Below are 113,319 nucleotides of genomic sequence, written 5' to 3' on the forward strand. Positions count from 1 at the left end.
CCGCCTGGTCAGGAGGTAATAGTAGCTCCAGGGTTTGCACAGCGCTGTGTGTCAATAGACACAGCAGCACTTGATTTGGAATGGAAGGCAGGAAGGACTGATCACTTGGCAGAGTGCAACTATATGTGGACATAGGTGAGCACTATGGTAATTTTTGTTTGCATCAGGAAAACTGTATGCTTTATTCTTTACATCGTGCCATCTACCTGCAGGCCTGTGGGTCCAAAATGTGGCAGGTGTCACAACTGCCACGGGACCTGGAGCAAAACAAGCAGAGGCGGGCTAAGTTGGCCAGCCACCTTGCCCTCACCGCTTCCCCCTCCTGCCAACCCTCTTCCGCCCTGCAAGTGCAGGCAAGCGTGCACATGTGGGGATGCCAGTGGTGGAAGTGCTGCACACAAGGGAGCATTGGGAAATTAAGCGTTGTGGTAAGAGGTCCCGGACTAGGGGTGGCAACAGAGGTTCCTGCCTAGCGCCTCTTCACTGTTGCGCCCTGGGCAGGTGGCTTTTCTGCCTACCCCTAGTTCCAGCCCTAAAAACAAGTCCCAGTGGAGACCAGCAGTAAGGGAGAGAGAAGCAGAGAGGGTGACTGTGGCATTACTGAAACACATAAAAATTATATATGCACTTAGATGACAACAAACCTTTAATAGTTTATTTACTTTATCTATCAATCTTTTCATTTTTTTAAAAAAAAGTGACTACTTTGAATTTTTTCCAGTTTATCTAGCAACATTAGAAGCCATTTTAGTCTAGTAATACCTGGTTTGTTAACTATCAAGTTATACAGTAATTGTTTCAAGAGGAGAAAAATATTTTACACTTTACCTGTCAAACTTGTCTTGAGTTCTGTCTGGATTGCAAGCAAATTGTTGCTTTAGGGAAATGGCACATGACACAGTACCTAGTTTTCTGCTGGCCACACAATTTCCAGCTCGGTTGATAGAATTTACTTAGATGTTAATCATCTGGACCCTGTCGATACATTTGTAGGTCCAAAGGTGTATTTGCTGCTTGCCGGCAAAGCTGGAAATTGCACAGGTGCACAATGCTTTGGATAGGGTAAATCCTTAAAAATCGATTCTAGCTTAAGTTATTTTTTAATTAACATTCATTTTTTATTCATATTCATATTTTACTAAATCATGACCCATTAGGGGACAGGGTGTCACTCTTCCCTGAACAGAATAAGTCATAACTAGATGATATGCAGAAAAATCTAAAGCCAAAGCCAAATTAGATCAATGACAACAAGATAAATGAAGAGAGGAAGTTAGAAACATGTAACATGGGCTTAAGCAAAGTAAACAAACAAAATAAAGAATCGTAAAAGAAAATCAGACTGGATAATATTTTCTTCCAAAACTGAATATATTTACTATACTTTCATAAAGTTAACAAAACCAGGGGACACTTACAATTAAAAATAAGGCCATGGTAAATGAAACAGCATTTCTGAATCATGCAAAAAATTACTAATACTAATAATACTGAAAGAGCTGGGAGTATTGTTTCGATCAAGATATCTTTTCCTCTTCATCCAACTTTTTATTATTTATCCTTCATATTCCTTCAGATTTGAACATATACGCTGCTCAAGCACATTTTCCAAAGGAAGGGGTTGCTGGTCTGTGTTGTGAAGGAGTAATGCATCAAAGAGGTGGCTCACCTTAAAGTTAACTTTCAGTATGTTATAGAATGGCCGATTCTAAGCAACTTCAATTGGTCTTCATTATTTATTTGTTATTGTTTTTGAATTATTTGCCTTCTTCTTCTACCTCTTCACAGCTTTCAAATGGGGGTCACTGACCCCGGCAGCCAAAAACTATTGCTTTTTGAGGATACAGTTTTATTGTTAGTGTTACTTTATTTAATAAATGTTTATATTCAGGTCCTCTCCTATAAATATACCAGTCTCTCATTTAAACCACTCCCTGGTTGCTAAGGTAATTTGGACCCTAGCAACCAGATAGCTGTTGAAACTCCAAACTGGAGAGCTGCTGAACAAAAATTGAAATAACTAAAAAACTACAAATAATAATGAAGACCAATTGCAAATTGTCTCATAATATTACTCTCTACATCATACAAAAAGTTAACTTTAATGTGCATTACCGGTGTGTTCCTCTAGAAATTATTTCATTTAAAACAAACATGAAAATCACATGATACTTGCTGGGTGCCAATAGCCAAAATAATATGCTACTCTGTTATCTCAGTTGAGAAATTGTAATATTCTATGTAACTCAACTCCTTAGAGCTGTAACTTGAAGCACTGATAATATAAAAATATGTTTTCTAATACTGTATTATGATTCAAATATGAGTAGAAAATACCCTATGACAGTGCACATATAGGGGCAGATTCATCCAAATGTGAGAATAGAGTTTTAGTTAATTCTTACTGATTTTAAGAAGTGTATTTATCAATGAATAAAAGTTAGACTTCACATTTGATAAATGATGTAGTAAAAATCCCATAGGAATGTAGAGAAAGTAGGTGGGTTTTCTATGATAAACTCTAATCTCACATTTTGATAAATCTGCCCTTAATAGTCTAGTGGAAGTTCGGCCCTATGCATTTGACCAATGACCGTCCAAGCTTTGTAGGCTATGGGTTGGCTTAACAGAAGTCAAATCAACTGGACTTGCTGTGTTTTTCTTAAAGATGTTTCGCCAGTCATCCAACTGGCTTAATTCAGAATGACTTGTACAAAGATCTTCCTGGAATAAATACCCTAGAAGATATTTGTACAAGTCATTCTGAAATGAGAAAGCCAGTTGGATGCCTGACAAAACATCTTCAAGAAAAACACAGCAAGTCCAGTAGATTTAACACTTATTACTATAGATATACCATGACCTGGATGAATGAGAATCTTCACAAACATATTGGTTTGAGAATAACTTTCCATTGCTTCCGAAAGGGAGTAAATCCCTAAAGCACAATAAATTTGAATCCCATGCCATGCTTTATCCCCATGGGACTATTTCTATTGTTCAGTGGTCACCACTGACAGTTAATACATGGAAGGCAGGATGTACTAGGTTTAAATCCGGGGCCGGATTTAATTTTTGGTCCCCCAGAGGCTGCCCTCTTTCCCCGCCCCCCTCAGGATTATGCACATGTGCATCCTTGCAGGTCGCATATGGAGGACTGGGGACAGGACGCGCTAAAGTTTTCTGTATGTCCCTTCCCCAGTGCTCCGTATGTGAGCACATTTTATGTGGGCGGCATGCTGCCCAGGCCTTTGTGGCCTAACCACAAATCTGGGCCTGTTTAAATCACATCCAATGTTCCCTAAGGCTAATGTCCCAAGGAGCGAGTTAGTCGCCCACAATAGGTCTTTGCTACTGCGGGGCAACAAACTCGCTCTGAAATGCGTTTCCACCTGCAACGATAGGAGTTTCCAGTGGAAAGGCCTACGCATCGCTTCATCTTTCTGAAGTTAAGTGAAGTTGCACAACTTTGAAATATGAAAGAAGTTTTCTATTACTTTTTTAAGACTTTTTTGCTGTGTATAGTGGGAGTACTACCATATCTAAAAATTGTCTTGTTCAAAAATACCCAATATCAATATGTTATAGTGAACATTAAATAATAAACAAACAACTCCAAGCATCATACATCATCCTGTTTATATTTGACTGGATTTTAGAACACAAACAAGTTTTACAAGCTACTCTTGTATGGTTATCTTAACTTCATGGGACTAAGATACCTGCAGGCTACCTGCAATTAACAAGCAAGCACGACAGACTGAAACTAGTACTAGTACAGCATTGGGGTCACAAAATAACCGTGAGGTTTCAGTCTGCATTATTAGGTGAGGACAACACAGCATTCCCAAGAGGAGATGTTATAATACAGAGCCAACAACTTCTTCTCTGCCTGCCTGTTCAAACATTCTACAGATTATAAATACAGGTATAGAACCCCTTATCCAGAATGCTCAGGACCAAGGGTATTCCGGATATGGGGTCTTTCCATTATTTGGATCTCCATACCTTAAGAATACTATAAAATCAATTAAACATTAATTAAACCCAATAGGATTGTTTTGCATCCAATAAAAATTAATTATATCTTAGTTGGGATCAATTACAAAGTACTGTTTTATTATTAAAGAGATAAAGGAAATCAGTTTTAAAATTCTAAATTATTTGATTAAAATGGAGTCTATGGGAGATGGACTTTCCGTAATTCGGAGCTTTCTGGATAACAGGTTTCCGGATAAGGGATCCCATACCTGTATAGATCTGTGTAAAATATGGCTACATCTATTTTGAAGTGCTTCACAGAGACAATAAGGTTCATTTAGTGTCTGCAAAGCAGGGTGCAAAGTACAAAAATAAGATGCAATCCTCCATATTTTAATCTAAAATATGCCATGTCCCCGATGAATAGTTTACCGAATGTCTGAAAGATATGCATCTGCAATTTAATTTAATAGTATTAAATAAAAATATGATCTTCCAGCCACTGTTGTTGATAAAAGGCACTAGCTAATATAGCCATGCTCTCTGCATTCTTTGTAAGAGCCAGAATTTAAAGTGGTTGCTATTAATCACAGTTAGACAAAGATAAACTGTAGCAAATGTCAAAACCTGAAAAAAATAGCACTGACAGAGCTTCAGCATGTATTAATTCATTATTTTTAAATATTCCCCCTATACTACCCTTATGTCCATCTATAAAAATAATTTGGCACATTGTAGTCAGGCTGTTCCTCAAAAAGAATAGTGAAAGGATATGTGGTGCAATAGGCAGATTAAAACCAGTTACAGTCTTCCAAACACCTGCAGAAAGGATGAAAAAGCACTAAAAATGTCCTAGACACACTATATAACAATAACGTGGAATAAGAAGAAGAACTTATTTCTAGTGTCAGACAAAAGAATGGTTTTGAATCCGACTGCAAACCTGTGGAAGGACCCAGGGGAACTTAAGATAAATTATTAAAATCCATAGGCAGAACACAGGTAAACTATTTCCCACTATTGCTCACTTGCAAAGACACAAAATGGTGTATGTTATACCCCTTAAGCTGTGTACCTGCTGGTGACATGTAACAGATGCATTTAAGGCATATTTAAGTGTTTGGTTAAACACTGTAAGCATACTGATCTTATCTCAGGCACTGATCTAGTCTGACACTCTTTTTGGGATGCTGTTTTATTTCACTTTTGTACAGTTTTGATGTTTTGAGACTATATTTATAAATTTGTATCAACATTTTTACTAAAACTGTGCATGAAATTTATATAAATCAGTACATTTAGTGGCATCTAGAGACCAATGGGTCTCTGGCTTATGTTACATAGGACTTTTTCTAAAGTATTTCTTAAAGTACCTTTTATTAAGAATCTGATGGCCATATAAAGCATGGAAGTTGGGAACAGCCAGTGTAAATATCTTGGGCACAGGGTTGACAACTGCACTGGGGCCTGGGGGGGAGTTGCAAAATCTGCATTTAGACTCATTGGTCTCTAGTCACAAACCACAAACAGCCAAAGCAGTTTACAGTTACATAATTAGTTAATTTGGGTTTATAGGTCCCTAGTCATGCCACTGCATTCACTCAAAGCAGCCTATAGTTACATAGTTATATGGCTTATTTGGGTTTAAAAAGACAAAAGTCCATCAAATTCAGTCCTTCCAAATGAACCCCAGTGCATCCACATATAAGGGTTGATTCACTAAGGTGTGTTAAAACGAGCGCTATTTATAGCATGCGGTAAAAATGTTATTGCGTTTATTTCTTTGCGTCTTAATGCACGATTCACTAAAAGGATACTTGCGTTAATTTAGGCGCGATGCTGTCTGCGTTATTTAAGTCGCGAAGACTATTTTTGTGTGGCATTTGACACAATGCGCACTACTTTTTGCACGCACGCTAATTAAAGCATGTGCGCTACTTGTCGCGTGTGCGCTAATTTACGCACGCATGGTAATTGACGCACGCGGTACCACATAACTAGCACCATTTTGCGCATTTGCGCTGGGAGAGCGCAGAAGGTGGCAGTGTGCAATTGTCAGAGCAACATATAAAGCGATGGAGAGCAGTGTGGGAGCCAGCAGAGGGAAAAAGGTGGCAAAAAGGAGGGAATACCTTGCAAATGTTCCAGCTTCTACCTCCAGCAGTGACCCTGAGAGAGTGAGGCCTGGCTTGATGAGCAGCCCAGATGTGTCGGATGTGGAGGGCACTGGCAGGGACTGAGGAGTGTGAGGAGCTTCCAACCCACTTATCACCAAAAATTAAGAAACAACAGTAGAGCAGGCTCTGAAACTTTTTGGAGTTCGAAAATGAGGCTCTTGTGGAGAGGCTCATGCCGGTATTTCACCAGATTATCAGCAAATATGCTGGCAAGACTCCGACAGCTGTTAAAAACAAGGCGTGGAGGGACATAGCCGACCACGTAAACAGCACTGGGGTCTGTCTGCGCAGTGTCTAACACTGCAAGAAGAGCTGCCAGGACATAAAGAGGGTCCTGAAGAAAAAGCTGGCAGAGGACCTCAGATACAGGTAAATATCTTACATTCATCTTTCTATTTAACACTTGCTCATCTGCTTTTCTCCTCAATCGGCTTTTCCTTTTGGCTTACTGTCTTTCCTTCCTTTTTGACTTCTTTTCTACTTACTTTACTTGTACACAGAAAGGGGTTGTGGGAGCACTCCAAGGCTAAATAGAGTATACAAATACAATGGAAGTGCGACTGATCTGATCTACTTATGAAACAGGGGACCAGGGAATGTGCATTGATTAATCCCCCTTTCTTTTTGTTTACTTTTCTTGTATGTAATGTATGTATGTATGGCACGCCTAATATTATAAGCGCAACTTATGTCCTCAAAGCTGTGGAGTAGAACAAGAAATTAGGACAGTAAATAGGGGGGTCATTTAAGAAATATTTCCCAAAATACTTAATGCCCTGTACTCTCCTTTATCAAGGAGGAATATTGTGAATGTATTGTTTAATACAGATTATAAGGGAGAGCCCTAGGAGTTAGCTACACCACTTAGCAGCAACTTGCAGCATTTTAGTAGGGTTAGTATCAGAGCATGCCTTAGTATTGTTACACTTGAAAGTAAAGGGATTGATTGGGGCAACAATGAGTAACAAAAAGTGACTGCGTTGTTATGGCTTGCTTATTGGAGCCAACACAATAAAAGCATTCCTATATTTTATTTAGATCTGGAACTGGAGGTGGCCCTGCAAAGAAAGTGTTTCTTACAAAATATGAGGAGCTGCTCCTCCCTTTTCTGCACACAGAGAGCGTGAGCGGTGTGTCCGGCACCTTCAATTCGGACAGGAATGTTGGCCAAGGTAGGTGTAATTACATTAATACAAGTGTATTTACTCTTGCAGAGAAGCTTAATATTAATGTAATACAATGTTTCTACAACAGACTCATCCTTACCACAACCTGGCACAAGCATAGGCGGACAATCGTCATATGCTCCGATTCCAGGTATTTTTGTTACCAAAGTTTGTTGGACCTGTGTTTTGTGTTAGGCTTGTGCAGTGGCATAATAGTGAATTGTGTCTGTGTATATTGCAGGTGTTTCAATTACAGAAGTGCAGTGTATTGCTAATAAGATAGGTGTGTTTGGACAGTAAATCTTTTCAACTTGATTTTGCCCTTGCACTCTGTATGGCAAAACATTTTACCTTTTTAGCTCATTTGGAAGGAATCAATGTCCACAAATAATTTTTGCAAAATAAACTTATTCATGTTTTAAACAAATGACAATCATTATTGTCCACAAAGTTTGCCTGGCATCATAACAAAAAATTAAATAAAGTCTGTTTCTTTTATCCAAAACGAGGCCACGGACACTCTGCTGAACGCTCCTTGTCTCTGCTCCACTCTCCACAATGTGATCCTGCAATTGAAGGGGAAACTTTTAGTGGGGAGGCAAGTGAGAAAGGGTCACACGTTTGTGGCATTGATGTTGCCTTGTTTTCAGATGAGGAGCCGGCCAACATTCCCCAGCAGCAGGTCACAACCCAGGCCAGAACCAGCACAGCTAATGTGGCCCCCCAGGAACCTGAGAAAGATAGGTTCCACAAATCCCTAATGAGGCATAATAAAAATGTAATGAAAAAGTTTGACACATTGCGTGTGTGGCCACTAACGCCTACAATGCCAATCAGGCACGCCAAGCTGCACACAAGGTTGCCATGTTAAGCCTCCAACAGGCGAGTCAGGCACGCCAAGCTGCACACGAGGCTGCCATGTTAAGCCTCCAACATGCGAGTCAGGCACGCCAAGCTGCACACGAGGTTGCCATGTTAAGCCTCCAACAGGCGAGTCAGGCACGCCAAGCTGCACACGAGGCTGCCATGTTAAGCCTGCAAGAGGACTACAATGTCAAAAAGTAGCATTGTTGGCTAGGCAAAATTCGCTCCTAGAGCAACAAATTGCCTTGCAAGAAAAAGCATAAAAGACAATTCAGCCAACATGCTCTACCAGTAGAGCTAGTGGTGAGAGCTCAGCTACCACTCCTGCAGCTCCCACTAGGCAGCTTCTTAAAAGGAAATAAATGTGCCACATTAGGGATCTGTGGAACCTATCTTTTCTTAGGCCTATGTTGTTTGTAAATATTTCTTTCTGTTTTTTCTATTTGTGTTGCGGGTAGGGGAATCACCTGCTCAAAGCATTTCTTTTGGAAGTGGGAAAATAATTTCCAGGTAAATAAAACCTTTTTTTTTGGAGAAGTTGTTTGTTATCTCTTGTTTAGGGGATTAAAGATTGTAGGTACTTACAGGAAAAGTAATTGGTAACGGTCCTCAGCCACATCGCCTGGTAAGCTATGCTGGTTCGCCAGATTGTGCAGTACAGCACACGCAGCCATAATTTTGGCAACTTTAGAGGGGCTGTACATTAGGCTGCCTCCCGACTTTTCCAGGCAGCGGAAGCAGCTTTTAAGGACCCCAAATGTCTGCTCAATCACAGACCTCGCTCAGCCCGTATACGCGGCCTGTGAATGGGTGTGATGAGCCACCTAGAGCAAGGGTAGCCAGCATCTCCTGAAATAAAATAAGATGTAATAAGATCCTGCAAACAAATAAGCTGCTTCCAGTCTCCCTCTGTCAAAAAATGGCCCTTTTGCAAGAGATGTGACAGTGTGAGACTGATAGGTGACACTACAAGTAGCTGCTTTTACTCTCCCACTGGCAAAAGAGGGCACTTTACAAATTGCAAAACAAGCTTATGGTAGGCAGGGCCTGGTTTACAGTGGGAGACAGAAAGCAAATGTGGGCAAGTTGTGCTAGACATGACACAAATACTTACCTAACAGCCACCTGTGAGGCATTTGTCCTGTCTCGAAAGAATGGTAAAGTGCGGACTGCCTTAGGATGTAAGCATCGTGCGAGGAGCTGGGGAACCCAGACAAGATGCTCAGGATATTCATGTGTGCAATGCACTCCACTTGCACATTGAGGGAGTGGTAGCTCTTCTTGTTCCTAAAGATGTTCCTCCTCCAAATTGAGCAAAAACCCCATTGCAAACTCCATCTTTCCTTTTTCCACCAAAAAATTAAAAATGTGGTCTGCACAACGCCTCCCCCAATTAAGCGCTAAAATACGCACAGATTTGCACGCTAATTAACGCATTTAACACTTCATGCACTTTTGTGAATCATGAGTTACTATTCTTCTCATTCACTAATTAATGCAATGCGTTAAAATTAACACATTCGGTTGCGCGCTACTTTGGCGAATCACACTTTTTTTGTGTCAATTTTAACGCAAAAGAGCATGCGATAACGCTTATCGCACTTTATTGAATCAACTCTATAAACTAAACTAACTTTAGATCTTACAATCGGAATAGCTTTAGGCACGGCAGCCATCAGAAATCATGGGGCCCCGTACAACAAAATTGTCAGGCCCCTCCATTGGTCTAATGGTTAAAAACAAAAAAACATCATAATTACTACTATACTATATTTATCATTGCAGTAGTATAAATCATGCTAGACATTGCCAAACTGCAACTGTTAGTTTATAAAGATCAGGAAAGACATGACAATCGGAAGAGACAGTAAGGAAGTAGAAAAAGAGATCCATGGGGGGAAGGCTTCATATATCCTGTATGTCCACCCTAGTTCTTTTAGTACATAGAGAGAAAATGGCAGTATACACTGAAACATTACATTGGGCAGAAGCTTGAGTGCCTGCTTCTTTTTTCGCCTACATAGCTTTCTGTGTGCCTTGTTTTGTCACAGAAGTCCCGGTAAAGCCACATGGGTATTGGATAAGCTAAAGGGTGAAGTTTAAACATCCTCTCCAGCCTATATCACAATGCGGCTTTACTGACGCTTTACTGAAAATTGTGTAGAGGAAAGAAGATGCAGTGACCTGAGCTGCTGTCCTCCTTACCTAGTTCTGCAGCTCACTGACAGTAGGGGGGCCTGGCTAATCCAAGCCGCACAGCAGGGCCCCACTTTAGATCCAAACCCCTCTGGTTCTGGGTTGGCTGTCCCTCCAATGGTAATCTCTGGCCTTGGATATTAATCTTTCTCAGAATCAGCCTGGTGTGGCCATAGCCCAAAAGCAGTGATCCCCAACCAGTGGCTCATGAGCAACATGTTGCTCACCAACCCCCAACCAGGGTGACCTGTGCTTCTTTGATCTTTTCTGCATGAAACGTGTCTGTAATGTCCTCTAATGTGAGTAATGTCCCCTCACAAGTGCCTTTGCTCTAGAGAAAACAACCACAACCATGACAGTCTACATACATAGTTTAATTCTTCCATTCCTTTTACCTGTCTAGTTGCACGTCACTGCGCTCTCGTCAGCTTATGTATATCCTTTTTAAGTATCTAGAAGAATTAAGTCTAAAACAACTAGTCCTTTTTAAGGACTCGAGCGCATAACTGTGCAGCATAGTCAAGTTAAGACCTTACTACGGATCTATAAAGAGGCAAAAATATGTTTTCAGCCCTTGAGTTTATGTCCTTTTTTATTCAAGACAGCACTTTATTGGCTTTAGTAGTCACTGAGTTACACAGATTGTTATCCAAATGTGAGTGTATAACTCACATTTATGTTATTTCTAAACTTGCACTTATCAACACTAAACCTTGAATAACTGCATTATTTATTTTGCTTAATAACTAATCTACCCCTGTTGTTAAATATGAGGATTTTAAAAGTCGCATCAGAGTTCCATGACCTGTACATGACCTTTATATGGTCATGAAACTCCTTAGTGACTTATATTCTTTTACTTTGCAATAGGGTACGTTAGTCTTTATATATCCTGGCCTTTTGCCTATGATGGCTGCCCTACCTGTATCTGTTATTAAATTGCAGCCACCCAGAGAGTTTTCCTAGTCTTTAGGGGGCTGGGAGTTTTAGATAACCAAAAATGCCATCAATTATGTAACAATGTTATAAGACGTCATGTACACATGGAGGGGCACCGGTCTGTGCCATGGGGTGCATGGGAGCAAACAGCCTCCCCTATCCGGCAGCCGATGCCTACAAGAGATGTTCTTGAGGCTGTGCCACCAGGGCAGCAACACTAACAGCTGCCAGTCGGCTACTAACAATGAGCAGTGTATTTCATAACAAGGTATCGAGTTCCTGAAACACACAAAGGGGAAAGTAACAGTACCAGCTTGTGCAAGAGTCTTCTGCTCTCCTTTTCCTACAGTCAATGAACAATAATAAAAAGAATATAGTGGGCAGAATGATAAGGGCTGTATGAGTTGAGGTGCGTGAAGCTAAGCAATGGTTATTTTCCGTAACAATACAACTGTCGCTACGCCTTATCGCCTCACTGATAGAGCTGCGGTTTGATGATGCAGCAGGGCAGCTCCTAGCACACACAGGGCTTTTGCACTCAGCAAGAACAGCCTAACAGCAGCACTCACAGAAGAGGAAGTGAAGCTGTAAGAAGGGAGGGGAACCAGTTCATATCTATACATACAAAATATTTTCCACGTAAATTACCACAGGCTTAAAAAAGGCTCTAAAATGCTAATTTGGAGGTGAGCGGGCCCAATAGGGAGAGGAGCGGAGGGTTTGAGTGGGCAGGGACCATTTAGAAATCGCACTCAGCCAATGAGAAGGCAGCAGGTAGCACCCCTAAGAAGTCCGGCAGTGACTAGGCGAAGGCATAGCACCGCGCACTCAGGCTCCTCTGCTATTTGACATCCCAGGCTTGTGTTCGCCCAAGTCAGCGCTGCACAAGGGAAAGTTTTCAAACGTTTCCCTTTGGCATGAGCAGCCTGGGGGAGGCGGAGGGGAGGGCTGTGCTAGTCAGTGCGGAGGCGGGGAAGAGCTCACCTTCGCTAGAAGAAGAAAAGGTGCAGCGAGGGAGAAGAGCTGTAACAGGAGGAAGGAGCTCAGGGCGGTGAGAGGATCCGCTCCGCTTGGCTAAACTTGCTCTCACTGCGCCCCTCCTAGTAAGGGCACGCTGAGGGGCCCAGGCTCCTCGCATTACTTGTGGATTTAAGCTTGTTGCTGTAACTGGGACCCAACATGGACAGCGCTCACGCCAAGACAGTCAGTGAGGTGCTGCGGCACTTCGAAGTGAATGAGAACTGCGGACTGAGCAGCGAGCAGGTCCGACGGAGCAGAGAGAAATATGGGCTGAACGGTAGGTGCGCACTCGCTTCAGAGAGTACAGCTTGGCTTAGTGCGAGTGAGGGCTGCTGGGGGTTAGTGCGAGTGAGGGCTGCTGGGGGTTAGTGCGAGTGTGGGCTGCTGGGGGTTAGTGCGAGTGAGGGCTGCTGGGGGTTAGTGCGAGTGAGGGCTTCTGGGGGTTAGTGCGAGTGAGGGCTGCTGGGGGTTAGTGCGAGTGAGGGCTGCTGGGGGTTAGTGCGAGTGAGGGCTGCTGGGGGTTAGTGCGAGTGTGGGCTGCTGGGGGTTAGTGCGAGTGTGGGCTGCTGGGGGTTAGTGCGAGTGTGGGCTGCTGGGGGTTAGTGCGAGTGAGGGCTGCTGGGGGTTAGTGCGAGTGAGGGCTGTTGGGGGTTAGTGCGAGTGAGGGCTGCTGGGGGTTAGTGCGAGTGAGGGCTGTTGGGGGTTAGTGCGAGTGAGGGCTGCTGGGGGTTCATGCACTTGTTCACTTTTGCAGCTACAGATCAACACACCTTGGCATCCTTAATGCGATTGGTTGCTAATGGTTACTCCACTTGTTCACTTTTGCTGCTACATAGAGAGAGAGAGAGAGAGAGAGAGAGCGCAGTATGACATTTGAAGTGTTGGCATCTTGTGTGCAGGGATGCAGCCCCTGCATTAAATATGTGGCCATAGTACCCCAATGCAGGAATGTAGCCAATCGGGATGCATACCTTACATCTTCACCTGAGGGGACACTATTGGCACAAAGATTAACAACTTTTTGTTAAACAAGAAAATAAAGTATTGTGAGGAGGCCAAGGTACATTCTGTGTGTGGGGCCCTGCTTCAGGCTCATCAACCTTTTACCTACACCCCTGATTCTATGTCAGCCAATGAAAATGGTCAGACACAAGTGGTGCAAACAATTCCACCTTTATATGCTAACAAATGAACACCACAGTTTGATGATGTAGCCCTCAGTGGTGGTGTTTGGCATGTAGGCTCAAAGGAGAATGGACTGTAATGCTAGTTTTTTTTAGGTATATGCAACCCACTGCCCTTCAACTGCAGCCCCAAAATTTGCCAGGTGAATACAGATGCTCGGAATTATAACAGAGCAGCTGATGAAATACTATCTACTACTTTTACTCATATATAGATGGAGCAAGGCAAACAGCACACAATATGGTTTATTTATATCAACATTTTAAGTTGGTAACTTCCCTTGCCTTGCTGATGTCACATTTGTGGTCACTGCTATTGTACATAGGACTGTAAAGGAGTGCCTCAACCCAAAAGCAGATTAGTTATGTTTCAGCACCCTCTAAAATGTTTACCCTTTTAGGGCCTTTTTAGTCCAGTAACTGGCACAGTGGCTCTATGCTGCTTAAACCAAGTCTGTCAGGTGCTAACGTTTCCTGCCCTTCATCTTTCTGTTACAGTAGGACTTGGCAGGAAGTCACATTTGTATCGATGTTTGAATTGTAGCAATTTACAAAAGCCCTAGCAGTGATACAGGTGAATTTATTTCAGAAGTCTAGCACAGCAACAAGTGTGGTGTCTCTATGTTAGGTGGATACTTGCCACATGTTATATTTAAAGTACATTTTTGTTGTGGCAATTGCGCATCACCCACTATTATAGTTATTGTACCAAATTTCAGTGGAAGTTCAAAACAAAATTCTGAGCCACTCTGTAACAACCTACATAGGCTTTTCTTAGTAATGCACTCTGTCCTCATACACTAAGGAAGTGGAAAACTTCTGCAAATGGGTTTGTAAAGATATGATTACCTCAATTCTCTGCCCTCACATATTGGATGCACTTATGTATCTCAAGCAGCAAGGTCAAATATGTGTTTACTGGGATCATAAATAATGTAAATGCAGTGTAAATTATTTTTAGTGGCATTAAGACACAAGTTTTTCTGGGCCACTATCCATTGACTATACCTGCCATTGAAGGGGAAGAACGCAATAAAAGAAGTGAACATGTTATCCCCATGAGCAAGCTAAACATAAACAAACTTTAATAATGGCCCTGCCTTCTATCAATAAATTTTATCCTCAATTACACCATTGCCACATAATTATAGTGAGGTATAGAATAAAATAAATTGTTTTAATCATTAATATAATCTTTTATATAGCACCAACATCACCCCCTGCCACAGAGGAGCTTACAAGCTAAGGTCCCTATCACATTCACCCAAACACACACACACACACACTATGGGTCATTTTATTAGAAGCCAGTTAACCTGCCGTCATTCTTTCATCATCAGTTATTGTATGTACTGTACATGCATCTACACACCATTGCAGATATTTTTACAAAAATCAATTAACTTATCTAGTAAATGTAATAACAATGTAATAACAGACGGGGTAAATAAATGCTTTTTTTACTTTTATTTTTGGCAAGAGATATCCCTGCTTTTTGTTTCCCACAAAAGAGGCCTTACCAGGCTGCTGGGAATAGGATAATGCTGCAGAGGATGCTGAGCCTTATACTGGTCATGCATAGCAGATCTATGAGCTATAGACCCCAGCCTGGTGTTGCCGGTGGCTGACAGGGCCTTATTTCCAACAAATTTCCAGTATTACGTACCTGTGTTACAGGTGGGAACTGGGTGCTAACGTCTCTAGAAGTCTAGTTTCTAGTCTACCTATGGTATATTGGATTTGGAATTGAGCTTTCCTATCAGTAATATTCAAAGGTCATGTGCATTTTCCTTTACAGTAGAGGTGAATGGTGAGAATTTCCACTAGAGGGGAAACAAAACCCTTTATTCTATGAAAAGGGAATATCCTAAACATACTTCCTGCTTATTATTTTAATGAAGAATTATCTATTGTGGGTTTTCTTTTGCATGACACATAATAAACAGTAAAAAAACTAACTTCCTGGTCCATTAGCACAACAATGGGAAGAGGAGAAGACCATAAAGCAAATTGTCATTCCCCTTTAGTACTCCTGTGTAATGAACTCCTCCATATATTTAAGACAAAGGCTACATCTCGGGGAAGACATGTTTATACAGAGCGTATTATCTCTATTTTAACAAACACCGCTACTGCTTAGAGGGCAGAACTCAAGGGTTAACACAAAACAAAGATCAGATAGTGCTTTATAGTAATGAACTTAAGGACAGTATTTAAAATATAATTAAGAGAATGGCAGAAAACATTTTAAGCAGAAGTCGTATTTCTTTGTTGATTAAAGGTGTATCTTTAGGTGTATATAGCCCCTTTGATCTTGGTATTAGCTGTGCTTAGTGGTGCCCTTCACCTTTAATGATTGGTTTTGGGTGCTTGCTCCCAAATATATATTCTAGACATGGCTAATGAGGCCTTTCAATAATTATGGACTATATGCAACCAATAGTGATATATAGTGCTAGAGCACAACGTAATGATAGTTTAGAAGCAACATTTTTCTCTTTCATATTGGTTTTGGTCAGAAATGAATAATTATTGTATAAATGATTTATATGAAATTGCTAAGTCTTAACAAGCTTTTCATAATTTTATTTGGAAAGGTTTTTTTTTTACAGTGAGAGCTGTGAAATTGTTGAATTATCTCCCTGACTCTGGCTGATATATTCGCTTCAAGAAGGGATTGGATGGCTTTTTAGCAAGTGAGGAAATACAGGTTTATGGAAGATAGCTCATAGTACTAGTTGATCCAGGGGCTGGTCTGATTTCCATCTTAGAGGCAGGAAGGATTTTTCCCCCTCTGAGACAAATTGGAGAGGCTTCAAATGGGTGTTATGCCTTGCCCTTGATTATCTAGCAGTTATGCAAGTTTCATATATACAAAGTTGAACTTCATGCATGTCTTTTTTAAGTCTAACTTACTATGTTACTATGTTGGGTTACTTTCCAAGAACTGGCAAAAAATAGTGAGGTTTTTCTGTCCAAAATATATTGATATTTATATTGTGCTGTACCATTTATGAATCCTCCAATACGCATATTGTACCAAATTCAAAATCTGATTTGCACATTCAGATCCCTCACCAGTTTCAAGAGTAGGTGTTTCTAGGCCAAATCGAGCTAATTGATCATTGGCCCAGGAGTTAGGATTTTACTGTACAGTGGGCCTATGGAGACCCATTGGACAAGGACTGTATCTTTGATCAACAAAATTTTCAAACCTGCCCCATTAATATCTGAATTATTTTTTGGCCGCATATCTGTTGGGTAGGAACTGAGGGCCCCATACTTGGGCAAATAAGCTTCTGACTCTGATCTGGAAGGACTAAGCTTTTATTGCTCTATTTATTCACCTTAACACTCATAGAGCACACAGGACTTTTGTAAGACTGAAAAAAGTGTTATGTTGCAAACTCGATTAATTTTTTCCAAAGAAAAAATATTTTCATTTGCTTGTCATAATTGGAGAATGTGGCTTATCTAGGCTCCCAGATAATTTCCATTTCGTTTTGTTTATTTGTAATTTGCAGAATGTGATGGATATACAAGTACTGTGCTTTGCATCTGTGCAGCTAATTTCCATATAATCAAAGAAATTCTATTTGTTTTAAAATGAAAATCACATTTCCCTTGCAAAGTAGCATTGGATATGCATATTCTGTAAAGTAGAATTTTCCATAACTTTTTTGTGTTTTAGTATACAGTACACCAAAACCAGTAAAATGTCTTGTGGGTGATAAGAAATGCACTTAAAGGAACAGTAACACCAAAAAATGAAAGTGTATAAAAGTAACTAAAATATAATGTGCTGCTGCCCTGCACTGGTAAAAGTTGTGTGTTTACTTCAGAAAGTCTACTATAATTTATATAGATAAGCTGCTATGTAGCCATGGAGGCAGCCATTCAAAGGAGAAAAGGCACAGGCACATAGCAGATAACAGATAAAACACTATTGTATTCCACAGAGCTTATCTGTTATCTGCTATGTAACCTGTGCCTTTTCTCCTTTTTTCCAGCTTGAATGGCTGCCCAATGGCTACACAGCAGCTTATTATATAAATTAAAGTAGTGTTACTGTACCAAACACACCAGTTTTACCAGTGCAGGGCAACAGTGCATTATATTTTTATTACTTTAAAGCTCTTTCATTTTTTTAGTGTTACTGTTCCTTTAAATCACATAGTTTGTAAGCTTGTGGTGCAGGCATCTCCTTTATCCTGTCTCTTAATTTATGGTTTTAATGTACATTGCTACTCATACATGTGGAAGTTGTCAAATATAGCAGCAGGATAGCCTTGCCAGACAAGTACTGCCTATGGTGGGTTCATCTTGGGCATGAACAACCTAGCCCTTATCTTGTGTAAGGGCTGGACAGCCTTGATGGTATTACCTGTATTGCTGTGTAGGACTGGGGTAACCTAGCCTCTTGGGACTTTTATATGCTTTTTAATTTCTATTTTTAATTGCTGTTGTGTTACATTGTTTCAAGAGTCAGAGCCACCAAGGCAGAGAATAAAAAAGGACAGACAGACACTGCTTTTAATAGGAGTTATATATACAAATAACTCAAAAACCATTATAAATCTCTGATGAATGTATATTGCAAAGTTGCTTAGAATTTTGTTTTCTTTTAGGCAAAAAAATATATTCTGTTTGAATTTTTATATAAATTCTGGTGGACTTGTCCTTTAATGATAAAGAAAAAAAAAAGCTTCCCAGTACATCAGATTGTTAAATACACTTGTGGAGAACTGTGGGCCATGCAGTTATGGTCCATCCTTTTTACCATCCAAGTTTGGTGCTTGAATTTTTATTTTGTGTGATTTTCTTTTGGTGCTTTTGCTACAGGAGGGAATCGGCTTTGTAGGCCACCTGCTAACTATCGGTGCCATAGAACATGATGCGGTACAATTTGTATCTCAGTATTGGACTCATAGTCAGCAAAAACAGAAATAAAACCACAAACCACGAAACCTCGTGCACAAACGAAAGATTGTTCGTACAATGAGTGCGTCTTTTCGTATACCGCCGTACTGTATGTACATATGTACGTACGTCATTTCCGGGGTCAACGGATACCTACGCCACTACAGTTCAGTTCCGGGGCATAAAGTTCGTACGACTATTGTCTGTGCGTTTGTGGTTAGAAAATCGTTCGATTTGTGTTTTAGCCAACTATTATCCTGCTGTTGTGATCGGACTGTTTATGTTAGATCGTTGCAGTTTAACGTACGACCGAAATACGAATGATCGGCGATCATTCGTCGGCGCAAGACTGAAATCTCAACGTGTATGGCCAGCTTTAGTCGATTCAAAGTTTATGACTTAGATTAGAATTGCAGCTTAAACCCTACCAGTGGTGCATGGGATTCAATGTTAAGTATTGCCTCGTAAGCCATACTGAAGCCATGTATTCTTTCTTTACTTCTATGTCAAATTAATTTCCTGAATGTTGAATTGTTTTATTGTTAAGCCTTTACAGTTAAGTATTTGCAGTAGACTTGCTTGGAAAGAGAATTTGCTGAAAACAAACTAAAGAAGAAAATAATATATATACATCCTGACTCATATCTCTGTTGCCCACACCATCCACCTCCAGATCCTACACTCTGAGATAAAATGTCTGATTCACAGAGGTTTTGTGCCAGAAATCTTCATATAATCTTCAGAAGGAAATTTGTTGATAATTGATGCATGGCATATGCTTAAAGGACTGGGGGGGGGGGGGGTGGTATGTCTTATACAGAAGAGCTAAAGCTCTTTTCCCCCCTCCAATTCACCATTAGCTTGTGTAACAGTTGTTATTTAAATGAGTAATAGCACTGAAAGAAAATGTAATTGCTGATAGCTTTTGAAAAGTGATGTGTGTGTCTTAAGTGGTTTTCTATATTCCCTTTATTTGACTTGTTAACAGTTTTTAAATTATTAGTGTGGGTAGAAAGTAAGGAAGGTGGTATTATCTCTCAAGCAGTTCAAAATGCAGTAATTCAGTTTAGGCAGACAAATTACTTGAATTTATGGTTAATAAAGTATTTAACACATTTTGTATTTGTGTTTCTAAGACTGCAGAAAGTCTTCAGTTTTTTTCTAGTGGTACTGAACATGGAATATAGCAGTCCATTAAAATATTTTTTATCTTCATTTCCGCATTGCCTAATAATGCATCTATATTGTTGTGAAATTACAATCCTACAACCCTGTTATAATTTCATAATGGGATATATATGTGTGTGTATATATATATATATATATATATATATATATATATATATATTTGAGAATACATCTATGTTGCACTACTGGGTTTACCGTTTAAATTTGCACTGTGGAAATAGTTGCACTTTGCATGTTTAATGGAGGCAAAATATTTGTTTAATCTGTCTGGATCTAATGCCAAAACCTGTTTAGCTACTGCCATCATTTTCAACTCAAGATAATGGCAAGTTCAATAAAATACCTAGGGTAGAATGGTAAGATGAATGTAGCTAAACTTCTTTTTCTGGATATTCTGCATGGATTTTAAAACATCAGGTTTTAGGCTAGTGCCACACCGAGCTATTTCTCAGTAAAGTTACTTCATATGTGAGGTGAGAGGTTGCATTAGAGGCATGACAGAGGCATGACAGAGAGAGAATTCCATTGCTACTTTATTTCTGGAGTTGTGTTTGTGTCTTCTTTTTATGTTCTCCTGGTAGCTGCCTGTTCTGTATTGACCTGCGTTTTTGCAGTTGCATGCTTATCTGAGTTAAGACAATGAAATCGTAGTATCTAATACAGATACTGGTATAATGTAGTAAAGGTTCTTTAGTGCATCATATTTTGATTTTGTCATGTGCATTATGAATATGGGGACCAATTAATGTGAGGTCAATATGATCATGTTATGTGCGTGGAAATTAAATAGACATTTATGTGTTCATTCTTCATAACATAGTACATGTATTTTAGCCCATCCATCACATTTTGAAGGTATAGATTAAGGGAATACTTTTTTATACAAAGTAAATGGCTGGGGTGCTAAGGGGTGCATAACTGTGGACTGTGCAAACTTTGCCGCTGTACCTTGTGCCCATTGTTCCTAAGAAGTAGAGAATAAAGCAATAAGGAAGACAAGGGAACCCAGTACTTGGTAAAGTTGTTTTTGGAACCTGTGCTTCGCTAATAATAATGCTGTTTTATAATAATAATGCTGTTGAGGATGAATTCCAGAATATCAGTGTATAGCTTTGAGGGATTTAAAAAAAATGGAATAAATACAAGAAAGTAACAAGGGTATTTAAACTTGTGTATAATATAAATGGATTACAGTAATATCACAGTACTATCTATAGCATGGGCAGCTGTAGTTATTGAGCCTTTGTATCTAGCCTAACAATAATTTTTCATAAAAAGCTAAACATACCTTGTCATATATCCAATGGAAATAATCATAGGAATACAGGTACGGGACCTGTTATCCAGAATGCCTGTGGCCCAGGATATTCCGAATAAAGGATTTTTCTGTAACTTGAATCTCCATACCTTAAGTCTGCTAAAAAGGATTTAAATATTGAATAAACTCAGTAGGCTTGTTTTGCCTCCAATAAGGATTAATTACATCTTAGTTGGGATCAAGTACAAGGTACTGTTTTATAATTACAGAGAAAAAGGAAATTATTTTTAAAAATTTGTATTATTTGCTTATAATGGAGTCTATGGGAGATGGCCTTTCCATAATTCAAAACTTTCTGGATAACGGGTTTCCAGATAGGGGATCCCATACCTGTAATTGCATTTACAACATAGCATTTTACAATGCTGGACTTTTGGCTACCATGATGGAGAAAGGAATTGTTTCATTTATGGTAAAGTATATGAAATAACATGCAAGCTATCTGACCTTCTACTTTTACCACTGGTAACAGCAGGGACTTGGGGGTCATTATGTTGTTACTCACAGTAATAAAACCATTTTGGAGAGGCTATAAAAGTGTAGCAGGACCATGTGACCATGAATGGGCATATGGAATCACCCTGATTATAATTCTTGTCAGGATTCTTCCAGAGGTTTAAAAGTTGAAGGACATGACGTGGTAGTTGTGTTCACATGATCTTTCTCTAAAGCTAATGACTTGTTTTTGTGTGACATGGATTACAAGATTGTCAAAACTGTTGTTTTTTTATTCCTTTTTTTTTTTTTTTTACATCAATAGATGTCACTAGATTCTCTAGTTTTAAAGCTAGCATTGATTTGATTAAAGTTGCAGTTTTGCTGGTTAATATAATGATAATAAATACTACCTAGCAAAAGCAATTGTTTGAAGTTTCTTGCATAAATTCTTACTATGTATGTATGTGTGTGTATGTATGTATGTGTGTGTATATATATATATATATATATATATATATATATATATATATATATATAATATTACAGTGGATATTAAAAGTCTACACACCCCTGGCAAAATGTCAGGTTCCTGTGCTGTAAAAAAAAAATGAGACAAAGATAAATCATTTCAGAACTTTTTCCATCTTTTAATGTGACCTATAAACTGTACCACTCAATTGAAAAACAAACTGAAATCTTTTACGTGGAGGGAAGAAAACCAAAAAGTCGAAAATGATGTGGTAGCATAAGTGTGCACACCCTCTTCTAACTGGGCATGTAGCTTTGTTCAGAATTAATCACGTTCGAAATCATGTTAAATAGGAGTCAGCATACACCTGCCATCATTTAAAATGCCTCTGATTAAGATTAACCCCAAATAAAGTTCAGCTGCTCTAGTTGGTCTTTCCTGACATTTTTTTAGTCGCATCCCACAGCAAAAGCCATGGTCCATAGAGAGCTTCCAAAGCATCAGAGGGATCTCATTGTTAAAAGATATCAGTCAGGAGAAGGGTACAAAAGAATTTCCAAGGTATTAGATATACCATGGAACACAGTGGAGACAGTCATCATCAAGTGGAGAAAATATGGCACAACAGTGACATTACCAAGAACTGAACGTCCCTCCAAAATTGATGAAAAGACGAGAAGAAAACTGGTCAGGGAGGATACCAAGAGGCCTACAGTGACATTAAAGGAGCTGCAGGAATATCTGGCAAGTACTGGCTGTGTGGTACATGTGACAATAATCTCCCGTATTCTTCTTATGTCTGGGCTATGGGGTAGAGTGCCAAGGCGAAAGACTTTTCTTACGAAGAAAAACATCCAAGCCAGGCTACATTTTGCAAAAACACATATGAAGTCTCCGAAAAGCATGTGGGAAAAGGTGTTCTGGTCTGATGAAACCAAGGTTGAACTTTTTGGCCATAATTCCAAAAAATATGTTTGGCGCAAAAGCAATACTGCACATCACCAAAAGAACACCATACCCACAGTGAAGCATGGTGGTGGCAGCATCATGCTTTGGGGCTGTTTTTCTTCAGCTGGAACTGGGGCCTTAGTTAAGATAGAGGGAATTATGAACAGTTCCAAATACCAGTCAATTTTGGCACAAAACCTTCAGGCTTCTGCTAGAAAGCTGAACATGAGGAGGAACTTCATCTTTCAGCATGACAACGACCCAAAGCATACATCCAAATCAACAAAGGAATGGCTTCACCGGAAAAAGATTGAAGTTTAAAGGGGTGATCTAAAGAGGGCTGTGCACAGGAGATGCCCTCGCAATCTGACAGATTTTGAGCGTTTCTGCAAAGAAGAAAGGGCAAATCTTGCAAAGCCAAACTGTGCCATGCTGATAGACTCATACCCAAAAAGACTGAGTGCTGTAATAAAATGGTGCTTTAACAAAGTATTAGTTTAAGGGTGTGCACACTTATGCAACCACATTATTTTATTTTTTTTGGTTTTCTTCCCTCCACCTAAAAGATTTCAGTTTGTTTTTCAATTGAGTGGTACAGTTTATAGGTCACATTAAAGGTGGAAAAAGTTCTGAAATTATTTATCTTTGTCTCATTTTTGTACAGCACAGGAACCTGACATTTTACCAGGGGTGTGTAGACTTTTTATATCCACTGTAATATATATATATATATATATATATATATATAATAAATTATATGAGAGAGAATATGAATGAATGCCGGCACTCAAGAAAACGAAAAGAAAAAAGTTGGTGCAGTCCTTCAGGTCTACGAACAAACAGCTTCAAGCGAGGAAACCGCTCACACAGGACTTAAGTTAAATAAGATTATATATTGGGATGAGAAACTGACGTTTTGGCTGTTAACTTAAGTCCTGTGTGAGTGGTTCCCTTGCTTGAAGTTATATATATATATATATATATATATATATATATATATATATATATATATATATATATATATATATATATATATATATATCCGCACTCTATTCCAAGTGAAGTGTACATGGTGTGAACCCTTGTCAGGGTGAAAACACTGTTCAACAAATGACACTAGAACTTTTTTTTGTTGTTGTTGCTCTGTCTGGTGCTAGGAAACTAGGTGCTAGTGAATTATTGATTTTATTTTTGCAGTAAGCTGCAGCTGCATATTACACGTTCTTTTGTCAATCAGCAACTCATGAGACTGAATTGTAGCATAGACCTACAGCATACATAGACAGGCAGGCACAGTTTTGGCCTGAGTGCAGCTACATGAAGGAAACACAGGCTGAGAAGATCAGATGACCTGCTATGTCACTGTGCTGGTGGACTCTTACACAGTAAATGGGAGCATATTGGGGATTGCTATCTTATATTGCATATTGAATGTGGCCCTTATATTATTGCATATTTAATGTGGCCCTTCAAGGCATTTTTTATAGGCTTCAGTTTGCTTACAGTTCCATAGCTCAACAGACTTCTTTATATGACTTCATAATTTTAAGTTGGTCCTCAAATATGCCTTTCCTTGTAACTGGTTGTAGTTGCTCTTTAAATGTTTAAAGATCCTTTATTTTTGACTCTAGACTGAAACATGTTTTATTGTGAGGAAAGCTTGACTTGTTTGGCTAGTATTCCTCCCAAAACAGCTTGATACATTTGTAATAAACTGCAATGATTAACTGGAATTTAGTTGATTTATATTCTAATTTAGCAACCCTTTGGGCATAATGTACTGTAATTTCTTGATGTTTATTATCCTAATGTACATCTTAGAATTGCAACCACATAAAGTTCCTGTGACTGTCACAACCATCCGCTCGTGGTTTCAAATTTTGTACCGTTAAGTTCTTATAAAATTAGCAGGTTTGAGTCATAATTAAATGTAAATAAATGACATTCCATTAGGCTGCATTAGTGTGGTTTTAAAAATTAAGCAAGTATAATACCCAGAGCCTGACCACAAAACGCTAGACCTTCATGTGTTGGATTCTGTATATGACATGTGAGTTCTACGGTAACATTAAGCAACATACAAGACAGATTTTATTGCCTGGAAATAATTTACAGTTACTGATTGTTTTTATATTTATTTTGTGTTTAGCATGAGTCTAATAGGATAACATACATCTTGTTAAAATGGACTTATAGTATTTATTTTATAAATTAGACTCTTTATAGGAAATGATAGAGAAAAGAATGCTAATTTGGGGCTAAAATGGTTACCTTTAAAACTTAATTGGCGCTCCCCTTAGACTGTTTCATGTTGATTTTGTTTTACAAATGCATTGTGGGCAGCTAGACATAATTTTCAGTCATCAAAAGGAATGGAAGATGTGGGTACCCAATAAGGAATCTGTCCTCACACACAAAAGATTTGTCGAACAGTTTAGAGTAAAAATTATTTTGTGCATTTTTTTTTTTACACTGAACTGTTCCTTTTAAAATAGCCTGGGAATATGAGTGGCTGGCTGGTGCTAGCAAGGTTTTGTGGTAAATTTACATTAAATCAATATATGGCAAATTATAATGAAATGGCAAATAAAAAATGAATGTCACCAGCATACGCACACTAGTTAGCTCACTACTAAGTAGAGAGGGTCAGCATTCTTTCAGTAGGATAGACAAAATATAAATACTGGCACAACAGAGCTGCTGCAAGCGGGAGAAACCCTGGAGTTTTTACTAATTGAAATGTGTTTCGGGGGCACACCATTCATCAGGCAGGGGGCCATGGGGCATGCCCCAGAATTGTTAAAAGTTCACTTAATAAACATGCAGCAGCAGGTCTGTTGTGCCATCATTCATATTTTTTTTTTTTTAAATATACTGTATGACCAGAGGTAAATGGAAACCCTATTTTACCAACTACCATCATTGCCACCACAAGTGCCACTACATCATGCATTGACATAGTTGACAATTCTGTGTTTTGTGCATAGGGTTATAATCCTGCTAATACATGAAGGCATCACCACAAATTAAAGGAGAAGGAAAGGTTAGTAAAGAGTTAATCTCAAGCTGCAGGCAAACCTTCAGTTGTCTCAATAGTGCCCTTAAGTCTCCCCATAGTTCACCTGTCAGAAGATCAGAAGCCAAACAGGAAGAAAAATGCTGAGCTGTGTTAAGAAAGTTCCCATAATGCCTTACTCCTGCACAGACACCCAGACCAAGTGAACATGCTCAGTAAGACTATGAGGAAGCTTCCTGCTGATTGGCTCAGATCCACATTCCTAAGAGGGGGGAGTGAGTTCTTAACATTCTTGAGGGAGGGGGGAGCTGGAGAGAGCAGAAAGCTGCCTGTCTCTGGCACAGGAATTACAGACACAAGACATCTTTATTCAGAGAAGTCAGTGCAGTGTTTCTGGCTTATGTTGTTCGTGCTTATGGCTGTATTTACATAGACCTTTCTGATAAAGCTTACTTAGTTTTTACCTTTCCTTCTCCTTTAAGGACCACACAGATTTTTATCTATATACATGGAAGTAGAATTTAGCTGGCATGCAACAGCCCTGAGCTCAGACCAATTGAACAGCTGTGGGATCATTTACATCACCAACTGCAAGACAGGCCACTTTCATATTTATACACTAACTTTTGTAAAGAGCTATTGGCTAGGCAGGTGTCCACATACTTTTCAATATATAGTGTATTTGTTTTTCACACTGTAAGACAGGTCTAACAAACATGAGAATCCTGAATGTTCCTAAGTGGTTAAAATTTTGACACTTTATTTAATGCTATTTACAATAACAAATTGGCACTTTTTTTTAAAACAGGTGAATGCATCAGGTTATTAGAATGTGTTTTACTGCTTTAAGCTGTCACAGTTTTCTGTGTTAAAGTTCATTGAATTTCTGGCGAAAATAATTAATTTGGGGATTAATGATTTGGACAGTGTCTTTCTTCTTTTTTAAAGTGTTACAACTTCCGTTAAATATCTATAGGAATGTGTCAGTATATGTAGATTGCTTCCCAAGTTGAAGTTACAAAACCAAAAAAGCTCAGTAAGGGACCAGCTAACAGGGAAATTCTCCAACACTAATAATATTTTTTTTCTAAAAAAAAAATTAAAATTAACCTATTTTATATGTAGGGTTTAACATTTGTTCATTGAATGTTGATTAAATGCTGATATTTAGACTGTAGTGAGAGGGCCTAAAAATTAGCAATTTCGCATGTGTATATTTTTCTGTATGACAGAATTGTACTATACAATAAGATATTCATAGCTCACTTCTAAAATGTCAAATGGGCAATGGGAAGAAAAACGCAGAAACTATATATATACTGTTAAATTATCCATTAGTGTGTCAAAACTTTGCCAAAAACTTCTCTTTGTGAAGAATATAATATTGTTTAGGGGTGATAAATGACAATCTGTGAATAATACAGCTATGGGTTCTGTTATCCGGAAACCTGTTTTCCAGAGTGTTCTGAATTGTGGAAAGGCCATATACTCTATAATAAGAAATTAATTCTAATTTTTAAAATGGTTTCCTTTTTCTCTGTTATAATAAAACAGTACCTTGTTCTTGATCCCAACTAAGATATAATTAATCTTTATTGGAGGCAAAACAATCTTGTTCAGTCTAATTAATATTTTAATTATTTTTCAGTAGACTTAAGGTATAAAGAGAGCCAAATTATGGAAAGTTCCCTTATTTGGAAAATCCCAGGTCCCAAGCATTCTGGGGTGTGTGTGTGTGTGTGTGTGTATCTAGGGAATCTGCACTGCTATTACATATGTGTATGGGAACAAAATAATTTAGATACATCCTAAATTATGTAAATAAGGATATGCTGTTGTAAATAATAATAAAATTATTAATGATATGCTGGTTGGGGCAAGTATTTATGAAGAGGAGATCTAGTATGACAAATTACTTTTCTATAAAAAATTGTCTATTCTAGTATAATGTATGATATCTATATGCTTCTAACTCCATAGTATGGATACAGTGTCCATAAATACCACTTGCTTAGATTGTTGGTCCACTTACTGTAGTCATAATAAATTACCCATTTTATGGCAGCTGTTCATTTTATCTAGGGGTTGACCCATCTGTCATTACCTACGTCCACTTCCTTTTTCATTAAATAATGCTACAACTGATGTTTGCAGACTTGTATTCTTTTTTTTTTTCTCTCCATTTTTATTGTTTAACTGGGGTTTCTTCTTGATTCTATAAAGGAGAGACCAATGTTTAAACAGCAGATACTAAAAGCTGTGCATAGATCTGTTGCCTAAATCGGGCATGTTTAAGCTAATGTGAAGAAAATCTACAACAAAATGAAAGGTAATGTTCCTTATACCTATGTAAATCCTCTGTCTTGATTGAGCTGCTCTCTTGGCAAACATAAACAAAATACATTTGAATCCTAGAGGTTATATACTTGCAAGTCATAAATCACATCCTGCCTTAAAGGATCCTAGATAACAACATTTTTGTTTCATTCTAGGGAATGGTGTACCTTCTGTTGTGATTTTAATCACCTAAGATGCACCTGCCAAAGAACTCTTTTTTTTCTTTTATCCTACTTTGACAGCTGGTGTTTTCTCCACATTTTAGTTAGTAATACAAAAAAAGATACAAAAGCATCTGAGGGATACATGATTTTGATTTAACTAATCTTACGCATAAAAGAGGATCTAAAGGAAAAATATGTTAATTGATAAATGCCTTCTGTATGGCATATACATCCTTTGTGCAATATAAATCTATAAAAAGTACATGAAAACAGTATTTTATTCTGTATGCTGTACAGAATAAAGGTATCCATTAATTTGTTGCCTTTAGATCCCCTTTAATACAGCTCTTGGCATGCTTTGTAGTGCTTATATAACAGCCATATTATGTAGATAGAGTTAGACTGTTCGCTGTCAGATGATATATTCTTTAGCGTGTCCGTATGGATAGCAAGTTCATAAAGTTAGATGTGATATATCCTTAAGTGGAAATGTCTTAGTTTCAGATACCTGAAATGAATAGTAAACGCTGTCCTGCAACAGTCCGCTTACATTTGGTGGAGTTGAAACCCTTTCTGGGAGCATGATGACTTACTATCTCAAGTGTATCCTTGACAGCTCATAAACCGTATTTCATATTATTTAAATGGCATGAAAGCCTATAAAGAAAGGCTCAGCTGAAGCTCAACTTTTCTTTTTAACGGCTCTCCACATCTATAGGTGTCCCTGTTACTCGAGGTTCTTTGTCCCCTGCAGAGAATACACTGTGGCTACTTCTGTCTGATGTATGTGATGAAATGGTAAAATACTAGGATTTACCAATTGATCAGATTTAACTTTTTACATAATGAACCTTTTTACGTAATTAAATAATATGTTAAAGTAACATATATTGCAAACCTACCAAAATGGTCACATGGTCATTGTCAGCTATAAGGACACAGATGGAAAGTGTTTTTTGGGGGGGTTGCCAATTTGTTAGGCCTCTTAGTGAATATAATGGCTAGTCTTGGACAATTCTTTTAGTGCAGGGCTGTAATCTTTTTGTTTTTCCTAGGGATTCCTTGTGGCAATCCTTGCAAGTTGGCACACGTGCAGTATAATGGCAGGGAATTTGACTGCTCCCTTGTGTCAAAGGTTAGTGACTTTATTCACTGAGGGGTGCTTATGAAATTTACACACTCGGTGAATAGGACTTTCCTTGTCCTCTTTCATTAGAGCTGGAGCAGGCGCATCTAGAACTAGGTCAGATTGGTTTGAACTGCACATGTACCTGCCTGCATGGTTTCAAAGAGGATACAAAGCAGCATGAGATGGTGCCTGCCAACAGTACTGCACAACTCTGCATTTTTATAGTAGAAATATAGAGACACTTTTGACAGGATTGGGGGTATGGCGATAGAGAGGAGAGCCGATGGAGCAGGATTGGTGTTTGGAACTGGGTGTTTTCCTTTTAAGAACCAATAGACTGGCCTGAATAACAATACACTTTGATATTAAAACTGGATTATATTTCTTTAAGAATTAACTTTAGCCCACAAATAACAAAATCATTCCCTGACATTGATTAACGTGGCTGTATGTTCTTAAATATTTACTTGATTTTTTCTATTTGTGTAGCTAAGTACTGTGTTTGTGTGTAAGTATTTATTTTCAATGTCCCTTGCAAGGAGGATTCCACTTCAAATACACACCTATTTTTCACAGGGATTCATTTGTACACAGCAGTCCCTTTTTGCTTAGGGTGTCTGCACTAGGTCCACTAACCCGATGAAACTGGTATGCAGAGTTTTCATACTTTGCTGTTGACCTTCTTATTAAATGGAAAGGTCTTTTCTCTAGGAGTAAAGTTTGTTGATGATCAGACTCTTTCCTAATTCATTTCTACACCTCCCATCATTCCTTGGTGTTTCCAGTTCTGAAATTTAGTATTGTACTGTAGCATTTTCAGATGGTTGAACCTTCACTAGATGTGACAAAATATGTTGTTTCAGACTGCTAGACTCCATTGACAGCAACAGTAAAAATTCAAGGTGCAGTTTTGTCTTTAACAGCATGGCATTTAAGATTTGATTTTAATTTTTTATGAAACTGTACAGGGTGACTGTTCATGACCTTGTTATTCCTATATGTGTTTGTATGCAACAGAGTGGGTGGAGGAGTGAACAAATGTTGCACCATAAAGGACATGTAAACTCCCCACAAAATATGTAATTGGTGAACAGCCTCTTTGATATCTTTAAAATACCCACTACTCTGGTTGTTAAAAGGTTAATAGTAAGGTTGCAGAATCCCGTTAATCACTTAGGAATCCTTCTCCTCCTTTAACTCACTTAGCCCCCATCCGTTAGGAATGGACTTTGGCTCTTGGCTTACTGAGCATGCTCTGTCCTTCTCAACTCAAGTTACCAAACGCACCCTTCAGTCTAGCAACCAATGAAGAGATGGTACTGCTGGTTCCATAAAAAACTCTAGCTGTTCTAGCTGTGCACTCTGCTGGAGAAGAATGTTTGTTTCTTTTTCTCCTAAACTTCTCTCCTGAGTTCAGCTTTACCAAAACAGCGCTCAATCCAAGTAGAACTTTTTATCAAAAGAAGTTGTGTGTTTCACATACATAACCCACTGCGTTTTCCCGTTTTAGCTGTCTCCTTAAGAGGCTTAGTGGAAATACTTTTAACAATTTGATCTTTTAAGGGAAAACAAAGCACCCCTTTATATTTTTCCTTCATTTAATAAAGGATATTTCATATGATGCCACAATAAGCTTGAGAAGGCTTTGAATTTTTCCATAAGCCTTTGCCAAACCAATTGTTAAAAAAAGGAATAAACAATTACATTGTGAGAAATTTGCCTTTCCAAGGAAAAAAAAATGGGCCAATGAAGAGTGTTTCCTGAAGGGACACCAGCCAGCAGAGCATGTGTGCGTGTGTATGCAAGCTGTCCTGTGAGCTGAGCATGGAATTTGCACTGTTGGAATGTGACTGGGCTGGCTCTGCTATTAGATATGCTTCAGTCTGGGGAATCCCTTTGTCTACTGTGAAAGGAAACCCCATGCTGCATGTTTAATTGTTCTCCCTCCCTCTTTCTGACAAAGATGAAAAAAGGAAACCCATGCAAGCAAAATTATTTTTCCATGGAACTGAAGAAAGCTGTATTGTGTTGTGGTATCATTACCTGTAGTACTATATAAATTATGAGAGGGGACATCTCAAAAAATTAAAAAACAATTTTTTAACCCTCTTTGATTTAAACATCCATTGTAAAGAATATATTTTGCCATTCTCATGCAGAAAATGAGGTCAATTTGTCATAAAAACTAGCAGCCTTCAGTTAGCCAGGTACCTGCAGGAATACACGAAAAGCACTCGGGATAGGGACAGAAAAGCCCTCATTTACTGACTGCAAGTGGTCTGCAAGTTCCCAGCAGAGGTAGTTGGGTAGGCTATGGGCATCTATAAAACTTTTTAAAAAAAAAAATCAAGATACCTGAGCTCCCAGATGATCTTGCATATTAGTCATGTTACTTCTGTTTTCAATACTAAAGTCAATTTCGGGTCACACAATTTTTTTAGACAGGTTCAGGTAGTGAGAACCATCAGGTTCAATACAGGTGGACATCATACATGCAATTAGTACTACAACAGGAGCACAGGAGTGATAGCCTGCTTGAATGAGGTAGCTGAACTGGAATACTGGACTTGGAAAGATTTTGGTACAATACAGGTGCATGGGCCCAGTTCAAGTCGTGGGTGTATGGTCTGTTGGGCTCTAGTTTGCTAAAAGAGACTCTAGCACAGAGCATGTGATATGGATCAGCAGAAGAGTACTGGGGCTAGGCCTTGGCCTGGTACAAAGCCTCTATAAATAATGAGCAGCATCTCTAGACTTTGTTTAAGCTTTATTTCTCCCTTTAAGGAAACCAGGGTCAGATCAAAACTGGAACTTTCTATCTAGCAGCTCACAGGTGTATGTTTTGTTGCCCATTCAAATTTCCTTCGTAGTGCTCCCCTTACCCACCCCGCCCTAACAAGCAAATTCCCCTCCAGTGCTAGAATGCTGGGCAGTGTGCATATTTAATACTTTAATGATTCTATACTGCGCATAATGAATCATATTCATAAGTATCAGTGGCGGACAGGAGTTTGTATCGCCCACCACTTGTATACTGTTAAGTTAAAGAGGGGAGTACATGGGACAGAGGTGTGCTAGTATGCCATATGTATGTTGTATATTGAATGCCTATCCGAGCAAATAGTGTTTAGATATGGAATGGGCAGCATTTTTTCTTTTTTTCCCCTGGTCCTTATCACTGTGTAGGTGGGCTACACCTACAGCTTTTCATTTATAGCAACAGGGACATTTTTCCTGCTTTCTGTCTACCTATTATGCCTTGATTGACCTTATTCTCCCCCAACTTAAGGTTAGACTGGGTGACTAATGTACCAGTATAATCACAGTGATTATTTCATTGCATCTATTATAACTGAAGTGGGCATATCTGTTAATAACTATTTAATAGCATTTGGAACTGTTCATATATAAACTGTGGTTACCTGTGATACACACATTAAAAGTATGTAATATGGCTTGGGACTTGTGATATTGTGATATAACTTTGAACACAGGAGTCCTTTCCTGCCAACATGAATACTGGAGCATCTTTCAGTAGCTACAGTAAAGCTTGGGATTAGTCATTTGGCTATGTAAATTTGGCATAGGATGGCAGTGTGTTTTCCCACACTTACATAGGGCCTGAATAAATAGGATGGGCCATTGCTGTGGGTGTAGCCAAATAAGTTGGTTGTTTGTGTGTTAACTCATTCCTTGTTGTAAATTACACACTAACATTACTTACTGCTGATATGATGCAGAGGTTTCTGAAATTCAGATTTGTCAGTGTGGTACTTATAAATGCTTTGACAGCCCCTAGCTGCTAAAAACAAGTATTGATAGAACACTAAAAAGTAGTCTCAGGCAGCAAAAGGACCAGTGCCAACACTGGGGGGTATGCAACACTGGTAAAAAGGTGGAACTGCATTTAGACAGAAATTTCCCTTCCAGTGCATTTTTTTTCTAAAGAGGAGCACATGCCTAGGGAAAAGATTTAGGATTGCAATTCACTGAATGGTGCCTGAATTATTTGCACCCACAGTGAATTAGACTATTAGTCCATTAAGAAAAAGTAGAAAAAAGGAATACTCACAAGTGAAGACAGCAGGAGTAGTGAAAGGGTAGAGTAGCTGGTGAAAAGGAATGAAGAGAACAGAATTAAGAAGAGATTTCTTGGAGTGTCAGTACCCACTACCACTTACTGTATATGATGCTCCTGTGGTTGTGATAATAATGTGCTTGTTAGTACACAATGCCAATACTTGAAAACTGTTTTGCTAATATCCATTGCCTCTAACTGGATAATTACTTTTTTGGCACCAGTACTCCGCTGCTCCTTAAAGGAGAAGGAAAGTTAATAAAGCTAAAAAAGAGTTAATCTGAAGCTGCAGGCATACCTTCAGTTGTCTCAATAGTGCCCTTAAGTCTCCCCATACTTCACCTGTTCAGAGGATCAGAAGCCAAACAGGAAAAAAAAATGCTGAGCAGTGTAGAGAAGATTCCCATAATGCATCGCTCCTTCCAGACTTGGCGACTTGTTACTGTAGGCGGTGCATGCGCACACAGCAGGAGCGTCCGGTTGCCATGGCGACACAGTGTTGGAGAACTCTGTGACATGCAGGTGGGGGGAGCGGGGGGGCAGGTGTGGCAGGAGCGGGGAGCTTGGGGGTGTTTGTGGCAGGAGTGGGGAGCAGCAGAGGCTTTGTGACAGGAGGGGGGAGCGGAGGGGGGGCTGGCTTGTGCTTTTCAGCCCATACAGACAAGATGGCGGCGCCATTCACTGTAGTATGTAGGTTCTAGTATGTGTATCTCTGTAAATCTTTCTGTAGGCAAGCCAGAAATATAGCGTTTTTACACAGCAATAGTAGTATTATTTAATAGTGTGCTTAATAGGTTTTGACTTTCCTTCTCCTTTAATGTAAAATTTTAAATCAGTTGATTTAGATGTGATTAAAGTGCACATTCCAAACTTTAATTTGAAGTTATTTTCATATATTTTGTTTTCACTGTGTAGAAATAACAACACTTGCTATACATACATAGCCCCCCTCATTTCAGGGGGAACTTAAATCATGTCTAAATTGTTTGATTTAAAATTTTTCACTGAGGAACAAAAATCATACAAAAGGGCACTATGTGCTTAATGTACTTAATTTTTCAGCATTCTTTGGTCTGGCATGTTACCAAGAGACTGGCCAATTCCTAATGTGGTGCCGTTTTTCAAAAAAGGATCCCGTTCTCAGCCTGAAAACTATAGGCCTGTTAGTATAACAATTTGCAATATATTCAAGTATCCTATCCCTTATTATTCGTTCCAAAAGCTTTCCTACTACTGATGTCAGACTCACAGGCCTATAGTTTTCAGGCTGAGAATAAGATCCTTTTTCGAAAAACTGCCAGCATGGTTTTATGCGTTTAGTTGCCTTTTATGAAGTGGTGAGCAGGAATGCTGGAATGGCAGTGGATGTAATTTACTTAGACTTTGCAAAAGCATTTCATACAGTACATTTAAGGGATATTGACCTAGAACACTATTTGTTTTTGGATAGAAAACTGCCTGAAGGATAGATTACAAAGAGTGGTGGTAAATGGAACATTTTCTAATTGGGCCAGTGTTTTGTTTGTGGAGTACTGCAGGGGTTAGTTTGCTTTGTCCTTTGCTTTTCAACTTGTTTATTAATGCCGAAGGTGGGCATTAATGTTGTAATGGGAGATTCTATTCATGCCTTTAAAGGAGAAGGAAAGGCTAAATCACTTGGGGGTGCCAAAATGTTAGGCACCACCAAGTGACTTTAATCGCTTACCTTTATCCCCTGGTGCCCCTGTTAGGAGAAAACCCGCACCAGCCCGGGGTAGCTGCAGCGAGTATTTCCTCTTCCTTATCTCTTCTGTCTGAAAAAGCCGACTTTTTTTGTTTGGCTTTTTACTCTACTGTGCATGCGCAAAGGAAGAGGAAATGCTTGCTGCAGCTACCCCCGGCTGGTGCAGTTCTCTCCTAACAGGGGCACCAGCCTAGGGTAAAAGGTAAGTGATTAAAGTCACTTGGTGGTGCCTAACATTTTTGCACCCCCAAGTGACTTAGCCTTTCCTTCTCCTTTAAGAGGGGCTTGGATGAGTTCTTGAACAAGCATAGTATCCCAGTCTACTGTGATACTAAAATCTATGTTAATATTGATGTTGGTATGTATAGTTTATGTATGTGAGCATATAGATAGATCAGTATAGGTTTGTGTGTGCTGGTTTTACTTGAAAGAGTTGAACATGATGGACTCTTTTTTCTACACTATGTAAATAGCGATTCCTTTAATACTTTTCTCAGGCATAAAAGAATCATTTGAGAAGTGCATTAAAGGGGACCTGTCACCCAGACATAAACTATATATTAAAAGTCCTTTTCAAATTAAACATGAAACCCAAATTCCTTTTTTTTGCTCTCCCTCTTCACCATTTAATTGTGTAGCCAGTGCATGGACATGTGCATCAGGTTCTCCATTCTGGCACATACACATAATTTTCGGTTAATACAAAGCTTGCCTTAAAGGAGAAGGAAAAGCTAAGTCACTTGGGGTGCCAAAATGTTGACTTCATTGCTTACCTTTTACCCCGGGCTGGTGCCTCAGTAAGGAGAGAACTGCACCAGCCCAGGGTAGCTGCAGCAAGTATTTTCTCTTCCGTATTTCTTCTGTCTACGGAATCCCTGGGCTGGCGCATGCACAGTAGACTGAAAAAGCCAACTTTTTTGTTTAAAAGTCGATTAAAGTCACTTGTGGGTGCCTAACATTTTGGCACCCCCAAGTGACTTAGCCTTTCCTTCTCCTTTAATAGAAGTGTCCACAAAATGGCTCCTGCCTGCCTGCTGTGATTATGCAATTTCAAGGCTGAAGGATTTATATTATTTATATAGTGTAAGTGGAAATATTTTGCTTGACAAACACAATAGTTATTTTTTAGGGTGACAGGTCCCCTTTAATTTATTATGATTTTAATAGGTTATACCTATTTACATTATAGGAAATCAGAATCCTCAGGATTACTAAAGTGACACTGACTTGGTCATCATGCTATTAAAGGTTTCATTAATAGCCCTGTTCCTTCTTTCTGGTAGACTTTGTTTTTCTCCTGCTGTGCTGCTCTCTGGCAGCGGTTTCTTGTCAGGGTAAATATAAAGAGAGAAGGAAAAGACAACACGCTGTCGTAGTCAACCATCGTGGTTTTCTTTTCTCACACACAAAGAGAAGGTAAAGCTAATGCCCTTTTTAAAATTTGACTCTTGACAAGTAGTGCTGACTTTTTAAACCATGATGGTGCTTTTCTCTTTGCTTAGGGGCATAATTCAGAAAGAGCCGTTGTTGTATTCTGCTGTATTTTTAAGTGACACATTTCTGCTTCTAGACAGGACCCAGTGCTTGATTGAGAGGGCAAAACAACCTAGTGTGCCATTACTTTTAGGGCTTGACTTGCAGTCTTCCTTATTATCATAGCAATACCCCTTGGATCTCTCCACTTTCATTTCTGATTTTTCAGCTATTGTTTTTAATTGGTTGAGGTAGAAGGGCCCTGTTGCTACTGGCAAAACGTTCCACTGTTTTGGTAGGTTGTGTAATTTGTGATTGCATTTAGCATCTTCTCTAGTTACAGTCTTGTTATTCATAATGTTTTTACTACTCTTTGAAAGAAAGGTGGTTGAGCCTGTTCAGGCAGTGGTGGTAAGGTGTGTCCTGAGCATGAAAAAGAGAGAGGAAAATATTGAGCACTCTGAAGGCATAAACATCATGTCCCACCTACATTTATAGTTTTAAATGCCCAGAACCCATTCTTTTTTATTGTTTGGAAATTCATTGAGATCTTATTTAACTTTCTCTAATTTTACTGGACCATGCAGAAGTGGTCCTGAAGTGTGAAAATGGATCACACAGTTATTTGTTTATACGTTTTGTTATTTATTTTTGGTGGATTAAAACTACAGAAAAAACACCAAAAACTGTAACAAATATTTAATACAAATGCTGTTGGTAATACCTTCAGAATAAAATAAAACACTATTTCCTGTCTACCCGAATAAGTAAAATTTTCGAATATATATAGTTTATATATATATATATATATATATATATATATATATATAGTGCTTGAGAGAGGGTCAGCACTCACAGGACTTATACAAAGAAATTATTTTATTAAAGAGGAGACTAACGTTTCGGCTAGCACTCTAGCCTTTTTCAAAGTGGTGAATACAACAAACACAGTGTCTAAAAAGCACAAAGTGACGGGAAAAAGTGGAGATGACGTCATCAAACGTCGCCAGAGACAGAATACCAGAGATAAATCAATAGAAAACTGAAAACATGCAATAAAACAAAAAACAAAAAAGAAATAATCAGTACAAGCAAGTAATCAAAAGTTCTAAGCAGCAGCTTAAACAGAAACAAAAGTATCAAAATTAACACGCTACTGTAGCTAGCTGTCAGGGATGAGCCGAGAAAGTAACAAGTTTGTATCAACACAGTTCTGTTTCACATGAGCCCCATGAGTTGAAATAGACCCATATTCAAGAAAACTTGGTCAGTAAATGGAAACTTAAATAGGGCTAAAACGGGTTGCTATGGCAACTGGTTGCCTTAGTAACACTACAATTTTAACACCACTCCCCATTGGGGCAGTAGGGGGTAAAGTATAAGTACTCAGAGGTTCATCACAGTAAGTTAATTTGATTACAAATCCATTTTTGTGGGGTGTGAATATACATACAAGGGACAGGTTGCTAGGTTGCCGGTATCATAGCAACCAGACTCAAGTAGGTTAAAATGCCAGGTTAATCATCAAAAACACTTGTTGTAGTTCATAAAACATCGGAGTCATTATTCTTGCAGGGGATAACACATCCCTATCTATAAAAGTAGGAGAGAATACACAGTGTGATTTGATATGGAAAGAAAGTGACATGTTGTAAGCTATCTCAAAGTAGAGCAGCGCACCGTGAGAGAAGTAGAGATAAAATAAAGGTAAGTGGCTGAGGAGAGGAACCTCTGATTGAAAAAGCCAAAGAAGAGGTATTGTTGGAGTGTCGCAGTCCATGGCAGAGGGTTAAGGGCACCCATTGGAGGGTTTCAGACTCAGGTGGGTACTACACACAGAGTTGTCATGGTCAGATGGTCAATTGTGGAGGCATCTTGTCACCAATGAGTATAATAGATGGTGCAAAGAACCAAAAGGACGCTGGATACTAGGTGTGGTTATAGCTATAGTTTTAGAGATGATTCTGCTAATGCAGCCCACATAGCAGCTTCATATGGAGTACATCGATGGTATATGCAATGCATACATTTTTATTTTGTTAACGGCACAAAGGTTGAATTTTTTTGTTAGTATAATGACAGCACTCTTACGAAACCTGTTGGACATTCTTGGCTGTGACAGTTGAGGTTTGAGTTTTTCTGACAATATCACAGGTTTAATACACACAAGTGTGATTTACAGCTGCCATTTTTCGATACTGCTACTGTAACGGTGAGAAAGAACTATATAACCACTACTGCATATTTCTGTATGAAAAACATCATCCTCAGAAATGGAAGTTTTTCATTTTCACTTTAAAAACAAGTTTTCACCCATTAAGTTTAGAATGAGTGCAGCAGTTACTGATATACTGCCTGCAACCCACACATATAGTCACTGGCAGATTTCACCTGATTTTGCAGTTTGCAAGGCATTTTTGACAACGAGCATGGTTGATTTGTTTGCATTAAAAAAAAAATAGGCCTAGAAAGCACATACATCATTCGTATTTCAAAAATGAAAGAGAAACAAATAGCATTAAAAAAAAAAAAAAAAAAATGATTAAGCATCCCCTACAGTTTAATGCATTTTTTTGTAATAGCAAATGTTCCCGTTTAAAGGCAATTTAGGGATTTTACATTGGGCACACTTAAATGCATTTTAGATACTCATGAATCTGTTTAATGAGTACATACCATTCATATGTCCTTTATGCTATAACATGCTATAACATGGATTGACATTTAACATGTCCCTAGATCCTATTAGGATTTCTCCTAATAAACTGTAGGTAATTATAGTTGTCATTTCTAGAAAAATTTAGAATGTTATGAATATATGAGAGTTACAGTTGTCATGCAAATGCAACAGCCATAAAATAAATATTTTATTTAAGGTTGTAACGTATGTACACTGGTCACATGTGGGATGTGGTTGTAAAGGGTTTTAAATACTTTAAGCACGGTTCTCATTTTAAAAATGATTTCTTTTTCTCTGTAATAATAAAACAGTACCTTGTACATCATCCCAACTAAAGGCCCCCATACACGGGTTGATAGAAGCTGGCGATATCGGTCCCTTGGACCGACTCAACAGCTTATCTGCCCGTGTAGGGGCAGAAATGAGCGGGCTGGCCGACTGATATCTGGAATTGGCCAGATATGGATCGGCCAGGTTAGAAAATCCAGTCGGACCGGGGACCGCATCGGCTCGTTGATGCGGTCCCTAAACCGACTGCCCCATTGCCGCCGCCAAGCGAGCGAATCTTACCGTGTATGGGGACCTTTAGATATAATTAAGAAGGAAGATCTAGTTTACATAAAATTATCCTGAAATCCCCAGGTCACAAGCATTCTGGATAATAGGTTCCATACCTGTATAAACAACCCTCTACTTCACAGTTTTAGAACGAAGGTATATTCAAACAGGCAGTCTCTCGCAGTCTTGTAAATGCAAGTTGAGCATGAAGAGTTTTAGCTTTAGTTAATAGCTTTAATATAATAATAGTGCATATATGAAGAAAAATTATAACACAAAGACATGATTATACAATACAAACAGTAAATAAAATAAGAGGGAATAGAATACTAATCCTTTACAGTGTCGGCCCAGAGCCCAGTTGTGTCCTTTGAGGCAAGCTGTAGAACAAACTAAGAATCCAATTGAATTGGAATCTCTAATGTATGACAGTAACACATCTGTACCTAGCATTTATAATATGGCATACAATTATGGCATGCATAAAAGAGTTTTTTTAAGGCCAGCTTCTGATATATACATACTTGTACTACATATCAGCATCAAACTATGGAAATGTGGGTGCTAAGAGTAATTCCAGGCATGACGGGTGTCTAGCATTAGGTCACTGGGTATGTTTGTCATTGTTTAGTGTGTGTCAGCCTGGGCACTTGCCATTTGCTAACATCAGGAGGGGTGACAAATTGGAAAAGCGGGGCAGGCAGTTTTGACCCGGACAGACCTTCAAAAAATCAGACTGTCTGGGTTAAAACTGACAGGTGGCAACCCTATTTCCACTCACTCCTCCACTGCTTAATATGTCACTGTACAGTTACCAGTAGATCCAGTATGATAGAAAAGAGAACACACTGGGTCTAGGGTGTTGTGTTAAAGTACAAACCACTTTATGACAGGGAAATACAAGGCAAGCTGAGTTCTAATGAAGGTTAACACAACAAGCAAAGGGCATAAGTCCTGAAATGTGTGTTTCTCTTCAGTAAAATGTTTTGCAGTTTAACAGCACTGCCTATACTCTTTTTCCTATCAAAATGACTATGCACTACAGCATATGGGCATTAATTATTTTATGGAGGTTATATTTCTCTACCTATTGAAATATAGGTGCCCTTTTAGTGTTAGAACATTGTTCCTTCGGCATTACAATGGTTATATGAAAAGTTTTGCTAGTTTAGACAAGCAGATGTTGCGAATATCAAGCTTATAAATGCAAGCTTAGTCCTTTCTGAAGCCACTGAGTTTTGCATATTTACAGTAGAACCAAGGCCCTGTAGTTGTGGGGTCAGTTTTACTAAGTTGTATATTTAAAACAGACCTGTCACCTACACATAAAAAGTTGTATAAAAAAACGTCCTTTTCAAATTAAATACAAAAACTCCATTTTTTTTTTAACTAAAACTTCCATACCTGTTATATTTACAAATCTGAGCTGTGACATGTTGCTCTCAGTGCCCGCAATCAGGTAGTTATTTTTGAATTCCTGACTTAGTGGCAAGTTTTGGTTGAGTAAAAACAAGATTTACTACTAAATAAATAGTAGTAAATAGTGTGCATAGAGGCTACCTAATAGCCAATCTTAGCCCTTATTTGGCTCCTCCATGAACTTTTATGACACTGTTGTTGCTTTCCAAATCTTTTTACATTTGACTATAACTCATGAGTAAGAAAGGTTGGGGGTTGGGGACCCCTGCCTCAGGCAAAGAGGTGGACAAGAAATTACTTTCGCTTTCCATTCAGCACTTCCTAGATGTCATTGCATTTATGTATCCTGTTCTTGGGCATCAGTTGCCAGATTGTGGAGCATTAACAAGATTTTGGGATGATGCAATGCTTGTCTTAATAACAGTGTTTACAAAATGGCAGCTACCTGCTTGCTGTGGTTGTGGACTTGCAAAACTGAGGGAAACAAGATTTACATAATCTATGTAGTGTAAGTAAAGTTTGTTTTGCTCAACAAACACGCTAAAAAAAAAATTGGAATTATTTTTCAAGGTGACAGGTCCCCTTTAAAGATTTGTTGTTAAAGTGGACCTGTCACCCAGGCATAAAAAGCTGTATAATAAAAGTCCTTTTCAAATTAATTATGAAACCAAAAGCCATTTTTTTATTAACACATCCATATCCATTATAAAAGCATTTAGAAATTCCAGCTGTCAATGCAAACGGTTACTTTCACTTTTAATTCAGAACTTATTAGATGTTGCTGTGCCCCTCACATTCCCCCTCCTTCCTCGCCATCTAATTTCATAACCAGTGCATGGACATGGGTATCGGGTCCCCCCATACTGGCACGGAAACAAGATTTTGGCAGGATGCAAAATGGTGCCTGCCTGCTTGCTGCTATTGTGAATTCCAAGGCTGAAGTAAATAAGATTAAAATAATTTATACAGTGTAGGTGAAGATTATTTTGCTTGACAAACACAATAGAAAACAATTTGGAATTATTTCTTAGGGTGACAGGTCACCTTATAAAACATAGAAAGTTGATCTGATGGTTTAACAGGCATTGATATAACTAAAAACAAATGCATTTATTAGTCGTTTATGGTTTATGGTTTTAAGTCCATGTTGTAAAGGGCAGTACTGCTACTGAGGAACTAAAAGAAAGTGTGCAATATTTTCCACACTGTACAGTGGTTTTTAATTGTGCAGCTTTATCAGTTTGGTGTGCAGAATAGGGGCTTCCTTCTGTTTTCTGTTTTTCCCTTGGCACCAGGCCTAACCTTCTGCTGTTAAATAGCCACGCAATGCTTTCATTTATCTGATCGGAAAATGCATACTTGTATGAGCATAATAATTTTTTTGCCATAGATCTGCACACCTAATCTACTGAAACTCTTTCCTTGGCTCCTGCTGTGCATGTACTGCTCTGACAACCTATATTATCATTTTATAATACATAATTACTTGCAAAATACAGTGTAGTTACTTAATGTATATGCTTGTGTTTGTTTGTTTTTACTTTTTAACCATTGTTAAAAAAAATTGTATCCATAAAACCTTTCTAGCCAAAGTAACTGGATAGCTTGAAATCTAGGAAAAAAAAACAAATATCTAAGTTGCCATATTTTGCAGTCTGGATAAACAGAAGGAATATGAATCTGCTGTGAGCTCTTTCTCACATTGTCCTGATAACTTTAGAAAAATGTTAACACAAATTATAGCTGCTAATAGTTCTCAGTGTAGACTTTGGCCTTCTGTTCAATAGATATAGCATTCTCTGGCATTCCTTGCAAGCTGTTCCAAATTTTGGTCACGTTTTCTATATGGTCATACAATCTTACATCAATTGACTGAATGGCAGACTTACTAAAACTCTTAACATTTCTCATTGTTTTTAATTTTAAATTTCAAATAAACTGGCTTCCACTGATGTCTTCCATTTACTAAAAAATATGAAATGAAATTTCATATGAACGTTGCGAAACGTCATCGTTTTTTGTCTTGTCACACAAAAACTGCGACTTTTTCGAATTGTTGCATCAAAAATCCAAAATCTCTAAGGATTTTTAGCTGTTTTGATGCATAGTACAGGTATAGGACCTGTTATCCAGAATGCTCGAGACCCGAGAAAAGTGACTTTTAGCTCAAAAAATCTGAATCTGGTGAAAAAACAATCAGACGGTTGGTAAATGGCCCCCCAAATGTTCAGATATATTGCAGGACCTTAATGTCTTCTTTTTGCCCCTTGACAACTCCACAGCAGAAGTAGTAAATTAAACCTGTAAAATATAAACCAAATTGAATTTTCTTTTTTTAGAATACCACTAGTTACATCATACAAAAAGCTACATTTTTAAAAATTTCTTCCAACATATACATAATACAATCTAAATCGAATAAACTCTTATATCAAATGCTCGCTTATTTATTAATAATGAAAACTTGTTTGAATGAATTTTTTTCGAGTTTACAAACTATAAAAATTGAGTTTGAGAATACGGCTTGACTTTGCCTATAACAACTCCCATTGACTTCTATAGAAACTCGTAGGCTTTTACATGGCAAATTTTTTCATTTGAGTTTTCAGGCCCAAAAATCTTAACAAGCTATACCTGCACTTAGATACATTGTTTCTCAGACTTAATTAAATAAGTGGGCTTTTGGCAGAGGGCCCAGAAAGTTAATAAGCTATGCCTGTACTTAGATACAATTGTAACTAATAAGCTAAACATGTCTCTTGGGGGAACTGAGGCTTGCAGCTTAAAGGGCAATTTCACCAGTTAGCAGAACTGTAATAACACATAAAACAACACCAAAACCTCCAGAAATGTGTTCAGACTTTAAATAACCTGCCAAATTTAGTAAAATGGGAGTGGTATTTAGGGAGTGTGGTTGCAAAAATGGGCATGGTCAAAACATTTTCCACGATATGCGCGCCATTTCTTTTTGTCCCCCTTTCCATTTTTCAAATGTTGGGAGGTACGCTATATTGTATATGGTTGGATGTTCTGAATTGTCTTGGTTTCTATTGACTCCACAGAACGATTATTGTTTAAAAAACATAAAGTGAACCTACCTTTTTAAAGTATGATTCAGTTACATTAAGAAAAGTGTTATGATATGTATATATATATATATATATATTTTAAAACATGTTTTGCTTATTTGGTTGAAGCTCGCCAGGTCTACCTTTACCAATGATTAATATCTGAAAAAAGTGGCAGATTCCCTTTTTAAATGCTTATAATAGGTGATGTTACCCTTAAATATCTGTTTGATTGCTAGAGTTATTCCCCCCAGCAACAAGGAATGTGTTTAGGTGGCGGAAGTGCAAGAATTACAGTAAAAGGTACAGGTAGGGGACCTTTTATCCAGAATGCTCGGGACCTGGGGTTTTCCGGATAAGGGATCTTTCCGTAATTTGGATCTCTATAACTTAAGTCTGCTAAAAATCATTCAATAATTGAATAAACCCAATTGGCTTGTTTTGCCTCCAATAAGGATTAATTATATCTTAGTTGGGATCAAGTACATTGTACTGTTTTATTATTACAGGAAAAAAGGAATTCATTTTTAAAAATTATAATAATTTGCTTATAATGGAGTCAGTGGGAGATGGCCTTTCCGTAATTTGGACCTTTCTGGATAACAGGTTACAATTTTGAAATACAATATTTGAAATTAGAATTGCTATTGAAAATAAAATACTGTTTCATTTGTTTTATGCATCATTTTTGACACATTTATTATGACTAATTTTTTTTTCATTCTCTTGTTTTTTTCTGTTCATTTAATTCTTGCTGGATCCTTAGAGCTGCCGGCTGAAGAAGGTAAGGGTATCTTTCTGTATATTTTTTTTATTATACTCTTTGGAGAGTCACTGTACATTTGCACTTGATATTTAGTATACTGGAATTTTTGTTCTAAAATCAGAAACAATTTTTGTGATTATTAATCATAAATTATCAGGCAGAACATATTTTTCCATTTAAGGGAAAAATACCTTATGTAAAGATAGGTGTATAGGTTAAAGTAATGGATTTCATTAAAGTCCCTATGTTTTTTATAGTGAACAGAGCATCGGCCCTCTGGAAAGCAGTGGGGCTTCAAGTTGATTTCATATATATATTTATTTAAAATAATCAGTTGTTTTAAAATAAGTTGTTTATCCTTTTCTGTTCTCTTATTCTGGCTTTTATGACATGAAATAGTGTTAAAATCCATTACATTTTTAATTAATTTACAATAGAAAGTTGCATATAATTATATATTCTTCCATTATGCAAGAACAGATTTTTGGTAGACCCCCTCCTTTAGTTGTAGTAGAACAGTGCCAGATCTTTAATAAAAAAAAAAATAACGGGGGGCGTGGCCTGCGCTCGGCAGATAGAAGATGTGTTCTAAGCCTTAGAACATGTCTTCTATCCGCCGAGCGCAGGCCACGCCCTCCTCCGCATCGCATCCGGCATCCTTGGCACCCACCCTACCTTGCCCCTGCACTCGGCGGATAGAAGACGTGTTCTAAGCCTTAGAACACATCTTCTATCTGCCGAGCGCAGGCCACGCCCTCCTCTGCATCGCATCCAGCATCCTTGAGACCCACCCTACCTTGCCCCGCAGCATCCTCGGCCAAACATAATGTATGGCTCTCACGGAATTACATTTTAAAATATGTCGTGTTTATGGCTCTCTCAGCCAAAAAGGTTCCCGACCCCTGTTATAGGAACTACCAAGCCTTAATTTTAAACATTTGCAAAAAAAAGATATTACTTTCACTTTAAACAAACCCACTCTGCCCATAACCGCAGTTACACGCAAGATTATTTCTTTTTGTTATTCTCATTTAACATAAGGTCCATGATATTGAAAGGTGACTGTTGCAAAACAAAAATTCCAGCAACCTGCAGCAGTGATTAAACTTCGAGATATACAGTATGCTAGGCAGCAATCTGTGACAGTTACTATTTTTAATTATATAATGTTGCAGATGGTATTTTGAACACTTAATGTGAAAAGTACCATCAATCGAAAGTTTATCTGAAGCATACTGAATATATTGATATTTTATAAAGTTTGAAAACTGCTGGGTAATTTTGCTTGTCTTCTTAGGGTTGAGAATCGAATGTTACATTACAGTACAGGCTCTTAATGGACAACAGATTTAACTGCAGAAATTAAGCAAAGTAATGTCACTTAGAATGATATGCCAGGAGTGGGTATTGGCTCAAGATTAAACTGGCTGGTGTGTTTTTCTGTGGTAGATGCAAAGTTTGCAACTGGTCTAGTCAACTTGTAGCAATCAGATAGGTGTTTCTTTTTAAATTGTTGTCCAGTTAATTCTACCTTCTAATTTTTGCAACAGGGTACTAGATAAGATGTACATTTTCTAACTTTTTTTCCTTATTATTTTAAGGTCCCTTATGTAAATTTTTCATAAATTAACTTGAAACTTTGATTTTACCAGAAGACTAATTGACTTTGTTTTATGTTTTTTTTTTTTTTTTTTAAAGGAAAATCTCTTTGGGAATTGGTTTTGGAGCAGTTTGAAGACCTCCTAGTTCGCATTCTTCTTCTTGCTGCTTTTGTTTCATTTGTAAGTCTGACTGGCACACTTATATATTCACCTTTCTCCTTGTCATGTTTCCCTTTAAATTTGACTATGTTTTGCATAGTTTATGGAAATGTTAATATGAATGTATTAAAAGTGGCAGCTTCTATAAATTATAGTCACAAATTACAAATTAGATTTATAAATGTCCCTCGATTAATGTGTTTATAGAAATGAAAAACTGAATATAACTTATTGGTTTTGTTATAAGTATTATACCTCATCTGCTATTTATTTTCAGCAGCAATTATATAAAGCAATTTGTTCTCATGATTGTAAAAAACTGTATCTATTTCTGAACAAGTTCATAAGTAAATGATGTTTTAATGTGTCCAAATGTAGAGAACATTTAATACATATTTGTATTTAAAGACATTAAAGGGTACTTCTTACCCACAAATAAAAAGCTGTGTAATGAAATTTTTTTGTAAATTAAACCTGAAACCCAAAATCTTTATTTATTGAAACATCCATGCCTAACTTACTTTCTATTCAGCACTTTCTAGATATTACTACACTACCCAGGCATGGACATTAGGTCCCCCATTCTGGCACATATGAAAGATTTTGGGGTTATACAAAACTTAATAACAGTGTTCACAAAATGGTGCCTGCTTGTTGTGAATGCCAAGTCTGAAAAAAAATGAAAATAATTTATATAGTGTAAATACATTTATATTGCTGAAATAATATGATAGAAAAATATTTGGAATTATATCTTAAAGTGACAGGTCCCTTTTAAGATGAGTATTGCTAATCATTGTGCTTAATGAGCAGTTTGAGCTTACAAAGTTGTTTGTTCAAGGCATTTTTCTAAAACTCATGAATGTGTGTTCATGAATGAATTCCTTTCTGGGTGCAACTTCTAAATGTGCAAAATGTACAGGGGCACTGCACACATGTACTAGGGGCATTGGAAAACTTCCAATGATCATGACAGGGCAGGGTTACCTTTTCTAAATTGTAGTAGTATTTTAACGATGTGACAACTGTTTACCTTGGATTACTGTCCTGCTCAAAATGGAATAATCCCTATCTAAGTTTTGTATTTGGTAGTATAAGGCAGGGTTTTCTCTGTCAAAATATATTTTCCCTACTCATCTTTTTGGTTAACAACAAAGTTTATTTGTTTTTTTCACACTAGCCACAAAATCCTTTCATGACTTTTAGTTAGGACACATTTTTCCCAGAAGAGTTGAGCCTGTTAAAGCAGCTAAGGACCAACTTAAAATGAATACCCTCAACCTCCCCTGACTTTGCTCTGCAAAGAACAATAACACACACTGCCTGTCTCTTTCCAGGATTGTAGCTGTGCAGGCTATATTAGTAGTCAAATATGGACTGGAAGTTTAGCTGTTACGATTTAATGTGTGTATCATCCCAATAATTGCAAATTCTGAAGTACAAGTAATAAACATGCCAGAAGTAAGTAAATAGAACTATATAACAGATAAACAAAATGGTATGTGAGTAATACGGATCACAATACAGAGTCTCCTAAACATAAGGTTGCATACTTGACTCTTGTTCTGTTGACTGTAGAGCATTCATGCAGATCATTGCCATTCATTAGAGTTCAGGGAAACCTGCTAATCAAGACTGAGAATAGCTTGGCTTGAACTTTACAGCTCCGGATGCCACATGTCCTTAATATTTACCATCTGCCAAGGTAGCATTCCTCGCCTTGTGTGCACTTGGTGTAGGTATTGTTACCGCCCCAAAGATCAATATGGGAGGAATAAATTGTGAACTCTGCTTCTGCACATGCAACCAGTTCTTAAGATTAGTTAAATGTCTAGTCAGTTGTAACATAAACCAGCCACACATACTTCTCTCTGCACGCTGAAAATGCTTTGTTCTGCATCCAGCCAGCAAATGTATAGGGAAGCCAAATACTAGGCAATATCTTACTGAATAATTGTACATGGCAAATTTGGTCAGGGACAGAGCCAGTGTGAGTTTTTGGGTAATCACTCAGGGCTGATTTTGGTAGTTTCCTAAATTCTGTGGTCCCAAGGTTCTTTTAAGACGGATGGATCATTATATATATATATATATATATATATATATATATATATATATATATATATATATATATATATATATATAAAAGATAAATGGATGCCGCACTCACAGGTCTTAGTGTGAAAATAAAGAAAAATTTATTTTGTCATGCTAACGTTTCGGCTGATTCCACAGCCTTTCTCAAAGTGAACAGTGAATACAGCAAACCCACTCATAAACCCAAACTTGGCGCCAAAACAGAGCTGATGACGTCATAGACAGTGTGATTAGTGAAACTATTAGTATCGTAAAGCAAGTTAAACAGAACATAAAGCAAGTAAAATCTGTTTAACTTGCTTTACGATACTAATAGTTTGGTTTTATACTTGATCTTTTGTTTCTTTGTATATGTTTCTCATTAAGGGTGGGGATTCACTAATCACACTGTCTATGACGTCATCAGCTCTGTTTTGGCGCCAAGTTTGGGTTTATGAGTGGGTTTGCTGTATTCACTGTTCACTTTGAGAAAGGCTGTGGAATCAGCCGAAACGTTAGCATGACAAAATAAATTTTTCTTTATTTTCACACTAAGACCTGTGAGTGCGGCATCCATTTATCTTTTGTACTCTTCTATTTGTGTATACTGCACCCAGGCATCAGTGACCTTATTTTAACGTGAGTGCCTGCTTCCCTTCCGGTTTTGCTGTATATATATATATATATATATATATATATATATATATATAAATTATTAGTTGTAAGCAGAAGAACCACAACCATTTATTTTGCCATATCTTCTATCATAAGCCCTTCCCTGACCCATTTGTGTGGAGTTGCATCTAAATTCAAGACACAATTCCCTTTTCCAAAGACTTCACCTAAAGCATAGATACGGTTGCCAGGTTTGTCAAGCTTTAAACCCAGACAAAGGGGTGCGCATGATGATGTCATCACACAAACCGTCGACGTCATCACGCAACGTCATTGCATGATGACATCAGGGGTGGGTTATTACATCCATCACACGCAATTCTGAGGGTTTCGGCCCAGTTTTCAGAATTTTGAAACCCGGGCAGAAGGATTTGTCCCGGACATTCCCTTAAAATCTGGGCTGTCCGGATCAAAACCGGACAGTTGGCAACCCTAAGCAAAGAAGCTCATCGAAAGTAAATAATAAAATATTTTGTAATTTTATAATTTTTTTTGAATAACATATTATAGAATCTACAAACAAAACAATTTTTTAAGCATGACATATGGACAATTTACAAAAATTACAGAAAGCGATTTAATTCACAATTGAATTGGTAATTAATAATTTATCGGAAAATGTATGTATGTAAATGACAACTAAGGCACCTTGGATGCAGGCAATTACTCTCAAAGCACAGGAAAACTATAAATATAGCATAGTTTGAAGGAGGGAGAACAGAAAGCAGAAAGTGACAAAATAAAACTGGGATGCAAAGGTACAATTGCTGACTTGACAAACAGTTTTTAACAAGGTCCTTAATCTGGGTATTGTGGCTATTTATGTATAGATGGTTCTGGAGCAAACTTTAGTTTGTAATTTATCTAAAATAGTAATTTATCTAAATATCCTCCTTTTTTTTTTTTTTTTTTTTTTTTTTTTTAGATACTGGCCTGGTTCGAGGAGGGTGAAGAGACAACAACTGCTTTTGTAGAACCAATAGTTATTATTATGATCCTAGTAATCAATGCCTTTGTGGGAGTATGGCAGGTGAGTGGTCAGTGCAATTAGAAAGCAGTGGAGTCATAAGAGGAATGCTGAGCAATAATTAAATTGAGATGTGTAAAGAAATTTCCAAGAATTACAACAAACCTGTGTATAAGGTTGTAGGATTTGTATAGCTAACTGTTATAAATTTATAACAGTTACTGCAGAAAGATGTAAAAATATAGTAGAAAAGTGTTGATACGCAATAAAAAGAGGAGGTTCCTTGAAGAGCTTATTCAATAATGAGCAAGATCCATTAGATGAGTGTCCAAGGATACTCACACATACATTTACAAATAAACTTAACATATTTTTCCTGATCAACAGGAGTCATTTGATATTTTTTTGTTAGTGTCTGCAAAACTGATGTGTCTAATTGTGTCCTGGGCCATTGCTATTTAGTACTTCCTGAGCTGGCTCATTATAATGGATATGCCTGAAGAGGAGAGATATTTGGCCTTGAAAATATATGTCACTAGAAACATGAGAGAAAGTTATTATTAAAATTATTATTGCACTAGAAGGCATAATAAAACTCATCTTCATCTTTTCTAATTGTGGTTATAGGTGGCTTATTTATCATTATAGATTAATTATAGGTGAATTGAGCTTTGCTGTGACCTTACGAGATTTCATTTTTGCAGGAGAGGAATGCAGAGAGTGCTATTGAAGCCCTCAAGGAATATGAACCAGAGATGGGGAAGGTAATCCGTGGAGATCGGAGTGGAGTGCAACGCATCAGAGCCAGAGACATTGTTCCTGGAGACATTGTTGAAGTTGCAGGTACCAATCTTTAGCATAATGCCTTGTCTGCATAATCAGCCCAATTGTGTGCATTAAAAAGTGAGATGGCATAGGCACACACTGTCGTTGTTAAACCAAAGTGCATTTTTTAAGAAATTCAGTGAATTAAAATGAAACATAACTGTTCCATCAAGGCATCATATAAGCATTAAAGTTGCACATGATTTTATTTCTCTTGCATATGTAAATGTTACTTTTAGGGGTCATTTACTTCTGTAAAAGAAATCATCAAAATGCAAAATCTCACTGCAACCCCTATTGCGAAGGGCAGGTCTGGCCTGCTTTCCTGGCACAAGGGGAAGAGTGCAGACATTCCCCTAGGCACAAGTGCTCTGTGCATTATCACCAAGGGATACTTCTGTTGGGGGCATAGTTAATGCCCCTATTTTTATCTTAAGGTTTTTTTCAGATATTCTAGATCGCTTATCTTATGGTGTTGAAATAATGTTCTATTATGGTGTTCTGATACTGTGATAAGAATACAAGTTGAGGCAATATAACAGTTGTAAGGTTTAGAAACAAATCAAATGCATTTAAACCCTTCTCTTGTATCCTATTATATGATTCCTATTTATTTTTTATAAAAATCTAGAAGAGACTCTCTGACAGGTAAGAAATTATATTGGCCCTTCCAGCATAGTATACAGAGCAGAGAAATAATAAAGTGGTCAGTGTATTCACTTGACACCGACCCAGATAGTATATGCTTTGTGGTGTTATCCATCCTTCGATTAAACTGTCCGGAGAGAAAATATCCAGTTGCATATTTAACATGTTATGTTTCTATTTCACTTATAAATCTTATAATCTGGACCTAGGTCTGGATGACCGGACCACACAGATACAAAATAAAGAATGAATTCTTTGTTGTGGAAAAGAAGCCTAGTGGTATAAAAAAAAAAAATATACATATAAATGTGGGATTTGTATGAATGGGACCATTTTTTGGGGGTTATGTGTCAAGAAGCGTTGGCTTGCAAAACTGTAGTGTACCATTTGTGCACTGCTTTCCAGAACATAAATGCCATTATGTACAGTCAAATAGTTTTCTGATCAGCTTTGCTGCTCTTTATTAGAAAACATTAGTAGTTCCATGTCATATTGTATTATCTAACCCTATTGTCATATAGTGAATGTAGGACTACAACTTCCAATGTCATTAACTTAATATATTTTTTTTAAAACAGCAGAGTGTGGTTGGTCATTTTAATTAATATGGTTTTAATTAACTATTACGTAACTACTATTGTTTATAAGCTAGTGTTGTCTTTCTCTTTTTGTTTTATGGAGCTTAATGTGTACTTGGATCAGTCTATAACATAATTTTTCATTTGATGCTGCATTCTGTTTCTCTACTTCTAGACTGACCAAAAAAAATATACGTTTTTTTTTTAGTTACAAAGTACAATTTGATCCAGAAAAAGGCAAATAGATTAAACCATACGGTCAAGGTTAATGCATATTGTAACTGTAGGACAAAAATGTAATTTAATTTAAAGCTTGGTACTTTTACTCTACATTCCATTTCCCAATATGATTAATCAGAAATCATTGTAAATTAGTTTTAGTAAAGGAGATGTTTGCTAACATCAAAGGAATCCATTTGTTGGTCTAAAGGAAAATTCATTCAGTAGTAGCCCAAGTTGTTACTACTATATTTATGGATGGTACAACAGGAAAGGCAGAATGTAAAAGTGCTACAGATCAAAAGAAGATGACCACAACCAGGAACATAAACCAATGCCAATAACGTACACAATTATTACATTAGTTAAGTAACTGGATAAAGAAATGCTGTTGATTTGAGATTTTAAAATTTTCCAAGCATTTAATACTTATCATATCAAAGACTGGTGCGTAAAACTGAGCAAAATGGCCTGTATTTGAGAAGAAAATTGGTGGCAAAAGTGTTTTTATAAATTGAAAATATTCAAGCTGAAATAATCAAGGTTCTACAAGGATCATTGCTCATTGCTGGCCCCATCCTGGTTTTGGTTGTCTGTGTACATAAAAGACCTTGGAAAAGTTCAGAAAAATCCAATTAAACCAAATAAAGGAGTAGATCATTTGGGGGTGGGGGCATTTACTAATCCTCGATTTTTTTTTTTTTGTTGTTGCTGGAAACTCACAAATTTGATGCGATTTATTGAAACAAAAATACACCAGCTCAAACTTGTTGAGATCCTGTAGAAGTCAATGCCAAATGTTCCATCCACAGTTTAATGATCTTCCTATGCTTTGTGGTTTTAGAGGTTTTTGGGGTTTTTTTGATGCTGGCTTTTGTGCATGCATGCCACCATTTTTGAAAATTAGTTTATCATGGTTTACAAAAATATTTAACTTCAAAAATACCAATTTTAATAAATCCCTCCCTTCATGTATAAGTCAGTCTGGAAAACTGGCTACATTACAGTGGTTATATTTAATCAGAAGAGGAAAGTTTGGATAATTTTCAGAAAAAGCATACTTATGATTACTCCAAAATGCCTAGGATTACCTAGGGGGCATGTAGAGACACCTGAGTAAATATTAGTGGATATGAATTTTCATGATTGTCCTTTTGGATGTTGCAAAGTAACTTGAATTTTGCTATAAGAGCACCTCACAGTACATTTGCCACAGTAACCATATATTTTTGTAATGTACCCACTCTGACAAAGCACAAATGAGCAGATATGTACCAAACTGCAAATCTAGGCTAAAGTTTGCTTTTTTGTCATTTCTGAAAAACAGGTACAAATATGAATGTCCTAAATATGTATGGCAGGAGTCTTATAAACTGTTTGATAATATGAATTGTAGGATTACAAAACTATGTGGCAGTCAGAGACCCCAAAATTAATATATTGCAAACAAATAATTTCATTATTTATTTGTCTTCATGTTAAATTTCTTCGGTGGGCTAAAGTTAGTAAAGCTTTGTTACACAATAAGTAAAAGTCATAAATATATATGTTAAATCTGTCTCTTTAAATGATACAAGCTCTATTATTTATTTTTTTTTTTTAAAATTTCCACTGCCCTGCCCCCAGGAGCGTGATACAGTGGTTTCATGTTTTCTTTCTGCTTTGCTTAGCTGTGCAGATTACTGCAGAATTATCCTCCTAGGAAACCACATTTTTTTTTTTCTACAGTTGATACACCTGCTTCCAGACTCGGCCGCCTTTTGCCGTTTTTAACCAAATAGATGCAGACAAGCTAAGAGTCATACATAATGAATGAAGGTTTTTTGTCTTTATTATATATAGCTATATAATGGATTCTACAGAAGCTTTCAATTTTAATCAGTTAAAGGGCAATTTAACCTTCAATTGTACTTTAGTTGTTGTTGTGAGTGTGTTATTTTGTTGAACGTGGTTTGCAATTGCATTTTTTCCTCATCTGTGACTGTTTCAGAGCAGAACTCCTGTCATTGCCAGTGTCTGAGACACTGAGTGTCGGAAGTGGTGTTTTGACTGCTCTGTTCTCACAATAGTGTTCAAAATGTAAATTTGCCCAGAAGCAGCAGTTCTGCTTTTCTGTTGTAAATGCCAAAATAACTTTTTCACATGTACTTGCACGTTTGCAGGGCATTTTCTGGAATATACTTTGTCTTTGTTTTTTTCAAATTCTAGTTGGTGACAAGGTACCTGCCGATATCCGAATTACAGAGATTCGATCTACCACACTTCGTGTGGATCAGTCTATTCTTACAGGTTTGAACAATTACTTGTCTAATTTGAGATGTTATGCAGAAAGCTCTAACTTTTGGAAAGGTCACCTCCCATAGACTCCATTTTAATCAAATAATTCACATTTTTAAAAATGATTTCCTTTTTTCTCTGTAATAATAAAACAAGAACTCATGGAGTTCAAAACAATGCTATTGGGTTTAATTAACATTTAAATGACTTTTTAGTAGCCCTAAGGTATGGTGATCCAAATTATGGATTATTCGGAAAACCCCAGGTCCCAAGCATTCTGGATAACAGGACTCAAACCTATACCAACTTTCATGTTTTTACGTTATGGAAGGATAGTTTATATTAACAAAGTGGAAAACCTATACTGGCATTGACTGTGTTTTACATTTTTCAGGGGAATCTGTGTCTGTGATTAAACATACAGATCCTATTCCAGACCCAAGAGCTGTTAATCAAGACAAGAAAAATATGCTTTTTTCTGTAAGTATAAAATTAATTTTACTAGACCTGAAAATTAAAGAGGAAAGGCAGCAAAAGAGAAGCAAATAAAAAATGTTGCCTAGGGCTCTGCACACCTAAATGCTTAGCTCGTCCTCTTCCACTCACTGTCTATCGTGTTTATAATCAGCACTGCTGAAAATTCATCCCATTTATTGGCAATGGAGAAAACACCCAGTGACTGAGGACAAAGGATTTTTGCAAAATAAGTGTCCTGATGTAAAACGTAATAGACACTGAAGAGGAGGGCAACCACATAACTGATTTGTTAAGTGTGCCAAGCATTACTTTGTGTAGCTAATTTGTTGCAAATCCATAATTGTGGTTCCAAGGGGAGATACATGCTATACACAATACAATCTGTCTAAAGATTCACAGTTTTTATTTTTGTTGACCCAGATGAAGCATTTTCCATGGATTTGAAAAGAACAATGAAGGGGTTTGTTCACTAAGCTACACTAAGCTTAAAGGAGACATATCCTATAAAAATTATGAATGTACCAGTGAATTATACTTCTCTAGATATAGAAGGAATGTGCTTAAAAAAGTTGTGTTTCAGACTGATTTATTGAGAAATTCCACCAAAACCCCACTAGTCCCGTCCATCCGTTCCACTTCCTGCTGGCTGAATTTTCTGGATAAGCTGGGGAGCCGGCGGCTCTCGGTACACTACACTGTAGGATAGGAACCAATCAGCAGCTGGGCTGACCTGATAGGGAACTGAAGCCTGTCTGTGCTTGTGTGACTGCAGGGCTGTGATTGGCTATCCCCTTCCTACTGTGCTTCTGCCAGGGACCTTTAGGACACGCCCACTCTTCATTTCAAACATGGTCGGAGAAGGGATAGGATCAATAGGGAGCTCCAATAAAGGGGCCATTATTACAGATAGGATTAATTTTTAACACAAAGTGAAACCAGCACCATATATTATTCATAATTGCCTACAAAATTAGGGTTTTTCCCATTTATGCAATATGTCTCCTTTAATCTAACAGACATTGTTTGCATTTTCAGGTTTAACTAAACCAAAATGCAAAAAAAAAAAAAGAAGAAAAATGGTGAACAGGCAACAACTAGCTGTAGTTACATTAACTAATTTCTAGCAAATGCTCTTGGACCCCATTGTAATTATAGGTCTAACCTTGACCCAAACCCCATTAATGGTAAGGTATACCACAGACCTCCTTATTACTTGTAGGTCATGCGCTTAAGACACTTTTCTCAACCCCTTAGATGTATGCAGTTGGAGGTCATGAATGTATAATTGTAATGGGGTCCTGAAACCTTGTGGTAGGTGTTCTAAAAAGGGTTTGGCCACCCCTTAGCCAGGTGTTGTACAACCACTGACCCAAGGGGGTTCATTAATATCCAGACTTCCAGAAATAAATATAAATGTCTTTATTTCCATTGTACTATCTGATAACAAGTGAACCGAAAATAGTTTTGGAAGGTGAACATCCCCTTCATGGACAAATACCCTCATCAAATACCCTTCACAAAATTAAAGGTTTTTGTTTTTAGTTTGTTTATGGTAACCTTTAGTTTTGTATAATGGGTTTAAGTGTTGGATGCTAAACCAGAGCAACCAAAACACAATTCTATTCAAACATGCAAAAAATCATGTTTATAAAACAGAAAATCATCTGCAAAACAAATTTCTAACAGGAAACAATGTAAAATCCATCATAAATGGAAATAATAGTAGTCATTGTTGTACCTACTTATTGTTTTATGCTGTAATAATTTTATGGTTTATTAATACTTTTAATGAATATCATATAAACATAATGCATATGTAAAATATATCACCCTTTTTAGGGCACAAATATTGCAGCTGGAAAGGCAGTGGGGATCGTAATTGCGACTGGTATTTACACAGAAATTGGAAAAATCAGAAACCAAATGGTTGCAACTGAACCTGAGAAGACCCCACTACAGCAGAAGCTTGATGAATTTGGTCAGCAGCTCTCCAAAGTCATCTCCCTTATCTGTGTTGCTGTCTGGGTGATCAATATTGGCCACTTTAATGACCCAGTGCATGGTGGCTCCTGGTTTCGAGGTGCTATTTACTATTTTAAGATTGCAGTGGCATTGGCTGTAGCTGCTATTCCAGAGGGTCTTCCAGCTGTGATAACAACCTGCCTGGCATTGGGTACACGTCGCATGGCAAAAAAGAATGCCATTGTAAGGAGCCTTCCATCTGTTGAGACACTTGGGTGCACTTCTGTCATCTGTTCAGACAAGACTGGTACATTAACTACAAATCAGATGTCTGTGTCCAGGGTAAGTTAATTATTTTTTTGTCAGCTAGTGGTAAACAACTGTTATGCTTTTTGGTAAAACATCTTTTATGGTTATTGATAAAACAGCTCTTATAGTTATTGTGTGTAAATGGGCACTGTGCATACACCGCATGATAGAGCTCTGTGTAGCAGACATAAAATTTATTGCAACAATGCATGGAGGGCCAGGATGATATCACTTGGAGAAATACAATTTATTGACAGTGACAGTGACAGTGCTGTAATGTGAGACAGCTTATTGCCCTTGACAAACTTTTGTAAACCAATGTATTCCGACGTGATGTGTGATTTCTTTGCTGTGTTATTCCTATTGCTCCCTCCCCTCACTTTTCCTTTAAGTTAAATACTTTAAAAAATGTGATTTTACATGGTGTTAAAGTGTGTATGCCTGGTGAATTCTAGAAGCTATTTGGCTGCTACCCAGGGTGAATGCAAGCTTTTCTGCAGCTTGATGTAAGCTTGGATGTTATTGTTTATCAAGCATGCAAATGCCCACTACACCAGTGTAATAATTCTGAAAATATTTCCATGTCTCTCTGTTTGTTATCCTTTATCTTATACATGAGCTGTAGTTTATTAAAATATGATTGTAAATTAAAACCTGTAGTCATTAACTTTAAAACCATCTGTTTTCCTGTAGACCTAGACATTTTAATATAGTCAGTTTTTCAAAAAGCGCTTAGGTCATGCTTGATAGTTACCAAAACCTCACGAAATTTATTGTAACAAAGCTGTGAGTGTCTGAGTGAAACATCACAAGATAAGCTGCACCTTTTTATCGGCTCCTATGCCACCTACCAGCTGGAAGCAGCTGGTCAGACCTTACCAGTTTATAATGGGATATAATATTAAGTTACAAACTAGGGTGGCTATAATCTAAATCTAACAGTGTGTAAAGGGCATTTTTTTTTGTTCATAGGTTGTTTATACCAACCAAGCATCATCACATCTGCAATGTATATTAGATGAGGTTATGCCTACTTCATTATATAGTGTGCAATGTTTGTCTTTAGTTTTATAAATTACTCACCAGCCTTTAGCCCAGAAGGTGTGAAAGTGCAGTTCAAATGGGTTAATTTCAAGACATCTATAACCGGAATGGAATGAATCAAAAATTACTGCTAACTTGTGAGGCAAGTAGGTTTCTCATAGAAAAGCTGTCTTGTTTAAAAAAAAAAAAAAAGAAAGCCATATATTTTCGGAACATACTCATTCCCCTGAATCCAGAATGGGTACACACTACTCCAGAATACCAAGCCACAAAGCGTTCCTAAAATTGGTGATTTTATGACATTTCCAAACATCACTTCAACTTGACAGCCCCCTCGGCAATGACCGGGGTTGTGGGCACATATGACTCTTTGCACTGGTAGCAAAAGCTGCCAATGCTGAGAGAAAGACTTTACTGAGAAGAACGTATGTACTATGTGCTTGGCAGGTAAAGCCTTTCCTTGCAAGAACATAGTATCTACTTGCTTGGCAGGGAAAGGGTCAAGAGTGTTAAAATAGCTGGTCTAGAAGGAGTTTATAAAAGTTCCCAACTTTGAACAGTAGACAATTTGTATGCTGAGTTTTCCTTGGCTTGGGATAGCCTGGGATATCCTTACAAATATTGGCTAGATGGAACATATATTGTGTGTATGTATTTTAATTGTTATTAAGACTAGAAAATCATGACAAAACTTACCAGGTTTGTAAATATTCCACTGAGTAATTTCTTGTTCTGAATGGTGCCCTTGACTTTAATTATTCTGCTGAATATTTGAGTTTATTAATCTATTGTTTATGCCCTTTATACACTTAAATAACAGTTCTGAGAGTGCATGTGAGTTGCATGTAATATGCTTTTGCCTTATTAATTAAAGATACTGTATAATGTTAGTATCCCTTTTACATAAAGCTAATTGTGTGCAGTTGACGTGCTGATCAACCAGCTTTGTAGTAAATAAAGATCTCTGTTAATCTTTAACTGTTGGGAGTTCCCTGGGTAAATAAAGTAAAAACTAATGGCTGGGATATAGATATTATTCATCTATTTCCAGACCTGCTGGCTTATTAAATATTTGCTTAATGAAACATGGGCTTGCTGAACAATTGCATATCCTTTGTGACTTCAAAACATAAACAGGTTCTCAGCTCCACAGTGTCAGCTAGACAACTCTTGTCTACACAATCAGCAATCTGCTTCTAATCCTACTATACAGAAATAAAATGCATAAACACTTTTATATTGATATTTTTAACTCCAGTAGTACCGAATAGCTTTTTCTTGCTTGTAATAAGGCTCATTTCTACTTTACATACTGGTGTTTAGCATTTTCCCTGTGTATTGTATGTGGCCTATTGTATCGTTTCCAGAGTGTTAGCATTTCAGTGGGCTTATGAGGCAGCAACACAGATCTCACCAAAGTCATTGTAAATTTTACAGAATATCCATAGTAGTATATTTATTAAAGGAACAGTAACACCAAAAAATGAAAATGCTTTGAAATAATTAAAATATAATGTATATAGCATTGGAGACAAACATCACTGGTGATGTTGCCCGTAGCAGCCGATCAGCAATTAGATTTGAACGGTTACCTACAAGTTAGAAAACAAAGGCTAAGATCTGATTGATTGCTATGGGCAACATCACCAGTGATGTTTGTTCCCAGTATTAAAGGAACAGTAATGTATTACGTACTACTGCCCTGCGCTGGTAAAAGTTGTGTATTTGTTTCAGAAACATTGCTGTAGTTTATATAAACAAAGTTGCTACATAGCCAGGGGGGCAGCCATTCAAGCTGGCTAGCCTGCACCCGGAAGCATTGAATCTGCCCAGCTTCAAGTACACACATCCAACATCTTCCAAGAAACGCCAAGTCTCGGGTCAACAATTTAAAGTTTTGTGTTTTACTGTTTCTTTAACATTGGTTGTATGGGCAACATCACCGTTATGTTTGTCCCCAATCAGATCTTTGCTTTGTTTTCTAAAGGTGGCCATAAAGCTGCCGATTTGATTTGGCAGCTTATCTGCCTGCATATGGGCCCCCGACGAGCCTCCCCACTCGATATCACGCTGACAGGCAGGTTAGATTCGTCCTTCAAATTGGTGACCGCATCGACTTGTTGGTACAGTCTTCAGTCTAATGGCCCCTACACCCCTTGGGCCAAAAATCAAATTAGCCTAAGATCAAATAAAGACCACTCTTTTAGCAACCTCAGAACAGTGTATGGCCACCTTAATTTGTAGGTGACCCTTTAAATCTAATTTGTTCATTGATTGCTATAGGCAACATCACTGGTGATGTTTGTCTCCAATGTTAAATATTACCAACACAGTAATATGTATAGTACAGTATATTGTAATTGTGAAGTAGAGCAGTAGACAGGTCACTCAAGATTAGTTTTAATTAATAATGTTAATTAACAGATGTATTGGATAGACAACATTTATGGTTGCTCACTGTATATATTATTATCCTTTATATAGCACAGATATATTCTGCAAAACTTTAAAGATATTGTTCATAATTAATTTTAGTCCCTGCCCTAGTGAACCTTGCAGGCTAAGATCTCTGTCATATGTACACATGCTCAGAGTTCAGTTATATTACCTGTATGTCTTTGGAGTGTGGGATGCATGGAGAGGAAGGGTTGTGATGCTGGGGCACTGCCAACTAAGCAAAGAATCCAAGGACCAATGAAATATAGCTTTGGTATGTATTAACTACGTACAATGTATTCATTTTTATTTCTGCAGATAAGTTTGCATTTTAGCCATCAGACACATTTATTATAAAGCCTTGTCAAAACATTGTTACTGTTATTACCCTTAGTACAGTCTCATTGTTTTATTGTACTGTTCCAGTGGAAATATTTCTGGTCAAATCCGCTAACAAGAAAACCGTTTATTTTCAACACCCAGATCATAATCAATGACTTTTTGCACAGGATAATTTATATTTAGGTACATATAAAAGGCTTTGATTTTTGGTCAAAAGAATATTTTACAGTAAAATTTGTGAAGTTGTGGAATGGTCAAGTGCTTGTAATGGTGGTATATTAGCGTCAAGGAAGAGTTAGATGCATTTTTAGCAGGTGAGAAAATACATACTTACTTACTTACTTGTTATCCTCACACTTCTGTTTCTGAATGGATAGCACAATGTAAATGTATGTCCTTTTACAGGGCTGCTATGCATGTGGAACTAGCCCCACTGCAAAGATAAATTACATACCAGAACACCAGGATCACTTCAAACCTTCATTAGTAGGTGATTTATTTGTAAAACCTATTGGGCATTTTTCCCTGAGCAGTGTTTTTGGTTTCTCTGAGCTTTTTCTCATGCCAAGGGGCAATTTAGCTCCTATGTTTTAAATTAGCTCATGTGTCTCTAAATGTTGTTCACTGCAGTGATTTAAATACTGTATTTAAATAGCTAGAATCTTAGTAATAACGGAAGGAGGCATCCATTTTGTTATAATTCACTATGCAAGGACCCAAGTTACCATATAGTAAAGTTTCTTGTTTTTTCTTCTCTTTTTGCAAATACTTATTTGGGATATTCATTTTAGGCATCAATGCAAAGTTACTTTTTGATTATAATGTAGTGTTGCTTTAATACAGCATTGTGCATTATCAAAGCAGAGCTTATGCAATGCCTTAAATGACAGGCAATAATCATTATACATTGTTGCAAAAAATTGCCCCTTCTGTGGGCATAGACATAAATCTTTAGCTTTTGTTACACAAAGCTTTAGGAACCAGGAACCATGAGAATTACTGCATTGGGGAAGGTGTGGATCTAGGTGTGTAGGGCAGATCCGACTGCACTTTTAGGGCACAACATAAGCATGGGCAAAAAAGTTCTGAATTTTTATTCTGGTATAATTGTCGATAAGAGTAAGACTTAAAAGTTGCCTTTTACGATCCATGGCATGTATACAGGCAACTGTAATGTTTTTATTAACTCTAAGCTGTCATGTTTCACTCATTAAGTTCAGCAGGGCGATGCCTGTCCTCTGAAATCTACTTGCAGCTCCTCAAACTGTTGTCATTAAGAAATTTATGGTAAAGGCCTTCAACGTGAGGAAACCTTCGCCAAGAGAAGGTTGTGGTAGATATCTGAAATGTCTTGGGTATAATGAACATTTTAGACTAGAAAGAGTGTTAAATGTGATATAGAACTTGCAAGCAACTACTCAACCATGAGATGTTTGCCAGTGACATCCCTACAATCAAGTTATTTACCTTTTTACAATATGAAGAAACCTTCTATTTCCCCCTTCATCAAACAATCTCCATATCTTTATGCACAATGAAGAATTTTAGTGGCAGATTATAGCTAAGATACTGTATATGCCTCCCTCTCTAAAATTCTTGATGTAAGAAATTGGGAACCTCCTACATTCCTCTTTCTGAGCTAAATATATGTACTTTTAGTAAAAACTGGTTTTACTGCTTATCTCTACATAGGTTTCCAATGATTCAGCACAGTTCAGTGAAAGCCAAACTATGTAATGTATCACAAACACTGGAATAAATGGCTATTTATAATGATATAAAATGCTTGACTCTGTGTATCTAATGTACACACAAGTACATTAGATACACAGAGAAGCAGTGGGTACTGACACACCACATTCCAAATAGCACAAAAATACCGGCACAACAGGACTTGTTTAACCGGGATAAGGGTTTATCCCACTTAAACAAGTCCTGTTGTGCCGGTATTTTTGTGCTATTTGGAATGTGGTGGAGAGTGCCGAAGTCTCTATAAATATTGTGCACCAGGCGGAACAGAGTGGAAATGCCAGGGTGTGCTAGTGAGTGTGGACTGACACACCAAAAACATTATATACTATGAGGGGCAGTGTGTTCAAGCACCCTAAACACATTATATACAGTAATGGGCAATAACTCAGCTGCTCTCTAACAGACAGCCAGTGTTTGTGATATACTTAGGGTACCAGTAAGACTTGAAGAAAATTTTGCTGCTGCACTATTTTCCCATAAAACCTTGTGACATTTGTGAAAACTTGTCACGTCCTTAAAAAGTGGGCATGGCTACACACGCCGCATGGTGCCTCTATTCTCGCCCCCCCAAACAAAAACATCTGCAGTGATAAAGAGCTAAAGTGAAACTGTGCACTTCTCCCCCCTGTAAGCACAAACTAGATTATACAGTGGTACAGTGCATTACTGTTGCACCACCAACCCAAGAACACATGCCCAAAACAGATTTTCAGTGAAGTTGCAAGAAACTACTCACCTCTTTTGCTGTCCTATCTTGTCTGCTTTTCTCTTCTTTCCCAGCTCTTTTCTTATGCCTTTTTCTCCTGCCTTCCTTTACTATATACACTCTGTTTTTCCTTCTTCAAGAATTTTCTGTTCTTTTGTGCTTCTCTTACATAATTTTTCTCCTGTTTTGCCTTCCTTTAAAGGGGGCGTATACCCCTTTGTGCAACATGAATGCAATGAATAGGGATTGTCCTAATCATTAAAGGGACAGCTTCCTCCCATTCAACATAAGTGCAACTCCTTACTATTTTATTCTTTCCTTTTTATTTGATTTATATATTTTCTCCTTCTTTCACCTTCAAATATGTGTTTCTCATATTGCTTTTTTTTTCTATTCCTCTTCCCCTTTGTACTGTCGCTATTTTACTTTTCAACAGTTCCAGTGTTCTCTACTCCCATTGTGCTGCATCATGTCCCCCAATGGCTGCAGCTGGATAAAATAAAATCACTTCTCTGCTTACTTTACCCATGCAACATTATTGAACAAACCCATGGCAAACTGCCCCATCTGAAAGCGGTGTAAGAGATGAAGTGCAAGTCAGTTGACTGCTTTAGAAACATATTCTCAGTGAGAACAGTGTGGTAGCGGCCCTCAGTTCATATTGGCCCTGCGGTTCCAATGCGTGTGTAGATTTTACATACCTTGCTCCAGATAGCACAGTATACTCCCTTACAAACAGTTCTGACAACTTTGTTGTGCAATTTTCTTTGGCAATCTCCAGCATATATGTATCAAAGTCCTTAAAGAGACACTGACACCTGAAATTAAACATTTTTGTAAATATAACATTGTCTGCGCATGCTATTTATAATTATGCCATAAAAGTATTTGCCTGATGCTTTTACCTTAACTATCCAACCCCCATGTGCCTCTATGAGGGGGCTGCCATTTTTATGTAGCAGGAGTCTGTTAGCATTATCTATAACTGACATTGTAAAGTTACAGTCAGGTTTGGGAACTTCAAGTAACAGTTACTTACAAAAGCAGCCCTATCAGTGAAAAACAATCAATATGACCTATAGGTAACGTTTTATGTACATTGAGATTTTGAAAAAAATTTTTAGTGTCAGTAATGTCTTTAGATTTCATACATGCTTTTTGTTGAAAATCAAAACCTCTAAATGCCACAAATCTGCCATGTATACATAAATAATATGATTAAGTGTGTGTTTCTGGTCAGACATTTTTAAGATAAAAACAAGCTGTGATTTCTTTCACAAAATTAATTGCTGCCTTGAGTAGAAAGCAGGCCAAGCCATCAGGATAGATAAAAGCTAATCCTAATAACCAAAACTACTTCATGTGTAAGTTAAGGACTGTAAATTGAACTAAGCACAGAAAAAAATGTTTGTCTTATTATTGCATAGATTGATAACCTTGTATCTATAGTTGCTGCTCATGCTACTTATTGGGTAGGTAGGTTTTCATCAAGGTCTCCACCCCACCATATTAGGGAAGTAAAATATTTGTAATACTTTTTGTATTTTCGGGATATTTGCGATCTTCAGAAATTTTCGTTTCCAATTCGAATTTTTCCCATTCGGGATTCGAACTCGGGTTTTGATAAATCTGACCCTTAGATTGTGTTTCATACCACATGGCACTTATATATATTTACTGTATTTATTTATTAAATCACTTGTCCTCCCTGTGTGTAATTTTGTATTCTGTAAGATTGTACAGCGCTGCGTACCCTTGTGGCGCTTTATAAATAAAGTTATACATACATACATACATACATACATACATTTGCTGCCATCTTGCCAAATAACATCAAGGTAAAGCTTAGAGGGGAACTGTCACCAAAATGAAAATATATATAAATGTAATAAGTTTAGATAAAAAATGTCAAAGTATTAAGATGTTATAGACATAATTTTACAGTGCTGCTAACCTTGACAGGCCTTTAAATGAAAGGGTTAGCCCGTCTTCCTGTTGACGACCCAATACTGCTGCATCTAAAAGGAGATGCTGTGAGGACAAAGCGCTTCATTTGTGTAAAGGAGTACTTAAAGGTATCCACACCAATGCAAGTGCCTTCTTCCCACAATGTACTTGTAGGACCACATGGTTTCCTCTTGACTTCATTTCTGTTTGCTTTATCACTGTCTAACTGCTGAAGCCTCACTGTAGAATGGACATGTACTAAAATGACCTAACTAATGTACATAACTATTGACCCTGAGAATAAAGACACTATTTGTGGTAACCAAGATGGGTCAATTGACAGTATATTTTAACCGATACAGGGACACACATAGGAAATGTGGAAAACATGGGTGCTTCACACTTGCTGTTTATAGAGTATTGTTTCCGGAACAGATAAGCGCTGTCGCAGCTTTCACTCATACACAGCTGTCACTATATTGAGAGAGTGTTCTGTCTGCAGTTCCCTTATGCTTTTTGGTTATTTTTGTAAAATATTATGGGATAACCACCAAATCGCAAAAATGCGTTTCTTTTGATACTTATTTTCGAAAATAACTCCCATAAATAGTGATTTATGAATGTTCTTTTGTAAAAAAACTTGACAGATTTGATCTGTCGAGTACCATTGAGTCCTATGAAGGGTTAGAATAGTAAGGAATAGAATAGTCAGTGACAGCCTGTCCTTGTCATATTTTCAAAGACAAGTTAATTCCCTCATTGTTTTCAGATTCCCCCAGCTTCAAGGGGAACTTAATCCACTCATTGTTTTCTATTTCACACTTTTCAAGGGGAACTTAATCCCATCACTGTTTTCAGTTTCACCCAGTTTCAAATTCCTGTTTGGGAAAAATAAAAAGGATTCATGGAAACAAACGAACGTTTAAACTCAGATTTTTTGAGTTTTAACAATGCTTTCAACTGGAAAAATTTGTGATTTTCAAAGGTTAACTCCAAATTTTCGTACAAACGATTCAAACATTATCGGGGCATTTTGTACATACACCAATGATTGAGTTTAATGCAAATTCATTCTTGTCGAGTTTATACAACATTTTTTCAATATATATATATATATATATATATATATATATATATATATATATATATATATATATATATATATATACATATATTCATTTAAAAAGCCCAAGTAGCGCTAGGAATTACAGGTTTAATTAGGGGAAAAGAGTTAACAATGAGCAAACTATTCATGTACAAAATATGAGCCTGAAATGTCACAGCAAATACATCTGAAAATACTGCTATAATTAGTGCATGTTACAGTAAAAAAAAAGTGTTTTCCTTTAAGGAGCAACAGAATGCGTTTGCATGAGTCCCAATAAAACAGTCCGCTGTGTGAGATTGGTTTTCTGCCAGTAGAGTTCCCTTCTTTGTTTTACACTGAATTTAGTGTGTGCCCTCCACCCTTATAAGGTAAACACTGGAGCAAGTTTATGCAGAGGCTGCTGGAAAGGAGCCAGCCGGGAAATTGCATTTTTTACTTCAGATTTTGTTAATTTTACAATACACCAAAACTTTTTTTTTTTTTAGTTTACCACCTTTGTATATGTATGTATGCAAACGATCATTTTCTTGGTTACAATTTCTGAAACAGTAACATAAAATACATATACATACAGAGATAAAATAGTATGTGGTTACATCAAAGTAGGAATATAACATGGACAAGTGAAATGAAAACTGAATAAGGTTAAGGCAAGTGGCACATGGGGAGATTAGTTGCCCGTGATAAAACTTCACTGTTGAGGGCGACAAATCTCCCCAACATGCATCACTTTTGTCTGCCGAAGTTGCCTTGCAAGGAAACTTTGGGTGACTTCGGAAAACTGAATCGACGACTATATCATCCCACCGGCGATTTACATTCTTGCCAGTGGGATGGCATGTCAGGGAGATTAGTTGCCTGCTATAGTGAAGATTTGTCTCGGGGACTAATCTCCCCGTGTGCCACTGCCCTAAGGGTGAAGACACACGGAGCTACTTAGTAACAGCTACTAAACGCCAAAAAATACCCTGCATAGACAGTACTGAGAATTGCCTCTGCTAAAACACACATAGGGACGGTTATCCGTAAATGATCAGCATTGTCTATTTTAGTAGGCATGACAAGTAGCTGCTACTAGTAGCTCTGTGTGTCTTCACCCTAAGAAGCTCTTCTTTGTCCTGAAAGCACCTGGGTACCGAATGTGCAGTGTAAATATTCAGTAGAGACATATGCTATGGTAACATTCAGCCAAAATAATGCATTTTAATATTCTAAAATACAGTGTTGTGCAGAAAAGAATGCATTTCTTAGTTCTCTTGCTTAAATATAGCCTAAGTAAATGATGAACTAGAGTATCGTGACTTATATGACTCATACTTTGTATTTTAGTCTTTTTTTGTTGTTGAGGAAATAAGTAATAAATGCAAAGTCCCAAAAAGCCTAAAGCTGGTTGCACACAGGCCACTTGTTGAACAATGCAGCAGCCCTGCTACCCATGGATAAAGCTTTGGACTGTACTCAGTGTGGCTACAATGGGTTTGGAATTTCCTGTGAATACCTTGAAGGTTGGCTGTTGTCTCATGCTGCATGTGCCAGTGGCACACAATAAGCTTAACCAATAACGCTTTACAAATGCATTAGATATTAAAAACTAAGTAATCCAAGTGGCCAGATCAGTCGCTAATTCTCTTTCAATTAATATACAGCATGGGAAGAATGGGAAGAGCTAGAAAGATAATGTAACTATCTAAAGGTGGCCATACTCAGGCTGATAAAAGCTATATAGAGCCCCCACATGGGCCTGTCCAACTGATATCTGTCTTAAAATCACCCAGGTGTTGATTGGGCAGATTTAAAAATCCTGTCAGGGCGAGGAGCCGGTCCTTGTCCCAAAGGTCTGTATCCCATGTTTGTTCTCTGATCGATCAGCCTGAGGATGGTCATATCAGGGAAAGATCTATTGGTTTGGTGACCTTTGTGTATAGTATGGCCAGCTTAAGTTGCAGATTTCTTTGGTTAAGTAAATATTTGCTGTACAGTCAGTATATATACAACATTCTGCACAAAATACCACCTATAATATGACACTAGGGCTTCCTGCCCCCCTGTATATGCCCTTATTAACTCTTACTAGATAGATATAATTATGTGAGCAGTCTTCCTTCATGTCATGATCACTAAAGGAATACAGCATGTTTAGAAGTTCTCTCTGATAAAAGCCAGGTTTTGTTACGTGACATGTAGTCTATACAGAAGGCATTAAAAAGGAAGTAAGCTAAAATTGAGATGAGAGTGACAAATTTTTAAAAAGCCAAAGTGTATAGAATTCAACTATTTTAGATGCATCTCATTTGTCTTAAGGGACTTTTGTTATATACAGTCAGGAGTTCTTTCCATTTCCACATTTTTTACAGAAAACATCCCTTGTAATTAATACAGATAGTAGGACAAACTTAAAAATAAAGGAAGTGCACCCACTTCTAATTACTATTCAAAAAACCCCTCTTTATTCTAAATACAAATACAGATTGTTATTGTTTGTTTTATTGATTGATTCTGCATTTTAATTAGTAATAGGTATAACTTGTACTAAAGATATTTATAGGGGCTAGTGATGTTTTGCTTGTTGAGAATAATGTTTTCTTTCATTAGAAGTTTGCATCCCCTTTAAGAATAAAACAATGTGCATCTATGAATGTATATTGATAGATGCAAATGGCAGCACATAATCTGGAGGATACAGTATAATGTGCCCAGATGATATTCTTGTGCCCTTTGCTGTGGTCTGCCCAGGTTATGTTATTTTTGTGCTCTCGGCTGTAGTCTGTAGTAGATATCGTCCCTTTTCTATGGCTCATGCTGACAGAAAAAAATTAAAAAGCATGTTAAACAGAACCAGTGAGTGTGGCACACTTTATACCAATAATTAATGATATTCCCAGTTCCCCTGCCTACCCAGCATTAGTTTGACTTAGGGAATTTTCTGTAGCACACCTACTACTTACTCTCAGCCCAGTTCACCTGTATCTGTGTTTAAAGTTATATGTAAATGTAATTGCAGTTGCAATTTTTTGCTGTACTTTTGGTACTCTGCTTTAATTGACTCTTAAAATAATGTGGCAGATGTAATTTTTCTCCAGGTCTGAAATTCTTCTGACATATGCTACATTGTTTTGGGACTCATAACCAGGAGTGCAGGAAGTATAAATAGCCAGACAGATACTGCTTTCAGTAGCAAAAGCATTTTCAAATAACTTTATCTACAAAACAGTTAACACAATTCTTTTTATATACAATATGTGCTTTAAACATTCTTTATACACTTTTAAATTATTTTAAATGTATTTGTAAATGTCATTGAAAGTATTATGGATCCCATATTTTTTCTTTGCGTCTGGCTAAACAATGTCAGCTATTTAGTTGATATGGTGTATAGGCATGAAACCATAATGAAACTGGAATAACCGTTTTCTTGGGACAAATGTGCACAGTAGTTGTGACTGAAAATACTTAAGTTTTACAATTTTTTTCACACAAAAGATCTCTTTAAATAGATTAGTCATAACAGCTCAAACTCAGTTGCAATAAAAGTCAATGGGAAGTATATCTTTTAAATTTTGGCATATGGATAATGTATTTTTTTTCTTAATGCTGAAAATCTCACCCCTGAAACTGATGTTTTAGATTGTAAATTCTATGAACTCAGATTGCCCTTAAAACTTTTTTACCTATGGATATAATTTTGGAATGCACCCAGGCACCAGTCATTATTATGTCATGAGGCATACCATCATTTCAGGATTTTTTAATAATTGTTTTATGCAGTTGATATACTAATTTTTCACGTAGTCTTCAATGATTTTAATTATATTTTTACTTTTTAAACTTAATCTCTACAAGTGATTTTTTTATTTATTTGGTTTTAGAAACATCAACTAGGCACCCAAAATGCAGTTTTAGGTGATTTGTATTAGTTTTAACATGTTGGATCACTGTCGTCTGAGCATGTATCCAACTTGTCTTTGGAGGAAGAGACAAAGTTTAATTTTCTTATTGGGTAAAAAACTAGCTGCAGGGTGTGAAGAGAGTGTGCATGCTACATTAAGGAAGATGAGAGGTCTCTAATGCCAAATTTTAACAATCCCTAAATTGTGTTTAGTCTTATTGACATTAATTAGTGAAAAAAAATCCATGGAAGCAATCTAAAGGTAGTCATGTAGAACAAAAGCAGAAAATTGCAGTGATCCAGTGCCAGTATTTTTAGCTTGTTTCATGAGTATTCTTACCTTGTTTGGGCATCTTTGAATTGTACCAGCTAATAGTGCAGGGTTTATAACTTCATGTCTTTTTTTAATATAGATGTTTGTAATTGAAAAAATTGAAGGAGTGAATTGCAGCTTTCATGAGTTCAGCATCACCGGATCCACATATGCCCCAGTTGGTCAAGTGTAAGTATCCAATTTTGAGCCGTGACATTTCTAAACTGTAACCATTTCATATTAGTATACTTTTTAGTTGATAAGAGGTCTCAAATGTTCTGTAGATATACTTAAAAGGCTTTATTTTCCTCATATTTTTAGTTGTGATGTTATGTTGATTTGCACATAAAGCCTATGTGCACCATAGGTTTCAATAATTTAAAAGGTATCTGTTAATTCCCATTAAAAACAGTATCTGTCTGTCCATTCTGTGTTCTGTACTACTGGACCTGTCTACATGTACTATTGATGCAGTGTTGCAGTAGCCATCTCTCCTTTAGCCACGCCTTGAACAGGGCCGGAACTAGGGGTAGGAAGAAGAGGCACCTGCCTAGGGCTCAATGGTAGGGGGGTGCTAAGCCCGTACCCCTACCCTATTCTGGGCTCTCACCCCCACCACAATGTCACTTATTCTTATTCGCATGCATGTGGGCGAGGGGGTGAGGTGACAGGCTGGCTTGCCACGCCTCTGGTCTTGAAATAACACAATGCCTTGCATGTGCTGTGATTTAGCATGCCTGCAAAAAAGTATTGTGAGAAACGCAATCTTTGCTGGAAAGTTGGGTACGCTGCAAGTTGCAGGTTTGATTTTCAGATGCGGGTATAGATGTGGGATGCAAGTCTTATCCATATTTCTCACCTTATGATAAATGTCCTATATTATCTACATTTTACTCCTTTAAACTTTTTTAAAAAATATTTTTTCTACCCCCTCCCACTTTTTAAACTTTTCTAAACTTTTTAAATATAACCAATTAAATATTCTGTACTGTTTATGAAATGAAAGTGATTCTTCAGTATCTTACGCTCAGCAACCTGTCAGTCTTCATGCTCTCTTCATGCTGAGGTCTGGGTCAGATTTTGATTTGACAGGTAGGTCTAATGCGTCTTTTAGGGGGGCTCCTTTTCCTAGCAGATGTTTTAGAGCTAACTTAAATAACAAACTCAAACACAAACAAAGCTAACAAATTAACTGACTCTAGCACACACTCTGCATGTGTAGAAACAGGGTTTCCATCAGAGCCAGTTATTTTGAAAGAGTAAGCTCTAATACATGTCCTAGGCAGAAGGTGCAACGGTACAGAATTTTTAATCAATCATATTTAGAAAGTTTCTTATTTCAGTGTGATGAAGCTTATATAATTTTTTAATTTTACAATAAATCCCCTTTAAAAATTGGTTCAGTGCAGGAGTCTAGCTCCAAAGCTTTATTTTTTGCAAAGCTGCAAAATTGCTAGCGCTATATAAATAAATGTGATGAACCTGGTACTGTCACCATCTGGTACACCAAATCCATGAGGCTTCACTTACTCCTATGTCCTTGTCATTTTAGCTGCAGTATCTGCAAAAAGACAGGGCCCTTGGTCACTGCATGTATAAAACTGGGTATAATAAAGCACATCCTTTTCACCCCCAGAACAGCCTTAGGTCCACCTATACCTATTTATATATGTTTATGTGGAAATTTTCACAGAAAAGATGCTGTTTTACAATTTGCTATCTGTCCTGACACATCACAATGGGAATGTTTTCCAAAGTCACCTGAAGTTTCCTGCGATTTCGGAAAACAAAGAGCAGTGTATGCCTTTCCACCAACAGCAAAGTAAATTGGGATTTTGGGGGAGATTAGTCGCCTGTGGTAGCTAAAAATTTGCCCTAATTGTCTAGCTACCTAACCACAACTGCAACACAAAGTAAAAAGCATGGAATAATATAAATAAATATAATAATATAATATAATAAAAACCTAAGAAAAACACAGGGCTCTGGGGACACATTTGGAACGATGCTATACATCTAGACTGGCAACAGGTTAATGCTCAAGCCAACTAAATGCATGTATTTGTTCTTTTGTTATAACATAGCCTAAAAGATGAACAGCCCGTTAACTGTGGACAATATGATGGATTGGTGGAATTAGCAACAATCTGCGCTTTGTGCAATGATTCTTCCTTGGATTTCAATGAGGTTTGTGTTGATTAGCATTTCATACATTGTCAAGTACTTATGTAGGCTGCTACCTGATTGAATCCTGAATAATTATTTTAAATGGTCAATCAGTTTTATCTATGTAATTTATATGGTTAGTAAAAGTTATTCTTACACACAGTTCTCATGTCTTCTACTAAATCTTGTGCAGTATCCTCATGAGTGTGCTAGAAGCATTTCTTCAAGTTTATATGTCTTTAGTGTTTCCAAGATAATGACTATTGTAACTTCATTGCACTGATTTTGTCTTAATAATTTTTTATTGCAGTCCAAGGGAGTTTATGAGAAGGTGGGAGAGGCGACAGAGACTGCTTTGACATGCTTGGTTGAGAAGATGAATGTTTTTAATACTGATTTGAGCACCCTTTCTAAGGTGGAGAGAGCAAATGCCTGCAATTCTGTAAGTATGACTTATGAAGGAGCACATGAGGTATATTTTTAAAGGACGTTTTATATAATATTTATCTTCAGTTATATGATTTATCCTTCCTTAAAGAATTAATAATGCAGGGGAAATTTGTGCTTCTAGCAGAGCAGCAGAAAGATCCTTCTACTTTAGAGGCTGAAATTGAGGGTGAAAGTGTCTCTTCATTCTCTCACAGGAAGTGGTCACAGTAGTAATTGACAGCCTGAACTCTGAAGTAGCAGGGAAACCCTTCCCGCCTTTCTGTCATTGTCTCTCTCTGTTCCCAGTCTGCCCCAGAACAACAGCTGTGGCTTTGGTTTCTTTGTAACTCCCTCCATCTTATCATATACAGTTTCTGCACATTTTTATTTATTATTTTCTCTTATAGGATAAAAATAAATAACAATGTTGGTATATGATAACATGCAGGGAGGTACAAAAAAATGTGGCAGCTGTTGTTTCAGTGTCAGACGACGTATGTGCATGTGTATGCGCAATTTGAGTGCACAGATGCACGCACACGGGGGGGTTCAGGGTTGCCGGGGCCGCTGTGATAAAGAAAGGTGTGAGAGAAAGGTGGGAGAAAGGGCTCGGAACTAGGGGTAGGGTGCCTGGTGCCCTCCCACCCACCATTGAGCTCTAGGCAGGTGCTTTTTCTGCCAACCCTTAGTTCCGGCCCTGCTGGAATTGGATGACAAAACATACTAATATGCAATTTTCTTAATCAAAAGCAGGGTCAGGGTGAGCATTGTTAGAGCAGAAGAGCCAAATAGCAGGGGAGAAGGGCATGTAGATGTGGGGAGATGAGATCCTTGCGGCAAAGCTAGGGAGGGGTGGAGCACGGTCTGCAGGGGAGGACTAAGCATGACTGATGGGTGCACAAATGACAACATGAAGAGCTCCTCCCAAATCTGCATGCCCAGTCCTCCCTCAGTGGAAGCATTAAAGCCTTTGTTAGAAAGTGATGCTGGCTCCAAGATATACCTATCAAATGTAGCAGAGAAAGTAATTGGTTCATACTGTATAAAATCCAGTCACACTCTGATTTTTATTTTTCTTTGCTAGGTAATAAAGAAACTGATGAAAAAAGAGTGCACACTGGAGTTTTCACGAGATCGCAAGTCCATGTCTGTCTATTGCAACTCTGTAGCTCCTAATTCAGGTCAATCTGCTAGCAAAATGTTTGTCAAGGTAAACTGTGTCCAGATTCAGAATTACAGTATGATTAACTGTCTTACAAATCAAGTTAAATTAAGTGAATGTTACAATGTACCCAATCAGCCGAAAAACATTTCTGGAGATATAACCTTCTTAACTAGTTTGGGAAATACTGATATATGATCTTGTGTTGTGCTTACTATCTACAGGGCTCTGCTGCCATGAGGCGAGTTGAGAAACTCTCCTCAGGCAGCAGCGCCCAGCAAGTTGCCAGGGACAGCAAAAAGCTGCTCCTGGTAACTTAAAGAGGTGAAATGCAGTTGCGGCCCTTCCCCTTACCTCGCATCAACTTGGCTGTCTCAGGCGGCTGGCACTTTAAAAAAAAATTTCTTCCGTTTCTGCACTTCTCTGGAACCTTGATCATTGGGAAATTTTACATTCCTGCAAGCTCCGGTTCTGTTGGAATCAGCTGTGCTCTGATTGGATCTTTCTTCTTGTGGCTTCTCCAATCAGAGCACAGCTCTCTTGACAGACAGTAAAATTGAACAATCAAGGCACAGATGTGGGTAGAAATGAAGACTGATAAGAAGGATCTACAGGCTGTAACTTTACCTAAGAACCTCACCATGGTGAGGTCTAAAGGCTGAATCACTAGCAGAAATTAAATAGTTTTTTGTCACCTGGCATCTATAATATCCTTACCACCATTTCTCCAGCACTAAATTAACTCTTACCCCCTGAAAAAGCTAAATGTGCTTTTATATATTTGTTGTTTTTTGCACTTTTTCACTTTTGGCATTATTTTATTGATTTCTAGTTGTTTACAGTGGAACCCTCATGAGACTGCATAGCTGGGAAACAAACTAATGTGTTGCAGTGCCAGTGTTATTGTGCCAGGGCCTGAATATCTGCCATCAGTACCCACTGCATCTCACTGTATATAATGTTCTGGTTCTGTAAATACAGACTGCATTTCCCTGTATATAATGTACCTGGGATGTTAATACCCACTGCCTTTCTCGCTATAAAACTAATTAAAACACATTTAAGATAACTGATCACAAACACAAATGGATGGAGAACCCCTCACAGAAGTGCATGTATGAATACTTTTACATCCTAAGCATTTTTGGGTGAAAAAAGCCCCCAAACCCTGCACTTTTGCACAGTATCCCTGGAAGTCAGTGGGAACAGCAAGAGGTAGTTGGCAGGTTCATTTTTACACCAGCATCGAATCCACTAAGTCTTACATTAGCTTTAAGTCAGTCTATATATGGCTAATCTTTAGCCTCCCCAAACAAAAAAAGTCACCTATGTTCATTCATGAATATTCTCCATATTAGTTACTGTGTGGTACATCGATGCATTTTATACTGCAGTTACCAATTTGAACGGCCAGATCCAAGCATGTTATAAGAATTATTAAGGCTTAGATATATCTGTACAATCAAATCAACATGCTTTTATTTTGATGCACAGATCAGAAATCCCTTAGGCTTAATCCACACAGGGTGGATTCTCTGCCTGTGAATAAGTGCTGTCTGAGAATCTGCCCCTACACTTCAAAAATCTGATTATTGTCTCTGCACCCAGGGCCATTGCGTCCATGTGTAGGCACACAGCGGAATTCAGCGCAAAACCGTTCCGCTTTGTGTGCCTGTATCCTGGCCAACTCAGTGGCTCAATCAATGGATCAGATTTTTGAAGCACAGGGGTGGGTTATCTGCATCTCTTTCTGGTTATGCAAGACAGTTACATTTTAGGAAGGATTGCTGTATTAATTTAAAATAACTTCTCTTCCCATGTCTCCTATGACCTCTGCAGTCTGCAGAAAGTTATCATTTTTAACCATGCCTTAAAGTGTGGTTAGATAAAGTTGGCACAGAATATTTGAGGTTGAAAAGCTAAAAATATGTACAGTAGAGCAGTTGCCTGCCACAAGAATTTTGCCTATTGCTTTATAAGGTAATACACTGCAGAATGGCTTTATTCTAATGCCAGAAAATCTTGCTTTATGAAGCTAAGGATTCCCCTTCAGCAACTGTTATGACTTGGTGGATTTCATTAGAGGCTCCTTTCTTCTTCTTAGTTTTCTTCTGTTACTTTTATCTAGTGGTGTTGCAGCACCATCTAGTGAACAAAAGTACCCACAGACATGTACAAAGTTGAACACCAACATGTCTATATGATTTTCGTGTGTGTGTATATAAAGAAGGTCCTCTGCACCGATTCTAAATATATATAGGTAATTAAGACAGCCACTTCTTCTGTATAAACTATAACAAAAAAAGAAAAAATTAAGTTGTGCTTACCACCATTAGGTGAGGGTGCAATGAGGCCGTGACCACAAAATTCATATAGAAATAAATGAGAGGAATTCTGAACTATCTATCTATCTAACCTAATCTATTATTCGTCTCTGTGGGGCACATTTATTAAAGTACGACAGGTCCGAAATACATAAAATTTTTATTTTTTGTAAAGGTTACAACTTTTGTGTATTTTATGCAACTTTTTTGTACATTAGTGCGACTTTTTCGTGCTTTGCGACCAAAAAGCGCGACAATATTGTATTGTCACGCCGAGTACGAAAGTTTCGGATTCATTTAAGCTTCGGTATTGTAACTTTCCTTGGGCCAGGTTGGAGCTGCAGAGTGCCATTGAGTCCTACGGGAGGCTTCCAAAATCATGGAAATAAGGATCAAAGTCAAAAAGTTTTTCCCGCCGTTTACGATCGTTTGGATACAAAAATTTAGTGACTAATACGATTTTTTCGTAAGCATTTTTGTGATATTTGCGATCATCAGAAATTATCGTTTCTAATCCGAATTTTACCCATTTCGGGATTCGAACTCGTACTTTGATGAATCAGCCCCTGTATGTTCTGTAAGATTTATAACACTGCTTTGTAGATTTTAGTTGGGGCATAAAAATAGCTGAAAATTGTGCATTATAAAAATCAGAGCTCCTGTATAAGAATATTAGATTTCATATTGGATCTCATATTGAAACTGTGTCCAATATGAAATCTCTTAATGTTTATTGAAAGTCCCATTATGTTTAAAGTTTTTTAGTCTGATGGAAAACCATATTGGCATAAGCCTCATTTATGCTTGTAAACCCAAATTTAGTGAGCATCAGCTTGCAGATTCTACAATTCGGTTAAAGGATTTCACCTTTGATTTAATTTTTAGTATGATGTAGATGGTAATATTCTAAGACAATTTGCAGTTGGTCTTCATTTTTTATTTGTAGTTTTTTTTTTTTTGTTTTTTTTACTTTTTGTTCAGCGGTTCTGCAGTTTGGAGTTCCAAAATTAGGTTCCAAATGACCTTAGCAACAAGGGTGAAGTTTGAATGAGAGGATGGTAAATGAATATGAGAGGACCTGAAAAGAAAAACAAGTTATAAAAAGTTGCAATAAAAACAAAACAGCAGCCTCACCGAGCAATAGCTTTTTGGCTGCTGGATTCAGTGGCCCCCATTTGAAAGCTGCAAGTTAGAAGATAAATGTAAATAGATATTGTTTTTCACATTATGACTGCTGAATGGTTGCCAATTTTATTTATAAATCATAGGGTGCTCCCGAAAGTGTAATTGAACGCTGCAACTATGTGCGTGTTGGCTCTACAAAGCTTCCCCTGACTCCATCAGCAAGAGAAAAGATCATGTCCAAGATTCGGGACTGGGGCACTGGAATGGACACACTTCGCTGCCTTGCTCTTGCAACCCGAGATGTCCCACCAAAATTAGAAGACATGCAACTGGATGATTCTACAAAATTCATCAATTATGAGGTGAGAAAGTGCTTCATGTGAAATAATCTGTAGTGTTTTAGACAAAATAATAGGTAACTCATTTTTTCATACTCTTAGACAAACCTGACATTTGTTGGATGTGTTGGAATGTTGGATCCTCCCAGGAAAGAGGTCTCTATATCAATAGAATTGTGCAAGAGAGCTGGTATCAAGGTAATAATGATAACAGGTGACAACAAAGGTACTGCAGTGGCAATCTGCCGAAAGATTGGAATTTTCTCAGATTATGAAGATATAACAGACAAAGCTTACACTGGAAGGGAGTTTGATGACCTACCACCAGAGAGACAGAGAGAAGCCTGCCGTAGTGCCCGCTGCTTTGCACGTGTGGAACCAGCACATAAGTCTAAGATTGTTGAGTATCTACAGTCCTACAGTGAAATTACTGCCATGGTAAGACACAAGAGTCTGAATAACATAGTTCAATACATTTGTCCTCTGATATAATTTGGTGTGAAATTGCTCTCCTAAGCACTTTTAAAATTTTATTTTTCATTTTTCACCATGTTCACAGTTTCTACAATGCTAATTTCATGTGCAACAGAATTGAAAAAGCTTAATTTAATGATGCAGGCAGTGTCTCTTGGTGCTTCTTTTGCTCAGTTATATCATTCTGTATGACAGGAGTGATAGAACTGTGAAGAAGATGACCTCTGGGCTTGTTTATGTTGTACACTCATAATATTAGCAATGTAAAAACTGAAATAATGAAAAATGCCCCACTACCTCTTTTTTTCCAAGGTTTTTATTTTGCATTTCACATTACAAGTGCCAGAAAAGCTAGTAACAAGAAAAATCCTATGCAAGTGAACCATGTGTAATTTCTATTCAACCTAATCAAGTTCTCAAATCAATCTGCATGGTGTTTCACCTTCATATTACATATAAAGCCAAACAAATATTAAAACTACAAACCTTATGGTTTTTTGTTTCAATATTTGTTTGGTTCTATAGTAACAAGAAACATTACAGCAGGAAGAAAAGTGAATTAAAAGACTGGGCCATATTCATCAGGATGAATCTGTACCCTTCCTTGGACAAATTAATTGATAAAAAAAAACTCTTCAATATTCCTTTTTATAAGGGCAACACAGGCTATATTGTGAATAGCTGAAGCAGAACTATGTTAATGGTTCTTGTAATTTGAACTTTTACAAGAATGCAGATATTTTTGCTGCTCCCCGAAATGACATCCCAAAATGAAATATACCATGAGAGAAGTAAATTGCCTAATTTAAGACAGGTACAAAGTCCAAAGCCTAGATCTGTACATTTTGCACCTTGAGCCAAATGTCCTGCTGCTCTGCTTCTTTTCAGGAGGACAATATACAGAGAGGGAGGTTGGTAGGTAGCACATGGGCATTCTTTGAAATGCCCATAGTGAGTTTTTAATTTGGCCCAAGATACAGAGCACTGCTTGCACTGCATGTCAATGTCAGGCACCAATGTCAGCAGCAGAAGTGTTCCCTGTGTGGGCCTTAGGTATGTAGCGGTCTATTAGGTGTCACCCCACTGCAACTATGCCATTACAATGTACAATACTTTTTAAAAGTTTTGTTTGCCCACTCTCTAGTATCCCATAGCATCCATGTTTAATGTGAATGTGTTTTCAGGGTATATAAATGTTATTTTTATTTTCTTGGCAGACTGGTGATGGAGTAAATGATGCACCAGCCCTTAAAAAAGCAGAGATTGGCATTGCTATGGGCTCAGGCACTGCGGTGGCAAAATCAGCTGCAGAAATGGTCTTAGCTGATGACAACTTTTCATCTATTGTGTCTGCAGTAGAGGAGGGGAGAGCCATTTACAACAACATGAAGCAGTTCATCCGCTATCTCATTTCTTCAAATGTTGGCGAGGTTGTTTGGTGAGGATCTGTGATTTTACATCTTAATACATGGTTTTAAATGGCTACCTATTGATGATTTTTGTTTTTATTTATTTATTTATTTTGCTGCCCTCTAGATAGCATAGAATACCTGGAGAAAACGTTTTGAATCTGACCGGACTCTTACTGTCCAGAGGTCACTTTATGTTAGAGTTTTTGTAGAAAAAAATACATATTTTGTCTCCTGTCATAAGTTACTGTAACTAGTGCTGGGCAGCAGCAATTATGGGACCGCTGCCGCCCGCTCTCTCCCTTTCCGCGCTTATAACATTTGCATTGGAGCAGGTCCAGAGGGGGCCGCATCCCTAGTGCAGAGAGAACAAAGATCGCAATTTTAAAAAATGCAAATTGGTCTTAAGTTACAAGAGTTAGCTTTTTGCTTCCCCTGGTAACTGGCCACTCCATGCTTTCTAATGCAAGGTTCTCCCTTGCCTCATGGCAGGAGCAGGCCTGGTACTTGCCCAAGAGGTACTTATGCCCAAGGCAAGTACCTCTTGCACTGGTGCCTGCTCCCCATATTCTTTTCTGCTGATTCACTGCACATGTCCAGAGCTGCTGCCAGTTACTAAGCTAAGGGACTGACTCACAATATACTTAATATAGATTATGTATGTATGTATGTATGTATATCTTTATTTATAAAGCGCTACCTATGTACACAGCGCTGTACAGTTCAACAGATTGATACAGGGAGTTATTAGAATAATAATAATTAATACAAAGTATAACAATAAATACAAAGAGCTTACAGTCGAAATAATTTAAGAATATAAATGTCATTATATAAGGCTGATGATCAATTCGGATTATCATTACGTGGCAGCTCTAAAACCAGTGCAATTAGCATGGGATTTTAATAAACCACCCCAGAGCATGACATGCAAACCTCTTTTTCTACTTGATAACTTGCCATGACCTCTAGCTGCGCAGATCACACTGAGCATGTGTGTGTCGCAGACATTTCTAACAAAATCCAAGATGGGGAGCTCCTGTGATAACCGTCTGCATGATTACAACTAGGGATGCACTGAATCCCGGATTCGGTTCGGGATTCGGGCCGAATCCAGCCTTTTTTTAAGTATTCGGTTTCGGCCAAACTGAATCGAAATCCTAATTAGCTTAAATTAACATATGCTAATTAGCATCCAGAAGGGTTAAATGGTAGGGGGGGACATTTTTTATAACCCTTCCCAGTCCTAATTAGCACATGCTAATTCAGATTCGGTTTGGGATTCGGTAGAATCCGTCAGAGTGGGTGCAGGGGTTTGGCCGAACCCAAAAAAGTGGGTTCGGTGCATCCCTAATTACAACTATAGAGAGAGGCCTCTGCAGTAAGTGCATTTCTAGCCATATTTATTTTTAGGATTAGTTCTCCTTTAAGCAGGGGTGTAACTGGTGCATTTGCCTCAGAAAGACTACTATAATTATATAAACAAAGCTGCTATGTGGCCTTGGGAGCAGCCGTTTAAAGGAGAAAAGGCACAGGCTACATAGCAGATAACTTATAAAACACCATTGTATTGCACAGAGCTTATCTGTTATCTGCTTTGTAAGTCATGCCTTTTCTCCTTTTTTCCAGCTTGAATGGCTGCCCCTGTTGCTACACAGCAGCTTATTTTATTATCAACTATAGTAGTGTTTCTGTAACAAACACACAACTTTTACCAGTGCAGGGCAGTAGTACATTATATTTTAATTTCTTAAAAACGTTTTCATTTTTTGGTGTTACTGTTTTTTTAAAGTGAGAGTAGGACTGGCCAGACTTGGCAAAATGACCCTATCCATTTCTCCATAGGAAAGAAAGACTTTAGTTTTATTAGAAGATATATAGCCCCAATATATTTGTTGATGAAATAGATTGTTATATCTAATATTTACAAAAGTCTGAATATATTGATTATTATCAAATAGGGTTATTGACTGTTTTTTATTTTCTTTGCTTGCAGTATCTTTCTGACTGCTATTCTTGGTCTGCCTGAAGCACTTATTCCAGTTCAGTTGCTCTGGGTAAACCTGGTCACTGATGGTCTCCCTGCCACTGCTTTGGGATTTAATCCACCTGACTTGGACATCATGGAGAAACTTCCTCGTAATCCAAGGGAACCTCTCATCAGTGGCTGGCTCTTTTTCAGATACCTTGCAATTGGAGGTATTGCTCTTTTAAAACAGTGCCACTGCTCCTGTGATACTAGTTTTAGAGGATATAGAAATATATTGAAAAAGGATTCAACACCAATTGTATAGAGGACCAGAATTCTGTAAAAAATATGTGATTTGATGTAAGGGTGATAACAACACAGTTTAGAAACTACCATCCAATGAATTATTTTAGAAAATCACAATAAAGGTTTGAATACATATCAAGGTCCTTGGTCATTTGTATTATTTGTGAACTGACAACTAGATAGAGCACAATGGGAAATAATGTATCTTATTGTATGTTTTTATTTCCTTTGCAGTCTATGTTGGCCTGGCTACTGTGGGTGCAGCAACATGGTGGTTCTTATATGATGAAGATGGACCACAAGTCACTTTTTACCAGCTGGTAAGTGATACAAGCATCCAGTCTTTACAGAATCTATACATATATACCATTGTCACTTTTTTTGGCACTGTCATTTCAAAGCAAGAATTCATAGATTCATGTGTTATTTTTAGAAGACATTTATTTGAAGTGTATAGTAAAATGTTTACAATAAAAGAGAGATTCCTAGATTCCTGGTCTGTTACTTGGACTCTCTAATCACAGTGCTGTTTACTGCATACTGTATTACGCTTGTTTTGTTTCGTTTTGTTAATGGACACCCCAATTTTTTTTCTTTCTCTTTCCAACAGAGGCATTTCATGAAATGTACTAGTGACAACCCTCTGTTTTCAGGAATTGACTGTGATGTGTTTGAGTCCCGTTACCCCACTACTATGGCACTTTCTGTGCTAGTAACAATTGAGATGTGCAATGCCCTAAACAGGTACGCTGCTTTTACCTTTAGTTATTACATTACTCTTAGTAGCACGTATAGTAGTTGTTAAAGGAGAAGGAAAGGTAAAAAAACTAAGTAAGCTCTATTAGAAAGGTCTATGTAAATACACTCAGAAACCCTCACAGTAAAGCCGCTTTGAGCCCTCTATCAAAAGAAAAAGGATTTCTTTTCTTCTTTTGTCTTTTGTGTGCACATGTTCTAGGTATCGAGCTTTCTTCATTCAGAGAAATCCTTTAGGGCATGGAACAAGTCTGTTCAGCTTGCTCCTCTCTCCCCCTCGCTTCTCTGTCCTCCCTCTCCGCTCTCTGCTCTCTCCTCCTTACCTCTCTGCTGTAATCAGTGCCAGCAGCACAGAAGTTACGGAGACCAACCTAAAATGGCAGCACTATCTTAAACAAACACAGGGAGCTTTTAGGGCTGTTAACTCAGGTATGGTAAAACTTTCTACACATTAAATATAATCTAACTTGCACTATTATGGCTAATCTATTGGCATTAACATGCCCAAATGCCTTTCCTTCTCCTTTAAGACTAAAAAAGAAAAAAAATACATACTGAGGATGGATGTTTGGCAACAGGTGATTGTTCATTTTTAAAATCTGTTGATGAGAACAGGTAAATAAAAAAATTCTAAGATATATTGCTATGGATATTACTTGGGGTGGTCTAGATTTACAAATACAGCAGCTAATTGCTCATGAGCAGTTACCCATCAACCTATTAGCTCATCAACTGCACTTGTCCAGTTTATCACTTATGTTTATACATTAAGCCTGTATGTCTGTCAGACATGCTATTTTGTGTTTCAGAAGCTAAAAATGGGTTAGGTGCATGCACCAAACTCAGGACAGCACAGACAAAATTCAAAGATTTGCATATGCTTGTAAAGTGAGTGTTTGTACAGGATAGAGATACAAATATTGCACTTAATCAAATCCAACATCAGACCAGGAAATATAAACTATAGATATTTCATGGAGACATGTTTGGTGGCCATTGTCTTTGAAATATCAGTGTTACCTGGTGCATATATGTGTACCCATCCCAACTGGCACAGAAATTTGGTGCCTTATGTTTTTACCTCCGATTTAAGGCTTTTATTTTTTTTATTTTAACTTCTGGGTGGAAATTGACCAATACTGTACTGAGATTGCCATTTGGATAAAGCAAAGAGACTTTTGGAAATTATGTATTCAAAATGATACACAATGTCCATTTGCTTTCTGATCTCAAACCAAAATATGCAGTGTCAACACAGTTAGCAGGTCAATGAAATGTACTCAATTGCCAATCTCCTCCTTTGGTGAAACCTGTAATTTGAGCCAACATTTCACTGTAAGTGTTGTCTCAGCTCTCCTGTTGCTAATCTTTATTGATTGTTTAAAACTAATTCGGTTTTATCTATTTCAGTTTGTCTGAGAATCAGTCATTACTAAGGATGCCGCCATGGCTCAACATCTGGCTGCTTGGTGCTATAATTATGTCTATGGCTCTGCATTTTCTGATCCTCTATATAAAGCCAATGCCGGTAAGCATACAACTTGCTAACTGAAATACTTAATTGCTGGGGTAAGGATGAAAGAACATAATCTTTGACTGTGTGTCTGGCTATTGTTTTGTAATTATAACTGTATTCGTAAAATGCTTTTATGATACACAGTGCTGTACAGTTCTATAGTATAGAAGAGTACACACAAGACAAGACAACATTATAAAAAAAAAATCAGTATAAATATACAAAGATTATGTGCCATATGGTAATACACCATAAGAAGGAAGTCCCTACCCTGTAGAGTTTACAGTCTAAAGCAGTGCTGTCCAGTTTGTGTGGGCCGCCACCTGTCTGGCTGCTGTGACTGCTTACCTTTGTGTAATCTTTAAATGGTATCAGTACTAAGATTAACTGTCCCTTTGCATTGTTCACACCTCAGATTTAGGCTGTCATCCCCTGTATTTTTCACACCTGTGAGCCCCTGTATTGTCCACACCTGTAAGGCCTTTAGACTGTAGGCTCCCACATTGTTCATTTGTTCACACCTCAGACTGTAGGAACAGTGCTGGTTTTGTGTCACTGTATGAACTGCAGTACAAACTGTTCATGTTGGAGTGGTCATAAACATTTAACAGTTTTACCTCCCTCCTTCCTACTGTCTGCCCTGCTTTATGCTGCCTGTGCCATGCTCTGCCTGTCCTATGCTGCCTGTGCGTGCCATACTCTGCCTGCCCTATGCCCCTTGTGTATGCCATACTTTGCCTACCCTATGCTGCCTGTGTGTGCCATATTCTGCCTACCTGTGTGTGCCAAACTCTATGCTGCCTGTGGAAAATTAATCTGGCAGTGTTCTGGGAGTATGTTAGCATTTGGAATTAGTTGTTATGGGGTCCCTTTGGTATATAATTATGTGCTGGGGTTGCTGTGTTATCCACAAGGAAGGAGGAGCCATATGGAATTAAGGGTATGTCTTAATATTACTTAATACACTTCTATCACATATGAGTGAAAGGGGGATACATAGTTCTCAAGGTAGCCATGTCACCAAATATGGTCTAATGAGAACTTGAAAATTAGGTCATAGTAGTGGTGCAGTCTTTAAATTCCTTAGTGCTCCTGAAAATATACTAGTGATATCGAAGTGGTAAAAAGAGAGCAGACACAGCAGTTCTTTAGTAAGATGTCTTAACCTTTTCTTAACAGTGTTGCTGTTATATGGTACCAGGTATATTTTTTACTTGGTGTGATTGAGATTATTTATGTCCATTTAAGGCTAAAAATATCAGTAATGTTACAAGACTGTTTTAAATATTCCTATTTAGCATTTTAATTCTTATAGAAGTGGAATATTAAAGGATGATTGTTTAGCTATGCCCATGGCTAGAGTAGTCACATAAGCTTTGATAAGTAAGAACGCATTATATGAGCTCACCACGTCAACCAGAAAATCCCAATCCAGTATAACACTTGTAGTAGTTTCTGAATGTTTTATAGAGAGCTTTTTAAGACCATCAACAGAATGAATTGACTCATAGACAGCTAGTGTTCCCATAACTATTGCAAATATGTCCAGAAACACTAAAATTGACCCCAGCAGAGTGCTTTCTAAGCGATGGGCAGTGCAAGCATAACATCAGTGAAGATGCCTATAGAGTAGAGAAGGTGTAAACTGGGATTTCAAATAGGCCCTGGCATTCCAAGTACACAGATGCCCAAACAGCCCCCCACCAGCACAATAAATAGTGACTGTCTATGGCATATAAACAGCACCTCTGGCATTTTCCAGAATGCATAGATTGCCAGTCTGTGCCTGGACAGACCATATACCTACCTATAGGGCAGAGCATATATCTACCCATAGGGCAGAGTATGTATCTACCCATAGGGCAGAGCATGTATCTACCCATAGGGCAGAGCATGTATCTACCCATAGGGCAGAGCATGTATCTACCCATAGGGCAGAGCATATATCTACCCATAGGGCAGAGCATATATCTACCCATAGGGCAGAGCATATATCTACCCATAGGGCAGAGCATATATCTACCCATAGGGCAGAGCATATATCTACCCATAGGGCAGAGCATATATCTACCCATAGGGCAGAGCATATATCTACCCATAGGGCAGAGCATATAGCTACCCATAGGGCAGAGCATATATCTACCCATAGGGCAGAGCATATATCTACCCATAGGGCAGAGCATATATCTACCCATAGGGCAGAGCAAATATCTACCCATAGGGCAGAGCATATATCTACCCATAGGGCAGAGCAGAGCATATACCTACACATAGAACATTTTAGAGTGGAGGTCTGTCTGTCATCACCACTTCTGCTTTAAACCGTATATTACCATAGATCACAATGGAATTGGAAAGGAGAGGCTAATTGGGGCTTTTTCACCCTGTTAATATGCCCAAATGTCCTCATTAGCCTAAACAAGATTCTGTAGAGATTGTAAAACTGCAGCAAATGTTTCATGTTGATCCTATACATGGAGATTTAAGATGAACTTCTATGTAATATGTTCTTTGCTAGTTTTGCCACTGAATAAATGTGTATTTTTCAACTCCATAGCTAGTTTTTCAAGTGATTCCGCTAAACTGGTCCCAGTGGGTAGTGGTTCTGAAGATTTCATTGCCAGTTATCTTGCTCGATGAAGGACTCAAATATATATCAAGACATCATCTAGATGGTAAGAATGCAATCATACACTTATCTCAAATTATTTTATGATGATTGAGTTGCTTAAAACTAGCTGTAGTGACCTTATTTCATTATATTGTTTGATATTAGGGTAAAATAAAACCTCGGAATCGTAAAAACTCACAGAATAAAAAGAACTGGGTAGAAAAAATACCATTACCTAGCAATATAATACCAGTCTGTCCTAAATTTACCCATTGATAGCCCTTAATTTAAATAATCTGGTAACCTTAGTCTGATCAACAGCGTTGGTATTTATTCTCTGTATAACCATGGGCCCATATTGAAAACCGTAAGAGAAATATAAATACCTTGTTAAATAAAAAAATGATATTGCATTTCCTGTTTATTTTCTGGCATGCATGGATTAAGTAACAGGCAAATGTCGAGGTAGTAATGACAAAACACCATCTTTGCATGGAAGATGGGCTATTAAATATTCATTAAGGTGCTCCTATCACACATTTTTTAGCTTTTATAAAGTGCTTGTGTTATGGAAAATATGGAATATGGAAGATATGCTTTGTGCTAATAGTTTGCTGATGTCTCTGAGGAATTATGTTGTTTATCTTTCACTAACCTGTCCTGCTGACATGCACATTTCAAGTTTAAGTATGCATTGAAGGGTTGTAATGTCTTGCAGTATGTCTGTTAGAATTTGTGTTATCATTTTCTAAAGGTTCATTTGTTTAGGAATGTCTTTTAACTGTAGGTATGTCATTTTATCTGCAGTGTTTTCCTATTTTCCATTTGTTTGTGTGCTACTATAAGTGTTGGTGTGTATGCAAGATTGCATGACTGTGATTGCATATGTGTTCTGGTGTGAAAAAATTATTGCGTGTCTGAGAGTATGTGTGTAAGCATGTGTATGAAAGTGGGTAAAGGTATACTTTTGTATATGTCTAGGCTTGTGCGAAATATATGTGTGTATCTGTGTTGTGTATAAGAAAATGTTTGCTTGTTCATTGATGCACTTGTGTTTGCTTGTTTGCCGATTTGGCGAAATTGCCTTGAGAGGAAACTTCAGTGATTTCAGTGCCGCGTATGCCATCCCACTGGCGATTTACATTCTAACCGGTGGGATGGCTTATTGGGGGGGAAAAAGGCGTGCACCGACTAATCTCCCCATCTGACACGGCCCTTATGGGCCCCTCATACAACTGCTGCCACATCCTTTAGTGGAATTAACAACCCATTGTATTAGCATGTGGAAACAATGCAAACAAATGATGTTTGGCTTTCTACAGCTTTACTAAACATTCTTCCCTCTTCCTATCTATAACAGCAGTTCATGGAATTTAGTTGTCCAGGGAGTTTCACCTTATAGGACAACTGTGCACGTCACAGCCACCTCTGGAGCTTGTATCCTGAGCTTAGCTGCAGTTGAGCCTTCTAGCCACTAGATGCCAATAAAGCCACTAAAAAAAATATATATATATATATCTCTTATATATCTCTTTTAAACTGAGATTGTTTATGCTGTTCGTTAGTAATCATCTCTTTCCATACAAGCTGAATAAATCCACATGTTTTAGGCACCACCACTATCTTGAAATGCAGGAATTCCTTGTTTAGTTTCCCAGAAAAAAACAGCCCTAATGTGTTGCAGGTAATAATGTGTTATGCATTTTGTGTATTGTATTTCAGTTGTAAGTTCTCCAACTAAAGCTTTCCCAGGAAGTACTTATCAAGATTGCTGAGGGGCTTCCATCAGTCCCAAGGGCAGCCCTGTTCTTACCCAGAATGTGTAGAGCAAGAGTCAGTGTAACTGATTTATCTTTCAACCTTAATGGGGTAAAAAGCATCTATTTAATGCAGAATAATTGAAAGCAATTTTTTATGCTAGATAGACTCTCATGTGTCCCTGTGGTTGAGTCTTACGTCATTGGTTCTAAAATAATACTTGTAAAGTGGTGTTTTTATTTGTGGATATCTTAAAAAATCAATTTGTTAGTATGGTATGGGACCTATTATCCAGAATGCTTGGGACATGGGGTTTTCCGGATAAGGGATCTTTTTGTAATTTCTCCATAACTTAAGTCTGCTAAAAATAATTTAAATATTGAATAAACCCAATAGGATTGTTTTGCCTCCAATAAGGATTTATTATATCTTAGTTGGGATCAAGTACAAGGTACTGTTTTATTATTCAATTATTCAAAGCCCAAGCATTCTGGATAATGGGTCCCATACCTGTACCATCACAAAAATAGAGCACTATATATCAGTTGTGCTTATGTACACCTATGTTTTGTCCTTATTAGCACTCCATATACAAATAATTCTGTGCTAACCCTGTGTTAACTTCCTTATAATAAATTACAGGTGTGACTGCTTGTTTGTGAGATAAAAATTGTGTGTATGGTTCTTTCTCTGTTTTGTCTTCCCAATTGTGTGTGTCATTATATTAGTGTCTATTAATGGGTGAGATAATTGTAATCTACAATGAAAATTAAATAAGTTAAAATCAGGAGGATACAAAAATTGAAAGATTATGGCTAAGCACATCTTTTCTATGGTTTATGAAAATCTGCTGAAATCAAGGGGAAGTTGATCTATGGTCAATGGCTCCTGCATTTATGGGGTCACCAGTGAGAAAGTAAATGAGTTATGCCCATTAGGTGATCTGTTCATTTTGTCCCAGGTCATAATTACTAAATGAGAACTGTTTGGCGATTTGCTGATGTGGACAAACCATATAAGCTGTAGGAGTGGAAACACTGGTATTATACATACAGGGTTGGCTATAGAGAAACCAAGAACAGGTAGCTGTTATCAGGTGAAAACCAAAATGACCAGATCATATTTTAGTCTGTAAATTTGAAGTAGGTTTGTAGTAAGTTTAAAACCGTGTATTGCTAAGCTCTGAGACAAAGTAAGGTGGTTCTATAACATATTAATTTTATATATGAGTACTTAAAAAGTGAAGATATTCATTTTCCTTAAGATTTTAATTTTAATTTAATAGTTCTTACCTGTGTCATAAATGTTCCAAACGTTCCTATTCAGATGCGTGCTATCTTATGTTGTATTTTGTTTCAGGCCTACTAAAGACAGTAGAACAGTCTTGGAATGGGACTGCGCAAATGAAACCACATAGATCTCATGATCAGACTGGGTTGGTATTCAGATCCAATATGCCTGTTTGCTCACACACACATGTTCTCTATGTAAATATTATGAGTTGTGAAGGAATTCTCAATTTTTTTTTTGTTGGCAAATCCAAAAATCTTTTTCAAAGGGCATGTCAACCCCAAGAATAATGTTTTGCATAATGAAAGAAAACATAATTCTAAGCAACTTTCCAATATGTAATAATTAAAAATGTGTAGCGCTTTAAACGTTATTTGTAATTGCTATTGAAAGCAGCATTTGCTGAACTCCTGGTTGTTACATTTTAAACAATGTTGCAAAGGTCTTGCTTCTCCAGCAAGGCAGGTCTGTCAGTCTGCTGCCTTGTGTTACATTGTTTCAACAATCAGAGCCACCAGGGCAGGGAATAGAAAAGGACAGGCAAGCACTGCTTCTAATAGCAATTATAAATACAAATAACTCAAAAACCATTACAAACTTGTAATAAATGTATATTGCTAAGCTGCTTATTATTTTGGTTTCTTTGATTAGGCAAAAAATTATATTTTGAGTTGCTTTGTCCTTTAATTAAATCAAACTGACATTACATAGAAACACACTTTTGCAACTTGTAAGCTTTCAGTAGCACCAAAAGTAGAACTTTTAATAAGAAAAAGCTTAGAGTTGTAAAGATTATGTTATTCATTTAAGTTGTTGTATGTTTACTGCAAGTGATCTCAAAAGTCGATATTTGCATATACTCACATATGTTTATGGACCAGATCATATAAAAATGATGGCATATAAATTTGGCCCCACTTTTTTTATCATGTGTGTCATGATAAAAAATATTGCCCAGTTCTTTAATTAAATACAAAGTAACATAGTAACATAGTAAGTTGAGTTGAAAAAACATACGTCCATCAAGTTCAACCATAATGCCTATATATAACCTGCCTAACTACTAGTTGATCCAGAGGAAGGCAAAAAACCCATCTGAAGCCTCTATAATTTGCCACAGAGGGGAAAAAAATCCTTCCTGACTCCAAGATGGCAATTGGACCAGTCCCTGCATCAATTTGTACTAAGAGCTGTCTCCCATAACCCTGTATTCCCTCACTTGCTAAGAAGCCATCCAGCCCCTTCTTAAAGTTATATAATGTATCAGCCAGTACGACTGATTCGGGGAGGGAATTCCACAACTTCACAGCTCTCACTGTAAAAAATCCTTTCCGAATATTTAAACGGAACCTCCCTTCTTCTAAACGGAGTGGGTGCCCTTGTGTCCGTTGGAAGGACCTACTGGTAAATAAAACATTAGAGAGGTTATTATATGATCCCCTTATATATTTATACATAGTTATCATGTCACCTCTTAAGCGCCTCTTCTCCAGTGTAAACAGACCCAACTTGGCCAGTCTTTCTTCATAACTGAGACTTTCCATACCCTTTACCAGCTTAGTTGCCCTTCTCTGGACCCTCACTAACTCAATAATGTCCCGTTTGAGCACTGGAGACCAAAACTGAATCAGTTAGTTTATTTAGCAGTATTATATTTTCCACTATTTACCAGTACTGAGCAGGGTTTACTTTTTTATATTTGTGTCAACATTTTTATTAGCACAGAATCTGAAGGAGCTGTGAACTGAAATATAGACTTTGTCATGAATGCAAAACTTTCTAATATACATTAATTACAACTGTTAACACCCTTCTGGCCAAAACTGCACTTTCCACAATGCTTTGCTCACTTCTGTGATATTCTTATACAGGTATTGGACACCTTATCCAGAAAGTTCCAAATTACGGAAAGGTCATCTCCCATAGACTCTATTTTAATCAAATAATTCACGTTTTAAAAAAATTGTTTCTTTTTTTTCTGTAATAATATAACAGTACCATTTACTTGATCCCAACCAAGATATAATTAATCCTTACAGGAGGCAAAACAATCCTATTGGGTTTAATTACTGTTTAAATCATTTTTTTAATAGACTTAAGGTAGGAGATGCAAATTACAGAAAGATCCCTTATCCGGAAAACACCAGGTCCCGAGCATTCTGGATAAGGGGTCCCATACCTGTACCAGTTTGTCAGTCATAGAATATGCAAGAAATTGTAAAAATTGAAGTTACAAAATTACGCCGGAATATAGTCTTGGCTACTGCAGTCAGAACCAGCAGTGCAGAGAATAATCAAATTATGGTATAACGAACCCTTTAATAAAAAAGCCACCAAGGAATTGCATAAAACCTTGAAGGCACAAGGCGAAAAGCCTGTTTTTTTAATGGAACTCCCCTGAGACTTTACACAATAATATTTTACCTGCCCTCTACTTTATCAGTGTATCTTACTCTCTTAGAGCTCTTATTTGTCTCCTCCTGTTCTGATTTGCTATCTTTGCATTCATTGTTATGACTTACTTTCCTTATTTCAATTGGCTTAATTTTTTTTTCTTTTTGCTGTCATGATTTTTTCAATTTGATTTCAAGCTTATTAGAAGGGTAGCCTGTTGTATTTAAGCTGGCCATGAATAGCAGTCTTCTGGCAGTTCTGGCTCTTGTTATGTAACTCCAGTCATTCTGCTCAGCGCTTGCTTGTTAGTGAGGGCACAGTGCTATAATTTTAGCAAGCATAAAGAATAGGTGATTTTTGCTGTCCCTCCTGCATTGATTCAGATGGATCTTGATATAAGGCATTGTAGCAGTACAGTTATTAGCATTTCTACCTTGCAGCACTGCTGTCTTCTATTTGCATCAGGCCAGTGAAGCTTGTATATTTGCATGAAAAGTCTGCACTGTAGTGTATACAAAGTAGTGTATTTGTGTGTCATGTGCAATTAGAATGTAAGTTCCACAAGGGCAAGGAATAATGGCTGTACAATACGTTGTTAAGAAAAGCAAAGAATATTAACAATAGCATGTGTTGATTTAAGAAAAAGACAGTACAATAGTGCAGCACTTGCACTGACATATATGTATCTTTGTATAATGACACATTCTCTGCTTTTAGCTCTGCACATCCAATTGTATGGCAAATGTTTCTCCTTTTTTTCTTCCACTGCTTCATCTTATGACTTTTCTTGGCTTTTGTACCAGCACTTAACAGGTAAGGGAAGGTTCTGTTTGCAGTAGCTGAAATACATCTGTGATTATAAAGTTGCCTTTGCAACTTATTTCATTATTCATATAATCTGAAAAGTTACAGGTCATTGGTGTATTTCTTGCTTCCCTTCTCTTCTGGCCAGTTGAACTTGTGTCCCAGAATCAATCTCTATAGAAGGGCCTCAGGGATTCTAATTGCATCTCCAGTCTAATGTAGAATGCTAAAATACTATTACCCCATAAGTTCTCTGTATTACTATGCCACTATCTGAAATCTGAAAATAACAGTTTGCATAATGAGAGCTAATTCTAACTACCATTCCAATAAACATTGCTCTTGAAATCAGTATCTGACTGCCTCTTGTTCTTCTTTGCACTGCTGGTTCTGTTACATGTACCATTGAAATAATATTGCAGCAGTTAGCTCTCCTTAAGCCAAGTCTCCATTTCCCACAATGCCTTGCCCCTGCTTTGATATTTTGTGCTGGTGTGTTAATCACATACAAGGCATAGTGGGAATTTGAGTCTTGGCTGGTGGAAAGCTGGCTATTCTGGTTTCAAGACTTTTTAATGAATGTTTCCACTGAGCCACCTGCCTAGCAGAGAATCTAGATGACTGTCTGTGCTAGGTACTGTACATTGCCTTTAAAAATTAGATTGATGCATTTCTTATTCAGCCAGTGCTCTTCAGTGACTTACTTTCTAGCTTACTTTCAGTTCATTTTTCTTTTGGCCCAGTCTTTACACAGCAAAGACAGTTCCAATCCAATTCTGACTCACCAGTAAAACATTTTGGCTTTCCAGTGGCAAAAAAAGAAATATGGTGGAGACAGCTTTAAAGTCCTTTACTCTGCAAAGCTATACTGAACCACTTCTCCCAATATAATTATTTTTAAAGATGCTACCTTTTTTATATGTAATAAATCAGTAATCAGAAGTGTTTTTTCTTGACCCCGGGAGTTTTTCGATTACCCCTGTTAGGCAGGGAGTTGCCAACCCCTTTCTCCACCATGCTGACACAGAGATTCAGCGGGAAGGAGAGAGAAATTACAGATCTCATCTTCATGTTGGTCAGAACTACAGTGTGGTTTAGAATAAGCACTGGCGATTTTTTACTCTTTTCAAGAACTAAAAGTTCTTAGCAATTTTTTTGTTATTATGGCTGTATTCACACTTTTAATTTTCAACATAATTGTCCCTATTTATCGGGGAGGTTCATTTTTTTTCTGCAATCTAAGTTTGTTTTTTGTTTTTTTTGTGTGTGTGAGGACAAAGTGTATAATGTATTGGCTTTGTTTGCAGTAAAATGCTTGGATACAATGGGTAATAATTATTTCAACAATAGAGAGAAGAGAGAATGAGATTTTTAGCATTTTTATCCTTTGCCTGGATGTCTGAGTGGGCTATTTGGAATTTCTGGAATCTGATTGATATGAAGGTGAAGGTATAAGGTTTTCAACCTTAAAAAATTAAAAATTGCGAAACAAGATTCATTATCCTTCCCACATTTTCATAGCTATAGGTAGAAGAGGCCAGGTATACAAAGTAGCTAGCTGCAATTGAGCATTAATTATTTTTTGATATTTCCTCAAATACAGAGGAAATATTAAAAAAATGATTATACATTTGAACTGCGTAACTCTTAACAAGCCTGTTTTGATATGTAGGACTGCCATTATGTTTCAAGGTGTTTTTAATGTGCAATACAGAGCAGCTTTATTTTGTACAGAGCTTCACAAAGTGTAATACTGTTATAAACAAACCATTAACAAAAATATCAAGGGAAACATGAGAGGATGCTTTTGATCCAGCTGCACTTCTACACAATTTACACAGGATACTATAGATTACTGTTTTGTAAAGCTGGCATAATCTCCAGACATTCCATTAAGCATTTTGCTCTGCCAATGAATACTGAAGATATGGGCATCCATAATTGGTTTTAGGATCTTAGCAGAGATTAAACTACTGTGGTGTAAAGTGTAACTGATCAAAAAAAAAAAGTTCAATATTCATTACATAGTATCTTAAATACTGTCATATGCTACACACAGTAATAATGGTCTTAATATGTTTCCCTCTGCAATAAGGCACTAATAACTTGTATATCTTTGTGTGTCTTTTTGCCCCCCATATTAGGGGTAGTACTACAACCATCTACTGTAATAATAATTGGAAGTAAAATCATATACTACTATTTTGCTATATGCTTCACTTAAAGTTATCAGCTGACACTTGCATGCATTGAGAGTATTGTGTGCTACTGCCACAATTTTCCTTAATGTTTGTATGTTTTATTTTAACCAACTTGTAAGTTAATTTCAATTATATTTATAATTCGTAACCACACAATGAATACATTGTTTTTTCTTTCCCTTGGGATCAAAACCTGACAGTCTTGAAATGTACTTTGGTTCCAGCATAGGTTTTTCCCCTAGTGAATGAACCATTGACTTAAATCTGCCATGTCTAAAGTATGCCAGTTACTGTATATGAGATTTTAAGGCATTTATTTTACTTATGCAAGCAAACCATTTTTTTAACCACTGTACAGGCAAAAACTTTTAACTAATATTGAGTGCTCTTATATCTCTCTATAGCACTCTGTATTTCCTTGTATGGATGTTACGCTAATATTTCCAAAGTGGATGGTTGGGATAAAAGAGAAAACCAAGCTATGCAATAACCTCTTATAAATCTGGTAGACCTAAACTGCTGGGTGAAGAGTGCTTTGTTTATGTTACTTGTATTCTGGGTAATGTTACAAGTAAAGCTGTATTCTTCCTCTTAACTTTGTCTTACAGGAATCATTTTCTCTTTGTCTTGCAGGAGGAACAGGTTTCAGCAACACACAGACAATAACATTTCTAAGTAAAGAATTCTTACGTTCCAAGCCCAATTGAAGTCTCCTGCATGAGCAGCCATCACAAGAGAACAAGCAGAATTTGCGTGTCTCTAACCCAAGGAGACAACTCTGGGGGAAACGTAAACAGCAAAATACTGAAATATTTGTTTGTAGCTTTTTTTTCTGTGCATAAAGGTGCAATAACTGGACAGCTGAATTGTGGTTTGGGGATATATGTTGTTGCAATTTTTAGGGTTAAAACTGCAGCTCTTGAAAATTCAGGGCCTGTCTTATATTTCAATTTTTGTTACTGTAAAATGAAGGGGTGAGTCCCTCCCCCTCTCCAAAATGTAAAATAGATATGGGCAAATCTGCAGTTTTGCAGGAAAACAAATGGCTCTTGTGCAGTGTGCATAATGATCAGACAATGCAGGCTTGAGAGTTTAGTTCAATGTAATGAACTTTGGGAAAGGTCTGGAAAATGCAAAGTCCTCCTGCTGTTGTGAAGTGCATTTCTTTAGAGTTAATCCAGCCGTGTCTAGCCAGAACTGTTGGGTGTCTTAGGTGCCCTAATTGCCGAAGCGTGAGCTTTAATATATAAATTGCAAGACTTCTGAAAAATGTACATGCCTCTGAGAAGCTGTGACATTGTCTGTGTGAACTTTTCAGTTGTTTAAGTTAACTATCACTTGATATCTACAGTGCCTGAGAATTGTATCCCTTTGTAAAGCTGATTTTTTCTGTTAATGCATTGTAGTGCAGCCACCTTATATGAACACCTTTAAAGGGTTTATGTAATAAAAGGTGCAACGCTATATAGCAACTAATCATCAAGTAGCGAATATTGGTCAGCTGTTTGTATTATTGGTTGCGTGGTGTTACTGTGCCTGGGCAAACTTTGTGCCCTTTATTACATAGAAGGTTTGGGTCTATTTCCATACAGTGGCACTAGTTCTTGGTAAGCTATAAGGCTAATGTCACACAAAACATGGAATTGCCTTGATTACTTCACTTTGTGAAACTACCAAAGTTATGTTTAGTAGCTGTGACTTTTTACAGAACAGTTACAGCAAAATGACATGGCATTGTCTCCTGTCATTTTACACTGTGATAACTGAAATCACCACAAGTACACATGTGGCACACATGCACAATTATTGCCTGAAACCACAGCTGGGCACGTTTGATGGCTGTTGTTCACAATAGGATGTGACTTAAGACAATTTCATGCGTTTTGTCACCTCTATAAAATACAGACACATCTCCTGTTGTTATAGAAGTATTAGTGTAAAAGAATGGACATTTTCTTTACATATCTAAAGTCCAGTTTTACAGACCCTAGCATTTTACCCTCTAAATGAGGAATGCCAAACCTGCAGCTGCCCACCTCTTTGGAACTATAGCATCTGGTATTGTGGGAGCACCATCATTCACAACGTCTAACGTCCCTGACTAAACCTTGCTAAGCCTCTGTTTGTTGCTTTGTATCACTTCACATTAAATTTAGGCACCTATTTGTCTCATGGCATCACTTCACATTAAATGACAACAAGGTGAATTCTAATATTGTTATCATGTGCCACAGGGGGTAGAGTATACAGAATATATATTTGTAATCAGTCTTTGCTTGATGTTAGGCTGTCCAAATGGAGACCCACTGGCAGAGTTGGCCTTCAAAGAAATTATATAGCCCCACTATCTAGCCAAATTATAAAATTGTGGTAGCCGCTACTGGCCACTTACCATTCCAATCCATGATAAAGACCACTAGATATGACAAACCTACGCTAGGGGGCTTTCAGGCAAAATATACTTATGCAGGGTGACTCTAGCCCCTAACAACCTTCAAAAGACTGTTGAGCCATGAGACAATCCACTGTCTGTACTTCATCATAAGACTCTTCTTTACTGTCTGCCCCTCTGTGATTTATCTCTTAATTCCTACAGACCCATGGATGTGTATGCAGTCATTATACTACTGAGCAGTGTCATTGTACAGAAAAAAAAACTCACAAGATGTTACTGTAATTAATATATACTGTATTTAAGGATTTCTAATGCTATATGAAACACCTGTAACCTATTGTAACAGGAAATGTTTTGACCAAATCTACTATTCAATTTCTGTGTAACAGAAATGTAAATGATTTGTATTTCTGTTTTAGAGAGTGGGGTGATGATTTTTTTTAACAATATTGATATTTGTATAGGCAGAGTACATGGTTTTAAAAAATATTACAAAGTGGACTATATAGTATTTGGGGAGGGTTAAAGGATTTTTTTAATGACTTTATAATGATCACGTGCATAGATATCACTTTATTAGAAAGGTGTGCTGTTTTGGATTGAGGCATTTAATAGGGGAAACTAAACAGCCACACTAGTAGTGGACTTATAACTGAACCACATCTGCGGTTTTTATTGGATTTCTCACAAGTGTATATAGTCACACCACTATCATTCTGCCTGAGGTTTGCCAGATGCCTCTTACTGTCTTGTTCTCTTTACCTCTCCAGGTACACACTATGATGTTCTCTTAGGGGCTGATTTACTTACCCACGAACGGGTCGAATGGAGTCCGATTGCGTTTTTTTCGTAATGATCGGTACTTTGCGATTTTTTCGTATGTTTTGCGATTTTTTCGGATTCTTTACGAATTTTTCGGATCCAATACGATTTTTGCGTAAAAACGCGAGTTTTCCTATCCATTACGAAAGTTGCGTAAAAAGTTGCGCATTTTTCGTAGCGTTAAGTTTTAACGCTACGAAAAATGCGCAACTTTTTACGCAACTTTCGTAATGGATACGAAAAACTCGCGTTTTTACGCAAAAATCGTATTGGTAACGAAAAATTCGTACAGAATCCGAAAAAATCGCAAAACATACGAAAAAGTCGCAAAATGTTCGTTTTCAAGTCGGAACTTTTCCAATTCGGGTCGGATTCGTGGGTTAGTAAATCAGCCCCTTAGGGTAATTACCAGGTTTTGCACAATTATCTCCTCCTACTGGTGAACTTAAAATATGCAGAACTTGGGCACAACTGTTTGGTAATGAATACATCCTAAAACATCCAACTGAATCAGACTTGAAGGGATGGTACAACTCTTTGCAACAAAAATAAACATGAATTTTTTGCTGCAAAGCACTTTTGTGTTCATCTAATGCTATATATATATATGTGTATATATATAAATAAAATGTAGAGTAGGTCGGCACTCACGAAAATGCAAAAATGAACGCCTGGGTGCAGTCCTCAATACGTAGACAATCAATCAAAAGATGGGCCGCTCCACACAGGACTTATCACAAAATTCAGTCATTTATTGAAGAAATAGTGAAGAACTGACGTTTCAGCTACTCCTGTAGCCTTTATCAAAGTTTGATAAAGGCTACAGGAGTAGCCGAAACATCAGTTCTTCACTATTTCTTCAATAAATGACTGAATTTTGTGATAAGTCCTGTGTGTACTGAGCGAGCTTCAAGACCAACAGAAAAGTATATTATACACACAATATAAATATATATATATATATATATATATATATATATATATATATATATATATATATATATATATATATATATATATATTGTGTGTATAATATACTTTTCTGTTGGTCTTGAAGCTCACTCAGTGGGGCTCCAATTTTATCGGTATTGTAACGTTTTATTCCTTATGTTCCTATTGAGTCCTTCTCCTATTTTTATATTCCAATCTCTCACTTAAGCCATTGCCTGGGCACTTGAATAATGTGGGCCCTAGCAACCAGATAATTGCTGAAATACCAAACTGGATCATTGCTGAACAAAACGCTAAATAAGTGAAAGATCACAAAAAATACACAATAAAGACAAACTGCATATTGTCTCAGAATATAAATATATATTCTAGTAAAAGTTAATTTATAGGTGAACTGCCCCTTTAAGACTGAATGCTCAGCTACACATGCCCCAGATTGCTTCCTAATGACTTCAGCGGGCAGAATCCTGAATCACCTTGTTTAGGCATTTATTGCCTGAAAAGCCACACTGTCAAGTTTCTGGGCAGTATAAACAAATTTGTGGCATCCCACATTGCTTCCTATTGATGTCCATGGTGAGCAACTATCAACCATCAATCACTGCTCAGCTCACCACACATTTCCTGAAATATATATCACTGAATGGAGGCATTGGGGGTTGAATCTATCAGCCAGTGACAGCAGTTCTGTTACACTGCAGCTCAGTCCAATATTGGCAGCAACATATGGTGGCAGAATGTGTGGTTGCAGGAGTCCAATCATGATCCCCGGGGGGCACTAAAACTACAAATGCAGTCCAGTGCTCTCTGACTATTAGTTCCTTTTATTTTTACTTTAACATAAATGCTTATAAGAGTATCGCTTTAAATGGACGTGTTCTGTTTGACTTTAAAAAAACAGGCAAATCAGTCAAATGCTTGGATTACGAAAATCTTGATTTTTTTGGGAATATATTTAACTCCTGAAATGTGCAAGCTCTTGAGACCTGGTATTACGCATTGCGATCATGCCACATACAGTGATCAGTCTGGCTATGCAAATAATAATTAGGAAGTCAGAGAGATTAGATAACACCATTCAGGAAACCTTGCATATATCCTGGTAATTATCTTACTGTGAGACTATAAGGGCAGAACATCTGTGTCCTGGAGAGCTTCAATTACTTTACATGGCATTATATTTATACTGTGTACTAAAATACTGGGCATGCCATTGGCTGTTGGCTGCGTAAAGAAGGATCACCGCATTAGTACAATTGCATCATTTTTTTTTTTCAGAAGGAGAAAACAAACAGTGGTATGCTATTTTATATTATATGAGAACTATTTTTCCAGAAAATGAAATGTTTCCTAACTGGTGCACTCCGTCTTATGTTAAATGACCACATGCATTGTGAAGTTACAAAGATTTCTTGTATACACATGCCTTATGTGTGATCCACTTTGTTCACACAGCATTGAGGTGGTTTGTTTTAATCTTAAAATAAAATATAATAAAAATAAAAAGCAATTGTGCCAGATTGTTGCAAAAAAAAAAGTGCCAAGAGCTTTCCTTTCATTCCCCCTTTGGTTAATATGTTGTGCAATGTTAAAGCAATTTGGCTTCCCAAGATGAAATATTGACAGTAATAATGAATAAGTAATGCTTTGTACTAACCTAAGGCAAATGCAAATAGATATTAGAGATCATAGAGATTAATAATAGAGATGATTATTAGTAAGTCTATAGGAATCTTGTTGATTTAAGGTACAAGGACATACTTTTTTTTCTTTTTACAATAAACTGTAGTTTGTGTTACTCATTTTGTTAACAAAATACACAAATACTTTATATTAAAGGGGAACTCCAGCTTCCGGACCAAAATTTGTTAAAGAGCCCTACACAACAAAGAAATCCCAATAAATCTATCACTGTAATCTGTCCCTTCAAAAAGTATAAATAAATACTATTTTATATGCTAAAATCCAGCTGTTCTTCTCTTTCTGCAGCATTTAAAATCCTTGCAACGGAGGAGGGACTAAAACATTTGTTATAAAATATACCTTCTTCACAGCTTACAGACAGCATGAAACCTTACAGACAGCATTGAACCTTTGTTTAGAATGTGAAAAATCATGCTCAGAGACAGCACCTTCTTCTTCCATGCATCCAGCGTAGCAGCCATTAGAATAAAAGGCCCTTGATGTATGGTGGTACTGTACAACCTGGGAACTGTTTGGGTTTTAATAAAAGCATCTGGAGTAAAGATGAGTGAATCTGATTTGTAGATCAATGCTAATTGAATGCCCATCATGCAGTTCAGGCCTTTTAAGGTTCAAGGTGCAGAAATAGATTAACATGTGTATCACAAATTGCCATAATTTACTTTAAATCAACATACTGAAAGCTGGTTCTGCTGTCAGATGCTCACACTAATCAGTGGTTCAGTCTGACAGCAGAACCAGCTTTTTTCCGCCTTTTTTGTTTTTCTAATAAAAGCCACAGTACAGTTCATAAACAATAGCATACATTTAAGAATCCTCTACCCCTCGAGGAAAGTGTTGAGGATAAAACATCCCAGTTCCCATTGCACATATACAATTCTAGTGCAGATGATAAAGAATGGCTGACAGTTGCTCTCAAGATGCCAGGAGCTATAGATGACAACAGCTGCAGGGACACAGTTTCGACATCTCTGGCACAAATATTGAGAATCAAATGATATTATCTGGATTATTATCTGACTTTCAGCATTGCCCTTTTTTGGTTAAGGGTTCCCTCTCCAGCTGAGGGCTTAGGGCAAATGTCCTTTCTACTATTGCTGCCTTTAGCTTCCCTAATGTTTTACCCCATCTTTGGAATAAATATTTCAGCTTTCTCTGATTCAATGTGCCATGGTCAATGTTGACATTGTCATTCTTTCATCATCCTAATTCATAACCTATGGTTTCTATTACTCCCATCCCCTCAGCATTCTAAATTCTTCATCAGTTTGTATGTTTTTTTTAAAAAAATTTGTAAGAAATAATAATATGGCCATGCTTCTGTCAATGCCCTATGTAGCCTTGGCAGGTTTTCTAACAGGCTATGTGACGTATGAGATAGCAAACATTATGCTGCTGCTCCCTTTGTCACCATAGAAGGCAATCACTGATGCTTTACATGGAATGAAATGTTATTTTCTCATAGCTTCTTTCTGTACAAGGAAGCAGGAAAAAGACATTACAAGCCATCACCTCATTAACTGGAGTCAAGTATCTGATAATAATAGTGGAGCTCAGTAAAATGAACTCTTAAACATTCCATGGGTTAGTTCTTCTGTCTCCTTTTCAAAATGATATGTGTCTGCTCATCTTGTACAAAATTCTACATCTTTAGCAACTGATGTTGCATGAGGCAAATGAATACAGCATGGCATGGATTTATTAAAGGTAATATTGACAATGGACTATAAATTGGTTTCAGGCAAATACAGTGCCTCACAGGGTGGGGTGGGGTGGGGGGGGTTATACACACATGAAGCTGATGGTACATAGCATTTTTCAGTTGCAGAGCTAGAGTATTGCCAGAGTAGTAAGGACCAGTAGAGGCATTGTCAGATGCTGGGTATAATCTGTGGGGCTTTTCTACTAAGGGGAACTCCCATAGTTACATAGGGTTGAAAAAAGACCAGAGTCCATCAAGTTCAACCCATCCAAGTAGACTCAGCACACACAACCTATACTTACCAATCTGTACACTCACATACATAAGCTATATATACAACCACTAATACTAACTGTAGATATTAGTATCACAATAGCCTTGGATATTCTTCTTGTTCAAGAACTCATCCAGGCCCCTCTTAAAGGCATTAACAGAATCTGCCATCACAACATCACTAGGAAGGGCATTCCCCAACCTCACTGCCCTCACAGTGAAAAACCACCTATGCTGCTTCAAATGGAAGCTCTGTTCCTCTAATCTAAGTGATGCATCTTGCTTTCAAGCTTTCCACCATTTATCACGATAATCTGAATACTTTAGGCACGGTCAGCACTGGAATTGTAGTGATCATGCAGGATCATGCATGTGCATCCATTTAGTGCACATATGGAGCACTGCGGACAGGACAAGCTGAAGTTTTCTGCGTGTCCTGTTCCCAGTGCTCCATATGCAAGCAGTTAATGTGTGTCTCTGCGCCCCTAAATTTGTGCCGCCCAAGGCCTAGGTCTTTGTGGCCTCACCGCAAGCCTAGGCCTCAGTTTCTTTAGAGATGTTTAGACGATTTAACCTCATTAGTTATATTGATATTGTGAAACAAAAACTCATCTACAGGTTATTGAAAGTGTCCTCTCTAAAGTAACTTCCAGTAATTAGCCTACTGTTGTCGTTTCTGTGTTTCTTTTTGGTAGGAAGTGATGCAGGGGTATATCCAGCTTTTCTTAGAGATGTTTATTAACAGCACAGTAAGGATGTCAAGAAATGGAGTTGTAACAAATTAAACTCTTATAAGCAGAGCGATGCTTAAAACTGCACCCTGGACCCAAGATGCGTTCTAACTAATAATGGCTGACCAAAGCTAACAAAACATTATTAGACCACTACAAAGCAGATCAGAATTGTTTTAAACTAAAGTAAACTTAAAGGGCCACTATAGGATAAGTCTTGTTAAACTGTAGTATGGTATCTTCCTCTAGTGGCTACAGAATAATTATGCTTGTGAAAAACCACAAGTGATTGTTTTTGGCTGGTCGTGTCCGCAGTAATGTCCTCTCCAAGAAAAAAAGCAAAGATGTGAAACTCTGCTGAAGATGCATATGCTGAAGGGTCTGTAATTGCAGGAGTTAACCGTTGCAAAGGTGTTGGACAAAGACCGTGAAAGCTGCAAAGAAGGGAAACTATAAATGGGAGAAAATGGGGGAAAAGTTTGGCCTTAAAGGTTTGTGCAGGACAATGTTATTCTGCCTTTGAAAAAAGTCTGAAAGAAATGGGATTAGGCGCTCCTAAGAGTGAAATGTATTCTACAGGATTATGAACTGTCTCTTGGTGAAGCCCCGAGATTCCATAAAAGATAAGACATATACCTGTATTGCGTTTTCACCCTGTCCTCTTCCTTCAATTCACGAAAAAGTAATATTTGAGCACTTATTGTCCTGATGGAACTTGGGGTAAGATATGAGTTGTACAGTCAGCTCCATGATGTTCCTTATTATATTATTGATTTATTCTCTAATTTGGTTATTGCTTATTAAGTCATGCAATATTCAGGCTTTGTCTATACAGGGAATTCAGAAAGTTGGTGAATACAGTCAGTTCCTAGTGTCTAGGGATTTCCAAGCAGGGCCTGGTAACCCAAACATGTGCATGTTATCCTTTTAACCCTTTGTCTTTTTGCAAAAGTAATAAGGGCCTTCTGGTCCCATTCCTCACAAAGGAATATGTGGGCCAACAGGTGATATGTCCCCTTTTAGCTAGGGCCAGAACAAGTAGTATGCAGGCAAGGTTCCTGCCTCAGGCTCTACTTCATGATGAGCACTGTTTTTGCACTGTAGCAACTGTACTACAACATATTATATCTATGCCTCGTGAGGCCTTACCCTTCCACACCACACTCATTCTGACCATCATAACTATCACTTATGTGGGAATCAGGAGGTAACTAGTTTGGGTGCTTTCTTTTTAAGCTATGGAGACATTTGGTTTATGCAGATGTTACTTTTTGATTTTTTCTTTTGACTCTGTGAGATCAAAAGCATCATTTACAAATTCGGGGCATGGTGAAACCCACCCTCTTTGTTGTCCACAGTGCAGCATTCTCTCCCAGAATTCTAATGTAATTGTGGGTGCACCATCGCAACTTGCATTCTATGCAAAAGTATAAATGCTATTTAGTGTCAGTTTGTCAAATTATTTTTGACATTGGTTTTGTCAAAGCATTTTCCATTGGATTTGAGTTACGGTTGGTACTGACAAGCGATCCGTTCTGTGCACCCCTGTGGTGGCATGCTCCTGCATTCCACCGCAGGGGAGCACAGGAACAAAAGCACCTCATTATTTGCTATGATGTACTTACACAGGCGCATGTAAGCAGCATGTTGCATTCCACCTGCATTCGGCACTTACATGCACCTGTGTATACAGCCCCACAAGTTAGAATGGGGTGCATTTGTTCCTGCACTCCCCTGTGGAGTACGTTACCGCAGGGGAGCACAGAACCAAACACTTGTCAGTAGGAGCCCTTAGAATGACATCAACTTCCATTATGTGGCCTTAATTACAGAATAAGCATTTGGTTCACTTAGTGCAAGTCAGTATAGTCTATTGTCCCTGCCTGCTTGTGGAACCCTGGAATTACTGCCATGCCCAAACTGCTGAAAATGTAAGGGTTCTCTTGCATCAATGTGTAATTCATCAGAACAGGCTGTTGCAGCCTTGTATGCCACATGTATTAATAATTTGGGGGCTGGTCCAACACCCACAGGAACTGCAGGTTTATCCAAGGGTCGGGTGGGTTCGGGCCAAGGTCGAAAGCATTTCTTGCTGCTGACCTAACTGTGCCTTCCTTCCGCCTCCGAAAGCGGTTATTTATATATGGGTGCCTACTTCGCTCTGCCCCCTCAGTGATGTCAAAGATGGGGTGGGGCAGGCGGGGGTATATAAATAGCCACAGAGCAGCAGGCCGGGTTGGGTGTGGGTTAGGAGTCAGGTGCTGGTCCGATTTTTGTCGACCTGCACATCACTATCATGTATGGGTACATTAATTAGGCTGTCTATGAGTTAGATAAGTTCACTGTAAAATATATCTGTCAGCAACTAAAAGTATTTTTTGCTGAATCATATTGCTTTTAATTTTGTCCTGAATAGTGAAATGGTGGGTGTGCGCCTTGACAGGAAAGAAGTACCGTATTACATGTTTGTACCTGATCATTTTGCCAAAGATATGATCACACTAAACACATCAGAATTGGAAATGAAGCAGCTAAGCTGCATCCACAAGAAAGCTAAGGTCTAAGTACAAGGCTAGGAAAATGTCATGTTTTACCACATTGTTGCTTTTATTTGTTTTCCTATTCTTATTTGTCTTTATTTTAATTAAGTGTATCAATTAATAATGTGGGTTGATTAGCTGTTATGATAGTAATTTCGTTTCTTATTCAAAGAAGAGACAGGAACATAAAAGGTAAAATGGGAGTAAAATTATGGATGGATTGCGTTTTTTTATAACCGTCTCTCACATCTGAGATTATTATATTCCTGACTACCCTAAGGCCTCTTCCCAACACAAGAACACCGCAAGGTTTTTTTTACTCTGTTACCCACAATTCACCATCAGGGGTCAACTTCTTATTACTTAATCAGCCAAGCCACACAGCCAGATTCCGAGTCATCTTCACCGACAGCACTTCATCGTCATCTTCTCCAACAGGGCCTTTCTCCAGGCATATTCTTTTCTCTTCCAAACCTGGAGTGACTAGACAGTCTTACACTCTCCACCAAAGAACCAACGACAGCTTTAACACAATCTGCCTTATTAGCTTCCCCAATGATTTGTAGGCTCAACTCTTTAAGTAGCAGCACACCTACCACTTCATTCTCTGGCTAGGAGTCATCCTTAAAGGAGAATGCAAGTCAAAATTTAAAAAGCATACTGCCCAATAGTCCTCCTATTGTTTAGTAAAAACGCCACACTTTTGGCTCACCTAATCAAATATTTACTCAGTCACACTTACTTCACATTTTCTAGAACAGGCAGCCATCTCTAAAAAGGTATTCTCCCTTCCTTTCCCTCCTTGCTTCATACTGCACATGTATATCATTCCCTCCCCCCCTCCCCTCTGCCAGATCCGCTTCTGATTGGCTGGTGGGCATGTGTAGCTCAGAACTGGAGACAGGATCAAGTTACACACATGCTCAGAGAACAGGAAGGCTGCCGCTGGCAGCCTACAGGAAGGGAAGAGAGATTTCAGTGATGTCACTGTAGTCTTCACACTGCTGTAGGCTGCCAGCACCATATCTAATATATAGCAATGGGTAAGAGAACACTGATTATCATTATTTTTATTATTATTAAGTAAAACCAATAACTGATACAAGAGGTAAAGAAGGCCCTACCTAAAGGAGCATTTTCACGTTTAGTAGTAATACCAGATATGTTACTGTACCTTTTGTCATATGTTCTCTAATAGCCCTTCTAAAAAGAGATAAGCAGCTATAAGCCCAAATACACAGCATGTCATTTCTTTGCCTGGTTCTTCTTACGTGAACACTGATAACTTTATATGGCCAATAGTATTTGCTTTGTGTGCTTGTTATTATTGGTGACTCCCAAAGGACACAGTGTCTTCACTTGATAAAGTAAAGATTACTAAAACATAATTCACAATATTCAGCATAAGCTAGGTTCTATGCTAGGTTAAAATACTTGTCAATTTCTAAACTATGTCTGTGTTTTTGCCTTGTGTATAGTCTATGTCTTGTAAAGTTCAATAGAATACAGTAAGTAGTATTCTCCTTCTTGGAACTAACAGGCCATCCATAAATAAACTAATCATAGGATATTACTGGAAACTATGTACAAGGAGTACCTTAGGACTGAGGCTTGCTTTAAGGTTATTGTTTTAAATTGCAGAGATTAGAGAACCCTAAGCTCTATAATTAGCCAGCTAGGCCTACATATTGAAAGGAAACCACGCAGCAACTGCTAATTGCCATAACGTTCCAGTGGAAAAATAAATAATTACAGCATGCATTTTGAGATCTACTACTTTCCTCATTGATACATTTATTAGATGTATTGATACTGTTTTTGTCAGATTTTTAGAATTGATGTTAAATTAGCACATTCCTGACATTTTTACTGTGTTTATATATGTAAATGTCAGTATCAAATCCCCATAGTATTCTTTAAAAAAATACTGCCTAGACCCTGCCTAATGTTCTTTATTTTAAAAAAAAAAAAATACTGCCTAGACCCTTGTCCTTCCCCTAGCCCAAGGGTACATATCAATGCTGCTCTTAATTATGACACTAAGCATGCTGGCTTTGGGGGAGGAGATTGGCTGGAGGTTCTATTCACATTGATGAGCCCTCAATGTATCTACTGGAATTTCTAATACTGGTATTAAATTGTCTTAATTTTCCAAATGTTTTACTTTTTCATGAAATGTTAATTCATCCAGACTATACAATACCCCATCACACTGTTAAGGAATCTGGAAAATCTACAAAAACAAATGATATGATTACATTTTAGCATGTTATTGAGATCTTCCCTTGGCATTCCATCCATTACAAGTGTTCCATGTCCCTTTTTACAGATATGGCGAAACTTTGGAAATTCCCTTTATCGCCAATGGAAAGGCTTTGCAGGGAGATTAGTCCTCCGAGGTAGAAGAGATTTATTGCGGGCATCTAATCTCTCTGTGGGACCATGCACTCTACTGCATTTGTAGTAGCGGGAAAACATGACTCATTGCAAATGCCTGCAGGCTTAAATAAGTGGATTTCTTAAGCAGCATTACTGTCCTTTCTTTCCCATTATATACAAACACTGACTATAGATAAAGATTTTTTTCTTAAGAAACCCACCCCTTCAAGTCACTACATGACTGCCCGCCAATGTGCGGATAAGATTCTTTGGAATTTCACATGTATTTTCACACCACCTTATCAGCATAGAACCCACTAGCAAGAGCTCACTAGCATTCCTTAAATTCTCATGCACAAACTAGCATTTACTATATAGAAAAACAGTCACCCAGCATTAGCTCAGACCATTTCTATACCAATGAGAAAGTATCACAGTCTTGCATTTTCTCATTCCATGTTTTGTTCAGTGCATGGGGATTTGGATGGTCATTAAAGTAAAGTAAATTGGTTTCTTTTACTTGTATAAAGGAATTTCCAAACATGGAGTCAGCAGCATAAGAGCACAGGTAGAAGATACTAGGAATAAAATGCAGGTCCTGTGTGGCAGTAAAGCCCAGGACACACAATAAAAAGTTTTTTTTTTTTTTTTTTTTTTAAATTACTGGAATCAAGATGAATCAATGTGCCAGAAAAACCCCCGAAGTTTATAGTAAAGCCCTGCCTTAAACAAGTCCCCCTTGCACACCCCCTCCACTACCAGACTTGCCCCGTGTAAAAGTCTATGCACTGATCAAATTGAGTGGTACCAATGTCCTCCTCAGTTATGCAGGTTGGTGCTTAAAAAAGGATTATGATTTTTTTTTTAAATATATTAGGCACGAGATGCCTGCTTCCCTGAAGCTACCAATGTCCCTTAGGTGCCTATACTGAATATACAGCCCCAGTGTGCTTTGAAAATATAAATGACGAGCCTGTTACCATAATAATTTTTTGTCTCCTAAACATTTCACCTAAAAATTTCAATAAGCCTTATGTAAGAATCCTATACATATTGACTAGACAGGGCCAAGTTTATGGGAAGAGGGATTTGGGGTGTGGTCAGAGCCAAAGGAATAGTTTACCAAAGGTAATAGTTTAGAAAGTCATAAAAAACACCCAGACTTACTTATGTGTGCCACTAACTATACACAGAGAAAGAGAGAACATAAAATGTTACATATTCAGTTGCAAGACAAGATACCTTTAAGTAAACAATTTACTGACATTGGGGTGCCTTAAAGAACTAAAGTTTAACTAAAGAAGTAGGGCAGAAACATTGCACATTATGTTTTGGGTTTCTGTACCAGGCCAAGGCAACCACAGCCCTTTAGCAGAAAGTGCCTGTGCCTCCAAAGAAGCCCAGTAGCTCCCAATCTTTTCTGCTGATTCCCTGCACATGCTGTGAGCTTAGGGACCAACTCAAAATATACAGTATACATAGAATATACTGTAAATGTCACAATATAAGGCTGACTAGTAATTTATTCAGATTATTCATGGCAGCTCTAAAACCGGAGCAATTTGCATCAGAATGTAATAATCAGCACTATTTCTTGATAAATTGCAACAACCCCTAAGCTGCCCAGAGCACACTTACACTTGTATGTATGTATGTATGTATAACTTTATTTATAAAGCGCCACAAGGGTACGCAGCGCTGTACAATATTACAGAATACAAAATTACACACAGGGAGGACAAGTGATATAATAAATACAATAAATATATATATATATAAGTGCCCTGTGGTATGAGACACAGTAGGAAGGAGGTCCCTGCCCGCAGAGCTTATAGAATCCAAGATGGGGAGCTTCCTTGTCAACTGTAAAGACCTGGACCATTGCTGAAACTTTAGGCTGGTGCAATAAGTTCAGTATATCAAATTTCTAGCCATGTTAATCTTTTTTAGGGTTTAGTTCTACTTTAATACTTATCCATGGGCAGAACTAATACAGACACTATGCACAACACCCTACTTTGATGAACTTTAGATACTCAAGCAGAGGAAAAATAAATAAAAAAAACTAGACATGATCCATAAAACATTTTCCCTTTTAGCCTTCTGTGGTTAAAAAAGCACTTCATATGCTATTGCTTGGAGAAGGGAGCAGTTTATTTTATACTTTAACACTATGATATTGTCACTAAAAGAAATAAACACACACAGGATACAGGAAACCAGAAGTCTGAGTAGATAAACCTCATCTGAAATCACATGTGGTATCTTCTTCTGAAAAAGCAACTGATCATTCAAATAAATGGCAGCAGAGCCATCACATGATGCCCAGTTATCATTATTTTTTTTTATTTATTAATTTTAAAAGGATAAGTACTTTGAAATATACATTCATTATAAATTTGCAATGGTTTTTGACTTATTTGTATATATAATTGCTATTAGAAGTAGCATTTGCCAGTACTTTTCTATTCTCTGCCCTGGCGGCTCTGGCATTTGAAACAATGTAACACAAGGCAGCAGACTGACAGACTTGTCTTTCTGGAGGAGACTGACCTTTGCAACATTGTTTAAAAAGTAACAACCAGGAGTTCAGCAAATGCTGCTTTCAATAGCAATTACATTTACAAATAACTTTTACAGCACTAAAAATTTTAAATACGTTCATATTGAAAAATTGTATAGCTGGACCTGATAAATGTATGTTTTAATACTGTCTTATTCCAACTTTTCTTACAACTGCTCATTGACCAGTGCCTGGCAGTAACCCACAGCAACCAATCAGTTATTGCTTTATTTAGCAAGCTGCAGGTACAGCAGTGAAAGAAAAAATCAACTGCCAAGGATCAAACTGGCCATATGGGGGCAAATTAAAGCTTCCGACGATTGGGCCAACAATGAATCTAAGTGAAAATTATGAGTGAATGGCTCAGCTAAAATCAACTTGTGCATTAAGCACCAGAATGAACTAATGGTCAAGTTTTGATAATAAACAACTAAATGACACTATAGTAAGCTATCCAACAACATGAAGTACAGGACGTGATACACAATACCACCATACAACTATAAGAAGTTTCTAAATTAGCCCCATTGTATACTAATTCACAAGATGCTTTGGGATGGACAAAATTGTTTTTTGTTATGATCTAGTAAAAAAACAAAACACAGTGGTTTTAGAGTTCATTTCAGTGTAGGTCACATGCAGATTACTACTAATATACAGTGCTTTTGCATTAGAGATATTCTGTGGGCTGAACACCTGCT

General features: G+C 37.6%; 1 protein-coding gene across 2 annotated transcripts; it reads left to right on the forward strand.

Annotated features, from left to right (window-relative positions):
- The first annotated feature begins 12,054 nt into the window (after nt 1-12,054).
- Nucleotides 12,055-99,610, forward strand: atp2a3 (ATPase sarcoplasmic/endoplasmic reticulum Ca2+ transporting 3). 2 transcript variants are annotated; one of them, XM_031896110.1, is made up of 23 exons: nt 12,055-12,620; nt 45,220-45,237; nt 46,918-47,000; nt 50,656-50,760; nt 51,402-51,540; nt 55,176-55,256; nt 55,639-55,724; nt 57,561-58,025; nt 71,627-71,715; nt 73,611-73,713; nt 74,003-74,134; nt 75,206-75,331; nt 78,876-79,094; nt 79,173-79,508; nt 80,762-80,982; nt 82,950-83,152; nt 83,463-83,548; nt 83,839-83,972; nt 85,395-85,512; nt 88,058-88,175; nt 91,229-91,304; nt 94,357-94,366; nt 97,192-99,610. In XM_031896110.1, exons 1-22 carry the CDS (start codon nt 12,503-12,505, stop codon nt 94,361-94,363), a joined length of 3,063 nt encoding a protein of 1,020 aa, XP_031751970.1. In that variant the 5' UTR covers nt 12,055-12,502; the 3' UTR covers nt 94,364-94,366; nt 97,192-99,610.
- The last annotated feature ends 13,709 nt before the right edge of the window (nt 99,611-113,319 follow it).

Source organism: Xenopus tropicalis, chromosome 2, assembly GCF_000004195.4.
Source record: "Xenopus tropicalis strain Nigerian chromosome 2, UCB_Xtro_10.0, whole genome shotgun sequence".
In the NCBI taxonomy this organism is placed as follows: domain Eukaryota; kingdom Metazoa; phylum Chordata; class Amphibia; order Anura; family Pipidae; genus Xenopus; species Xenopus tropicalis.

Excerpts from the sequence above, each read along its gene's own strand:
- atp2a3 (XM_031896110.1), top strand. The coding sequence starts at position 12,503 with ATGGACAGCGCTCACGCCAAGACAGTCAGTGAGGTGCTGCGGCACTTC. Across the intron at positions 71,716-73,610 it reads TATGCCCCAGTTGGTCAAGT|CCTAAAAGATGAACAGCCCG; the intron begins GTAAGTATCCAA and ends GTTATAACATAG. Across the intron at positions 79,509-80,761 it reads ACAGTGAAATTACTGCCATG|ACTGGTGATGGAGTAAATGA; the intron begins GTAAGACACAAG and ends TTTTCTTGGCAG.